Source organism: Artemia franciscana, chromosome 5 (genome assembly GCF_032884065.1).
Source record: "Artemia franciscana chromosome 5, ASM3288406v1, whole genome shotgun sequence".
NCBI classification, from domain to species: domain Eukaryota; kingdom Metazoa; phylum Arthropoda; class Branchiopoda; order Anostraca; family Artemiidae; genus Artemia; species Artemia franciscana.
The window spans coordinates 43,098,544-43,242,722 of NC_088867.1; the positions used below are offsets into that span (position 1 = coordinate 43,098,544).

The 144,179-nt window shown below is 35.5% G+C and overlaps 4 protein-coding genes across 6 annotated transcripts in view; all 4 read left to right on the top strand.

Moving 5' to 3' along the window:
- Positions 1 to 10,241: 10,241 nt before the first annotated feature.
- Positions 10,242 to 68,772, top strand: LOC136027455 (uncharacterized). Of its 3 annotated transcripts, XR_010617598.1 has the most exons (9): positions 10,242 to 11,990; positions 21,072 to 21,312; positions 28,594 to 28,759; positions 33,267 to 33,415; positions 39,308 to 39,593; positions 42,557 to 42,784; positions 50,790 to 51,092; positions 61,270 to 61,517; positions 68,464 to 68,772. XR_010617598.1 is itself a non-coding variant. In XM_065704737.1 (7 exons), the coding sequence occupies exons 5-7, from the start codon at positions 39,409 to 39,411 to the stop codon at positions 50,797 to 50,799; spliced, it is 423 nt and encodes a 140-aa protein (XP_065560809.1). In that variant the 5' UTR covers positions 10,242 to 11,990; positions 21,072 to 21,312; positions 28,594 to 28,759; positions 33,267 to 33,415; positions 39,308 to 39,408; the 3' UTR covers positions 50,800 to 54,446. The 3 variants fall into 3 exon arrangements, 1 of the variants encoding a protein (XP_065560809.1); XR_010617599.1 differs by lacking the exon at positions 28,594 to 28,759; XM_065704737.1 differs by lacking the exons at positions 61,270 to 61,517; positions 68,464 to 68,772 and having other exon boundaries at positions 50,790 to 54,446.
- A 15,530-nt stretch (positions 68,773 to 84,302) lies between these two features.
- The window catches only part of LOC136027456 (probable cytochrome P450 12a5, mitochondrial), a 171,729-nt gene continuing 111,852 nt past the window's right edge, over positions 84,303 to 144,179 (top strand). The window contains exon 1 of the mRNA XM_065704738.1: positions 84,303 to 84,307. The gene's annotated coding sequence lies outside the window, so the exon portion shown is untranslated. The remainder of the gene's footprint in view (positions 84,308 to 144,179) is intronic.
- LOC136027454 (cilia- and flagella- associated protein 210-like) lies at positions 86,368 to 124,408 on the top strand. Its single transcript, XM_065704736.1, has 5 exons — positions 86,368 to 86,409; positions 102,957 to 103,186; positions 112,297 to 112,461; positions 118,620 to 118,748; positions 123,828 to 124,408. Exons 2-5 carry the CDS (start codon positions 103,001 to 103,003, stop codon positions 123,831 to 123,833), a joined length of 486 nt encoding a protein of 161 aa, XP_065560808.1. The 5' UTR covers positions 86,368 to 86,409; positions 102,957 to 103,000; the 3' UTR covers positions 123,834 to 124,408.
- Positions 134,194 to 141,448, top strand: LOC136027453 (SEC23-interacting protein-like; the record flags this gene model as incomplete). Its single annotated transcript, XM_065704735.1, is given in 2 exon segments — positions 134,194 to 134,338; positions 141,254 to 141,448. Coding segments are annotated over 2 exon segments (198 nt in total), but the record flags the coding sequence as incomplete, so codon positions are not given.

The following is a 144,179-nucleotide window of genomic DNA, read 5'->3' on the forward strand; positions in this document are numbered from 1 at the left end:
AACATTTTTAGTATTTAATGTAAGTTTCTTTTTTATATTTTTGCTTGTGTTGTGGTGAGGATGGTTATTTGACATAGGGCCGAAATACTCATTCAAAGTTATAATTCCATAGTCTAGGGGGAAAAAAAAACAGAAAAAAAAATCCCCATTGTTTCTAAGTGTGGCTTGTTGTTTGTGTATTCTCCAAGCTCTTATTGGGAAAAAACTAATAGTTTCCTATGTTCCCCTAATGCGCTTAAACAGCAGATAAAGTCTAAAGTAATCTAATAATGGTAGATGGTAATAAGATTACCGAAGCTATGGATGTCAGGCCTTGAATTTCTTCAAACAATAATTTTGAGAATATATTGAAGTAAGTTTTAGAATATACCTATTCAATGCAGCTTTTTATTTTGTGAATAATGGGGAATGTGAATAATCTTAATTTAGAGAGGAGAGGGATGTTACAAAAAAACTTTAAGAATCGCAATAAAAAGAATTTTGTTACGTTTTACAAGTAGTACAGAAATTTCAAGTAGGGGAGGAAGGGCAAAATTGAAGGGTGTTTCTTTAATTTTTTCATATATGTATATATATATACCTCTCTTAGATAGGCTACTTTTATAGAAAAGTAGATTCTTAAAAACAAGTATTTTAGTTTATTTGGTAATATCTTCCAAAATGCCAATAACATTGTTATTTTATTACGCAATGAATATTTAGTTTAGTTTATGTCTAGTCTATAGGTTTAGTCTACTGCGGAATTTTTTATCTTTTTTTGGTCAGTAAAATATGCCAAATCCGTCTGGAAAATTTCTTTATAAAATCTGATCATGTGAATCATTTTTTTTGTATTTTGTATTTTTGTATGTATGCCTAAACTTTAGAGTATATTCTTATGGAAATAAAAGTTTCTAAGGCTATACTCATGTCATTGTCTTCAAATATATTAGGGCTGCCAATAGGTCCTTAAAACAGGAGAAGGTCCCTAAAAGCCCCTAAATAGCTCTCAATCCCTTTTTAAAAAATTAAGTCATGTCATTGCTTCAGCAAAGAATTCTTTTTAGTGTGTTGGTGACCATTAGTGTCCTGCAGACTGTAGAATAAAATCAAGGCTACAGTGCCTAAGTCCTCTTAATAATAATGGACAAAATGAAGTGACGCCCTTTACCTCTCAAGTCACTTAAGCCTCTGGGCTTTTTTGTTTATATTGTTTTAGATATGTATTACTGGACCTTTTTCTAAGCTTGCAAAATGGGCTAATAACTTCACCAAAGTAGCCTTTGATAACGAACCCTTACGCTCATAATCCATGTGTCACTGTTGCAGCAGTAAAGGCAACCTAATAAAGAACAATCTTTGGGCCATAGAAACCGAAAATTTTTAACAAAAATTTGCCCTTTAAAAATGCTCAACTAAAAGAAATCTAGGATTGGTAACTTTAATTCACTTTTAACTCGACTGTAATGTGCAGTTTCGAAATTTTGAAAAAGAAAAGAAAAAAACCCCGAAATCTCTGGAAAATGGCCTCAGATCTAGAAATTACCATTGGAATTGCCATGTTCAAAAACTTTCCATTGGATGTTTATAGCCTTTCTCCTCCAGATTCAGAAAATTGAACACACTATTGTGTATCATTTTTTTTTCTCCGTGTCCTTTGGGAATCGTAAGATTAGTTTCCAGAACGTGTAGAGTTATGAGGCTGGGTAAACTCTATTTACCAAGGTATTTGTAAGGGGATTCTATGGTATAAATATGAGTTCGAATAATTGATTAGAATGGTGCCAGATGCAGTGGATAGACCGCCTCATTTCCATCAAAATGTCTAATGTCCATCATGTTATAAATTTATTGCTATACTTACGCAATGCCTTATTTCACAATGGTATATTGCTCTGGACCTAGATTACGAAATGTGAGGTTTCGAGTTCAAGTCTTATGCTCTTGCTTTTTTCTGCGAATAGTGTCAAAGTAGGATTTATACTCTCCTCATCATCAATCAAGACCACGACTGTGAAACAAGAATATGGTTTCAAATTCATGCCAATCAGAAAACAAGTAGAAAGCAATTTTACTGACGATGTGTTTTAAAACAACCTAGGGTAAATTAAAGCCCTTCGTATTGTAATAGAAGCAGTGGAATAGTTGAAAAAAGAAGGAAAAAAATGCTTTGGTTTGTGTAGTTTATTACAATAGCACTATTTAATATTTATCGGACGGAAACTTATAAGTTCATAATTTAAGGATCTTGCAACAGCTTTATCATGAAGTAGGTTTTCCATTGATTTCTTGGTGCATCATCGCATATGGAGATAGGTCCTGAATTGTTCGCGAGAGGTCGTGGGTCCAACTTTAATATTCTAATGTTCTTATTTTGTGCATGGTGCCAAAGTAAGATGAAAATTGGTAGGAAATTCATTTTTTTATTTCTCCTTAGCCTGTAAATTACAAAAAAATTTATGATTTCTTTGAAGAAAACTGGGGCCAAAAACAAATTCTAATTACCTCGATTCAGAACTGGTAGCTGTTATTAAAGTAAACTTAAAAGTGATTCGTAATTATTATAATCTCGTATTCTCTGCTTTTGTTCTAACCTTCTCTCCGCACAAAAGAGGCTATTTGCTAACATGCACATTTAATCTGTTGGAAATTAAAACAGGCACATATTTAACAAGAAAAGAACTACGTTTTTGAGTGAAAGTTAAGAGCGAAGTTGAAAGTCGAAACGAACAAAAATGATCACGATTCAATTTCTGCGATATACTACTCTTTAGAATTAACTATACGCATTTTACTGAAACATGAAACAGAAAAGTGCAAAGATAAATCTCTTTATCAACTAAGGTTTCTGAATCACACTGTTATTCTTAGTTTTCTTTTTCAGTAAATGGCCAATAATTAATTTTGAATAGTAGCATGTCGCATGGGTTGAATGGAGATCATTTTTGTTCGTTTAAACTTCTACTTGTAACTTTTTGGCTTGTTACTTTTATTCAAAAAGGGCAGTTTTTCGTGGTAGTCAAACAGTTCGTGGTAAAGAACTGTAGTAAGAAGCGACCCAGCTCAATAGTAAACAAAACTAAAAAATGGAGTTTTGATACTAAAAGATACATCAAAAGAATCGGCTTTTTATCCTGATTTTAAATATACAAGTTTCATCAAATTTAGTCTTCGTCATCAAAAGTTAATAGCCTGAGAAAATTTGTCTTATTTTAGAAAATAGGGGGAAACACCCCCCCCCCTAAAACCTATTTTGGAGAATAGGGGGGAAAGTCATAGAATCTTAACGAAAATCACACCATCGCATTCAATGCATCAGAATGCATAATTCAACGCAACGCATTCACGCATAATTCTGACAAATTAAAAAAATGAGGTATTTTTATATTAAATCCCAACCGGACCTGGTGAAGGGGAAGTTGGGGGTGGGGCGGAACCTAAAATCTTGGAAAATGCTTAGAGTGGTGGGATCGGGATGAAACTTGGTGGGAAAAATAAGCAAGTCCTAGATAGGAGATCGACATAACTGGAACGGATCTGCTCTCTTTTTTGGGGGGGGGGGGGTTCTGTTTTCCCCCTCCAATTCCCCCCAATGTCAACAGATCTGGTAGGGATTTGAAACAAGAGCTCTGAGACCTGAGTTCCTTCTAAATATCAAATTTCATTAAGATCCCGTCACCCGTTCTTAAGTTACAAATGCCTCATTTTTCTAATTTTTCCGAATTGGTCCAAATATAAAATAGCCTAGGCTATTTTAACAATGGATTTTTAACCAAGAACTTTTATTGTGTGTTATTGTTTATTATTTTCTTTGCTGAAGACAGCCCTTAGTTATAGGGCCGAAACATTCAAATAGATTTTGTTCGTTCACTGTCTTGGGAAAAAGTCTTCATTATTCTCTCTTCTGTATTTATGGCACTTGGTATTAACCAAGTGACATATAGCAATCGCCAATTCTGTCTGTCTGTCTGTTTGTCTGTCTGTCGGTCCCGGTTTTGCTACTTTAGGCACTTCCAGGTAAGCTAGGACAATCAAATTTGGCAAGCGTATCAGGGACCGGACCAGATTAAATTAGAAATAGTCGTTTTCCCGATTTGACCATCTGGGGGGGGGGGGGGGCTCGGTTAATTCGCAAAAAATAGAAAAAATGAAGTATTTTTAACTTATGGATTGGGATGAAACTTGGTTGGAAAAATAAGCAGAAGTCTTGCATACGTGATTTACATAATTGGAACGGATCCGCTCAATTGCGGGGGGGGGGGGGGTAATTCTGAAAAATAAGAAAAAATGACGTATTTTTAACTTACGAAGGAGTGATCGGATCTTCATGAAACTTCATATTTAGAAGGATCTCGTAACTCAGATCTCTTATTTTAAATCTCAACCGGATCCAGCGTAATTGGAGGGGGGGCAGTTGAGGGGAACCAGAAATCTTAGAAAATACTTAAGAGGTGAGATCAGGATGAAACTGGATGGGAAGAATCGAAACCTGTCTAAGATATGTGACTGACATAACTGGACCGGATCTGCTCTCTTTGGTGGAGTTTGGGGGGGGGGGGTAATTTTGAAAATTGAGGCATTTGTAACTTACGAAAGGGTGACCAGATCTTAATCAAATTTGATATTTAGAAGGATCTTGCGCTTTAAAGCTCTAATTTTAAATTCCGACCAGATCCTGTGACATTCGGGGGAGTTGGAGGGGGAAACCGGAATTATTGGAAAACGTGAAAATTGGGGTATTTTTATTTTACGAACAGGTGATCGGATCGTAATGAAATTTGATATTTAGAAGGAATTCATGTCTCAGAGCTCTTATTTCAAATCCCGACCAGATCTTTTGACATTGGGGGGAGTTGGAGGGGGAAATCTTCGAGAAACACTTGGAGTGTAGGAATCGGGATGAAGCTTGGTGGATAGAATAAACAAATGTCCTTCATACGTGATTGACTGAACCATACTGGATTCGCTCTCTTTGGGGGAGTTGAGGGGAGGGGTTCAGTGATTTGGAGAGTTTGGTGCTTCTGGACGTGCTAAGACGATGAAAATTGGTAGGTGTGTCAGGGAGCTGCACAATTTGACTTGATAAAGTCGTTTTCCCAGATTCGACCATCGGGGGGGGGGCAAAAGGGAGAGGAAAAATTAGAAAAAAATTAGGTATTTATAACTTACGAGTGGGTGATCGGATCTTAATGAATTTCGATATTTAGAAGGACTTTGTGACTCAGAGCTCTTATTTTGAATCTTGACCGGCATTAAGCCTCTTATTTTCCTTTTTAAATCAATCTATTGATTCATAGAATTTTGCTAGAGCTCATACCATATGATCTCTTGGCTCTTAGCTCTTCTCGCCTCGTCACAAGTGCCATATGAGCTCTTAGCTCTTGTTGTATTATGGGAAGGCATTGTGGTCTTCGTCATTATTTCGTTACTGATAGCGAAAAAGAAGTGAATAGGATAATTTTGCTCTCAGAGAAAGTGCTGACTTATTGTTTTGCTAACCAAAGTAAACAAATTTTGTTTTGCTAACCAAGAGAGGTTCATGCATTCCCGACATGGGCCATCTGAAAAAGCAAAAAAAAAATATACTAAATGACCAAAGATATGAAAAATTTTGGTTTCTTATAGAATAAAGTATTGCGCTTTCAGGTTGCGATTTAGCTTATAATTTTGATGAAAAGAAATTAGGCTTAAGGCAATGAGTACCGATTTTTTTATTTTTGCACATTCTTTTAAAATTTTGTTTGTAAACACATTTTAGTGGACGTGTTTCCGCTTGCTAATTGTTGAAATCCCTGAAATGGAAACATCTCTAAAATCTCACAGAAACAACCGTAAAACTCCTTTCTATCCATTAGATGTCCGTTAAACTCTCCCATTTATACAAATCTATGTTCAGTTTTTTGTCAATATCTTAAAATTGCTTGTATTCTATAAACAAGTCGATAATCCTATAGTGTCTACAAATTTCAACCAATACCCACTGAATTTGAATACTTCGAAGAATGCATTGGTGCTCAAGGCGAACATTTAGGCCTCCTAAAAGACCTGATCGAGTGAATTTTAGCCATAACCACGAAAAGGTGTGGTCTCTCTGTGGGGGGGGGGGGGTCAGTGGAATTTTCCTAGGCAGGGGATCGAGGACTGCTATTTCTCATTTTTTCGGTATTGGAGGAGTTATCCTAAGGGCCTTGTGTAGATTTATGATAGTCTCAAAGCGTGTCGCATAACACGCCTTTAGAGCTTTCAGTAATCTTGGGAATTATGGAAATATCTTATTTTATTGACGTGCTTCTGGTAAATATATTATTCCTCATACAAATTGTAGAAAAATCAAGTACTACAGTATATCATATCATACTCTAAAACCTTCTCCATGTTCTTATCAAATTTCAGTAAGTCATAAATTATTCTTGGGTGTACTTTTTGTGCCCCACCAACACTTGAGGTGTCAGTGCCAGTTACTCGTTTCTAAGTAGTAAATCGCTTCATTGCACAAAGCTTATGAAGCTACCCTTAATACCCCCTGCCACAGGGTGTCAGGCACTTTTTGAAGGTATTGTGGGAGTAGTGAACGCTAAGTATTTATTTTCGAATTTGCAGCGTGAGATGCTTGTGTTATTCATCGTAGCGTAAAATTTCATCCGAGTAGTTTTCTGCTATGTAACGCGCATTTTATAATGCCTCTCTTCATATATATAAATATGGTATTTAACCATTAGATCATTGTATATATTACGGTTAAAAAAAGTGAATATGCAAGGTGCTTATTTTTAACTGCGTAAAACTTGCGGGTATATAACATTCTTCGCTGTCTCATTGTCTGTGCATATAAATAGATTGTCAGGTTTACCGAATCTTGAACATTTAACGTATAATTGTCCATGGGAAAAGCAATCCATATTCAGATCTAAACCGCATGTTTCTAATGATTGGCCTTGAGCTTTGTTGATGGTGATTGCAAATGCTAATCGAATTAGGAACTACAATCTTTTAAATTGAAAAGGCAGGTCCCTTGGAATCATGGGAATGCGAGGAATGAGAACAGCCTCGGCCTCGAAAGGCCCTGTCAAGATTGTTGCCTCGTTTTCCATTGCTTTTTTTACGTTTTCTATTGCTTTTTTTTTACAGAAAGTCGCGTGCCGTTGCAAAGCTTTGGTGGGTTAATATTTCGCAACAGGATTATTAGTACGCTTATTTTTAGTTGTAGTACGTTCGGTGGAATCCCTGGGAGATCCAGCGAATTAAAAGTTCTGTTGGATAGTTAACCGCGTCATTTGATTCCAGAACTGTGTCGACTGACTTGTAAATGACTGCCTGGTCTCGAATCGTGATCAGAATAGTATTGTTGATTTCTTGGACGTCTTTGTTCTTGGTTGCCAGAATCCCTCGTTCTGTTTTGAAAAACTGCCGGGGCTTGTTTAGGGGGCATCCTAGAAGCTGATCATAATTAATTATTTGTTGTCCCTTTCATCTAGAAATGACTGACAAACACAAATTCAGCCAATTGAAAGCTCGTAAAAAGCAAAAGATATTATTATTATTTACATTTTTTCAGCATATTAACTAAGAATTTGAAGTTTTTAACCTTAAATAATTTTAGAAAAGCCCATATTAATGCATAGCTTAGATTTTTGTCAGTGTTTGTCGCAACAATCGGGGAAGTTACACTTTCTAGAGCTTCATGATATCATCTATCCTGGGGAAGAACTAAGGTAGATACTCATGAAATAAGGGTAATTCAAGTTGTCTATGAATTTTCATGAGCCATTTGAAGGCAATTGGAGACGTTCAACCCAAAATCAATCCGATATTTCATCCCTTAGTTCTAAGACTATCTTAATTCTGTCCTAGGAATGATTTATGGACGACTGAATGATAAACTTATCTATCAACAAGTGAAATGACATCATTTTCATACATTCCTAAAAAGAGTTTATTCCAGATTTGCCTCTCACTCACATAGACTATCTGTCTTGGCTTTTTTTTTACTAATAGCAATGGTTTGATGGCCCCAACTACATGATTTTAATTCAAAATGTCTTAGTTTATGAATGGGTTCACTTGCCTAATACTTTATTTCCCAAAATATATTGAATTAAAAGAATTTAAGACAGTCATTTTTTCAAAATGTGTTTTTAACTGTCCCAGTCCCCCTACCCAATGGCCTTCTTAAAGGCCAACAAATCTATAAGGACTTTCTAGCCCAGAATCTCTGAGCCCTTTTCTTTATTGTACATTCAAAAAAAAAAAAAACAATACTTTGTTTCTTTTCGTCTGAAATCTAATATCTGAATAGAAATATGCAAAGAAATTACTATTCCTATTACTACTGCCCAAACCTGTTTGAATAAAGCAAGTAGAAACGGGGGAAAATGTGTTCCTACTCATACTGGACCTCTCAACTTTGGATTGAAGTATCGCATTAGTTATTCGAAGTTAAGAAACAAGTATGAAAAGCAGGCAAAATTTTACATAGTGAAAATAATCTACTTGTGAACTGACTGAGGCAATGATAAAATATGCAATAAAGCCCAAAATCATGAGTAACAACTATGAAAATAAGGCAGGCGATAGACTTTTATGTATAGAAGTCGAATATTGAAACTTGTATGGGAAAAGAAATCATACCGTATATGAGGTGTGATATCTTCTCCTCCATGCCTCGCTCTAAACGCTAAAATTTGATTTTGTCCCAATTGTTTAAGAATAACTCCTGAAACACAAGGGCTATTTAGTTCAGGTTCAGGTTCTTTTCAATATAAGAATAAGAAGCTTTTTAAAAGTGCTAAAAAAACATACATTAGGGGCACCCCCTCTCATTTTCGCAATAATTTATGTTTGTATTAATGCTGATGTTTACTTTTATTTAAAAAGACTTTTTTCTATTTGGTTACTGAAAGGTAGAAACAATTCTCAAAGGAAAATATTGACATATTGCTGATTTTGAATAGCCAAAGTATAGGATAGCCAAAAGTAGCCAGTAGGTGGTTATCTTTCTTTATCCTGAGCCCGACTAATTTCAAATCTGAATTTCCATGATATTTGTTAATGAAATTGAAGTTTGTTTTTATTGTTTGATTTTATATTATTCAAAGTATATTATTCGGTATATCATTTAATCTAATTAGCGCCAAACACTACAAAGATTCTTTTAAATTCTTCGGAAGGGTAGTTCAGATTCTGCTATGTTATTTTTATTAGTATTTTTCCTTCTCGAAAATTTGCTCGCGCCTTCCCATGAAAACATACCGGATTTTCAAGTTTTCTAGGCTCCTCTCCGTCATCCATATGATGACGATTAAAAAGATGACTGCTTTCAGCACAAAGAAGACGATATATTACAAATTACAACGAGTTAAAGTCAACTTAATCTTCATTTACAATCCCATCTAGTGTCACAATGGGTGGGACAATTGTAGCAAATTCGCTATATTTTCCTCTTATCTTTCCGTCTTTTTTAAGGTGGAAATTCAAATTATGCAAAACTGCTGCAAAGTCAGTGCATTTACTCCACATTTTTCGGGATGGCCGGCTTAGGATTCTTTCCGTTTATTGTTGTAAAAATACTGATGGGTCATGATGATTCTTTCTTGTTTCATGATTTGAAGGAACCCTATTATTTTGTCTGAAAATTCTTTTTAAGGTATTCGTTTAAAAAGTTGGCATCAAATTTAGCACTCTAAAAACGAGGCTCATTTACTTCCCACTTTATGGTAGGCCTGCTGAAGTATACTTAAGATTTAATACATTGGTAAAGTACTTACATAGGTAGTGGTGTACTCAGCTAATTATTTATGCTGCTTTTGATCAGGTAGAGAACGTTTAATTTGCAAGGTACAACTACGGGGTACAATTGAACCAATGGCAATGCGACCTTAAATAGTTCAACTCAAATTAATGCAGGTATATTTGAGGAAAATATTTACATTTTCACATAGTTTAGCTACTATGAAAGTAAATACGTCACTTGATGCCCTTTCCAACTTAAATTATTACTTTAGGGAAAATTATTTGAGCCAAATGAACTTGCAACCAATAACGGGGAGACTCATGTGTTCCATATTTGAAATTATCCTGAGACTAGTGGATCACATTTGGCACCCAGATGAAGTATCCTTCGAAACGCAAGCTAGAAGTTTTAGTGTCTGGTACACTTTTACGACTTTGTTTGGTACAAATGAAAATTTATCATCCAAATACTAATCCCACCTCTGAACGCCTTGATATTTATCTTTCTGGTTCTTAAACCTTTGTATAAAAAAAAAAAGTCTGTTCTGAATACAGATTTAGAGTATTCAAAGTCGGTTAAACATGAAAGATTTAATTGTTCAGTAAATGATGGATATGGAGTTTGCTAAAGTTGATGCTGCTAATTTGGCTGACAGCTGATCGTATTTTGACTGTTTTTCTAAAAAAAAACCTTTATCCTTACAGGTAAACCCTTTAATGCCTGTTTTATCTCCCCCTCGCACCCCTCTTTTTCCAAGTTCAAGAGCTAGGATGCCTACTATCTTCATGGGCCTTAATGCCTTATCACAGTTACCCCTGCTTGCACAGAGGATCCCAGCCTCCCTCTATCTTCGTCAAGAAGAGGCGTTCCCTCGCTCCGGAAATTTCCTTTCAGGCTGAGGACTGTACCACTTTTGTGTTGAGCTTCTGTTCTTAACCCCAGCAATCCAAAACCATCATTTGTCTACAACTGACAATTATTACAAATGTTTGTGGCTTAAACAAATTTAGAAAATAATCATTGAAATTGCCACCAGAAATTTTGTATCAATAAATAGAGCTAAAATTTTCATTTAGCAAGCGCTTCCTCTCTCGTACAATTCTCAATTAGTCCTCGATTTAGACTTCGGATACATTTCATTGCTGGCTTACAGCCAAGTTACCAATTCCGTTCATTCTCCCATAAATGATTTTTTATATCTTCCCTACTATTTACTTTGCTCCTTCGACTATGCTGTATTTCCTCACTTTCGTCTCTACTGTACTCTTGTATTTCGAGACTATTGCGCGTCTTCAAGTCAAAATTATTAAAAGAAGTTTATTATTAGAATTATGAGAAGCTTAAACAGTTAAAAAAGAAAAAATGAAAGAAAATAGAACCAGAAATTTTAGAGCCATAAATAGAGCTAAAATTTTCATTTCAATAATTATTTCCTCCCTCTTCGAATTCCTTGCTGGTCCAACATTTCAACTTCGAATGTATTTCATTGCTGGCTGATGGTTTACAACCGCGTAACCTATTTCGTTCATATTCCCATGACATTTCAAATCTTTGCTACTATTTCGCAAAGCTCATCATTGATGTTACACATGTTTGTTTGGTCATTAAATGGCCTTAGTTATTTGGTGTCAAAAAATAAACTTTCAGCAACACCCTGTTTAACTGTCGCTTTTTAGTAAAATACAAGAGTGATCGCGCAATTGAAGAAGATGTAATTAAGTATTTTAGAATAATATCAATTGATATAGACGGACCATAGTTAATGCAAAAAATATAACATTATTCAAATTATAAACAAATTCACACCCTTAAATCCAGATTAAATCACAAATAAATTACAGGAAATGATTCCTATGAATCATACCTGTTCCCATAAACTTCCCCAACTTCTTAATCTCCATAAAGCTTCACTTAATATTATGTCCACCCATTTCTCCCTTGTATTCCACCCTGGAAAATTTCTTCTCCCAGATCATTTAAATCCTTGACAAAACCCAAAAACTAAATTAGAGTCTTAAATGTTCTCAAGCATTATCCAGGATTCTATAGTGTTTCTTTATGGAGAGTGGAACCGCTAAATATTTGCCTTCGTTCGTTTCTAGCTTCAGCCAAGTCCAAGTTCAGGTTTTGCTGAACTCAGAGGATCTGACGATCCAGCCAATGTTAATATGCAAGTCGGGGCTCTAAACGAAGGCAGGAGGATAGATTATGTTCTTCAAAAGGGTCCATTAGCAAGTCTTAGTGAATATGCATCTGCAATGGCGTCTCATGTTGGATATTGGTAAGTTAGCTCTCTCACCGTTGTTCTTCCTCTCTATTCTTTCTCTTTGTTTTCCTTGAAATTTTTTTACTTGCTTAATCCAGTTTTGCAAAGACATCTTATGTTGGGCGTTTTCAGCTTCATCTTTGTTCCATTTCAATCTAGGTAGCTACTGATAACAAAATAATGCGAAAATTTTTTTTTTAACATTCTATCAACAACCCTGAAGCTTTATGTCGGTCTGTCTCGAGTTATTTCAGGCCTTTAAAAACAGTATGTCTTCTGTATTACTGAAAATTGATATTCATTCCACACAATTTTCGTTTAAATTTCATAGGTTGAATGCTTCTCTTATATCTAGGCCAAATTACACGCTCTAGTAACAGACGAATAATGTAATTTTCAGGTGTTTTCTGTGGGATTTAAAACTATTAGTATTTATATTAGTTTTTTTTTTTTTACAACACTTGAAATAAGTCATTTAGAAATAAATGACGAATTGCCTCCCAACTCAGGTCACCGTTACTCCCAGGGCCATATTCAGGAGGGTGGGGTGTTACTTGGTTTTTATAGAAAGATTGATCGTATAAACTTTGGGGGAGGCTCATTTGATCGGTAATTAGGATTTCTAGTGCCCTTTATAAGATTCAGAGTGATTAGAGGATGGATGCCCCCTCACCTCATATTTTTCCAAAATGCATCTCCTAGATATTTTGAGATGGTCATTTGTTGTAAAAACTTGGAAAAAGGCTCATTCGATTGGAAAATGAAGGGGCTAGTGCCTCTTTTAAGTGACTTGGAAGTAAATAACCCCCCTCCTACGCCCACCATTTCCCCAGACATCCAATCAAATGCTGACATAGCCATTTTGTTTAGCGTAGTAGTTGAAAGATCCAGAAATTACGTCTTTTAGTATGAAATCCCTCAGGAAAAGGGTTGTAAGTCATGCCCTGGGGGGTATATATAGAAAGGGTGACGGTATAAACTTTGAAGGAGGTTCATTAGATTGGTAATCAGAATTTCTAGAGCCCTTTGTTAGATTCAGAGTGATTGGACGATGGATATTCCCCCACCCCCCCACACACACACAAACACACTTTGTATTTTCTCGAAATGCATCTGATAAAAACTTTGAGATCACCAATAGTTGTAGGAACTTCGAAAAAGGCTCATTCGATTGGATATTGAAGGGGATAGTTCCCCTTTTAAGAGTCGAAAGGGATTGGACAGCAACTAACCCCCTCTGACGACCACCAATTTCCCCAAGGACATCCTATCAAAATTTTGAGATAGCTATTTTATTCAGCGTAGTTCAAAAGTCCGGAAATAAGTTTGTTGAATATGACACCACCCCACGCCCATCAGGGTATGGGTTGTAAGTTTCGACCAGGGGGGTATATTAGGTTCTTATAGAGGATGGTCGCATAAACTTCGGAGGGGCTCATTGGACTGGTAATCAGAAGTTCTAGTACCTTTTATAAGATTTAGAGTGATCAGAGGTTTGATACTCCAGCCTCCGATCACTCGGAGATAAGTAAAAGCCCCTTTTACTTGTCGAAAATGATTGGAGGGGAACTAACCCCCTCTAACGTCCACCATTTCCCCAAACACATCCAATCAAAATGTTTAGATAGCCATTTTGTTCAACTTGTTAATAGTTCTGGAAATTATGTCTGAGGATGACAACCCCCCCCCTAGCCCTTTTTAAGATTCAAAGTAATCGGAGGATGAATACCCTCTCCCCCCCACGCCTCATACTTTCCTAAAATGCATCTGGTAGCATTTCGTTTTTTTATTTAATGTTATTGTTGATTGTCGTTTGTGTTTACTCCACTATCTTTTGATGTAAGTGGGTTATAAAGAAATAATATATTATTATTATAGTTATTTTGAAATAGCCATTTGTTGTCGTAGAAACTACAAAAAAGGCTCATTCGATTAGAAATTGAAATTACATTTTTTAAATGTTACAATTCATTGGAGGGCAACATGAACTCTTCCGATGCCCTTCAATTCTCAAAATACATTTAATCAAAATTTTTCGGTAGCCATTTTGTTAAGCATAGTTGATAGGTCTGGAAATTAAGTTTTTGGGGTGGATAACCCTTACAGCCCTCAGCGAAAGGGTTGCATGCAATGCCCTGAGGGTATATAGTTTTTATGGAGAGGGTGGTCGTATAAACTCCAGAAGGAGCTCATTGGACTGAAAGCAGCCTCCCCCTCCCTACATCGTATTGTCCACAAATGTTTTCGATAAAAATTTTAGATACCCATTTGTTATAAAATAGTCCAAAAATCATATTATAAGACCTTTTGGATGGGAAGAATCTCCCATAATCTGGGGGTAAGGTATTTAAGTTATGACGAGGGGCATATAAAGTTTGTGTGGAAAGGGTGGTCGTATGAACTCTAGAAGAGGCTCATTGTATTTAAAATGTATAGTTCTAGTTTGCTGATAAGAGTCAAACATGGAGAGCAACTAGCCCCCTCCCTGAAACCCTTTTTTCCCATGAAAAATGCTATGTCAATAAAAAATGAAAAGAAATTAATTTGAAAAACTGCAAAACAAGTTTTTTAAAGAAAAGTAAAGAGCCCCGTTAAGCCAAGAATGAGCAGAAATAAAGCCAAATATTCCTCCAAGCGTAAAACTAACACAAATCACTATCAATATACAAATGAAACTCAAAGCGGTCAGAAATTACAATTAATTGCCGAGTTAAGCTCAAAACGAGCAAAAATTAACGTGAGTAAGGTTTATGACTCCATGCCTTCTCAATATCAGAACATAATTTCTGCTTTGCTGAAAAAAAAAATGATTTGATTGTCAGTTTAATTGACATTTAGTGATAATTATTGTTTAAAGTTTTGATAATATCTATTTATGAAACTAAGAAAAGAGGAAACATTTAAAATGTGTTTTGTTTTCAATAAAGTACAAATTATGTTCTGGTCTTGAGAAGGTCTGGGGGTTATCAGCACTACTCACGTTAATTTTTGCTCATTTTGAGTTTGACTCAGGAATTGAGTTTTTTAAGTTAATAAATAAAATAGACCGATACTTTAGATATAATTATAGAGCAATTAATTGGCAAAGCGATACTTTCAGTTTTTAGTTAACTTAGAGGAGTGGATTTACGCTACGGAGAAGAGCTCAAAGCCTGAAAACCCGGTTCGTTTTCACGTTTATCACTTCCGAAGAAAAATTGTCATTGCGGAACTTATATGTCGAGGAATACACATTTTAACGGAGAAATTGCATCGCAATATTATATTCAGTTCAGGAAATGACGTAAGGGTATGTGTACTGCGATTTAGTTCTTTCATCTTCAAATGGGTTGCAAATTGCTGAAAAAATATTATTGCGGAACATATATTTGGAGAAATATATTGTTTAATGCATTATCTTTAAGAAATAGATGGCGTCTCGAAGTGCAGCTCTAGGACTGAAAGTTGAGCTACCCAATTAGTAAACAAGCTACTTTATTGTCAAAGTAAACATCGAATTTTTCAATGTTTAAACTTTTGGTTTAAATTTTAAACCAAATGGTTCTTTTGCACTCAGTTCCAGTGAGTGCAAAAGAACCATTTTCTGTTTTACAATGCATGGTTTTACAATCTTCTTAAAAACGAATCAAGTTTGATATAATTCCCTTACTTTATGTAATTCCTCTATTTAGCGTAACGTAAGGTTTGAATATTAGTTGCTAATCGGCAGGAAAACTTGAAATTTTACTCTTATGCAGAAATTTATGATCAAATTTATTTGGCCAACTTTAAAGATAATACTCAGGATTCAATCCCCACACAAGGCGAATCAGATTCGCATTGTTAAAAGAGTATTTTTCTGAAAATTGACACAGTACTCTATTTTCCAGTGGGTAAAAATGATCCAGGTTAGAAACTTTTTTTTCTTTTAGGCTAAGAAATGCCCCTGTTTAAGAAGACAAATATAAATCATATTAAAATATTTTAAGAAAATTGTAAACGTTATTGCTAGGAGAAAAAAAAGGCTATAGACAGCTAAAATCATTTTTTAGATTTCTCCCCCTGTCTCCCGTGATGAGGTGTCATTGTCACTCCCTTTCGAATATTACTTATAGTGCTCGTTTGTTTCTGTTACGTTTTCAAATGGTAGCATTCCTTGGGCTTGTTTACGGGATTTATTTAGCGACTGGAGTCTGAAAACAAAAAAAAGTTGGTAGAAGGGAAAACTCCCATTTTTGTTATTGAAAAGATTTTTGTTTTAGATTTTTCTATAGGTTTTCAATTTAGGAAGGTTAATCTCACTAACCTGGGACGTTCACATGATTTTACTTCAAATAGGGATGCATTTCGAGATTTATTTAGTAATTTCAATCAGAAGTGCCTCCATTAAAAAAGTCCAGGATTTCTGGAGAATTAAGTTTCCCCTGCATATATTCCTGCCATTGAGCTTTCAAGTTGGCTGAATTATTAGAATAGTAAATAACCAGTAAGGGCAAGGTGGGAGGGTTTAAATGAATTTGAAGATAGAAGGGGAGAAAATAATGAAAATTTATTTCAATTAAGAAGGTTCCAGGAATTGGTTAGGATTCCAGAAGTACTAAATGAGGTGTATTTTATCGAAATCTTCCATTGCTAGCTAACTTGCCACTCATTTTGATTGCAAAACACAAGAGACATTTGTATCAAGGGAGTATGGCCAGAAATTATTCTGGAGGTTTAAAATATTTCCCAGAAATTTGTAATTTTTGTTTTGTTTTAGACAGTAATATAAATTCTTTAGAATGTAGGAGGATATGCAAAATGACCTTTCAAAGATCTTTCAGTGGGAAACTTTACTTTTTTTGCTAAATTGTTTTAAGAAAATATGTTTTTCAAAAAAAAAAATATTCTTCAGAATTTCGAGGAAGGCGGTGAAGAGGGAAATTCAGAGGTCAGCCATTCAAATATTTGTAAATATAGATATGTATTAGTTTTTATGGTACTTGGAATTTACCAAGTGACATATAGTGATCGCAATATCTGTCCGTCGATCTGTCTGTTGGTCCCAGTTTTGCTTGTTTAGGCCCTACCAGATAAGCTAGGACGATAAAAGTTGGCAGGTGTATCAGGGATCACACCAGATTAAATTAAAAATAATTCACTTCTCTGATTCCACCATCTGGAGGGGGGAGTGTAGGGACGGTTAATTGGGAAAAAAAATGGGGTATTTTCAACTTACAAATGGGTAATCAGATCTTAAAGAAAATTGAAAATTAGAAGGTTCTCGCGTCTTAGAGCTCTCATCTTCATTCCCAATCGGATCTGGTGACATTCGGGGTAGTTGGAGGGGAAAACCGGAAATCTTGGAAAACGCTTAGAGTGGAGAGATCAGGATGAAACTTAGTGGGAAGAATAAGCACAAGCTCTAGATACGTGATTAAAATAACCGGAACGGATCCACTCTCTTTGGGGGAGTTTGGGGGGTGTATTTTGATTAATTCGGAAAAATTTGAAAAATGAGGTATCTTTAACTTACGAATGGGTGACCGGATCTTAATGAAATTTAATATTTAAAAGGATTTTGTAACTTGGAGCTCTTATATTAAATCCCGACCGGATCCGGTGACATGCGGGGAGTTGGAGGGGGAAACCGAAAATCTTGGAAAACACTCAGAGTGGCGAGATCGGGATGAAACTGGTGGGAAGAATAAGCACAAGTCCTAGATATGTGATTGACATAACCAGTCTGTATCCGCTCTCTTTGGGGGTGTGGTTAGTTCGGAAAAATTGAGATATTTTTAACTCATGAAAGGGTGATCGGATCTTAATTAAATTTGATATTTAGAAGGACCTCATGCCTCAGAGTTTTTTTTTAAATCTCGACCGGATTCAATGACATTGGGGGGGTATGAGGGGGAAACTGGAAATCTTCGAAAAGGCCTAGAGTGGAGAGATCGGAATGAAAGTTTGTGAGAAGACCTAGATATGTGATTCTGATAACCAGACCGGATCTTCTCTCTTTGGGGGTGTGGTTAAGTCGGAAAATTAGAAAAATTTGGTATTTTAATTTACGAACAGGTTGGCATATTTTAATGAAATTTCATATTTACAAGGATCTCATGTCCTAGAGCTCGTATTTTAATTATCGACCAGATCTAGTGAAATTTGGAGGGGAAAACGGGAAATCTTGGACAACGCTTAGAGTGGAGAGATCGGGATGAAACTTGGTGGGAGGAATAAGCACTAGTCCTAGATACGTGATTGATATAACCGGACCAGATATGCTCTCTATTGGGGGAGTTCGGTAGGGGGGGGGGGGGTTAATTTGGAAAATTAGAAAAAATGAGGTATTTTTAACTCACGAACGGGCGATCGGATCTTAATGAAATTTGATATTTAGAAGAAACTCGAGCCTCAGATATCTCTTTGAAATTTTGAACGGATCCGGTGAGATTGGTGGGAGTCGGAGGGGGAAACCGAAAATTTTGGAAAACACTTAGAGTGTAGAGATCAGGATGAAACTTAGTGGGAAGAATAAACACTAGTCCTAGATGCGTGATTGACATAATCGGAATGGAACTGCTATGTTCGAGGGTTTTTTTTGGGGGGGGGGGGGTATAATTTAGTAATTTGGAAAAACTAGAAAAAAATTAGGTATTTTTAAGTTACAATCGGGTTATCGGATCTTAATGAAATTTGATATTTAGAAGGACTTCGTTTCTCAAATTTTTATTTCAAATCTCGACCGGATCGGTTGACATTGGGGGGAGTTGGAGGGGGAAACCGGAAAGTTTGGAAAACGCTTAGAGTGGAAAGATTAGGATGAAACTTGGTGAGAAGAATAAACCCAAGTCCTAGATACATTATTGAGATTATTGGATCCGATCTGCTCTCTTTGTGCTTCTGGACTTGCTAGGTCGATGAAATTGGTAGGCGAGGTAGGCGAAATTGGTAGCATCTTAGAGTGGAGAGATTGGGATGAAACTTGATGGGAAAAATAAGCACAAGATCTAGATAATTGATTGACATGAACGGACCATATCCACTCTCTTTGGGGGAGGGGGGATTTCCAGTACTTTGGCGAGTTCGGTGCTTCTGGACCTCCCAGGGCGATGCAAATTGGTAGGCTTGTCAGGGACCTGCAAAAATTGACTTGATAACTGTTGTTTCCCCGATTCGACCATGTTGGGGGCGGGTAGGAGAAAAATTGAAGTATGGTTATCTAACGAATGGGTGATCGGATCTTAATTAAACTTGATTTGTAGAAAGATCTCATGTCTCAGATGCTCCATTTCCAATTCGGATTGGATCTGAGGACAGAGGGAGGTGTACGGGAGGAAATGGAAATCTTGGAAAACGCTTAGAGTGGAAAGATCGGGATGAAACTTGATTGGAAAAATAATCATAACTTCTAGATATGGGATTGACATAACCGGACCAGATCTATACTCTTTGGGGGAGTTCGGGGAATTTCTAGTGCTTTGGTGAATCTGAGAATAAGCAAAAGTTATAGATATGTGATTGACATATTCGGACCGGATCCGATCTCTCTGGGAGAGTTGGAGGGATTTCTAGTGCTTTGGTGAGTTCAGTGTTTCATTACGTGCTAGGAGAATGAAATCGATAACTCTAGTACCGAGTCTAATGTTAGGTTCTGACTTTGTCACATGTGCCATCTGAGCTCTTGGCTCTTACTGTGTTTAGTTATTGAATAAGTTTTATATGAAAAGACTAGGTCAAGTTTGCTGGTTCTTATCACAGATAGCTTCATAAGGATCGCCTTGTAGCTTAAGGGTTAGCTAAAAAAAAAAAAAAAAAATGAGGATTCATTAAATTGGAAATTTGATGAAGTGGGAGTGATAACTTTTTATTAATGAAGTATTTTATTAACTATTAAATTTGAAAAACTTCTGATTTTTAGAGGAGGAAATCACTCAGAAGACCATAAGGGTAATCATAAAGAATTTAAATCCAGCAGATTTGATCTATTCTTATTGATAAATTTCTTCCTAATCCTTTATATGTCTTTCATTTTTTCGGTTGGAATATTTATCCCACAGCAACGAAAGTTTCAGTTCCTTTCTTTTTAATTTTTTAGGAGAGCAATTTGTAATATACCTCTATCCATAGTTCAAGAAGTCCAATATTGGATTTTTCCCCAAAATCCTAGAAAGAGTTTTTGTACTTTCATAAGTTAAAAAATTTTCATCTTATGGAAATTTAAACATTGAATTCCAGAACAAAACACTAATTTGCAGATTTAAAATGCTTGATTGAGTAATTGTTATGTACTTTAAAGCCCTTTCTGCCTTGCAGAATCGTTTAACAGTAGTTTATGCACTTCCAAAATATGATGAATTCAAGTTTTCCTTTTTGATTTCTGTATGATAATTAACAATTCCTATAGTAGGGGTACAATACCTATAGGGGTACAATAAAACAAAATATTGGAAATTTACCTGATCTAGGCCCATTACTGTATATGTTCAATATTGAAATTGGTCGAATAGCTTCAGTGGGGGAAAACATGAAATATAAGTCGTTTTTTTCCTATAAACTGTCGACAAAGTAATATTACTTAAAGAGACAAATTGCCTACTATCGTCAAACATGCTATCAAGGTAAACACATTTACCCTTTTTGTTCATTTTTTTTTTTATTGACAAGTTGACAGCTTAAATCCTGCTTACTATTGAAAAAAATAACAATAATATACTCTTTTATCCTCGAAGCTTTCGTACATTCACGTACTGTTAGCTGCAAAGTCGGTTATTTTAAAATTATCTCCAGTACAAATTTGTCACGACAAGATTTGCCTCTAACAGCCGTGATCCTCATACTTCGCTTACCTCATGAATTTCAAACCAGTGAAAAATGGAATTATGTTCAATTTAATGCTGAAAATTTACGGTAAGGGGAGGGGAGTGTCAGCACGGCATAAGTTGAACAGCTTAAGAATCTTAAATGTTGTTTCAAGACCTCTGGTAGGGTGTCCAAAGTACTTATTGACAGGTTCTCTTTTCTAACGCACGTAGTGAGAGTCAATTCAAGTTTTGTTGCACTTTCATTTTGATCTTTGACGTATAACTAGTGTTTTGCCTAAATTTTCTAATTCCTAACACAGCTCTATCTTGACAGGTCTTCAGAACTTTCTACATTAGCATGTTCTCATCATTCTCATCTTGGTTGGAAAGGGCTGGAATCATACCTCGTCATTTCTTAACAAAATGAGAAAAATTTTAAAGATAACAGGCGATTCGAGAACTTCTGTGGAATCATACCTTTGAAAAATAGGCCTTTAATCAAATAAACGGTATCTGGAGCAGATTTGGCAAAGTTGGTTTGTTCATAAAAGAGGCAGCTCCATATAGCTGGTCAGGTACATGTAATATATTTTTAAACCAGTCACTCTGTGTAGGATGTCTAATCAAAGAAACCGTGGAGGGATCATTAAGTTGGAAATAAGAAATTTAAAAATTTGGAAGTGATGGGAGGCCGAACACCCCTTTTTTTGCTACCTTACCCGTTTTTAACCCTTGAAGACATTTTTGAACCGTTTAATTTTATCTATGTTACTGAACAAAGTATTTACAGTATACATTACAAAATAATGCTCTTTTGGGCTTGTCAAGAGCATGACGGAAGGCTGTCCAAAGTCTAGTAAACGTGAAAAAAAAAATATACCCTCATTCAAATTTCATTATACTCTCATTCAAAACTTGATTCAATCTAAATATCAATATTCAACCCATCAACTAACAGTAGTCCCTCAATTACATAAAAAAATAAAAATAAACCACATAATACCAATCCATCATCATTCTCCATCTCCAAGAAAAATCTATATAGCTTAGTATGTGTTTATAATTTTTCCTTTTTTACATTTTAAACACTATAATTATCTAAAGGCTTTTCTTTTTAGCTGCCTCGAAAAATTAAAAAATGCCTCATAATTGGAAGAATATTTTTGTTGTAATTTTGTTGAAAAATATATTTTCTTTGAATAATTGAACAAAAAAGTAAAATTTCCCGCTGCAAGATTTTTAAAAGGTCATTCTGCATCTACCCCTAGACTCCCAAGAATTTATATTACTGTCTAAAACAAAACAAAAATGGCAAGTTTCTGGGAAATATTTTGAACCTCCAGAATAATCTCAGGCTAGACTCCCTTGATAGAAATGTTTCTTGTGTTTGAGTTTTACAATCAAAATGAGTAGGCAAGTTAGCTAGTAATGGAAGATTCCGATAAAATACACCTCATGTAGTACTTCTGGAATCCTAAGAAATTCCTCGAACCTCCTTAATTGAAATAAATTTTCATTATTTTCTCCCCTTCTATCTTCAAATTCATTTAAACCCTCCCGCCTTGTCCTTACTGGTTCATTACTATTCTAATAATTCAGCCAACTTAAAAGCTCAATGGCAGGAATATAAGCAGGGGAGACTTACCTCTCCATAAATCCTGGAATTGTTTAATGGAGGCACTTCTGATTGAAATTACTAAATAAATCTCGAAATGCATCCCTATTTGAAATAAAATCATGTGTACGTCCCAGGTTAGTGAGATTAACCTTCCTAAATTGAAAACCTATAGAAAAATCTAAAATAAAAATCTTTTAAATAACACAAACAGGAGTTTTCCCTTCTACCAATTTTTTTTTGTTTTCAGGCTCTCCAGTCGCTAAATAAATCCCTTAAGCAAGCCCAAGGAATACTATAATTTGAAAACGTAACACAAACAAATGAGCAGTATAAGTAATATTCTAAAGGGAGTGACAATGACACCTCATTACGGGAGGCAGGGGAAAGAATATAAAAAATCATTTTAGCTGACCTATCGTCTTTTTTTCCTAGATGTAACCTTTACATTTTTCTTAAAATATTGTAATATAATTTATATTTTTCTTCTTAAACAGGGGCATTTCTTAGGCTAAAAGAAAAAAAAGTTTCTAATCTGGATCATTTTTACCAACTGGAATAGAGTACTGTGTCAATTTTCAGAAAAATACTCTTTTAACAAGGCATTTATATATTGAATCCTGAATGTTATCTTTAAAATTGGCCAAATAAATTTGATCATAAATTTGTGCATTAGAGTAATATTTCAAGTTTTCCTGTCAAATAGCTACTAATATTCGAACCTTACTTTACGCTAAATAGAGGAATTATATACAGTAAGGGAATTATATCAAACTGGATTCTTTTTTAAGGGGATTGTAAAACCTTGCATCGTAAAACAGAAAATGCTTCTTTTGCACTCACTGGAACTGAGTGCAAAAGAACCATTTGGTTAAAAATTTAAACCAATAGTTTAAACATTGAAAAATTCGATGTTTACTTTGACAATAAAGTTTTTCTCTGCTGAAGACGGCCCTTAGATATAGGGCCGAAATATTCAAATAGGTTTTGTTGGTTCACTGTCTTGGGAAAAAAGTCCTCATTATTCTTTCTTTTTTTTTGTTGTAAAAAATGAGGTATTTTAACTCACGAACGGGTGATCGGATCTCAATGAAATTTGATATTTAGAAGGATATCGTGTCTCAAAGCTCTTATTTTAAATCCTGACCGGATCTGGTGACATTGGGGGAAGTTTGAGGTGGGGGAACTTAAAATCATGGAAAACGCTTAGATTGGAGGGATAGGGATGAAACTTGGTGGGAAAAATAAGCAGAAGCCTTACATACGTTATTTAAATAATTGGAACGGATCCGCTCTACTGGGGGGGGGGGTTAATCCTCAAAAATAGAAAAAATGACGTATTTTTAACTTACGAAGGAGTGATCGGATCTTCATGAAACTTCATATTTAGAAGGACCTCGTAACTCAGATCTCTTATTTTAAATCTCAACCGGATCAAGCGTAATTGGAGGGGGGCAGTTGGGGGGACTGGAAATCTTAGAAAATACTGAAAGCGGTGAGATCAGGATGAAACTGGATGGGAAGAATAGAAACCTGTCTAAGATACGTGACTGACATAACCGGACCGGATCCGCTCTCTTTGGTGGAATTGGGGGGGGGGTAATTTTGAAAATTGAGGTATTTGTAACTTACGAAAGGGTGACCAGATCTTAATGAAATTTGATATCTAGAAGGATCTTGTGCTTTAAAGTTCTAATTTTAAATTCCGACCAGATCCTGTCACATTGAGGGGAGTTGGAGGGGAAACCGGAATTCTTGGATAACGTGAAAATTGGGGTATTTTTATCTTTTTATCTCTTCTTGGTATAGCCTTGGAAGTGTTTGTTTGTACGGGTTGATTCTTACTAAATAACATGTGCGAATTGAAAAACAGGGGTTTGTATAGAAGGACAGGAGGATTTTGGAGAGAGTTAGTTGGTGTTGGTACTTTGGCGAGTGTGGGTAGCTTTGCTTAGATGTGAGTAGAATAATTTGTTCCTTCTCAATCTCACAATGTTAATTTACTACTTTCCACAGCATGACATGAGTCTCGCTGATATAATTTAAATACCTTGGAACATTTTGTTCGCTCACATATTAGTTAGTAGTTGGTTTATTTAAATATCTTAAACTTCTTATTTCAGTACGAAGACTAAGCAAGATTGTACTTATATTACAAGTTATAAAACTTTTTGATTCTCTTGATTATCTTTTTAAAACGAGACTATTAAAAACCAAAAACCAAACTTCTTTTAAAAATAAAACCTTTGCTCTTTTTTTTAACTCTTGTGTTGTGTTAACTTTATCTCACGTATTAGGTACGGGTTATTTGTATCATTTCTTATATATTTATTAACCGGCAGAGTTTGATACCTCTACGCTACTCGAACTATTGCTAATTCTCCAGACTCTGTTTAAACCGGTTACACAGGATGAAACTGGATGGGAAGAATAAAAACCTGTCTAAGATACGTGACTGACATAACCAGACCGGATCTGCTCTCTTTGGTGGAATTGGAGGGGGGGGGGTAATTTTGAAAATTGAGGTATTTGTAACTTACGAAAGGGTGACCAGATCTTAATGAAATTTGATATTTAGAAGGATCTTGTGCTTTAAAGCTCTTATTTTAAATTCCGACCAGATCCTGTGACGTTGGGGGGAGTTGGAGGGGAAAACCGGAATTCTTGGAAAACGTGAAAATTGGGGTATTTTTATCTTACGAATAGATGATCGGGTCTTAATGAAATTTGATTTTTAGAAAGAATTCATGTCTCAGAGCTCTTATTTCAAATCCCGACCAGATCGTTTGACATTGGGGAGAGTTGGAGGGGGAAATCATGGAAAAAAACTTGGAGTGTAGGAATTGGGATGAAGCTTGGTGGATAGAATAAACAAATGTCCGTGATACGTGATTGACAGAATTGTACTGGATTCGCTCTGTTTGGGGGAGTTGAGGGGAGGGGTTCAGTGATTTGGCGAGTTTGGTGCTTCTGGACGTGCTAGGACGATGAAAATTGATAGGTGTGTCAAAGAGCTGCACAATTTGACTTGATAAAGTCGTTTTCCCAGATTCGACCATTTGGGGGGCTAAAGGGAGAGGAAAAATTAGAAAAAAATTAGGTATTTATAACTTACGAGTGGGTGATCAGATCTTAATGAATTTTGATATTTAGAAGGATATCGTGACTCGGAGCTCTTTTTTTAAATCCTGACCGGCATTAAGCCTCTTATTTTCCTTTTTAAATCAATCTATTGATTCATAGAATTTTGTTAGAGCTCTTACCATATGATCTCTTGGCTCTTAGCTCTTCTCGCCTCGTCACAAGTGCCATATGAGCTCTTAGCTCTTGTTTCTTTTCTTTTTTCTTTATTTTTTTTCTTCTACTCCGTTTTGTTCCATGTGAAAAGTACGGTTACTAAATATTTTACTTACTTACTATTTATGATTCAGAGATAGAATTTAATTATTGCCATTAAATTTGTAGTTCCAAATTAGAAGTTTCTTAAGTCAGAAGTTTCATTAAGTCTGAGCACCCGGATTTGATCCCCGCTGCAGCAAGGTTGGGCGACAAGCTTGCTACTTGTCCATGTAGAAAACACTCAGCAACTGAAACTTCGACTCGACACCCTATGTGCCAGCAATGGCTCAGGAGGATCTTTATCCTCTAAGTCTTGCATAGGTTGGTAAGACATTAATGGAACTTGTATAATTAGTACTGCCAACCTTATTGATTATGCTGCTGTAAATCAACAACTGGCAAGATCAGTACATAAAACAGGGCATTTAGGATTGACTTTATTGATGTTAAAACTACACATCACTGTCTAGTAGAGTCTAGAGTTAAATTAAAGAGTGAGTTTAGGAAGGATAACTAACTTTTGGGAAGTTCTGACGTAGGTAGAATCCAGGATTACATTTGAGAGGAACTTTTATGTAACATTGGAATATGAAACTGGGGGATTGCAGTTTGACAATGTAGAAGGTGATAGAAAATTTTAGGATATTGGTTTGCAAAGTAGCAGAAGGTGTCTTAGAGAGGAAAGTTTGAAGCGTAGTTAGAAATATTAGCTTTAAGCTTAGTAGAAAAGAGGAGGGGTTTGTACAAGAAATGTTTGAGTGACTGACTATAGGAGAAAAAGAGCAAAGTGAGGAATATATCTGTATGAATATATCTTTATTTAATATCAACAAGAGTTGGAATCCTGCACAGACAATCCCAAGCTTATTACCTCCGACTCTTTATATATTCATTCCTACAAATATTATGCTACTACGGGGGGCAAGGTACCCCGAAAGGGTTGAGGTAGCCCTTTGCAGAGTCTGTTGTCCATAGATCTGGATCTTACGCCCTGCCGCAGTTGTCCTCCTATAGAGGATCCTCCCACGATGGTGTCTGCGTCACCATGCAATTTAACCCATTACTGGGGGAAGGTTTTTAACCCATGGGACTTGTGGATACGCCGGTGGGCCCTGTTGAGTGCACATTTGAGGGGCCTTCTTCCTCCTCCACCTGTATTTATTGCCTCGGGTGAGGATACCTTAGTTTCTGTTATGGACCCCCAGGGACAAGGTCCTCCCACTGGTCCGTGACTCCTATGGAGTTATGCTACATATCTGTATGGCGTTCCCCTATTGCCACCCGGGGACACGCTGAGTGGCCTGGGGGAGGCCCCTAAAGAGCAGTAGACTAATAAGGTTTTTTCCCCCGATTTTCGATAACTCACAGTTTTTTTAAAGATAAAACCTTTTTTATAAATTTTAGTAACAAAAAAAATATTACCTTTGCATAATGAACATTGTAAGCAGAAAACAAACTAAAAACATTTGTCATACTTTACTATAATGATAAAAATTATTATTATTTTTTTGTATCAATATTTATTGGTATTATTGATTATTGGTAACAATAATAATAATTTATTGGTATCCTCTGTACACAGCAAAAATGGACTAAAGAGAAGTGTAAGAAAATGACCGCTTTTTAGCCTTAAATAGTAGATAGCTTTTTAGCCTTAATTAATTCAAGTAGGAACTGGGTATGTTTGGAAAATTCAGAAGTACTTGGTCAACTTTGCCTAAAAGGCCATAATGACGTCACTGCCTAACAGGTCAGTCACCTGTACTTACTTTTCAAATGCTCTTTTCATGGGATTTTAAAATGTATGGGGTTTGAGGTTTTTTTTTTTTTTTTTTTTTTTTTTTTTTTTTTTTTTTTTTTTTTTTTTTTAGTTATCAAAAGAGGAAACACACTAATGGTCTGACGACCAATGCCAAGTTTAGGAAATACTAGGTTTGGAGCTATTGAACCATAACAATGAATCCATAATTGATGTAATTGCATTGTATTTAACTTTGAAATCATTCTAGTTTTAACGATAAACACGCCTTTCGACAATTTGAAAAAGTTTCAAGGATTCAAAGGCAAGCGCTGAGACTATCTGATCCTTGGTAATCACGGTGTAGGGTAAAGTATTTGAAGTGGACTATAGCTTCACCACGAGTAATTCGTGGTGTTGAACGAGTAACTCGTTCAACTAGACGTTGAACGTCTGAACATTCATTGATTAGAAAAAAAAAGACAAAAAAAAATCGAAGGGCTGACAGGTTAGACAAAAAAATATTAACCCTGATATCATTAATAACTAATAATGAAGGAAAAAAGCTTTTGAACTATTTTATACTCGCTAACCTAGATACGCCAAGGGGAGGATCTTACTCAGACGTGTCATCACAGGACTCCTAAGAGAAAATGTCGTGGAAGATAAGTTAAAAGGGCAGCAATGTGAACTATTCAGGCCCATTACTTTGGGACAGACAAATCTACCCCAATTAGAAATTTCCCTCCGTAGAAAATTCACTCGTACTTGCAACTCACCTGAAATTTTGACTATCTTTCCATATGGTATTTAAACTCATACTAAACTTTTACCACAGATTATTGATAATTCCACAGATTTCTCACTTCAATATTTTTGTGAACCTCAAAAATTATCTGATCAAATGATTTGACCTCCTTAAAGTTGACGATATATAATGAATTTTAACGTGAAAAGTGTTATCCAATCCGGTGAAAGCAGGGGGGAATATTATTTAATCCAATGACATTGCGCGGGCGACTTAGTTTTGTTAGATAGCCAATGTAATTGAGGAACATACCGGTCCATGTATGTTTCTAGGAGTAAAGTATTGGGTGAAACCTAATAGATAATTTGCGTCATTGTAATCTTGAACGACTTTTTAACTTCTGTTTTTTTTTTCAGATAGTGAAAATATGGCAAACAAAGTTTGGCATTATACTTAAAAGGCTGAAAGAAACCGGAGATGTTTTTAGTGATCAGCTTGAAAAACAACAACTTTCTAAGATTCCCCGATTCTACTCTCTGTTACACCCTCTCCATGAAATAACTCCGGTTATTTCTGATCAAAGTAATGTTATTCAGTGACATCTTTACCATAGAATATTTTAATCTCAGGTCTTGTTTAAGATAATTAATATTTTTCATGTTAGCTAAGTATATAGACACCAAATAACACTATATTAAGGGATCAGAATGCATCTTATGCCATCTATTAAAACTTTGGGGAAGATTCAAAAACGAAAAATATGAGTCTGAACTTCAAAATACCTGCTCACTCACGGCAACTAAGCTTGCGGAGTCGCACCATTGACACCATCCCATGCCAAGGGACTGACAACACTAGGATTCGAATCCCCAGTCCAAAGGACATATGATTGAAATATACAAAAACGTGTAGCTGTTGGATTACCTACATGAGGAGAAATCTCACACAAAGTACTTGAAGACCAACTTCGGAAGATCTTTCATCTCCGTGTGGAAGGTCTCCCGAGGGAGGTCATCCCTGAAGCCCGAGTATTTTTTTTTTTTTGAAGCATGCTCATCAGCTACAATTCTAGAAAGAAAAACTAGGCAAATGTTTAATTAGTGGCATACCAGGTATTGAGAATTACTTTGGCATATAATAAGTTTATTTAAATTTGAATCAATCGCCTCTTCTAGTTCTATGCTATCTTATAGATACATGTTTTTTACAAAGAGAAAAAGAGAGAGGTGGAACAAAATAAAACGAATGTTTTGCTACATATTGCAAAGTATCTCATTTAATATGTTGCTAGTCATCTGTGAAAGGAATAACATTTTCAGAATATACTAATTAAAAGAATATTAGAAATTGACTTGGAATTCAAAAAAATGCTTTTCAAATGAAAAGTTTTCACAATCATACATAAAGTAATAAAAATAATAAGATATCTTTCAACTTTTAACGAATTTTGGAACTTTATATATTCTTTTACCCTGGAATTGTTTGATTTTAGCTATGTTTAATCAGCACTTATTTTTCTAAAATTTCTGTCTAAAAAAAAAAAATACAAAAAAAACAATTAAAATTACGAGAAGAGTATGTAAAGTTACGATGCTTTTGCATAACTTCACCAATCCTTTCACATTACCGTAAACAGCCTTTTGCATTAAGAAAATACATTACATTACGGTGATTGGTAAATTTGTAGACGATTCATTTACTTACATAGGGATAAGGCAAAAATATTGTTCACTCTCTTTTTATTTGCCGCTCATATCGAAAAGGTGGTTAAAAGCGCAGACGCTAGTCTACAGACTTTAAACGGTATGTGTAGGTTCAGTGTGAATACTGAGAGTATTAAGTATGCATGCATAACGTACGTCCGCCCGCCCCACTCTGGAATATGCGTGCCCTGTTTGGGTGCCCTCAGCATTTAGAACAGTGTGTCTTTGTCAGGAGTTTGAATCGGTTCAGAAGCGAGCGGTATCGATCATCTTGGGCCGCCATGACATCCCCTACGAAAAGGCTCTGGAACTGCTAGGACTGCCGTCACTCCAAAGTCGGTACGAAACTCTGATAATGAGTTTTGGAAAGTTCTTCCTTTCTAAATCTCATCACCTTGACATTCTACCTGATCAACCTCTACCGTCAAGAACGAGAAAGCAAGATAAGTTAGTTCCCGTTAAAGCAAGAACAAACCGATATGGTAATTCTTTCGTCCCGGTTTTCGTTAAAATGTATAATAAGAGTTAATGTTTATAGTTTGATTTATATTTACAAGTGTAGTTTGATTTTGAATATATTGTAAAGAAACGCAATTCAGCGATAGCTGTCAAGTTTTTACTATTAAACCTGTCTACTACTACTACTTCCCTTTTATGTAATCCTTTCACTTGCAAATCCAATTTAAAGCAGTTAAACAGACCCTAAAGTAACACCTAATTTCTGTTGCTACTTAACGAGGGTAGTGACAATAACAGCAATACCGTACCATTCCTTATTTTATGCTTCTTTTCAATATGTTAGTCGCCCCCTTCCCTCTGGTGGTCCCATATATAGTCCTCATTAAAATATTTCTTGGTTGTTTGTCATCAAACAATCAACAGCATATGCTCAAAAGTTGGTATTCTGAGCGCGACAGTATTGCTAGGTACTCCCTCCAAATATTTAAAACATACAAAATTAAATTTAGATGTATGCTAAAATTACTATTTATTATCAAATATCAAAGCAACTTATTTAAACTTTTCTAAGGGAAAAGCAAAAGAGATCCTCCTCTGTTTTGTTTTTTGGCTCTCTGCCTGGAAGACGTTGGAACCAAACTATTAAGGTCGGAATTTTTGTGCCAATTCTTGTAATCTAGTGTCTTGTTTCTGAGAGTAATTAAATAAAAAAACGAGCTTTTTAACGGAAAGTAAGGAGCGGCATTAAAACTTAAAACGAACAGAAATTACTTCGTATATGAAAGGGGCTGCTTCCTCCTTAACGTCCCGCTCTTTACGCTAAAGTTGGACTCTTTCTCTTAACTCTACTTTTTAAAACAGTTAATAACTTTTTGCGTAAAGAGCGGGGCGTTGATGAGGAAGCAGCCCCTTTTATATACGAAGTATTTTCTGTTCGTTTTAAGTTTTAATGCCGCTCCTTACTTTTCGTTAAAAAAACTTGTTTTTTTATTTGATTTCGGAACGCTTTTGAATCAATGCATGTTTTGATTTTGGCTCCCCGCAGATTTTTTTTAAAACGAAATTTGTATATTTATTTTTTTTTGTCTAAATGACTTTCTCATAGTTGTAATCGATTGATTTTGAGAAAAAAAGGAGCGGGGGGGGGGAGGCCTAGTTGCCCTCCTATTTTTTGCTACTTAAAAAGGCAACTAGAACTTTTAATTTTTTACGAATGTTTTTATTTGTAAAAGAAATACGTAACTTACAAATTAGCTTACGTAACGGACTTCTGCATTCTTATGTTTTTATTACGAATATGAGGGAGCTCACCCCCTCTTCAGTACCTCGCTCTTTACACTAAAGCTTAAATTTTGTCCCAATTTCTTAAGAATGACCCCTGAATCACAAAAGCCGTAGAATAAATAGCTGAAATTATTAAAAGTACTTAAGCGTAAAGAGCGGGGTAATAGGAGGAGACGAGCCCATCATATGCGTAATAATTTCTGTTCGTTTGAAGTTTTAATGCTTCTCCTTACTTTCAGTTGAAAAGACTTGTTCATATTTTTTTTAATAATGCTAGAAAATCCTGCGCTCCCTTCATGAAAATCTCCTTCCCCCATGACAAATTCCTCCAAGGAAAGTTCCCCCAACATATTCCCCTCTTCTCACCCTCCCCCCCCTCAACCTAAAAATTCCCTGAAAGCGTCTCTACACTTCCAAATAACCATTACTTAATGTAAGCACTGGTAAAACTTTGTAACTTTTAGCCCCTCCCACGGGGACTGTGGGGAGTAAGTCGTCCCCAAAGACGTAGTTATAAGCTTTTTTTACTACGGTGAATAAAATGGCTATCCCAGAATTTTGATCCGGTGACTTGAGGAAAATAATTAGCGTGGGAGGGGGCCTATGTGCCCTCCAATTTCTTTGGTCGCTTAAAAAGGGCACTAGAACTTTTCATTTCCGTTAGAATGAGCCCTCTCGCAAGATTCTAGGACCACTGGGTCGATACGATCACCCCTGGGGAAAAAAAAAACAAAAAACAAACAGACAAATAAACACGCATCCGGGATCTGCCTTCTGGCAAAAAATACAAAATTCCACATTTTTGTAGATAGGAGCTTGAACTTTTACAACATGGTTCTCTGAGACGCTAAATCTGATGGTATGATTTTTGTTAAGATTCTAAGACTTATAGGGGTTGTTTTCCCCTATTTTCTAAAATAAGGCAAATTTTCTCAGGCTCGTAATTTTTGATGGGTAAGAATAAACTTGATGAAACTTATATATTCAAAATCAGCATTGAAATGCGATTCTTTTGATGTAGCTATCGGTATAAAAATTTTATTTTTTAAAGTTTTGGTTACTATTGAGCAGGGTCGCTCCTTACTACAGTTCGTTACCACGAACTGTTTGATATATATTGACGCCTCTTCGACAAGTCCCTCGTTGGTCATAAATGACCGGAGTAAGAAAACACCTACGTTTCTTATACCTATTGAATTGAATTTATTTGTCACCCATTGTGACCACAAATGACAAACGGAGCATAATATACAAAAAAGAAATATGGAAATTGACAAATAAACATAAAACGAAATTCATAGTTAGTCAGGCACAAGCACAATGCGGGAAAGGGTCAGTAAAATTGAATTCGTAACATAATATAGACACATAAAGTAGAACCAAATGTGGTTGCACTGATGTAAATACTTAACGAAGAGCTCTTTAAAAGCAACTAAGTTAATGAAATTGAAGAAACAAGAAGAAAAAGAAATTGTTTTTATTCAACAAAATGCAAAAGTAAAACGGATACGGAATTTAAGAAAAAAAAAATGGAGGGTAGAAGAAGTGGAGTGCCATCGCAAAATTAGGGGAAAGCAATGCCTAAATAATTATTGCTGAATGGTTAAGTGATATAAGAAATGTTAACGTTGGTTAAATTGTAGGTTATTTTGGCTCCATTAAGAAGATTAGATACTTGGCTAATGAAGAGAAGACTATTTTGTTTGCCAGTGAAGACCCTTCAATAATTGTCCTCTACGACAAGGACAAAGGAGTACATTCAATTTGGAAGCTAAGAAAGGCAACAGAAGAGGTAAGGACTCCTCCCCAGGGGTGTAATTTGCTATGGGGGGTAACTGGTCCCTCCAGATCCAAGTTGCCCCCCCCCAGACCTCGGTTATTCCTCCTTCATCTGAAATTTAGTTTCTGCCAAAAATCTTGTCAAAATTAAAATAAACTTGAGTGATTCAAGTATCCAGAGAAACAGGTCAGTTTTCTTTAGTTTATCTTTGCCTTTATATGACTTGTTTTTCAGCTTTCACTGTCATTTTCACTTGATTTGGGAAAATTAGGTCCAACCTTGCCCCTCTCCCCCTCCCAGGATTTTGATATTATATAGTAGATATTGATTATAGGCACTTTGCTGGGTAGTGTTTTATTTTTTATTAGAAAGTATTTAAATAAAAAATATAATAATGTATGTAAACATATCGAGAATGAAATGAAAACATGAAAGAACATAAAAAGAGCTGAATAATTATATTAGTTCATTCGATGCCTAATTTTTTTGTGTCACATTAAAATAAAATATTTAAATTGCATTTTTCTTCTGCAAGTATCCTGTTGAAGGTCATTTCTGTCGTCAAAATGATATAGGCTATCATAGGCAGCGCAATATCTCTACCTAAGTAAAGAACGATGTGCCACAATGTATTATTTATTTATTTATCTTTTTTTTTGTTTTTAGACCAGGTCACTTCGTATTGAAGGAGTTGTCCTATTAAACTTCAAAAATGACTCATTCAATTGGAAATTGGAGGGGTTAGTGCCTTTTTTAACAGTCAAAAGTGATTGGGGGGCAACTAACCCCCTCCCTCGCCCACTATATACCCAGACACATCCAATAGAAATTTTGAGGTGGCCATCTTGTTCAACGTAGTTGAAAAGTCCAAAAATTATGCGTTTGAGGATGACAACCCCCCTACAGCCCTCAGGCAAGGGTTTTAAGTTATGCCGTGGAGGCATATAAGGTTTATAGTAAGCATTGTCGTAGAAAATTTAAAAAAGGCTTATTAGATTGGAAATTGAGAGAACTAGTGCTCTTCTTGATAGTCCAAAGTTATTGGGGGGCAACTAAATCCTCTCCCAGGATCACCATTTCCCCAAAAACATCCAATCAAAATTTTGAGATAGCCATTTTGTTCAGCGTAGTTGAAAGGTCCGAAAATTTTGTATTTGAGAATGACAACCTTCCCCCCCCCCCAAGGTGGCAAAGTTTGTAAGCCATGCCCTGGGGGCATAAAAGGTTTTTTATAGAAAGTGTTGTCGTAGAAACTTCAAAAATGGCTCATTCCATTGGAAATTGAGAGGGCTAGCGCCCTTATTAATGGTCTAAAGTGATTGAAGGGTTAGTTCCCCCCCCCACGTCTTTCATTTTCCCAAACACTTACGATCAACGTTTTGATATAGCTATTTTGTTCAACGTAAGTGAAGGGTCAGGAAATTATGTCTTTGAGGATGACACACCCCAGAGCCCTGAGGGCTAAGTTTGTTAGTTATGCCCTGGGGGCATAAAAGGTTCTTATAGAAAATGTTTAAACTTCAGAAAGCGTAGAAACTTCAAAAGGGCTCATTCGATTGGAAATTGAGAGGTATAATGCCCTTTTTAATAATTGAAAGTAATCAATGAGAGAATCCCCTTCGCGCACATCATTTCTCCAAAGATTTTGCATCAACATTTTGTTCAACGAATTTGAAAGATCTGGAAATTACGTCTTCGGATTACAACCACCCCCCTCCACGGCTCTCAGGACAAGGGTTCGACCTTACGCCCTTGGGGCATATAAGGTTTTTTTTATAGAAAGCGTTGTCGTAGAAACTTCAGAAAGGACTCATTCGATTGATAATTGAGAGGACCAGTACGTATTTCATTTGTCGAAAGTGATCAGAGGGTAAATGCCCCCCCCCCCCACGTCTATCATTTCCCCAAACACTTCCAATCAAAATTTTCAGGTACCCATTTGGTTGAAAGATTCGGAAATTATGTCTTTGAGGATAACAAATCCCCCCAGCCCTCAGGACAAGGGTTGTAAGTTATGCCCTGTGGTGTACAAGGTTTTTGTTGAGAGTGTGGTCCTATAAATTTTTGAGGGGGTTTATTGGATTGGTAATCAGAAGCTCTACTGCTCTTTTTAAGAGTCAAAGTGATCGGAGGGAAGCTAATAGAAATTTTGAGGTAGCCATTCTATTTAAAATAGTCTAAATATCATATAACAAGGCTGTTGGGGTTGAAACAGACCCCAGAGCCTAGGAACAAGGGTTGTAAGTTATGCCCTGTGAGTATTTAAGGGTTTTGTGGAAGGGATGGTTGTATAACCTTAGAGGAAGCTCATTTGGTTAAAAATTGAAAGTTTTAGTTCCTTTTTAATTGTCAAAAGCTTTAGGGGGCAGCTAGCCCCTCCTCCCGAATACCCCTTTTCACTAAGCAATTTTGCTCAAAATAGTCCAAAGAACTAAAACAATGACTGTGTTGACACAACCCCCAGTACCCTAGAGATGGGGTTGTAAGTCATGGCCTGGGGTCATATAAGGTTTTAATGAAACTGGTGGTCGTATAAATTCAGATGGCGCTCATTTTATTCGAAATTGAAAATTATAGTACCCTTTTAAGAGTTAAAAGTGATTTGAGAACAACCAGCCCCCTCCCCCCACGCTCATCAATCCCCTGAAGACATCCAATCAAAATTTGGAGATGAACATGCATTGTCATTTTAAAATACATATGCTGATATTTATTCCTTAAAATCTCACATAATTTTTGATTTCTTAAAGTTATAAAAGTGAAAACATTAATTTTTTTCAGTAAATTGCAAATTTTGTTCTGGCTTATCGAAAGCATAGGGGTTTTGAACCCTACTCATATTAATCCTGCTCGTTTTGAGTTTGACTCGGTCATTTATTGTAATTTCTGTTCATTTTGGGTTTCATTTATTTATTGATGCTGACTTTCTTTACTTAAAAAAAAACTTATTTTATGGAAAAAGTTTTTTTTTTAATTAATCAAGAATATAACCTGTGGAGATTACAAAAAATTCTGCATATTGACGATCCATCTGGGGCTATAGGAACAACATGACTTCCCTGAATATGGTAAGAAGGGATCATAAGACTGAACACGCAGGAAATAAGAATTTTGTGGGAGAAAGTTAGGAATAATACCCTGGATAGGTTGGGGTGTGTGACTAGCGCGCATGGTAATGATGACCTAAGTCGGCTAGGTGCTGTGGTGAGATGATAGTAGTAGTAATAGTAAAAGTAATAGATGCAGCGTCTCAAAAATTATATCTGGCATGAGTTTTCGTGAAATTGCATCGCTGGCTCGTCGATGTTATTCTTAAGAAAAAAAAAATGAATCTTTCAGTAGTGTCTATTTGCCTCTTTTCTATCAGTCACTCTATATGCATTTGCAGATAAGAGGGTCGCGGACGGTTCTTTTTCAAGAAGTGCCTTAGAGCAGCACCCCTCCTCACTCTGGAAGAAAGGGGCCTATCAAAGAGCGCTCAAACACATTAAAAGTATTGGGGTATTTGAGATAAAAATGTGTTTTAAACATCAGACCCCGACTTTCAGAACAATATTTTTTCCTATCCCGAGTTTTTTCTGAGTAAATTTCTATGTTTCTAAAGTCGGAAAAACTCATATGACATACCATTCAGGACATGTTTATTGTGGCCCATATCACTCGAGGTTTTACTTGGTTTACCAGCAATTTTGAACAGTCAAGGTTAGCTTTAATTCTTGTTAAATATTTTTCACTTTGTGGCTTCTAAGATAAAATAACACTCATCGCTTTTTTGTTTCGATTACCTCTTTCATTCTATATTCTATAAATTGTTGCTTCCAAAAAACAATAAAATTTCCTCAAAAATTTGATTTAGATTTTCACTTTATGTCTTTTATTCTTAGATATTGAATAATCGTTCGATATCTCGAAAGGATAAAATTCGATAATTCTTGCTTGAGGAATTAAATATAAAAAACATATTATTGAACGAGTTATCAAAAACGAATATTTTCAACTTCGCAGGCATGCTGACTCCATTGATTTAACGGTTCAATACCGAATACAGTCATGAGTTTCATAGTCATTGATTCTGTTACTTGCGTGTGGAGAAAGACAAGGTTTTCCCATTTATTCCACATGCATTTTTGAAGTCATAATTATTTACCATTTTTAATTGTTGGATTGTTGCTTGGAATATTGTATGCAACATATTTAACATTTTGCAATCAATATTAAATTTTTATTCGTATTATTGTTTAGTTAAAAAAAACTTCCCATCCTGAAACCATAAAAGAAGAAACGAAGACCGTGACTTCGATGTTCTATGTATAGCTACTGACCCTAATCCTGTAAGATTTTGAAAAACATTTTTTTGGTATTCATTGAAAAATACCCTTTTTTTGCATTTTCATTGGAAAAACGAAATTATCCCCTAGAATTTTAAGGGTTTATTTTGCTGCCCCCACCCAAAATTTTCCTGAATTGGCCCCACTGCCTTTGTTCGTCTCTTGTTCTGTTACATACTTCAAAGTTTCAATTTTTATTTTACGCTTGTGCTTGATTTATTTTGTTACTTTGCCTGACTCCTTCTTTTCGCCTTAATTATTATTTTTTTTTATTCTCTTAAAATTGAAAAGTATATAAGATAAGTAAAACCATTACATACGTACTCCAACGAATTCAACCATATATTGGTGTACGAAAGAACTGAATAGAGTTTATCAAATAAAATGATGAAACTATGACGCAGCTTTGTTAGCTCGGTTGTATTTACTAATAAAAGTACACTGGTCTAATATAAATGTAAATTCTCAGAACTTTTTTTTACTCATATTTTCTATTTGTTTATTAAGCTTTTTTTTCGATTATATTTTGATAGTTTTTTATTTTGGAAAGTCAATAGCTGCCTAATAATTATGATTATTTTTTCCAAGAACATTGTTACTCTTGGCCATCCTCTTTCTCCCACTTTTTATCTTTTTTATATGTATTCATTTTGTCACTTGAGGAGCTTCTTGATAGCTACGATTTTTTTTCAAAGAGCAGCTTGGTGCTTGGCAGCCTCTTTCTGACACATTTGTATTTTCTTTCCACTCTTTCTACCACTGTACCAGCTTTTACCAGCTCTTTCTACCACTTTGTAAATAACATTTTTTCGATTAATAACTTACAGCTGGCCAGCTTCTTTCTGCCAATTATGATCTTCCTTCAATTTTTTCTGCCACTTGGGGAGCTTTTTAATATGTGTTTTTCTTTTTTCAAAAAATAACTTGCTGCTTGGCAACTTCTTTCTGGCGCTTTTTTGTTTTCTTTCCACTCTCTCTACTACTCTACCAGCTTTTGCCAGCTCTTTCTACCACTTCACAAATAAAATTTTTTTGAAGAACAACTTACAGCTGGCCAAATTTTTTTTCTACTTATTTTCTTCTTCTTGTTTTTTCTGCATCTTGGAGAGCTTATTAATATGTTTTTTTTCAAAGAGCAACTTGCTGCTTGGCAGCTTTTTTCTGGCACTTTTTATTTTCTTTCCACTCTTTCTACCACTTTACCAGCTTTTACCAGCTCTTTCTACCACTTTGGAAATAACAATTTTTTTTAAGAACAAGTTACAGCTGGTCAACTTCTTTCTGCCACTAATTATCTTCTTTCTATTTTTTCTGCCGCTTGGGGAGCTTTTTAATGTGTGTTTTTTTTTCCAAAAAGTAACTTGCTGCTGGGCAGCTTCTTTCTGGCACTTTTTATTTTCTTTTCACTCTTTCTGCCACTTTACCAGCTTTTGCTAGTTCTTTCTACCACTTTGCAAATCACAATTATTTTTTTTCAAAGAACAAGTTACAGCTGGCCAACTTCTTTCTGCCACCTATTATCCTCATCCTACTCTGCCGCTTGGCAAGCTTTTTGTTAATTACGATTTTTTTCAAGGAGCAAGTTACTGTTGGCCAACTTCTTTCTGCCACTGGGATCTCCTCAACTTTTCCTTTGATTCGAGGCTTCAAACTCCTTCAGAAAGACAGAAGTCAGCAATGAGGTCTTATCAAATATCACCAGCGTATGAGAATTTGCAACAACGATCAGTTCAACAGCATTTTCATCCGAATCATCCTGAGTCCCCGTCATTCAGTAGAACTCCATTAAGGATGCCTAGATTCAAGGATTCCCCTGTTGTTTCGCGTCTTGATAGTCCCAGCTCAGAATTATCATCTTTGAAGTGAGTTTTAATCGTATATTTATTTCTGTTAATTGCCGCATGCACGGGTACGTAAGCTGGATATTATGTCAGGCTTGGGTTAGAACAGGTTCGAATATTGGAGAGGGGTAAGGTATCCAAACTTGTAAAAAGGTAAAAAAGATGAAATTGTTTGCAGCTATATTGCTTCGAATGTCTTTGAAAGCCCAACGTTTGCTTGTTCTCAGTTCAGTTTCTCAAAAAAGAGATATGAACTTGTGTATATTTAATTTTAGGGAAATGGCAGTAATTAGAGTTAATTCACATGACTGTTTTGTTCATTAAGTCTATGAAATGATATTATCTTGAATGACGTTCATTCTTCTTGTTTATAGATACAACTGTGTTTTTTTCCGTTTATTTCTATTTCCAGTAAGTGCAAAAACATTAGTGCAAATTGTTGTTGAATAGTTTTATGATAAAAAATATTCACTTTAGGATAATTATTTTTATCAATCACCGAGCATTCTTTTGACATTGGGAAAGACGATAATTGTGCCCACATATCCTATAACGAAAAAAAAGAATATTGGTCAGCTAGGTCAATCTAACGAAATGGTCAGCTATGTCAGCTAGGTCAATTTAATGAATCTCGGCTAACCGTCTAGGGCCAAACGAAAAGTAGGTTTTTCCTGCAATGGGAACATGTTGGGACCGTGTAAAGAGGGAAGCTTTAAACAGATTGGGATAGAGGAGGAGCGTGCGTAGCTGTGTTGGCCTCAGAGGGCTTGGTGCTACAGTTAGTTAGTGCCAAGTAGTAGTAGTTGTAAGTCAGCTTAACATATCAAGGATGAGGTGCTATTGAACACCGAAGATATATTAACTGGAAATTATTTTAAATATTCCAATACTCCTTGCGTCGACCCCCTTGGGATCGATCCAAATCATTTTTAACCGGAAGATTTGTACAATACCCACTAGCAGCTACCCTAACCTCACGATTTCTCAAGAAGGTACAAAGCTAATTTACGTAATTGACAAGTATACCTATTTCCCTTGTTTTCTTTAAAAGTTTATCGATGTCAACTCGTTCAAATGCAGACTTCACGTCTAGGAAAACTGCAAATGTATCTTTCTTGCATCTGGAGCCCTGTTTTATTTGGTCCTCGAGTCTAACTAAGCAGTCAGTTGTGCTCCGAGGGAGGAAACCAAACTGTTCTTTCTGTGCAGCTTTTATTACAAGCCCAAAGATTTTATTTTTAATCATATGTTCCATTAGTTTACAGGGGCAAGATGTTATTGAAATGTGCCTATATGAATCTGGATTAGAGGGATCCTTTCCTGTTTTAGGTATTGGGATTATGGATGTCTTTCTCCATTCTTTGGGAGTCTATCTTTCTTTGATGGACTTATTAAATAGAATCAGAAGAATATTTTGGCTTCCTCTGGTAAATTTTTGGGCACATAGTTATGTATTTCATCAGGGTCAGGTGTTCCTGGCCCTGATTGAACAGCTACACTATTACTAGACTATTGAAGAACTAGAGAACTAGTTTCTAGGTCTTCAATAGTGAACGGCTCCATTCGGAGTTGGTTATTATTATCTTTAGTTATATTAGTTGGTGCTTGATACTGATGAACTTGGTAATTTTTATAAAATTATCTAGGAGGATTTTCATTTTATCTTCTGGAGATGTGAACTTCAGTCATCCTTTTTGAGGAGAATTGGAATTTTTGGGGGATTTATTTGGCCTGTATAAGTTTTGAAATTTCGCCACATATCTTTTATATTTATATTGTTTAAAAAATTTTCTTCAATTAATTTTTTCCATCCTTCTCTTGGTTCTTGGAGTAAATTTTTTCTTTTTAAATGCAGCGGTCCTATTCATTTCTATTTTGTTATTTATTGTAGGATTTCTTGCATATTGATTTCCATTTTTTTTTTCCAACCAAGGATTTTCACAGTTTGCATTCCAACCAGGAATGGAATTTTTTTTTCTTTCCTTGGGCTTAGAGAAACCAAAAATATCCTCACTAGTCTTCACTAGCAAATCTGTTACTTGTTTATTTAGTAAATCAATTGAGTTATCTATCAATATTTTTTGTAGTTTAGATGCTATTGTACTTTGCCAACTAGGTCATTTATTACTGCAGAAATTCCGCATTTTTGTTCTCTATAATTCAAGGTAAAAAAAAAAAAGGTAAAGGATACGGCATTAGACTTTACAGTCCGTATCGGCGGTGCTGATCTCCGTTTCTTGGCCCTTCAGCCAGGAAGTGCAATGGGGGGTTGGGGGCCAGCCATCCTGTGCCTTCGCACACCCTTCCTGTTTACCTTCCCCAGATTTCTCCAGGTACCCATTTAGAGCTGGGTCGACTCTGGCTAAGCTTACAGAGTCACGCCACTGACCCCCGTCCCAAACTGAAGAATTGGGTTCACTGGGACTCGAACACGCGTCCTCTCAGACAAGGGAAGATTCAAGGTAATCTATGGATTCCTTTAGTTGCACAATTAATGGAAGGTGGTCAGATTCCACAGCACCAGCTAGTTCAACATGTTTTCTTAGGGCTAATGAACAGGAAACAAGTGATAAATCTAAAGTAGAATACTTACCATTGGTTACATTTAGCCTAGTGCCCAGGTCACAAGGCTAAATATAACAATTCGGCTAAACACAATTCAGTGTTTTCACATTTTCCGTTTTTTTTTGCGAACGTAATTAATTTGTGTTTTGTTATATGAGGCTACTTAATTTACGTTGTTAGATGCCACTCCTAAAAACGCAACAAAAATTTGTCAAAGAAATCTGATCTACTCAGAAGCCAAATAGAATAAGTCTCTAAATTAAACGACAAGAAAACTGCATAAAGTAAGATGCATTGACATTGTGATAAACTATTCATCTACTCAAGGGTACCCTGAAAAGGAAGAGCAGAGGTGTTTTAGCTGCATATAGTTGTCCAGATTTTATTGTAAATTTATGACTGTGTTATGTTCTTTCTAGTCAGCGAACAAATTTTGGCTCAGGTTCAAGAGTACATTCCCTCCGAGAAGGTGCCAGCTATTTCTCACCTTCAAGGCAGACAAGTGGACTCTCACCTCAAGCCCAAATAGCTCGCAGTCCGATTGGGTCGTCATCAGAGCCGCCTTTGATGGCTGATGGAGCTACTGTGGAAGAACCTATTTTACCTGATTTGTGTCTCCAGTTCTTATGGGAGGAGCCTGAAAATCAGTGAGTGTTTCAGCTTGATTTAACTTCATCTTGTAATTAACTAATAGTTACAGCTGTTTCTTGAAAGTTTTGAACAATAATTAAATAAGGAACAAATTAAATTAGTAATAATTGAGTAGTTACCTAATAATTACAACTTAATCTTGTAGTTGCAACTGCTTTACTTTGATTCTACTGTAATTAAGATGAAAATACAGAAATGTGTAACAATGAGTAAAACCTTTAATCAAGACCAGAGCTGAATAAAATAATAATGTCCGATTATTTTGTTTTCACATTTGGAAATTTTTTATTTAGGTAAGATTTTATTCCAACAAAGCGGCTATCACAAGCCAAAAAAGGGCCGAATTCGCACTTTAGTGTCAGTAAAAAAAAAGCAAAAATTTAAGAAATAGTCAATCATAAAATCATAAAGATACAATCAATAAAAAAGGCAAACGATAAAAATTCGTAAAGATAAAAGAGGGAAAATAAATTTAAACAAGAGTTAAACAAGAATTATAAACTACGTAATTGCAAAATAAACACTAAAACTAAAAGATAAAAGTGGAATGAGAAGCGGGGACTATTGATTTAAAATTTCAAATATGTGAGGGATGAACATCCTTCTATATCTTTCAGTGGAAACTCTTATTGGGCCAAGGAGGAGATTTTTCTTGAAAAAGAACGTGGGGGGGGGGGGGGGGTTAAATGTTCACTAGGGAAAAGAGAAGTAGTACGAGGATTATGCACGGCATTGTGGGCAAAACGCAAGGAAATTTATGTTCCCCTTTCCTTAAGGGTGACTAGAATTGCTCTACGAAGAAGTGAAATGTAAGGCACTTTACCCTCATTAAAGATAGTTCTTAGGCACCTTTTTTGAACTGCCTCTATTCTGTCTGACAGTTCATTGGGGATGCATATTCGAAGGCAGGACGTGCCAAAGAGAGGAAAATGCTCAAACACTGTGATTTAGGACATCTAAATTTATTAGGGGGTTTGAGGAGGAAAATGCAGTACTTGTACGTTCTAAGAAATTACTAACGTGGCAATCCCATTTTAAGTCACTTGAGATGGGAACACCCAGTCACTTCACAGTATTAACGGACATTTCAGGGGGGATTAGACAGGAGAAAGAAGGGGGGATTTTTGGGAAACTAATTGTTAAAACTGATGACTTTATAGGGTTGTAGAAGGAATGAAAAAAAATCAGAGTGTTTAGCCAAAAGTGTTGAACGTTTCTCTTAGTGGTACAATACTGCATACAAATACAGCCCCAAATGATATGCTAATCAAGCTAGATCAGTGAAATTGTCTAGGTCCAAAACAAATTTGTACTTCGATATGACATTCTAACAATAGGAAATAATCTTTTAAACCTTTAAATACAATAGAAGTTGTGTCTGAGAAATTGTTTATTTTTACTATGGAAGTTTTAATTTTAAAGTTGTTCTAATTTTAACTTTAATTCTAAAATAATTTTAATTTTAAAGTTGTTTTGTTGTTGGCTGAAATTTCATTTCAAACAGAAGTGAATGCCTTGTGATGACTCTAATTAGTGGCGTAATAACTGGTATTACTGACTTATCAAGACCTGACAGAAGCTTATAGTAGCCTACGGATGTTCTATTTATATGTTTATTATTAGTGTGTTATTTTTGTACGTGAATAGTCAGGATTATTGTTTAGAAAAGGACTTCAGAACGGTCCAAGACTTCTTTATGTAGCCCTAAAGATAGATCCTTGTTAGTACCAAAGAATTGTACGCACTTTGGAATAAAAAATTAAACTTTTAAACCCTTTCCAACTTTACTGGCCTGCTTTGTTCTTTGTTTTGTTGTGCGTTAAATTTTTTGTATAATTGTAATTTATTTCATCCCCTTACTCAAGCATGAAATGCACTTAGAGGAGTACAAAGACACATGAAATTACAGAAGAATGAAAGTACTATCAAGAAAATACTCACGAGAAATATAACATTTCAGCTACTCAGACAACATAATTAAGCTATACAACTGAGTGATAAGTGGACAAAATTTTCTCTACGCTTACGGAATCTGTCCTCAAGCTGGTTCATTTTTGAAGAAATACCAAAAACGCCATATCTACTGAAAACAGAAATTGTAAGTCCAAAGCGGCAACCACAGAAGATATTTGCAAAAACGGAAGAATGTCTTTCTATCTAATGTAAAAGATTCTAACTTTTACAAGAATTGTTTTTTTTTTCAAAGCATGTTTTCAGTAATGAGATTTAGTAATTTCACGTTTAGTATTTATATAAAGCAATGACAATAAAGGAATTCTAACCAATCAGAATACAGGCGAAATTTAAAGCTAGACATTTGTTTTTATCTATCTTGGTATATATACCCATGCTGTATTTGGAAAACAAATCCTCCTTGTTTTGTAGCATCTGTTTATAGGAGTATGCTTATGAAAAGTAACACATAACTTCATAGTACCAACTTGTTTGGATCAGGCTATCTTATAAGTTTTGAAATAGTTTATAAGATATGAGTCTTTTAAAAGTTTCAAGGGGATAACAACTTCAGTTTTTATGTACTTGTTGAAAGAAAGAATTTGGATTAAAATTCTGAGGTGATTTGACTGGGTCATTTGTGTATTAGACTTTGACCATTATTGCCAATCAGAAAATTTTCCTTGTTGCTGTGCCTATTACTGGTTCTTGGTATTTATTTTAGGCTAAGACAAATAGTTTTATTGTATTTCTCTTATTCCAGTTTATTTCCAATTTAAGGGTAAGGAAATTTGTCTACAGTAGTTGTACAGCAGCTAAGAATAAAAATTTACTGTGATGACGTAGTTTTGAAATTATCAAATATTTTGTAGTAACAAACTGTAGGTAAGGAGCGACAGCTCAATAGTAACCAAAACTCTACAAGACGGAATTTTTATATCAATAGATGTATCAAAAGAATCGCCTTATTCCGTTTATTCTAAATATATAAGATTCATTAAGCTTAATATTACTCATAAAAGGCTACAAGCCTGCTAAAATTTGCCTGATTTTTGGAAAAGAGGGGAAACACCCCCTAAAAATTAATGGATCTTAATGAAAATCACATCATCAGATTAAGCGTATCCGAGAACCCTGTTGCAGAATTTTAAGCTCGCGTCAGCAAAAATTAGGAATTTGGTATTTTTGCCAGAAGAAAGGTCATGGACACATTTTTATTTATTATTTTTTTTTCATGGGTGATCACATGGAACCAATAGTCCTATATTATTGGAAAAGAGCTTACTCGAACGAAAATTAAAAGTTCTAGTGGCCTTTTAAAATTAGCAAGAAGACTGGAAGACTACTAGCCCACTCTCCCCCTCTCTCTTTTTCGTGAATGCTGTCTGATCAAAATTTTGAGGTCGGCATTTTGTTCAGCATAGTTGAAAGCCTCAATAATTCTGCCTATGGAGATAACATGATTCCCTACAGCCCCTGGGGAAAGGTCTAAGTTATAAAATTTGCTCATTGTTTACATATTGTGTTTGCTATTGGGAAGTATGCATATATTTTTTTTTTCTGCGGAGTGGGGGAATTTTCTGCAGGGGTATTTTGAATGGGGAGAATTTCTTATGGAGAGGAATGTTTCAAGGGGATGAGCCTTCCAGGAAAATTTTACACTGAAGGAATTTGCTAGAATTCCTATATAATTTTTTTCTTTTTTTATTTGTCTGTCTTTCTTTTTGCCAACTCAATTTTACATCTGGTGATGCGAAGGGGAATTGTCGGGGGGGGGGGGGGGGTTACCAGGTTGGAGCTGGCTCGAGTATATTTTCGTAGCGGGGGGATTTTTCACGGGAGAAATTCTCTGTGGGAGTTTTCCATGGAATAAATTCTTCTGATGGAATTTTCTTTGGGATCTACTTTCTACTAGGGGTGGGGTATTTGCAGAAAAGGACTTTTCCATGGATGGAGAGCCTGATTTCTCCGCACTATTTAAAAATGATCATAAATTAAATGAAAAAAAAATAGTTTTTTCAGCTGGAAGTTAAGGAGAAATATAAAAACACAAAACGTAGAGAAATTTTGTTAGGAGATTTTAATGCCTAGGCTAGAAGAAATAGGGATGGATGGTATCCTAGCATAGGTAAATTGGGTTTAGGAAAGGAAAACGTAACGGTTATAGATTGCTGCAGAAATTCTAGATATAACAATAAAGCTTTAACCAATACAGTATATGATTATAAAGTGGCCCAGAACATGGTGCCCACCTAGTGGTAAGATGGCCAACCTTATTGACTAACCTATCATAAGTTGAAGAGTGGCAGCATCAATAAAAGATTCTAGGGTACATGGTTGTGCTGTTATTGATATAAAGATCACCATCTCGTTGTGTGAAAGGCTAATGTAAAGCTAAAATTTAGAAAGGGAACACGCTACGACGTTTATAGACTCAGGTATGAAAAATTTGAGGAAAATGTTCCAGGAATATTTGAATATTAAACTGGAGATTCAGATTTGACATTGTAGAAGATGGATGCAGTAATTTTAAAGAAATAGTTTGTGAAGTAGCAGATGGTGTTCTAAGGAGGAAAGTCAAAAATGCAGCTAGGAATATTAGTGAAAACACTTGGAAGTTTAGCAGAAAAGAGGAGGAATTTGTATTAAAGAGATAGACCATATGAAAATTCAAAGGAACGTATGAAAGATAGAGATAAACCTAAAACATGAATTAAAGAGGTGTGAAGTGGAAGCCATGGATGAAATATCGAAGGATCTGGAAGATACAGTCAGACGGCATTATAGTTAAATATTGTTTTGGCATGTTAAACGATTAAGAAGGAATAGTCAATCTGGACTTGTCAGTGTTAAAGAAAGGAAGGGGCTTCAGTTATTGACAAGGAAAAGAGTTAAAGAGAGACGAGAAGGACATTTTAAAAATGTTCTAAATCGTGACTAAGTTCGATTTATAAATTATCGTGATAGAACTGGTGCGGTGTCTGTACGAGCTTGCTACGTGGGAAATTAGAACTGTATTTTCTGAAGAATTTACAATGTGATCTTGCATCGTAAAAACAGAAATTTTACGTAAGGGGAAGGCAGATTATTTTATTGCTGCTATAAGCTGGGCTATTGCACCCGCATGTAAAGTGACATCAGCACAGGTGGGTTAAAAACCAGACACTGGCGAGATCTTTTAGGAGCGAACATATCTTGTAGTAGTATACCTTTCTAATTGTTTTTTTTTTGTTTCGGATGGAAGTGCATCTTGTACTTGTGTTGACCTTAAGTGACTTCAGGTGTCTGGTAAGATACGATTTTTTCAAATGTTCTGCATTGTCTATGGTTAAAATATTCATGCTAATTGCATTTTCATTAAGATTATTTAGATTCAATTCTAAAACAATCTAATTTCTAGGTGGTATAATCGAGATTTTACAAGGATTTAACAGTTCAATCAGTGATTAGCTGTCCGACTACTGCGTATCTTGCTGTATACATTTTATTTATTTTCTGATTCAAGAGCTGATTCTGTCTTATATTCCCCCTTCTCCCCACCGTCACATTGCCGGAGAAAAATAAATCTATAGGCCATCTTTTAGTGGGGATTCTGACTCTTGTATCGTCTGTTCAATCTTAGTCACCCTAGTAGTTATTAAGTAAGTGAAACTAGTATTTATTAAGTAATAATAATAAACTAGTATTTATTAAGTAAGTAAAACTTGTTCAGAAAAGCATAATTAGATAGATTAACTTCCTCTGAAACAGGTGAATAATCAGTTTAAAATACTTTAAAATCAAGGTTGGTGAACAATATATTGGTTGCCATCCTCTGCTACAGTAGTTCCATGACAAAGAAATGGAGGAAAAACTAGAACTAGAATTTTAAAGTGGTGCTAGCACCTCCTCAAACCCCTAAAGGCTTAATTGTTACTTGGGCTTTACTGAAAATGACGTGTCTTGAAAATGAAGGTAGAATACTGGCGGAAATTAGGTAAACTATTTTCCTTAGTCCCCCAAAGTCAGCCAGACTCAACTTAGCTCTAAAGGACATCATGAGAAATCTGAGGAAGGCAAACAGGAAGGATTTGCGAAAGTACATGATGGCTGGTCTCCAGCCAAAACAAGGATGGCTGGCCCTTCACCTTTTCCCGGCTGAAGGGCCATGAAACGGAGATTATTACCGCCGATAAGGACTGTAAAGGCTAATATCTTAATGCCTTCCATCTCAACCGCTAAAGAATATATGCTATATTTTTTTCTGTGAATGCCGTTGAAGAAGCTATTAGGCTAGTTAGGGTCCCTTGGAATATATCAAGGTTGATATATCTATATAACTTTTTCTATAGAGGGAAGGGGTAGAAATTCAAGATAGCCAAATTTTATGAAAAAGAAATAGAGCATCCTGGAGTAAATGGGTTCAGGAGCTGCTGACAAGGAATGATTATAATCTAGTTGTCGCCTCCTTAAAGGTTTGGAAAAAGGAGTCTAGGGCTTCAGCAAGACAGTGCTAATTGCAAAAAATATTCGTCATTCGAGAGGTTCAAATGTATTCTTTATCAACGTCAAAGTACAGAGAAACAGAGAGCTTATTTGCAAAAGATGTCATGACTCAAAACTTCTTGTTCTTTTTACATCTTAATATTTTTCGCAAAAAGACCAATAAAGTTTAAAAAAGATACCCTAGAAATCGCGTTCTTTATCTGGTTAGATTTGTCGCTTAGCATTAGTTGGCCCAAAGCAACACTTGATCCACCTTTAAACAGACAGGCTATGTTTCTTTCCAGAAATAAGTAATAGTCTGAATAGCTTAAGAAAATGAATTAGTAGACCAATGGAAATACAGTATACTTTTTAAAACAGAAATGTAAAACTATGATTTCTCCTTTCCTTTTGACCGAAGCAGAAGACGTAACCTCTTTTTTTCTCTCATTTTCCACATATCTTTTTATTTTATATTTCTTCCTTTTCTTCTGGATATCAAAGTAAAAATTTATGATCTGAAATTTGTTAGCGACGCCAGATTTGTTTCTTGTTGTTGTTTTTTTTTTTTGTCATAAAAACATCAAAAACAAAAGATACCTTTTTTTTATAAATCCAGTATGTTCTTTCTATCTTATCTCCTCACAACTAAAAAATGTGTTTTTTGTTTTTACTTTGAATAACATTAATAATCCCTCTATTATACTGTAAACGTTCGCTATAGAATTGCACTTGACTTTATTGGCCAGAATCTGTTGGTCCCGACTGATCTACCATATTACAAAAACTTAAAAAGAACAAGAGAAATTAGCTGGATTGTTGAAATGGTTCCTTATGTAAGAAAACCACTTCCTAGTGACTCTAATTATCACCTCGCTCTGCTCAAGAATGATAAAACCCCTAAAAATGGACATTTTGTTCATATTTAATGGTTTAAAGAATATTACGGTAATGTGTGCCTAAAATATAACGTAACTTTACAATATTATTCACCCCAATTGGGACCACTTCAAACAGCGCCTAAAATTGATTTTGCGGAAGCTTTTATAAAGATTTTAACACAAGCTACCGATAAAGATACGATTTACGCTTCTTTGCTCCAAGCCGGGCGTTCAGTTATTTTACAGTTATAGTTAAATTACACAATGTATTAATGGTTTTAAAATGATAGAGGTAAAAATTGTACCGTTTTAGTAAACATTAAAGGGTATAGTAGCTTACGGGTGGTTTGTGAATCTCTCCCCCTTTCTTTTATTTGGCTTGCTTTGGTCGTTTTTATTAAAAAAAAATATATATATTATATTAAAAAAACTATATTAAAGTTAAATTATATATAATTATATTATAATATAAATTAAAATTATATTAAAAATCATATTAAAAAAAATGTCTCAGAGGTGATTATCTGCTATATCAAAAATTTATTCTCCCTTTTCTAGGGGACCTTCCACCGTTTGGGTTAATATTTTTTTTCATGTATTTCTTGGTATTGCTTTGCCATTTCTCATGCTCCTTAGTATTTTAATTGCGATACATTTTCGTTTTCCTCTAATTTCCTCTAATTTCGTTTTCCTAACTTTATAGAGTACTATAACCTTACCTCGCTGGAGAGATTCAGGAAAAATACCTTTCTCGAAAGACAGATTGACGAGCTTAGTCAGTGGAGACAGAATAGCAGGCAGAATTGCATGGATAACCCTTGTAGGAATTTTGTCTGGTCCTGAAGAGGATGATCCTTTAAGAGCATTCACGATACGAGCTACCTCAAAATCAGAAACAGAATTCAAGACCATCGACTTCAAACATGAGGTTCCAAGAAAGGCTCTGAAATCGCAACGAGAAGTTGCAGAGGAAGCAGTTACCTTTCCTGTATTAGCAAAATACGAGGTAAGCTCTAGCTGAACATCTACATATCCTTGGACGGTTTTACCATCGATTATCAGCATTGATGGGACTGAAGGCAGAGGGGGAGTATGTCTAAGAACTGAATTAATTAAATACTATTTCTTCTTAACATCCTTCCCACATTCAGAAAATTTCCTATGATAATACTGAGACTTTGCCTTCCGACACAGAGAATTGAATATACTCCTATAGGCGTTGAATTGTTTGTGATGAGCTAAAGATGGTGAAGCCTTGTAAAGCTTCCACAAATAATTTTTCTTTTTCCAGCTTTTATAGAGACCTGAAGTTATCCATGGATTCAGTGGTGCTATCATTTTGAAGTATGGGGCGCTGGACCCCGATTGCAAATTTCCACGATTCCTTCTTTAACTAAATCATAAAAGGAATCAAAAGAGTGGTTAAAATCTGAATCAGAAATCAAACTACCCCATGGTACATCAGCCAGACGAGAATTGAGTAGACTTAGCTCAGTATCACCATAACGGAAAAATGGGAGATTAGATGGTGATGCTATAAGCTGCGCTTGATCAGCACTCTTATATCGGGAAATAGCGGGAAAATGATCAGAAATATCACTAACCAGCACCAAATTATCTAAGACATCTAGTGACGAAAAAATATTATCGATAAGAGACGCTTGTGTTTCAGTAACTCGGGTTGGTATACAAACTGAAGGTAGAGTTCCCGAAGAGAGCATCATTGACAAAAAATCAATAGTTGAAGCAGAATTTTGATCTAGCAGGTTGAGGTTAAAATCACTCATAAGGATTAGTTCATAGGGATGTTTTTGGACTGAGTCCAAAACTTCTTCCAGAATTTTCAAAAACGAAGGAATAGATCCACTGGGGTACCTATAAACCAAACCCACAACTAAATACTTACACATTGATTCAATCTCAATAAATAGGGATTCAAAGATTCCTTCCTCATTTCTGCTCAAATCATTTCGGACATTATATGCAAGACGATCAGCAATATAAAGCATGAGGCCACCTCTCGCCATCTGTTTCCTATTAAGCCTCTTCATCCTATATCCTGGAATATCTAAAGGGATATCTTTTTTTGAATCCAGGAAAGTTTCACATAATCCTATAACATCAGGAGTTCCATCACTAACGATCCGTTTCTGCTCATCAAAAGACGAGCAGAGTCCCTGAATGTTAAGATGAGACACAGAGAAAATATCATCTCGTTTAGAGGAGGCAGAACCATTTAATTGCGAAACATACTTACTTTTAAAAGCCGAATTAGAATCATTACTCATCTGATTTCTACTTCCAATTGAATTATTAATAATATTTTCAATATCTAAAGGATTATTTTGTAAATCAAGTAAACGATCCCCCAAAGAGTTGATACCAGCCTGGCCACTACTCATGGTGGATGGCAGTTCCGCCCCACGACCAAGCCCACCAGACCACAGGTATAAGGAAATAATATAAGGAAAGAAGAGTAAAAAATAATATAATCAAGGTATGGATGAATAATGATAATAAAATCAAGGTACGAATAAATTAGAAAAAAACAGGGAAAGAGAAGAAAAAAGAAACAAGGAAAAACTAAGAAATAAACAAATAATCAGCACTGGTAATATAAACCATTCATTTATAATCATAATAATAATATCACCCAAATCATTATCATGCATAGACCTCACGCCAAGGAGTACTCCTCCCCCATGCCTCTCCCATTGAAAAGTAAAAACACTAAAACTCACAGTAAATGGATTTATTCTAATACTATACTGTTGGTTCCAAAAAAAAACAAATAGCAATACAATAAAAAAGACAATATTTTTTGTAGCAGAAGATACCATTACATAAGTCACTATTACTATTTTTATTGCATCGGACCATACTAACTCAACAAATATTTCAAGCAATACTTTTTTCTCATCAAGACACAAAAAGTGTCCGGGCTTCCACAAACTCACTAAAAAAAAGAAAAAAAATTATTCAGTCGTGTAATCAAGTCCATAGAATTGCCCCAGCCATTTCCTTGCCTTCGCTGTCGTTGCGTTTGAATCAGGCTACTAATATCCGGTGGGATTTCATCAAACAAAACATTTCCAGTGGCCCTTCCTTAAGGCGATGAATACATAGAGATGGTGGCATGGATCTCGCAATCCAAATTTCAAAACCTGTTTTTTCACGAATACTGGTTCGGATAGCTAAAAGTTCTGTCGATCTTTTCGAACAGACGGGGGAAAATCATTAGATAAAAAAACATTCTGATTGCCCATGATAATTTTTCCACGAAGATTTTGAGCCTGTTTTAGAACTGCCACTTTCAGCTCCCTGTTCTCCATGATAACCTTTATCAGCTTTTTTTCAGGCTTAACATCAGCTATCGTGTATTTGGGTACCTCATGGATTCCAAGGCATGACGAAATTATACTATCGAAAATCGCCTTAGCGTTTACAGTATCAATCGCTGTCACGTTCAATACTAGAATATTTTCATCAGTTTCTGTACTTTCCAGCTTCATCATTGTATGCTTTAGGCTAGATAACTGCGATTTCAGTAGAGAATTTTCATCAACCAGCACAGAAATGTGGCTCTTCAAGTTACTGGTTTCTACATCAAGGCTGATCACTTTAGGCTTAATACCTTCCACCTTCAATTTCGATTCCAATATAGATTCTTCGATCTTAGAAATCCTTTGATCTAATCCTTTAAAATTATCATTCAGCTCATTTGACGTAGTTGAATATTCTTTAACAGTCTGTAAAACTAGACTCAAACTATCAGCTATTGATTTCAATGAGATTCCTTCCATAGGACTGGATGTGAGAAAAAACTCGTCAAATTTTTCCTTCTTCCTCTTTCCTCCCATTATACAAAATAGTAATTGAACCCCAAGAAAAAAAATACTGTAGAAATATACTACCACATAAAACTCCTTTAATTACTCACTTTGCGTAATATTGGCATCTGAATCTATCAAAAAAAAATTCAACAGCAAATTAACCTTACTGAACACTAAATGAACGGTCCGACGCAAAGTAGGAGTATTTACCTTGAATGCATTCTTGTTTTGTCAAAACTTTATGAGAGTAAATCCGGTTTAAGATGTTCATTGAATGAATGCTATATGTGAACTGATATAGAGTGGAGAGATCGGGATGAAACTTGATGGGAAGAATAAGCACAAGTTCTAGATACGTAATTGACATGCTAGTCCGGATTCGCTCTCTTTGGGGGAGTTGGGGGGATTTCCAGTGCTTTGGTGAGTTCGGTGCTTACGGACGTGCTAGGACGATAAAAATTGATAGGGTCAGGGACCTTCACAAATTGATAACATATTGGAAGTACTTACCTATACCGCTAATTAGAGCTCGGAAGCTTAGTAATATATATATATATATATATATATATATATATATATATATATATATATATATATATATATATATATATATATATATATATATATATATATATATATATATATATTATATGTATATATATATATATATATATATATATATACATATAAATATATATATATATATATATATATATATATATATATATATATATATATATATATATATATATACTTGATCTACGTTGCATTGACAACGTGAGTTGTTGTGGCAACGTTTGTTTGGCTTCGCCAGGCGAAGTGTTGCCAGAGTAACACTTTTGTTTTGTTTCCTCACTTCGATTAAACGCTGAAGCTGTTAATCTGTAAGGACCTTACAATAAAGAAGTCCCCTACATGTCTTACCACTGGAACCAAAATGGTCTTACCATCAAATACACCAGAAACAGATGATTGGTTCACCAACTAGCAAAAGTTGCGAACCCCTAATTGCCGAAGATGATTATGAGCTAATAGCCGACGGTTGCCTAAAACTCCCCTATATGTCTTACAATTGGTATCGGCCTATTTTTGGTTTCAGTGTATACCTTATTACTGAAGTTGTCAATCCCTTTAAACTTTAAAACTGGTACATTTCATGAAGGAATTTTTCTATCAAAAAATGGATGACATATACTTTGATCAGCTCATCAAGAGCTGTCGACTGCCGTAGAAAAATAAAATCTATCTGTCTTAGTTCAAATCTCATAGGTCTATTTCTGACAGGTACTGTGTTGATATCTATTGTTTTTTTTTTCAATATTTCGTTAGGTTATTTTTAATTGAATTTTTGTAAAGTGGATTTAGTGAATATTCTCCTAATTCCCTATTTAAGGAAATATTATTATTCATCTTGAGTCTGATTTCAATTGAAGTCAGAGTTAATTAACCTATGAAATCATCCTAAGAGATCAGAAGCCAAAAAAGTAAGGCTGGCATTAAAAACTTGTTTTTAAATCATTCTCTTTCATTTCAATGAATTGCCTCGTTTGATCACAATTTATTTGTCAGTCCTGGTTGAACTTCGTTGAGGTAAGGATGCTAGGACTGTTTTGAATAAAAATTCATTTTAGTTGTATTGATTTTATCCTGTTGTAAGTTGTTTCTTATATATTTTTGGGTCAATGTTCCTATTACCTGAAAAATTGTTTAGGGTCGTGAAGCTATTAGTAATAGATGCATTTTGACTTTTGGAACATCTTTTCTCTCTTACAAAATTACCGCAAACTCACCGTTAAACAATTGTTCAGGTAATAGGAACATTGACCTATTTTTGTATTGCTGAAGACGGCCCTTGGACATAGGGCCGAAATATTCATTCTGATTTGTTCCCCACTGTCTTGGGGAATTCCCTATTGTTTTTCTTGTTTTTGGTGTTCGTAATGGAAAGTTAGTGTGGTCTCCGTCGCTATTTACGTCTCACTTATGGGAATCAAAAACTAACTAATGAACACACATTTGTAATCTTTCTTCTGAACAAAAAGTGCAAGACTAGGAGCGAGAAACCTGTACAGTTATGCGATGTCCTCAATCTAATTGTTATTTTAAAAAAAAATCCCTTTTTGGGGTGTCCCTCCTTTAGGTCTCCGTTAGGTCTACTCAGAGCAGTTTTTCGAATCTGCACCCCTAAAAGAAATTGTTCCCAGAGGAGGTACATTGTAGAAATTGAACGTTGTTTGATAATTTGGATGTGAAGCGTCCGGAAAGTCACGAAAACCGAAAGTTTCGGGAGGACAACCACCTCGTCCTTGTTCAGTGCAATGAAAAAAGGAAAATTATCGGAAAAAAAAACAATCAAAACAAACAATGTGGCGAACAAACAAAAAAAATTATACAGAGAAGAAAACATCCAACATGGAGAACCAACACAAATAAGAAACAAATAAAATCCAAAATTAGTAGAATCTAATCAATGTGTGTCTTTAACCACTGTGATGCGATATAGCAAACAAATATAGAATGTAAATGCAATATTTTGTCATTTATAGTAGCAGGAGCGTATCCAGGAATTTTGTAAAAAAAAAAAAATTAAAAACGTATCAATAGTTCGTTCATATGCATTTTGTAACGTTTTTACGAGCTGGGTAATTTTTTAGGGGGAGAGAGGGATCAAACCCGATAACCCTTCCCTTCTGATTACAGCCTTACACGATAATGTTCTATACGGATAACAGTGTTTTTTTTTTGTTTTTTTTTATAACTTATGATAATATGTTCTTTCAGAATGTTTCTTATGCCGATGATGAACCTAAGCAGAAAACTTTTCGTCCCTAGCCCCATCCGTTCTATTATTAGTTCTATTAGTTCTCTTCTATTATTAGTTCTACTCCCATCCGTTCTATTAGTTTCCATAACTATTTTGTTTTCCTTATTTTTATCCCCAGTTTCCCAGTTTATTTTCCCATTGTTCAATGAGTATTAATACTTGTCATTTCTGATAAAAGTGCAGTTAAAAGCTTTATATGTTTGTCAAAACAGTTTTTTTTATAAATGATTACATGAATAAAATTGTTCTTATGTTCAATTTGTGTTTTATATGTTATCAATGTAGCCTGTAGCTTAGATGAAGAAGGGAAACTGTTTTCATTGTATAGTAGTGCTGCCCACTACCCAGTGCTACGCGCAGATGAGAATATTTCTGAGTCTGAATTAATCTTGTTAAAACATACTTTTTCATAAACTAGCTCACCACGTATTCAAAGCCGTATCCAGGACTTTTTTTGGGGGGGAGGGGGTGTCATATGAATGAAGAAGAAGGGGTTTGCCTTCCGTGTCTGGCTGTCTCAAGAAAGGGTTTTCTTTGCTTGTATTCATAAGACAGATTTACAAGTCACAGCTTTTCAGTTTTTTAGGAGAAATAGATTTCACCTGCATTTTTCAGTCTAATTTTTGAGTCAGAGGCATATTTCTGGAACTGTTCAAGCCGAATGATACGGACCTTCATGCATTGAAATATTGCTGGGGTGCCACGTCTCATAAAAAGCTGATTCAAGAAATTAGGAGGTCTGGATGAAAGCTCTTATCTGGGGTTTTTTAGACGAAATTTCTCAGATATGCTATCATAGCACTTTTTTCGACAAAAGGTAGCTTCATGCTTCTGATCCTGAAACCCGCTTTATTATTAGTAGGTGTTTCATTTGTTTTTGGCCTCTCTAGCTTGAAATGGTTATCACCTCGTTTTGGTGACCAGCAACAGAGAAACGCTGCTGTTACGTTAGCAATCCTCACAATTATCTCCGTGTCATAATTGCAATCTTCCGTTAGAACACCGTCAAGATATCGAAATTCGTCAAATTCTTCAATTTTTAAATGCTAAACATGAAGACCAGCCACGAAGTTATAACTATTGAACATGACTTGTTTTGCTGGCATTGATCTTCAGGCCAGTGGGGATCGCCTTCTCTGCTATCTGATCTATATTTTTTCTGCATATCTTCTTGCAAAGGCGATAGAAGAACTACATCATCTTTAAAATCACTGTCGCAGAGCGACAGCTCATAATGCATTTCAATTCCTTTACGAGTGTTGTAAGCTCTTAAAACCATTTCAATGACTATAGCAAAAAGTGTCGTGGATAAGAACGTCCCTGCCAAACAAAATTTTGACAAAAATCCATTAGTGAAGCCTTTCTCAGTTTACACTGCGCACAGCTGTTCCTAGTAAATATTTAATCATAAGTACAATTTCAAAGGCAATTTTATAATTCAGTAACATTTCTATCATAGTTCCACGTGGAATGAGTCGAATTCTTTCAAAAAGTCAATAAAATCAAGCAATACCTACACTTATTATTCAGTTGCTTTTCAAACATTTGCTTCAAGTCGAAACAGTAGGTCAGAGCACGACCAAATAGGAAGGAAGCCATACTGCTGGTGTCTAAGCTATTCATTTACTAGCAACTGTATTCTATTCCAGATAATCTGGTAAAGTTTCTTGCTGCCGGCGGACTGAAAAGTAATTCCTGTCCAGTTATCACATACTGACCATTTCCTCCCTTTAAGCAGTTTAAAAATAACACTCTTTCCATTTACAGGATATTGTACCATCAATCCATACTCAGAATAATCCCTCAAAATATATTCATTTACACAATATATGACTAGAAGTTGGGTTGGATATCCATATAAGATTATTGGCTTTGAAATAGAATAAACTAGCCCAACATTTTCTTTGTTAATTGGGATAAAACCAAAAAAGCAAATTTACTTTTTGGAAATGAGTTTGACTTTTTTATTAGGTAGGATAAAATGTTCTGAAGGCAAAAATTTAGTTAAAGGCATTTTTAATATTGGTATGAATTTTGACATACGAAGAACAAATCAATTGAGAAAAAGACTATGCCAAACGAAGATTACTTCCAGCCAATGAATAAAGCGAAAAGACTGAGCAGATTTTTGGCAAAGACTTTAACTAAACCTAAAATAACAGACTTAAACAATAAACCTACCTTAAAATGTTAATTTTTTTTGCACTTAGGACAGCTTAGAGGAAAAAAACAGTGATAGTTACAGATTGCTGCTATTTATTAGGCATTGAAATCTAGTTAAAACTAATACAATATTTGGCCATAAAATAGCCCATAAGTTAACATAGTGTTCACATGATGGTAAGACAGCTAACCTTATTGATTATGTTACAGGATCAATACAAGATACTAGGGTATATAGGAGTTCTGTTATTGATTCTAAAAGTAAAGATCATCATCTAGTAGTGTCTAGGTCAATTTAAAACTGAAACTTAGGAATGGTAACTGCCTTCCGGGAAGTTTTGACGTTGGTAGACTCCAGAATGAGAATTTAAGAGAAACTTTCCAGGGAAAGTTGAATACTAAACTGGGGAGTTTAAAATTTGACAATGTAGAAGATGGAAGAAATAATTTAAGAAACTAATTTTTAAAGTCGTTGACTGTGTCTTAGGGAAAAAATTTAGAACTACTGCTTTTTTAAGATAAGATACATTTTATTTTAAAAATGTGTACAAAACACTACAGCACCTGCTAAGAAACCCCCAGAAAGTTTGTTGGCAGCAGGTCCTCTCTACTCTAGTCTCTAGATCTCTCCTCTAGTCTTCTCTACTCTATATAGCACTAAATAAACCTTTAACCTCGCTCTTTACGTTAAAGTATTTTTAGTAATTTCAACTATTTATTCTACGGCCTTTGTAATTCAGGGATCATTCTTAAGGAATTGGGACAAAATTTTAGCTTTAGTATAAAGAGCGAGATATTGACGAGGGGGTGAACCTTCTCATATACGTAATAAAAACAGGTGAATACAGAACTTTGTTACGTAAGCTAATTCGTAAGTTACGTATATCTTTTACTAATAAAAACGTTCGTTATAAACTAAAAGTTCTAGTTGACTTTTTAAGTAACCAAAAAATTGGAAAGCAACTAGGCCTCCTCTCCTGCTCCTCTTTTCCTCAAAATCCTTTGATCAAAACTATGAGAAAGCTGTTTAGCCAAAAAAAATATGCAAATTTTGTTTTAATTGTTCATCTGCGGAGAGCCAAAATCAAAACATACATTAATTCAAAATGTTAAGAAATTAAACAAAAAAACAAGTTTTTTAATTGAAAGTAAGGAGCGACACTAAAACTTAAAACGAACAGAAATTACTTCGTATATGAAAGTGGCTGCTCCCTCCTCAACACCCCGCTCTTTACGCTAAAGTTTTTTACTGTTTTCAAAAGTAGAGTTGAGAGAAAGAGTCAAACTTTAGCGTAAAGAGGTGGAACTTTAGACCGCAGCTCTATAGATTGTAAGCAATCGTTTGATTCAGCTGATAGAAGAGCTTTAGGTCCAATCCGTGTATGGTATACCAGATGCATACATAAAAGTGATCACTGCTATGTATGCGAATAACAATGCTGCGGCCAAGGTAGGAAGTAAGATTAGTAGCTGGTTTCGTATTAAATCAGGAATTAATTGGGTTTGTGTTCTTTTCCCATTTATATGGGTCATTTTGATTAACTTTATCCTAAAGAGCACAGCCAAGAAAATGGAAAACACGTAATATAAATGGGGAAGTAAAACTCTCCCAGACTTGTGTTATGCTGATGATTTAAGCATCCTACGTGAAAATGTTAGCGGAATGAGTTAATTTTTAGATTCTGTTGAGTTCAGGTTGCAAGAGTAGGATTAAAAATTAATGTCAAGAATACTAAGTCGCTAAAACTAGGAATAACAGAAGTTGAAGAGGTTTATTTGGTCAGCGAGAAGATCTATTAAGTGACCAGCTTCGCTTGCCTAGGTAGTATTCTTAGTAAAGACAGTGGATGCAGTAATGATATTAGAAGTAGAACAGCCCAAGGGGTTTTTCACAATTGAAAATAGGTGGGAAAATTCTAGAATAGAAAATTCCTAGAATAGAAGTTATTTATAGAAATTTATGTTGTTTGGGATACCCAACTGACCGGCAATATCTCAAATAGTAAGCTGTACGGAAAAACTAGTTCAGTCCCACTTTTTAGGGCTCTAATAAAATAAAGGATGAGATAGCTGCCGCACTTCCTGGGGATGAAGGATGACAAATTGTCAAAGATTGTCTGTGTCTGCCAACCGTCTAGGGCTAAACAATAAGAAGGTTTAGATGGAATAATTTCATAAAGATATTTGAAATTTTCATAAAGAAAGATTTAAGGGAAATGGGCACTTCTAGGGAGACTTTGAATTGATTTGTATGGAAAAGGTGCGTACAGAACTTTTTTAGCCTCATGTGGCCTGGTGCTGCAGGGAGTTAGTAGCTTAAGTACACCAAATACAGGGCAACTGATAATCACTAGTTTTTTTAGGTATAAATCAGGCTTTGAAAAGTATTAAGGATATTCGAAAAATCCATCCGGATCAAAAGAATGGATAGATATCTTCAACAGTTTAGCACTTCAAGCAAATATATCGTCATAGAAATTCGGCAATGCTCTATGGTTTAGAATGCAGGGAAACGAAAAGCAAGAAAAAGAGGAAACAAAAACACACTCCATCAATTAAGAATAAGCCAGAGAAATGTATTCCAGAAGTGAGTTCAAGCCAAGTTTGAATGGTAAGTTTGTAATATTTATTGCACAAGAACAACACAAACACATACTTCGAATTTGGCCCTGAGCCTTACACAGCACGGTAGGAATAGAAAAAAGTAATTCAGAAGTTTTTTTTTGCAATTTTCCTTAGGCAATCAGATGATTGGTGCTTTTCTGGCTGACTCAGGTGGTCTGACATTCTTGAAAAGAAAGTAGCATTATTTCATTTTTGTTCCCATCATCTCTATCATTTTAGTCACAAGATAAATTATCGCTGTCCTACAAGGGTGTTTTTCTGTATCAGTTCTGATTAATTCAAGCACTGGGGTTCCAATAAGTAACCTAAAAGGAGATTAGTGTGACCTCAGAAACAAGTGTCAAAATGGATCCTTTGCATTTCTGGCAGATGTGTCATCGAAGGAGCTTTTCCTGGAACTTCTTCCTCTGAGCCAAGCAAAACTAACGATACTGAAGCCCATCACATAACAGGAACTGTGGAGGGTGACTCTCTTTGCCCTGATGGTCAATTTTGGCTGAAAGTAGTTTATTTACAAGCTTCTAGTCAACAGAAAAGTTAAGTTTACGATGAATTGAACTCAAGAGAAACTTTTATTTCAACCAAAATTTCTTTGCATGAGCGAAGTAACATTAACGGTACTGAAGAGCAGAATTTTGGTGGTACGGAGGATCCTAGCTTTCTTTGCCTTCATGGTCAATTTCGGTCTGAAGAAATTTGTTCACCAGCTTCAAATTAACAGAGAAATGCTAATGTTGATGATGCATCCATCAGCATATAAACTATAAGTTTCTCAGCACAAGAGAAACTTATAGTTCAACCAGAAATTCATATTTTGAAGTTATACAGCTTCAAATAGTAAAAATAAAAATTCAATATTGGCATATGTAGAGTGCGGTTTTGGATATATAGAGGAAAAGATGTGCATTATACAATTGATAATTGCTAGGTCTCTTGGTCTGCTAAGCTGCCTAGCGTGGGTTTTTTTTATATCAGTGTTCTGACTTTATTTTAACTTTGCCCTTTGTTTGCTACAGATGTTTGAATTAACTACATATTAAATAATTTTTTTTTGTTCTTTGTGATTTTCAGTGAAATAGCCATTTATAATAGTTTTAATTCAGTAAAAAATAACTTTCTCTGTGTACTTCATACTTATTCTCAGAGATAAACAGAATTTTTCTGCTAATCATATAATTACTTAATCTTTGAATTATAAACCGAATAGTTGTGGGCAAGTCAAGTCATGACTAATTGCAGAAAAAGCCAAGACAGATAGTCCAATTGAGTGGGCATCCAGTCATGGCTAATTGTAGAAAAAGCCAAGAGAGATAGTACAATTAAGTGAGAAGAAAAGCATGGCATTAATTTGCCCCCCTTACTTGGCGTCGAAGTTGTAGCTAAATCGATTTTCAAACTATCCCAACTTTTATTGGGATATTTCAGGACTTTTCTGGAATATCCACATAGATTCGTATTCTGATTTTTTCTGCTTATGACATAATCAGCTAATCTCAATCTCTTGGCTAATCAGCTAATCACATTTCCTTGTAATTTTATCTCCATTTTGAAATTATTTTCTGTTATATTTTGCTAAATTGCATAGTCAATGTCTCACGGAAATAAATTATAGAATAAAAAGATAGTCAGTTTAATATAGGAACAAAGGGTATGCTTGCATTGATTAAACGACGAGATACTTATTTTAGGGTTATGTATGACAAAATCAGTTGGAAAAGGGCAATCAAGGTATTTTTTATTTAAGAGGACTCGATAAGAATTATTTTTATAAAATTTACCTATGTATCATTTTTCTTTTCTTACCCTTAATAGATGCATTCATTATGATATATTTGAAATTTGTGTATTATATTCGATGTTAAGCACATGTAAATTGAAATTGAAAATTTCCAACTAATATTTACTTATGATTTTGTAATTATTTTTTTGCCACAATAGACTACTAAATGTTTTGGCAGGTCTATTTAAAATATTGCGGGTGTAACCAATCCGATATGTCAAATTCTAGAAACAAAACTGAATGTTTCATAATAAATTCTGAACTATAAAATATAAGCATTGATATTATGCTTTTGCCGGCACTTATTTCATAGTTAATGCTAACTATGTTTCACATATATGTCGTTTTTTACAAACCATATAGATGGTAATAGCAAATTCTTATAAATGACTGATCTGTTGTATTTCCAATACCTGCGTGCCATCACAACTTATGTTGGTGTTGTTTGGATAAAATTAACGAGTGAGTATGATGTCTGAGCACACAATATCTATTATTTGTTCCTTCAACTCAAACATAACAATTAAAATCAGTTCTTGGCAGAACCGATATTATTTTATCAACATTTTTCTGTGATTTCATTTATATTATAAACATTTCAATAGCATTTACCCTTATTCATCCTTTCAAATAATTTGTTATCATTTCGCTTAAAAGGAAAGCGAAAATTTCACACCTACTTTTATTTATTTTTTTAACCCTTGATCACTCTTTAACTGAGTGTTATATGCTGCCAAAATTTCATTTATAATCTCAATATTTTGTTTCATATACTATTTTTTTCTTATTATGTTGGTTTTACCGTTTTCTTGAAGCAATTAATGTATTAATTTTTTTTACTGTTCACTTTTTGCTGTTCAACTTTTGATAAAAATTTTACAAATTTCAAATTTGGATGGTCTGTTGATACCACACTATAAATAAAGTCCATGCCTTATATAATATTGCCTCTGGGGTTAATAGAGCTCCCCAGAGCTTTGAAGAAAGGGGTGTAAGTTGTGTCTTAGGGTAGCTGGGTTGACCTCAGGCAGCTAGTTGCTGGGGTGTTCTGTTACGAATAGTATTATTTAGTAATGGAGAAGTGGATTTTCTTGACGAAAAAACATGCATTTAGGATTTTCACAGATGTGGGAACGCTTCTTTACCCTTTTTTACCATTGTAGAATATTCATTACTGTACAAATTGTAAAATTTGAGTCTTGTTTCAGAGTTCAATGCGTGAACAGCTAAAATTAGATATTTTATGAACATTACTAAATCAGTGAGTTTCTTCTCAAGTGAATTAATTTAATATTTCACAATACTTGGCTTGGGATCATAGAGTCTTTTAATCCTGACCTAAGCTTCATAATTAATGCAGTGACCTTGCTATTTCGCAACAATTGGCTTGGAATCATAGAGACTTTTAATCCTGACCTATGCTTCATAATTAATTCAGTAGCCTTGTTATTTCGCAACAATTGGCTTGAGATTGTGATGACATATAACAATGACCTATTTTTATAAATTGTACGGTTTAATTGTGTGGTGGTTAAAAACAGGTGCCTTGAAAAGATGCCAAGTATTAGCGAACAATCGGAGGATCTCAATGACTTTGAACTTATATATACACCTGTATTAAATTTTGTCCAAAGTAATTGGGTGAATTTGATTTCTGAGAAGGAAATTTTTGAATATGGAGTGGATTTTTTTGCTTCACCAAAAATAGTTAGAGCTAAGGCTGATTTATGGTCGAAACTTGCGCCTGATGAAATTCCCAATCGCCGCAGTGGTGCAAAGTCTGTAACCAATAATAATAAGGACATGTTCGATCCTTTGAAGGAGTGTGATGAAGCTAGCATTACTATGCCAACTTATGTTATTAAACTTCCAACTGAAGTTCCAGTGTTGCCGGCCGTGGCCTATTCACAATTAGCCTCTAAAGTTTCCAAAGTTCATCAGCTTGTTCAAATTGTGTCAGCAAAGTTGTACAATTATAGAATTAATTACCCTCAGTTACCAGAACCTGTAGGCTCTAATCGCCAGTCAACCACTATTGTCATCTCTCAAGTGCAGTCTCATTTATCGGATCCTATTAAAAGGAAAGACGCTATTGATAAAATCAGTTGCCATGAACTTGTTTCCAGTATTCGCCCTGTTCACGATAAGTGGTATGTAAATATTGACAAATCTGCTGCCGAAGACTTCCGTGCATCTGTTCCCGTCATTCTCGCCGGTAGGTCAACCAAAGAAATTTTTAAGAAATATTCGGCCATTATAAAAGGTGTTCCAGAGGATTATGGGGTTCTGTCCATCACAAACTGTAGCGGAATTGTTGCTGCCAAAAGACTGGGCTCTTTGAAGACAGTTAAGCTTGATTTTGTGGATTCTTTTGCTAAAGCTGCTTATTTCAAAGACGTTGTGCGAATCGGTTATGAATTCTTTAGACTGAGCGAGTTTAGGGAAATTCCAAAGTATTGTTTTAAGTGCCGATCGCCCAATCACTTCCTGTCTTCTTTTCCTAGTCCTGCGCTCAAATGTGCTCGTTGTGCCGGCCCTCATATTAGTACGAAAGAAAATCCATGCAATGCCACACCAAAATGTGCCAATTGCAATGGTGAACAAGTATCCTTTAGAATGTTATGCTCCGTTCTCCGTGGTCTTGCAAGTCAACAAACCTCTAAATGACTTTACAAATTTCAATCATATTGCACAATATCAATCGCACAAAAATAAAGATGTTTATATTGACGATCCGTGCGAGAACTTTGACGTTATCTGCCTGCAAGAAACCTTGTTAACTGCCTCTAGCATAAATTTCCTTCATCGAAGCTCTGTTCATTCGGTTTTTACTTCTGATGCAGTTACCATGCGTGGCCGCCCTTCTAGATGTCTAGCCTTTATTTTTTTTTTTTAAAGTATTAATCTTTCAAACCCATCCCTTTTTTATTCGGATAAGAACATTCTTGCTGTTAGAGTAAATAGTACTGTGTTTACTAATGTCTATCTTCCATATAAAAATAATACAGTGGAGTCAATGAATAGATTTTCTATTATATGTAAGTTTTTAAAGTCCGTGATGAATCGTATCAAGGAAAATAAACTTGATTTTATAGTTCTTGGTGACATTAATACGGATTTGGATGAGCACAGTTATTGATCCCGAGAAATATTGGAGTGCATGCCCCCTTACGTGATTCTAAAGAAAGATTTATCATACTGCTACATCCATCAATCTGGTAGTGTTCCTAATTTTGATCATATAATCAGTTCGACACAGCTAGAATGCTCGATTATTCATGTTGATATCGAGAGTGATGATATTGACCATCTATCGCTTTCATTTACTACTAAACTGAAACATAACCTTTGCAATGTTGCCCTTATTGCGAATTCTAAATGGCTTAAATGTAGTAATTGAAAAAGAGCCGATATTGCTTTATGCATATTGTCTTTATCTACATTGCTTAATTGTATATGTGTGCCTTATCATATACTCCAATTGCAAGTAAAGGGTAGTAAGCGTGATCTTGATAGATACTATGATGACATAATTAGATGTATGAAAGAAGCTGAAAAAATTGCGGTTCCCGAAGAGCGTATTCGTATAAAAACACAGAAATCTATATGGGCTGCCGATCCGTAATTAAAGAATTATAAAAATAAGGCAAAACTTTGGCTTCGAATTTGGGTTGATTCTGGTAGACCTACAACGGGGTCTGTTGCGGATATAAAGCAGAAAACAAAGAATGATTGTAAAAAGTACCTTAAATCCATTCGTTATAAGGGTATGAAATTTCCAGCCTCTAAAAAAGATTTGTCTAAATTGATCAATTCTGAGAAGCTGGATAAAAGTGATCTTTATAATAGTGATTCAATTTCTAGTTCAGCTTGTTTATTGTTACTATTCGGAATGTTTACTATTCGGGAATTTTTTGCAAAATTAATCTTTTCGTGCGGTCACATTATTCTCGGTTACTTTCTAAAATTCTTCCACCTTCGCTTCATCAAGGCTATATTATTCCAGTATCAATAACTGCTGTTGAAAATGCAATTAAGTAATTGAAACCTTCATCCATTGATATTGATGGTATTAGCGTAAATAATATAAATCCAAAGTGTGTTGTTCTTTTATTTCATTTGCAGTTGTTGTTCCAAATGTGTTTAACATCTTCTCTGGTTCCGGATAGCTTTCTTTGTGGAACGGTCACCTCAATTCTAAAGCGGGGAAAACTCCCTTCTCAATGTTCATCTTATCGCTCTATAACCACTACGTGTAACTTGAGTAAAATCCTTGAATATATTTTAATTCCTCATTTAAATGAAAATATAAATTTCGGATCGAATCAATTCGGGTGTCAATCTGGTATTGGTTGTCAACATACACACCGTGTTCTTTCTTCCGCCCTTAAGAATAGCATGGCTGAGGGGTCACAACTTTATATATGTACTTTGGATCTTTCTAAAGCTTTTGACAATGTAGTTTACAGTCAAGCTTTTTTTTCCCTTTTTAATAATGGTGTAAAACTTTCAGTTATTTTTCTTCTTCGTTTTTGGTATGAGAATTCTTTCCTCTGAATTAATAAATCTGGATCTCCGTTTGTCCGTTTATGTAGGGGTCTCAAACAGGGAGGGTTTTATCACCTAGTATATTCAAAATGTGCATTTCTGGTATTATAGATGAAATTAGATCAAATTATTTTATTGGACTCTCAGGTGTTTCTTATCTTGTATATGCGGATGATCTTTTACTTTTGTGTAAAAACAGGCAAGGTCTCTCGTTTATGGTCTCAAAAGTTTCACGTCTATTTTCAAAAATTGGTCTTTCTCTTAATGTTGAGAAATGTGAATTTCTAGTTTTAAATGGTCTGACTTCCTCTAATGCTCCCTTAGCTTGTTGCGGTTTTTCTATGCCCTTTGTTTCCGCCTTTTCGTGGTTGGGTATTACTGTTACGAATTCAATTTCTTGCCTACGGCAGTGCACTGTTCGTGATGTTCAAAAGAAAATTCAAATGGGCTATTCAAAGATAGTTGCTAATCGAGGGAAGTATAATAGACGTGAACTGGGTAGGCTATTTGCTACATTCTGTGATCTTTCTCTCCTTTATCTTTCTGGTATTTATCTCCTTCTAAAGAAAAAATATGTTAATCAGATTCGGACTTTTTATTTCAGATATTGTAAATTTTTACTTTATCTCCCCCCTTGGTATAACAATAGGAAGATAATTCGCAAGTTTGATGTCCCTGACAAGTGCAAAGTTGGCTCTCCTGCATGGAAGGTTGTCGGAATCAGCTTTTTATCGTTTATTACCTCATCATCCTTTGGTCCATCTGTACGGTTAATTTCATTGTAGCGTAGTGTTTCTCTATTTGTAGTGTATTTTATTTGCAGTGTATATCATTTTTTTTCTTTTTGTTACTCTACAAGTGCCATAACTTGTTATGATGAAGGTTATAAATAAATTATTATTGTAATAATACCCTAAATACATCCTAATATATAGCATCAATATTTTGTGTTTTAGAGTTTCGTTTACTATAGAGCCGGGTCGCTCACAGGGGTTCCGATGGTGAAGTTTGGGCTATATTATTTTACAGGATATCGGCGATAGCAAATCTTTCTTAGTGTCTCTTTTAAAATGCAGTTGAGTATAACCTTAACTCTATGAAATAGTTTTGACTGGAAAGTTTCTGCAAATTGAAATATTAGTTGAGAAAGGGAGTTCGCGAAATAACACGTGTGAAATTTGACGAGAGAATGTTTGCCTTTCTTGGGCTTCTCCTTGGTGGCTTTGTGTGTACACAAGCTAATACGCAAAAATTTATTGGAAGAGGAAACAACTTTGAAAAAGGAAAACTTATTGCACTTGCGAATTTAATGCAAAATCTCAGAAATAGTCGGAAAAAATGTTTCAAAGCATAGGACACAAAAGAACCACCGCCCTCCTTGCTTATTTGCCTATGTGTATATGACGTAAAATTGGAAGTATTAAAGTTTAATATAATGATATATGATTATTAGTGGAATTTTAAGAAAACGGGAAACATTTATTTGGACTTCACAATATATAGCAAGCATTCTGTTTTATTTAGACCTGTGTGATATTTGAATATTTTTAAAGGAAGAAAATTCCTGAAAGAAAATGTCACAGTAGATGTAAGAATGTCTGTATTTCTTAGCCTTTCTCCTCTGGGACTTTATCTGTAGCTGAGTTAAAATATAGGGATGAAAGTCTTATATCATGATTTCCTATGCTCAAATGTAGCTAAAGAAAACTAGAAGAATTGTATAAAACTTGACATTATTGTAATATGAATTTTCTTTCATTTCGAAATCTGTGATGTTTAAACATTTTCAAGAAAAAGGAATATGTTAAGTAATAGACGCAGCAGTGGATGAGAAACTGGGGAGTATCTCTCTCTTCTGGTTTTTCCCATTTGGGAATTTATGTGACAACGAGATTAAACACCAAGCAGCAAAATGTTATATCTTGACGAGTGATTCACAAATCCACTTAAATTATACCGGAGACTTGGCAAATTCATAAAAGAAATCAAGATGCCTTCGTTGATGGTTAGCCGTCACTTCTTATTGCGAGATGGAAACCAAATTAAAAAAATGGCCATTGAATACAAATTTGAAAAATTTATATATATATATATATATATATATATATATATATATATATATATATATATATATATATATATATATATATATATATATATATATATATATATATATATATATATATATATATATATAAATATATATATGTATATATATATGTATATATATATTTATATATATATATATATATATATATATATATATATATATATATATATATATATATATATATATATATATATATACATATATATGTATTTATATATATATATATATATTTATATATATATATATATATATATATATATATATATATATATATATATATATATATATATATATATATATATATATATATATATATATATATGTGTGTATATCTATATATATAAAAATAAGTTGTCTGTCTGTGTGTCTGTCTGTCTGTCAGGTGACGTCATGTTTCTGTGTCGACTGACGTCATGAAGTTAGTTGTCGTCATTTTTGCTATGACGGTGACGTCATTAAAGATATTTAGTCATGAAGTTAGTTGTCGTCATTTTTGCTTTGACGGTGACGTCATTAAAGATATATAAGACATATGTTCACGTAAAAATCTATTAATGTTTAAGTTTAAAATGACTGATGAACTTACAATGGCAAAAGCCGATGAAGATGCTCAAAGAGTGTATGCCAAAAAACTTGCTGCTGATAGAGAAAGTCAGAAAAGAAAGCGTGCCGAGGAATCAAAAGAACAGCAAGGAAACAGGCTTGAGGCTGATAGAGAAAGAAAGAACAGAAAGCGTGCCGAGGAATCAAAAGAACAGCAAGGAAACAGGCTTGAGGCTGATAGAGAAAGAAAGAACAGAAAGCGTGCCGAGGAATCAAAAGAACAGCAAGGAAACAGGCTTGAGGCTGATAGAGAAAGAAAGAACAGAAAGCGTGCCGAGGAACTAACAAAGCAACGCGAAAGCAGACTTGCTGCTAAAAGAGAAAGTGAAAAAATAAGGCGTGCCGAGGAATCACAAGAACAGCAAGAAATCAGGCTTGATGCTGATAGAGAAAGTAAGAAAAGAAAGCGTGCCGAGGAATCACAAGAACAGCAAGAAATCAGGCTTGCTGCTGATAGAGAAAGTAAGAAAAGAAAGCGTGCCGAGGAATCAGAGCAACCTGAAAGTTATCGCCTGGCTTTCAGGTACAGCCCAGTCGATGATTATAGCTTGAGTAGATGTGTTCAAATCGGGACAATGTCTAAAATTTGTCCCTATTGCAAGGCCTTGAAATTCAATCGTGAAACAATGGGAATGTGTTGCGCCTCAGGAAAAGTTAAACTTTCTCTATTGGCTGCACCACCAGAGCCATTGAAGACTTTCCTTACTGGAACTACGTCAGAATTTAAGCGTTTTTTGTCAAAAATCAGAAAATACAACTCATGTTTCCAAATGACGTCGTTTGGAGCCCAAATCGAAAATCCAGATCAATTTATGTCTACTTTCAAAGTAAAAGGGCAAATTTATCATAGAGCAGGGTCCCTTCTACCATTCTCAGGCGAGAATCATAAATTTTTACAATTGTACTTCATCAGTGATAGAAATTCTGAATTGAATGCACGTTGCGAAATTTCTCCCAACGTTGAAAGGACAATCGTTCCCAATTGCAACATCTTTTCCACGAAAATAATAATTTAGTGCGTCTGTTCAAAACAGCCATCGATTTGATGCCTACTGATACGCATAAAATTGTTATATCCGCTGACAAAACGCCTCCTGGCCAACATGTGCGTAGATACAATGCTCCAACTATCGACGAAGTGGCAATCGTTATGGTCGGTGATCAGTTTTTACCTCGAGATATTATTCTTCATATGCGAAACGCTCAGTTGTTAAGAATTGCTGAAACTCATCGATGCTACGATGCCCTACAATATCCTATCATTTTTTGGGATGGAGCCGACGGCTATCACTTTAATATTAAATTGATGAATCCAGCCACTAACAAAGAAATGAATAAGAAATGCAGTGCAATGCATTATTATTCCTATAGACTAATGATTCGGCAGGATGAAGAAAATTATATTTTAAAATGCCGTGAATTGTTTCACCAATTTGTCGTTGATATGTATGCTAAAATTGAATCAGAACGTTTGCTATATATCCGCCTGAATCAGACCAAGCTCCGCTCTGAACAATACATTCATTTGCGAGATGCAGTTATAAATGACGGTAATACCACAAACGTTGAAAGATTAACAATTTTACCTTCGTCATATGCTGGCAGTCCCCGTCATATGCATGAATATGCTCAAGATGCTATTGCGTATGTTCGTCTCTATGGTCGTCCAGATTTATTTATTACATTTACATGTAATCAATCTTGGGACGAGATACTGCAGCTTTTACTTCAAGGACAATCGGCGGTTCATAGGCATGACATTACGGCCCGTGTCTTCCGGCAAAAGTTGAAATCACTGATAAACTACATAGTAAAACTTGAAGTGTTTGGGTCAGTGCGGTGCTGGATGTACTCAGTGGAATGGCAAAAACGAGGTTTGTCTCACGCACATACTAATCTGGCTACATAAAAAAATTACTTCGAACGAAATTGATGATGTGATTTCCGCTGAAATACCTGATAAAAATGTCGATAAGGAGTTACATGATATTATTGTAAAAAATATGATACATGGACCTTGCGGTGCACTGAACGAAAATTCACCATGCATGGCCAAAGGAAGGTGCACAAAGCAATATCCTCGACTTTTAGTATCAAACACAATTACTGGCAATGATGGTTACCCACAATATAGAAGAAGATCTACTGAAGATGGCGGTAAAACAGCAATAATAAAGAAGCGTAACGGTACCACCATCGAAGTAGATAACCAGTGGGTTGTTCCATATTCCCCATTATTATCAAAAGCATTTAATGCACACATAAACGTTGAATACTGTAACTCCGTAAAGGCAATCAAATACATATGTAAATACGTCAACAAAGGCAGTGACATGGCAGTTTTTGGCTTGCAGCCCGAAATCAAAGATTTCGACGAAATCGTACAATATCAGGCTGGAAGATACATAAGCAGTAATGAAGCTGTTTGGCGAATTCTTTCATTTCCGATACATGAACGTAGTCCAGCTATTGTTCACTTAGCGGTACATTTACAGAATGGTCAACGTGTTTATTTCACGGAAGCCAACGTGCAACAAAGAGCCCTGAATCCACCGGATACAACATTAACAGCTTTTTTTTCGCTTTGCAAAAATGATTATTTTGCAAAAAAACTGCTGTATACTGAAGTGCCTTCGTATTACACGTGGAATACTAAAAATAAAGTATTTGAACGTCGAAAACAGGGTAAGTCAGTCGACGGCCAACCTACCATCTTCAAAGATACCACGATAGGAAGACTCTACACCGTTCACCCCAATCAACATGAATGCTTCTTTCTACGCCTGCTTTTGGTGAATGTACCCGGTCCGACATCCTTTGAGTATTTGAGAACTGTAAATGGTACTATACATGACACTTACCGTAGTGCATGCCAAGCTCTGAATTTATTAGAGAATGACCAACACTGGGATAACTGCATCAATGACGCGTGCGAAACGTCAACCCCAAGTCAAATTCGTGCATTGTTTGGCATCATTTTAACAACTTGCTCTCCATCAGCTCCTACAGAGTTATGGGAAAAATATAAGTCAAAAATGTCCGAAGATATACTCCATCGAAAACAGTTAGAGACGTCAGATATGAGTTTTGATTTTACATCAGAAATTTATAACTACACTTTAGTTATTATAGAAGATTTGTGCGTACGTATGGCAAACAAACCTCTTCAGGATTTGGGAATGCCTTCACCTAACCGTATCGCCGCTGTTTCGACATGTGTAGAATTGGATCGTGAACAAAGTTACAGTACGAGTGATCTATTGTCGTATGTACAAAATAACATTTCCAAGTTAACGTCGGAACAAAAAGACATTTATGATACGATAATGCATTGTGTCGATAACAACGTTGGAGAAATTTTCTTTTTGGATGCGCCAGGAGGTACTGGTAAAACGTTTGTGATAAAACTGATTCTGGCATCAATTCGATCAAAAAATGATATAGCGTTGGCAATTGCGTCGTTCGGAATAGCCGCAACATTGCTGCCTGGTGGAAGAACTGCTCATTCCGCTTTGAAATTGCCTCTGAATTTGCATTCTACAGAAACTCCCACGTGCAATATTTCCAAATCATCTGGGATGGGTAAAGTATTGCAGCAATGCAAACTTATTATTTGGGATGAGTGCACAATGGCACGCAAAAAATCGCTCGAGGCTCTGGATCAATGCTTGAAAGATTTGAGAGGGAAGTCGAAACCCTTTGGCAGCACATTAATATTGCTTGCGGGAGATTTCAGGCAAACATTACCTATAATACCTAGATCAACTCCTGCAGACGAAATGAATGCTTGCCTGAAAAATTCTAATTTATGGGCACACGTAAAAATATTAAAATTAACTACAAATATGCGTGTCCGATTGCAAAACAATGACTCTGGTCAAACATTTTCAGATCAATTGCTGGCAATTGGAAACGGAAAGCTCCCAGTAGACTCAATTTCAGGACGTATACAACTACCTGCTGATTTCTGTAATTTAGTGACGTCCAAAAATGAATTGATTGTAAAAGTATTTCCGAATATTCTAAAAAATTATAAAAATAATAAATGGCTAAGTGAAAGAGCGATTCTCGCACCCAAAAATATAGACGTCCACGAAATCAACAATATTGTTTTGACCAAGATTCGAGACCAGGCAGTCCTTTACAAGTCAGTCGACACAGTTTTGGAACCAAATGAAGCGGTTAATTATCCATCTGAATTTTTAAATTCCATAGATCTTTCAGGGTTTCCACCACACATGCTACAACTAAAAATAGGCGTACCAATAATACTTTTAAGAAATATTAACCCACCAAAGCTTTGCAATGGCACGCGACTTGCCGTAAAAAAAACAATGGAAAACCTAATAGAGGCCACAATCTTGACAGGGCCTTTTGAGGGTGAGGCTGTTCTTATTCCTCGCATTCCCATGATTCCAACGGATCTGCCTTTTCAATTTAAAAGATTGCAATTCCCAATTCGATTAGCATTTGCAATCACCATTAACAAAGCTCAAGGTCAATCATTAGAAAAATGTGGTATAGATCTTAATACTGATTGTTTTTCCCATGGACAATTGTACGTTGCATGTTCGAGGGTCGGTAAACCTGACAATCTATTTATATGCAGCGACAATTGGACAGCGAAGAATGTTGTATATTCGCAAATTTTACGCAGTTCATTTGTATTGTATCTATCTATCTATCTATCTATATAAAAACGAGTTGTGTGTATGCATGCTTGTTTGTCTGTAAAAAGAGCGTTTGTATATGCCGTCATTATTAGTACATACGGCTTTGTATATGCACAGACAATGGGAAAGCCAAGAATGTTGTATATTCGCAATTTTTACGCAGTTTGAAACACATATATAAATCTATCTATATTCACAGGTGGGACACAGGGACACAACTACAATGGCGCGTAACGACTTACGCGCGCGGTGGGGCTTGGGGGGCGCGAAACGCCTACGCAGCGTCACACACAAACACACAAAGAAAGACAAAGAGACAAGAAAACACCCACTCAGAGATAAGGGCACGGAGTGAGAGAAAGAAGCAAGAATCCACTTGAACATTCAGGCACAGAGAGAGAAATAAAAACTCATTAATCACAAAGATAAAGACGCAAAAATACACAAAGACAAACTCAGAGACAAACAAACACCTAGTCAGACACAAAGTCACGAAGAGAGAGAGAGAGAATCAAAGAGCCGATCAGACACATAGATACAGAGGGAGATAGAGACATAAACACACAGTCAGACACACAAAGACAGACACAAAGACAAGCAAAGACCCACTCAGACACACAGGTACACACACAGAGAGAGAGAGAGAGAGAGAGAGAGAGAGAGAGAGAGAGAGAGAGAGAGAGAGAGAGGTGGGAGAGAGAGAGAGAGAGAGAGAGAGAGGGGGGGGGGAGAGAGAGAGAAAAAAAATCAAAGAGCCGAATAGACACATATGCTCAGAGAGAGATAGAGACATAAACACACACTAACACACATTCAAACACACAAAACAGCCACAGAGACAAGCAAACACCCGTTCAGACACACTGGCACAGAGAGAGAGAGACAGCCAAACAGCCACTCAGACACACAAACAGAGAGAGAGGGAGAGAGAGAGAAAGAAAATCACATATTAACACACAGAATCTGATAAAAACACACACACAAAGTCCAAAAAAAATTACGAGTCCCAATATAATTCCATGCCACAAATATTCAAAGACGAAAAATTTAAAGTTTAAAAAAATTGGGGAGGGGGACATTGGGGCCCGATGAGGGGGAGGAAATGGGGTCCAGTATGGGAACTTGGGGGACCCAAATTTATGTGGAAACCCTGGTAATGGAAAATTGGTATTCTCATGACCATTACATTGTAATAAGGATATCTTGACCGTTATTGGAAATACAATTTTTTTAGATCAAAACAAAGCTCATTGATAATAAAAATAATTTGTCAGTCTGGCAATTATCTTGAATCACAGTGGTATGCATGCTCATGAAATAATGCCAAAATCAGTGCATGAAAACAGATCAATGATAGCATTTACCGAAAGTCAGACTCTCATTGACAAATTCATTGTACAGTTAACTTGTTACGACATAGTGACGCTTGATACAGCGGGCTAGCGTCCCGGATAGAATACATTGATTGCCTAGAATCAAACAGTTCGTGGTACCGAACTGTGATAAGGAGCGACCCGGCTCAATAGTAAACGAACCTCTAAAAAACCAAATTTTGATAATAAAAGATACATCAATAGAATTGGATTTTCATGCTGATTATAAATATATAAGTTTCATCAAATTTAGTCTTTGTCATCAAAAGTTACGAGCCTGAGAAAATTTGCGTCATTTTGGAAAATAGGGCGGAACAACCCCTAAAAATATTAGAATCTTAACGAAAATCACACCATCACATTCATCGTATCAGAGAACCCTGTAGTATAAATTTCAAGGTCCTATCTAGAAAAATGTGGAATATCGCATTTTTTTTGCCAGAAGACAGATCACGGGTGCGTTTTTTTTTTTTATTATTATTATTATTATTATTATTATTTCAGGGGTCATCGTATCGACCAGGTGGTCCTAGAATTTCACAAGAGGGCTCATTCTAACGGAAATGAAAAGTTCTAGTGCCCTTTTTAAGTGACCAAAAAAATTGGAGGGAACTTAGGCCCCCTCCCACGCTCATTTTTTCTCAAAGTCAACGGCTCAAAATTTTGAGATAGCCGTTTTGTTCCGCATAGTCGAAAACCATAATAACTATGTCTTTGGGGATGACTTACTCCCCCACAGTACCTGGGGGAGGGGTTGTAAGTAACAAACTTTGACCAATGTTTACATACAGTAATGGTTATTGGGAAGCGCACAGACGTTTTCAGTGGGATTTTTTGGTTTGGGGTAGATTTGAAGGGAGGGAGCTATGTGGGAGGATCTTTCTTTGGAGGAATATGTTATGGGGGAAGAGAAATTCAATGAAAAGGGCGCGGGATTTTCTAAAATTACTACAAAAAAAAAACAATGAAAAAATAAAACATGAAAAGGTTTTTTCAATTGAAAGTAAGGAGTAGCATCAAAACTTAAAACGAACAGAGATTATTACGCATATGAGGGGCTCTAAAAATTTAGAGCCCCTGATATGCGAAGATAAAAGAAGACAAATACCTCGCTCTTTATGCTAAAGTATTTTTAGTAATCTAAACTATTTATTCTACGGCCTTTCTGATTCAGGGGTTATTCTTAAAGAATTGGGACAAAACTTAAGATTTAGTGTAAAGAGCGAGGTATTAACGAGGGAACAAACCCCCTCATATACATAATAAAAAAAATTAAATTTTTTCACTAATAAAAACATTCGTTAAAAATTAAAAGTTCTAGTTGCCTTTTAAAATAACCAAAAAATTGGAGGGCAACAGTACTCCTTCCCCACCCCTTATTTCTCAAAATCGTCTGATCAAAACTAAGAGAAAGCCATTTAGCCAAAAAAAGAATTAATATGCAAATTTCATTTAGTAATTTATGTACAGAGAGCCAAAATCAAACATGCATTAAATCAAAAACGTTCAGAAACTAAATTAAAAAAAACTAGTTTGTTTAACTGAAAGTAAGGAGCGACATTAAAACTTAAAACGAACAGAAATTACTCCGAATATGAAATGGGTTGTCCCCTCCGCAATCTCCCGCTCTTTACGCTAAAGGTTGACTGTTTGCCACAGTTAAAACAATTAAAAACTTTAGCGTAAAGAGCGAGGGATTGCGGAGGGGACAACTCATTTCATATACGGAGTAATTTCTGTTCGTTTTAAGTTTTAATGTCGCTCCTTACTTTCAGTTAAAAAAACTAGTTTTTTAAATAAATTACTAAGACCATAATATCATCAATGACTTGTTGAATCACTGGAGTAACGTGTTGTTCTTTTACCATAGAAAATCAGGGGTCTCACGTTTGATTCATACATTTGATATAAATTTCATAAAATTAAGGAAAAACAGCCTTTACGCTAAACAATGTGTCGTCGAATAGTAAATTAGAATATGGGCCTACTTGTATCTGTGTAGAGGATACGATGGATTGGTAATTCCAATAGTACATCAGGGTAGGGCTGTCATTAAACCCAATGAGGGGATACGGAGGCTTAGAAACCCCGAAACCACACCAGAATAGAGTTGCCATCAATTCCATTGAGGGGATACGAAGGGTTATTATCTTCTTAGAATAAATTACTAAGAACATAATATCATCAATAACCTATTTACTCAGATGAGTAATGTGTTGTTCTTTTACCATAGAAGATCAGGGGTCTCACGTTTGATTCATACATTAGACATAAATTTCATAAAATTATTGAAAAACAGCCTTGAAGCTAAGAAAAGTGTCGTCAAATAGTAAATTAGGATATGGAACCACTTGTATCTGTGTAGAGGATACGAAAAATTAGTAACTCCAATATCATATCGGGATAGGGCTGCCATTAAACCCAATGAGGGGATACGGGGGCTTAGAAACCCGAATAGTACATCGGAACAGGGTTGTTATCAAATCCATTGTGGGTAAGCAAGGAGAGTAACTCCAATATTAAACCAGCATAGGGCTGTTTTAATAGCCACTGAAGTAAAACAAGGGGTTGGCAGCTCCAGTAGTACAAAATAAACATGTGTTTTTTCAATTGAAAGTAAGGAGTAGCATTAAAACATAAAACGAACAGAGATTTTTACGCATATGAGGTGTTTTTTTCCTCCTAAATACCTTGCTCTTTATGCTAAAGTATTTTTATTAATTTCAACTATTCATTCTACGGCCTTTCTGATTGAAGGGTAATTCTTAAAGAATTGGGACAAAAGTTAAGATTTAGTTTAAAGAGCGAGGTATTAACGAGAGGACAAACCCCCTCATATAAATAATAAAAATATAATAATATAGAAGTTTCTTACGTAAGTTAATTCGTAAGTTACGTATATTTTTTACTAATAAAAACGTTTGTTAACAATTAAAGTTCTACTTGCTTTTTTAAGTAGCTGAAAGATTCGAGGGCAGCACGCCTCCTTCCCCATCCATTTTTTCTCAAAATCGTCTGATCAAAACTAACAGAAAGCTATTTAGCCAGAAAAAGAATTAATATGCAAATTTCATTTTAATAATTTATGTGCGGAGAGCCAAAATCAAACATGCATTAATTCAAAAACGTTCAGAAATTAAATAAAAAAAAACTAGTTTTTTAACTGAAAGTAAGGAGCGACATTACAAGTTAAAACGAACAGAAATTACTCCGTGTATGAAAGGAGCTGTTCCCTTCTCAACGCCCCGCTCTTTATGCTAAAGTTTTTTACTGTTTAACAAAGTAGAGTCAAACAGTTCGTGGTAACGAACTGTAGTAAGGAGCGACCCGATTCAATAGCAACCAAAACTCTACAGCCAACCAAAACTAGCTACATCAAAAGAATTGCGTTTTAATGCTGATTTTAAATATATAAGTTTAATCAAGTTTAGTCTTACCCATAAAAAGTTACGAGCCTGAGAAAATTTGCCTTATTTTAAAATATAGGAGAAAACAACCCCTAAAAGTCATAAAATCTTAACGACAATAACACAATAAGATTCAGCGTATCAGAGAACCCTACTGTAGAAGTTTCAAGCTCCTATCTGCAAAAATGTGGAATTTCGTATTTTTTGCCAGAAGAAAAATCACGGGTGCGTGTTTATTTGTTTTTTTGTTTTGTTGTTTTTTTTTCCCAGGGGTCATCGTATCGACCAAGTGGTCCTAGAATGTCGCAAGAGGGCTCATTCTAACGAAAATGAGAAGCTCTAGTGCCCTTTTTAAGTGACCAAAAAAATTGGAGGGCACCTAGGCCCCCTCCCACGCTCATTTTCTCCAAAGTCAACGGATCAAAATTTTGAGATAGCCATTTTGTTCCGCATAGTCAAAAACCATAAGAACTATGTCCTTAGGAATGACTTACTCCCCAACAGCCCCTGGAAGAGGGGCTGCAAGTTACATACTTCGGCCAGTGTTTACATATAATAATGGTTATTGGGAAGTGTACAGCGTTTTAATGGGATTTTTTTTTGGTTTTGGGGGTGGGGTTGAGGGAGGGAGCTATGTGGTAGGATCTTTCCTTGGAGAAATATGTCATGGGGGAAAAGAAATTCAATGAAAAGGGTGCAGGGTTTTCTAAAATTACTATAAAAAAACAATGAAAAAATAAACATGGAAAAGTTTTTTCAATTGAAAGTAAGGAGTAGCATTGAAACTTAAAACGAACAGAGATTATTCCGCATATGAGGTGTTCTAAAAGTACTTTAGCATAAAGAGCGAGGTATTTAGGAGGAGGTAAATACCTCGCTCTTTATGCTTTAGTATTTTTAGTAATTTCAACTATTTATTCTACGGCCTCTCGGATTCAGGGGTCATTCTTAAAGAATTGGGACAAAACTTACGATTTAGTGTAAAGAGCGAGGTATTAACAAGGGTAAAAACCCCCTCGTATACATAACAAAAATTTAAGAATATAAAAGTTTGTTAAATAAGCTAAATCTTAAGTTACGTATATTTTTTACTAATAAAAACATTCGTTAAAAATTAAAATTTATAGTTAGCCTTTTTATGTAACCGAAAAATTGCAGGGCAACTAGGCTTTCTCCACCCCTTATTTCTACAAATCGTCTGATCAAAGCTAAGAGAAAGCCCTTTAGCCAAAAAAGGAATTAATATGCAAATATCATTTTAATAATTTATGTGTGGAGGGCCAAAATCAAACATGCATTAATTCAAAAACGTTCAGAAATTACATAAAAAAACTAGTTTTTTTAACTGAAAGTAAGGAGCGACATTAAAACTTAAAACGAACAGAAATTACTCCGTATATGAAATGGGTTGTCCCCTCCGCAATCCCTCGCTCTTTACGCTAGACTTTGACTCTTTGTCACAATTCTGATTTTAAAACCATTAAAAACTTTAGCGTAAAGAGCGAGGGATTGCAGAGGGGACAACCCATTTCATATACGGAGTAATTTATGTTCGTTTTAAGTTTTAATGTCGCTCCTTACTTTCAGTTTAAAAAAACTAGTTTTTGTATGTAATCTTAGAAAAGCAGCAATAGCACTTTTACTAGATGTCAGATCAGAATCGTTTCCTTGGAGCTGTTTATTAAGTGTATTAAGTTTTTCAAATATATCTGATAAGTAAAACACATCATTTTTATTTGCAAGCAGTTTTGCTCCAAGTTGTGTGTCAGCAAGAAAGGAAACAATAGAATCCCAAAGTGCAATGAAATGCTTAAGACAATTCCCCTTTGATAGCCATCTCACCTCTGCATGTAATACAAGCCACTCAAACTCTTCTCCATTTTGCTTACAGAATTCACGAAAAAGACAGTCTTGGAGTGTTTGATTTAATATGGTTTACTACTTTTATTTTAACAGAAAGGGCATCATGCAGACGTGCACTCATTTTCTTTGTAACTAAGTGTTGACGGTGTATCACACAGTGAATATAATATACTTCTAGGACTGTTTTTTTCAATGTGCAATAAAACCTTTGTATCTGCCTGTCATAGATGGTGCATCATCAGTAGCATAAGCAATTATATTTTTAAGTGGGATATTGTTTTCCTTGAAATAAGTAGCATCTTCATTAAAAATTGTTTCACCTTTTGTGTCTGTCGTAAGACTTCTAGCAAAAAGCATTTCCTCTTTGGGTCCCTCATTGTTAAATCTAACATATGTTAATAAAAGGGCCTCATTATTTCTTAAAGTTGATTAATCAAGTTGAAGGGCAAACTGTTTCACTCGCAAATGAGCTATCCATTGTTTTTCTACGTCCTCTACCATTTCATCAATGCGTCGTGACACAGAAGAGTTGCTTAAAGGGATGTAATTAGTAATTTCAATTGTATTTTGTTTCATAACTGACGAAATTATAGCAGAAATTGTGGGTAGAATTACTGTTTCGCCAATATTATGGGGTTTTCCGGCCTTTACAATTATTTTGCTTATTTCATATGATGCCAGGAAACCATTATTTCCTAATATATGTTGAAAGATTATGATCTTTGCTCTTGCCACTGACCAACGGGTAATAGATAAGTCGTTGAAGATCTATGGTTAGGTACCGGGCATCGGGAAGGAAATATCTGCTTAAAAATAAAGATCAAAGCTCACCGCCTACTTCATGAGAGAAGTCAAAAGATTTTCATCTTCACTTGTTCTTGCCACTGACTGATGGGGGAATATTTAAGTCAAAAGAAGGAACAAAAAAAAAATAATGAAAGAATTATTAATCTATATTTTTCAAAATAATGTAAAGTACTGTAGAAATTGAATTTTTCTAAATAAAGAGCGTTCTGAGTTGGTTTTCTTCATAGACCCCCAAAATATCATTGTGGACCCCCAATTTGTTGTGTTTTGCCTGTGGACCCCCAGGAATATTAAATGGACCCCTAGGGGTCCATCTGGACCCCGGTTTAGAGCCACTGATCTAGTGTCTTCCCATGAAAAGTATGCTTTGTAGAATGAATTATTATCCATTATTCGCTTGTGTCTTGAAATGAAAAAAAAAATCCTTCTTCTATAAGAATCATTTTTATTTAGAGCTGTTCTTTTACTTGTCATTCTGTGAACAAAAAGAAAAGAAAGTAAGAGAATCATAATAATAACCAATTTTTTTTCATGACCTTGTTCCTTATTTTTAATTGTATTCATTTCCCTTTGACCGCTTAATTTTTCATAGAAACAGGATAAATTTCTTGGAGGGGATTAAGTCATCCCAGTGGTGCTAATCCCAACGCCTTACCCTTGTTGTGGTTTATTTTCGATCCAAAAGGACTAATTGTGTCACCGATTATATTTGTACTGAGTAGGAGCACCTCTTTTTGCTCATATATACAACTAATGTGAGCATGTGCAAGCATGTCGAAGAGATTAGTTCACCACAACACAGAAAAAGCCGATTTCTATAGAATACAAAAACTATGGAAATAACTTTGAATTCTAATATCAATATACTAGCCCAAGGAGAATCATTTAGATTATATATACAGTCTAACATTGCGTTAATGATTAATGATAAATTTACATGTATGCCTGATGTTTTTTTGGCCAGAGTGAACTGTACATTTTATTTTGTTGCAAATTAGTATTTAAAGGATGGGACATAACCTGCATGATGTCTTGTGGTGGCGCAGTGGATTTGACCTTAGCTTGGTAATACGGGACCCAGAGATCGAATCATGCTGCAGGAATGCACTGCAGGGCCAACGCAGGGACCTTAGTAGTCTAGAAGCGTCGTTAATTCTTAAATAAATAACCTGCATGATCACTAGAATCCCTTTGATTTCGCTATTCTTATAGCAGTGTAAGTGCGATGCTGATTTAAGTGCTTTTGGGGGGGGGGTAACAAACATTTTATGCTACCTCAAGGAAAGCAGTCTTGTTAGAATATATCAACAAATATTGACGTAAAAATGCTCATTTCAGTTACTATTCAGCAACTGGCCGTCCTACCTACTGTCTGCCCATGAGGAAGTATATTTTGCAAAATTAGTTAATATCCATCGCCAAACAGAATGCATTGAAATGAAAAAGTCCGACATCTATCATAAATATTGTCGTTGACGTTTCAATTTTCGTTTTCATCAAATTATTCCATAACAAATGTTTAAAATTTTGGTAAGTAAATTTAGTTTTTTTAGTAAGCTTTTACAAGAAAGAGAGTTGTTTCTGCAGTCTTCTTTGATATTAAGAAAGCTTATGATACATTGGACCCCTTTGCAATTCTTAGACAGGCTCATAAATTTAATGTTGGAAATAATTTCTGGAAGTGGTGCAGGGCAGTGCTTTTTAATAGGACTATTAAACCAGAGTTGGATCCATATGCTCCTCTGCTAGTACAGTCTCATTAGGTGCTCTTCAAGGAGGAGTTTTGAGTCCTCTTCTTTTTAACATACTGATTAATGATATTATTTTGGCTGATATGCCCTCAATAAAGTTTGCCTTATATGCAGATGACTTAGCCCTTTGGACTGAAGGCTCCTCTCCTGAAGCTTGTCAACCCAAGCTCCAGGGAGCAATTGATAAACTATCAATATGGCTTAATACAAAAAATCTGGTTTTTTCTATCCCAAAGACCACTGGTATGGTTTTTTCTAGGAAAATTGACCTTAGGCAAGATTGTCTCTCAATTAATCTGACTCTATATAAACAACAAATTCATTTTGCCAGGAATGTGAAATTTCTTGGTATGTGGCTGGATAGTAAGTTAAATTGGAATGATCATATCTCTTATCTTAGTGATGCACTTGAAAAACGACTGAATTTTATGCGTGCTGTTGCTGGGCAAAAGTGGGGAGCTAGCCAAGATGGTCTTCAAAAACTATTCATATGTATAATATATGGAAAGATTGAATATTGTCTCCCTGTCTATTACTCAGCTTCAAAAAAGTTAATTTCTAAAATGGAATCAATAGTTCACCATGGCCTGATATTAATCACAGGTGCACTAAAAAGTACTCCTATTGCAGCTTTGCTCAATGAGGTTAATATAGCCTACCTTCTTTAGAAGAAAGATTCTTGAAACTTTCTTCTAATTACTTTATGAAAGTAAATACTAACCAAAACCTCCATATTCTCAAGGAGTGTCTCATAAATCATACATTTTTCTATGAAAATTGGAAGACATATAGTAGTCCAGCCATTATCAAGTTGGTCTCCTTGCTGAATGGTATAGGTGTTCCTGAAAACCTAATCTTTTCTTGTCAGACCCAAATATCTCCCAACCCTCCTAATAGCATTGATAATGTTATAGATACAAAAATCCCTGGCATGGATTGTCCTAAGAATAAAATGAATAGTTTAATCCTTCACCAACTTACACTAGCTAAAATGGTTGAATTTTATAATTAGAAACAGATATTTATTGACGGATCTGTCTCAAATGATGGGAAGGCATCCATAGACATTTTTTCTGAGTGGAATGGCTCATCAGTTAGGATTAGAGTTTCAGATGGAATCTCCATTTTCCATGCAGAATGTCTTGCTCTCCAAAAAGCTTTGGATACAGTGCTGGAAGTAGGATCAGGTGCATTTGTTATCTTTTCTGACTCTAAAAGTGTTCTTTCTGATCTAAAAAAGAGGCAAGGAAAAGTTATTCCAATTATTGTTCATCTACAGGGAAAGATTCAGAAAGTAATGTCTTCTGATGGTCTTCAACTGAAAATGGTCTGGGTTCCTTCTCACATAAGGATTAAGGGAAATGAAATTGCTGACAGTATTGCAAAACAGGCTATCCACCACCCTATTGCTTGGAAGGTTGCTCTCACTGTAAATGAAACTTAAAAGTTAATAACCTCTGCTGCAAGTTCTCTTAGAATTAATAATACTTGTATTGCAACAACTAATATTTATGTTTTGTCTTTTGAGGGGCATTATATCCCACATCATCTTATCCACCCAAATAGGAAAATTGCAAACTCTATTTTCCATCTGAGAACTGGTCATGCAATGACCAGATCTTGTCAAGCACTATATCATCTTTCAGATAGCAAGTCATGCCCTTTTTATAGGTGTGTAAATATTGATGAAACAATAGATCACATTCTCTCAGAATGCCCTTGTTTCACAACTGAGAGAAATATTCTGATCAGAAAAATTGAATCATTGGGCCTGAAGATGTCCACTCTTCTTGTTTTAGGTTTCACTCGTGTTAGTAAAGATAAGGATTTAAAAATATTGGAGGCATTGAGAGTTTTTGTGTCTTCAACAATGATTTTCAACTGGTTGTAATTTCCTTTTTTTTTTTTTTTTTCAGTCACAAGAGTGTGGTGAGAAGAGAAGATGATTTGATTTATTTGATTTGTATGTTCTTTTCATTTCTATGATTTTAGTTTAATTATTGTTTGGTGATGCAGAGGGCAAAAGCCAAGCATATTTTCTCTACAACAAGTAAATTTAGTAGTTATCAATATTTTTTTGAGAGTGAGGACTGGTGGGGTGTTAGTAGGGAATTTTGTGATATATTAGAATTGTATTACATTATACAAATCAATCTCTATTTAAAAATAATGTCCTAGCTGCTAGGCCACCTTCCTAGATTTGAAGGGATAGGCCTATATGACAATGTAAACAACAAGATACTTTTTATCCAACTTGCAAGTCTTGTATTACCCCCAGACCTATTATCTTTCACAAAATACTCCATTGAAAATAGATGTTTCATTGTTCACATAGGCTAGGTCTACTCTCCTCAGCCAAAACTAGGCTATGATAACCAAGGCCTTCCACAGGCTGCGGCATTTGAAAAACTTACTCAATAATTAGATTTACTTATTACACCTACCAAGCCCAAAATCATGCAATTCAACCTGAGGATAACCACATAAACTACCTAGCCTATGTCCTATGCTTGACCAAAAATTCAATTTCCATCTTCTAATCACAAAAAAGTACACAATAAAAAAATGCCATAGGTAAATTGAAAGTTAAGGTTTCTCAAATCCTGGGAAATATTTAATTTTCAAGTATAGTCAAAAATTTTCAAGTATAGTCTAATGTCAACCAGCATGTGTTCCCTGGGGAGACCCTCCAACACAGGTTGACTCTAGTTTGGCATTGTGGAGTGACAGGAATGAGAGGTGTACTCTAAGTAGGAGATGGTAATAATGGCAATAAAGGGGGGAAAATTAGCCATGACTTGATGACCACTCTTTTAGACTATCTGTCTTGGCTTTTTCTACAATTAGCCATGACTTGACAACTATTCTATTTTTAAGTTAGGTTAGGAATATGAAACTTTCAGAGATTGGTCTAGGCTATGAGCTAAATTTGAACCTAGAATATCTGCAAAAATTTGACTTTTTAAACCCTGGCTTTATTCAGCTCCAAGAACAAACTGTTGGTGATATATCAGCAAAAGTAAATATTAGAAAACTCACAAAATTAGGTAACTTAAATTAATGCCTAAGGACAAAAAGGAATAAGAAATTTAAGTAAATCATCTCAGATATAAACTTCTCACACTTTCTGTGGTCTATATACACCTAGATCAATCACTTTATTTTGAAATATTAAGCAAAAAACTTCCTAAAGGTGGTCAGCTACACTGTAAATTTGTTTAGAGGGCTACTGATTTCCATAATAAGTAGTTTTGAAGTCATTTACAACTAGTCAATTATCCCTTGCCCATTCCCAGCTGAGAACTGACACCAAAAGTGACATTTTTACCCAGGTCAGTGCTATTACAAGTAGAGTATCACACATAAAAATTTGGTTCAATCTGTAGGCTCTGTGTCAACTGTCCATGACTTGTGGCTTCCACAGTGACTACAAAACTGTCTAAAATTACTGTAGTCCCCTTGACCAAGAATTATGTTTGTCAGATTGTTCATTCTGAGTATCAGTTTTTACAACATGCTTGAATATTATTGCATATGAAATCTCCCCCCCCCTTAGATTGATGATGCTGCTTTTCTATATAATTGTCTGCCCTCTATAGAGTTGATATTGGTGCCCACCCAGTAAATGTTGAAAGACTTACAAGTATCTGCCCTCCTTCTCTTCTTTTCTCTGTGCCATTGACTGAATTAAAAAAAAAACAAATCATACATATATACATATTTGCAACAAGCTTGAAAGCTTACCATATTTGGTATTAATAAATAAATAAATAAATCTTTTGAAACAAAAGGCACAATCTGTTTCTATGATGCTAGTTCAAAAAAAGATCAAACAAAGCTTTAGTCAAGGAATTGAAATGCCAAAAAGGTAATAGAGAGGTGAACTTGATAATTTATAAAGGTGCAATTTTACGAAAAAACTTATAGGTTATAACAATTCTCATGAGTTTTCCAATGTTTCACTGATGACTTTACCATCTCCTACATACCCTTGTAAATTGTTTGAGTAATCATAGTCTTTTCACTGCCTAATCTTGTCTCTCAACTGTATAGTAGTGTTCATAATAATGTTTCTTTGTCTGATTCTGACCTAGTTTTTTGTATGCCTAGTTTTTTAGTTATGTTATGCCTAGTTGTTATGCCTAGTTATATATATTTTAGTTAGTTATGCCTAGTTTTTTGGCTCCTGCTTGTGCTAGTCCTACATCCTCTTGGATTCCTACCTCTCAAAGAATATATATATATATATATATATATATATATATATATATATATATATATATATATATATATATATATATATATATATATATATATATATATATATATATATATATATATATATATATATATATATATCACTGGAGATTATCAGACCTTACCTTAGACCTTAGTTCCTCGAGAGCCATTGGTGGCACATAGGGCGTCGACAAAGCCTCTCCATTCGTCTCGCATTGGTGCTGCAGCGATGACGTCTTCCCATTTGGGTATTAGTGAGGTGCCGGCCGTCCTCAGATCTTGGTCATGTGTTTGTCTCAATGTATTTTTGGGGTGGCCTCTCTTTCTTCTACTGTCTGGCTTCCATTCATAGGTTGTTCAAGGAAGGCGGCTCTCTTCCATACAAAGAACGTGTCCCAGGTATATCCACTGCCTTCTTTTCAGCAACTCAATGACTGGAGGTTGACCTGTCTTTCTGCGTATTTCTGCATTTGTAATTTTTTGTTGCCAACTCGTATTCAACATTCTTCTGAGGCTCATATTTTCAAATGCAAGGATCCTTTTTTCAAGCTGGGTTTTTATTTTCCAACATTCACTTGCGTAAAGGAGAATTGAGAGTACATTGCTGTTGAAGAGTTGAAGCTTCAGTCGCATTGAATATTTATTACTTCTCCAAATAGGCTTCAATCTATTGAAGGCCCCTGTAGCTTGTCCAATTCTACGTTTAATCTCGGTCGAGATCTCTCCATCACAATCAATCCAGCTACCCAGGTACTTGAACTCCTGGACTTGTTCTAGATCTTTGTTTTTGCAATGGAGAACAAGTGGCGAGGTTGTGATGGCCATGCTCTTCGATTTGTCAATGTTTATCTTTAGACCGACATACTCTGCATTCTTGGTAATAGTGTCAAGCAGCTGCTGCAACCGTTCTTTAGACTCTTCGAGAAGGACAACGTTGTCTGCAAAGTCCAGATCAAACAGTTGCTTGTTGCTTACTTTTACCCTGTAGCCCGATGTAAATCTCAGGGCATAATCCATTATAATTATAAAGAGCATGGGGGAAAGTACACATCCTTGACGAACACCAGACATGATCTTGAAAAATCTGGTTGTACCGTTTTCGGTCTTTATGCAACCTTCCAATTCTTCATAAAGCGCTATAATCATATCTACTATTTTCTCGGTAATTCTGTAGTATTTCAAAACTCCACAAGCAATCTCTGTCAACTGAGTCAAATGCCTTTTCAAAGTCAATGAATAGGAGGTAGAGCTTCTTGTTCCATTCTTTTGATTCTTTGACAAGCATTCTCAGTACAAATAGATCAGAGCAGGATCTCCCAGTTCTGAAACCATGCTGCTCTTCTCGTAGAGTTGCGTCTAGTGCTTTCCGCAGACGCTGCAAAATGACGGAGGCTAATAGTTTGGATGAGACAGGGAGAAGATTGATGCCTCTCCAGTTATGGCAGTTCATCTAGTCTCCCTTTTGAAGAGTTTGACTATAATGCCTCTGCTCCAATCTCTTGGGACCTTCACTAAGGTCCATATTTAGGTGAAAAGAGAAAGCCAAATGGATATGCAGGTACTAATTGAGTACTTCAGCATTTCTGCTGAAATGCCATCAATACCTGGGGCTGGTCCATTTTTCAGCTTCTTTGCTGCATGCATGATCTCCTCAGCACTCGGAGGATCTGTATTGATGTCTAGATACATAAAAGGGATATCAGGTACGTTAGCTTGGTCGCAATTTCTTGGTCTGTTCAGAAGTTTTTCGAAATGGGAAGCCCATCTCTCGTCATTTTTTTCTGGATCAGATATAATTGATCCATTTTCGTGCTTGACAAGGGTGATTTGGCTGCTTTGTTTTCCTACCATCTCATTTGTCATTCGGTAGACAGTCTTGGAGTCACCCTTCCTAGCAGCTTCTTCAGCTAAAGCTGCTTTCTTTTCAAGGAACTGTCTCTTGTCCTTTCTTGCACTCTTTTTTACCTCTTTATCTTTTTCTTTGTATAATTGTTTTGTTGCCAGTTCTGAAAATCTTGTAGTATATATGAGCATGGCCTGCTTAAGTGCCTTTTGTGCGTCAATCAGTTTCCTTGTTATATCAGAGATCCACCTTTCCTTTGGTTTCTTTCGGAAAACTAGCTTTTCTTCGGCAATCATCGTGTATGCACTTTTTATTTTCTCCCATTTCTCTTCGACACTTTCTGAGTCATTTGCCTCAACAGCCAAGGCATCAAATTTGTTCCATACAGAGATACAGAAATCTCTGCGAATTTTTTGATCCTGTAGCTTGTCCGTGTCATACAGTTTCTTCAGATCTTGCTGTGTCTTTTTTTTGGGCATGTAGTTTGATCTTTAAGTGGGCGATCATGAGCATGTGATCCGACTGGGCGTCTGCTCCTCTATACCCACGCACGTCTAACAGGCTTGTACGCTACCTTCTGGCGATCAGGAAATGGTCAATCTGGTTTTGCGCTGAGCCCTTTGGAGATGTCCATGTGTACTTATGCACATTTTTATGCTCAAAGAGTGTCCCACCAAGGACAAGGTCATTACTTAGCGTGAAGTCTACTAGTAATGCACCATTTTCGTTAATCTGGCCAAGTCCATGCAGTCCTAGGACTTCCGGACAGTACTTGCAATCGGCTCCTACTTTGGCATTCAGATCACCAACAGACATAGAACATCATGTTTTGGGGATGGGGAATTATCTCCCTTCCCCAATAAGCAGCATTCTAAAATATTTCACAGATTTGCTCAGGCTCAAATGTGCCAAATTTTCAGCTATTCTCATACTGGCTTTCAAATTCTTTCAGTTGAATTCCCTCTTCCCTCTTTCCAAACATTACAAAATAAATAATGAAACATTCTCACCATCAGCAAGGAATTTAGCTGAATATACCTGCACACAGAGTACTGAACCCAAGATATATCTCCTGATGGTTCAGATATTAGACTCAAAAGAGCTTCTGCAAGACATCTGATCAGAAGCAATGGAACACAAGACAAGTAAGCAGAACTTACATGCAGTAATCCAAATCATCTCACATAGTGAGCCAATAAGAAAAAGGCTGGATAGTCTTGACTGAAAAGCCCACCATTATTGTAACAGAAGAAGCATTATTTGTTATGTATGGACTAAAACTGGAGAAGACTAAGATTTTTTCTAAAACATTACTTATAAAAAATAGAAGCTAAAAGCTGATATACCCTGCATAACTGGTTAAGAGTTCCATCCATATAGAGGCATTGTAAACAAGTTTGCCAGTACCCAAAAGAAATTTCTAGTGCCAGCAAGGTTTATTCCACCCAATTTCCTCCAAATCCCTGTAAGGAGAAGGCTGATCCCCATAATGAACACTAATTTCTCAAAGTGGACTAAAGAACGTACCCGGTGGACCTACATTTAGTACTGGATCCCAGTAAATATAATTGCAATGGACTGAGAAGAAAACATTGTGTCAATTCTCATAGAATGAGAAGTCCACTATTTATGATCTATTTTTGCATAAGACAAGTTTGTTGTCAAATTTTATCTTCTAAGCCTGTTAACCTGACCTTAAAATTGATTTGTTCATTAGTGCACATTTTTTGGTTATGAGTTTGCTAGACAGGTAAAGTTTGTCAAAAATAATCATGTATGTTTTTTCCATTATTCGTTTTTTTAATCATGACTTAGCAAAACCGAACAGAACCACTAGTTAAAAACAAATGAGCGCAACTGCAATAAATCAAATTAACAGAATAGAGTAGATAGAGCTGCAGAAATTACAAAAGTACCTTGTAGAATCTAGGAACCAAATCTGGCAGCAAGACAAGGATAGCCCAGACTAGAAGTAGAATAACTATACAAAGAAGAAAAGTAATTTGATAAATTATGACCTTTGAAATAAATCAAAATTAAATTCTTAGAATAGGAATAAAATAACACATTTGGCATAGCGCAGCCCCAGCTTAATAAAAACATCCAAAAAACGCCCCCCCCCCCCCGCCTCTTAAAAACAGTTGCTGAGCCTATTAAACATTACAGTTAACCTCCTTATTTTTGCCCAAGCCAAAGCAAAATTAAAAACTACTTTCAAATAGAAATTTTAAAAACTTTCTTGGTTATGACATTTCTGGAAGGCACAAGGCTATTTTTTTAATAGCTAGTTTACCGTGAAAGTTTCTTGGGTCTTCTGCTCTAAGTTTATTCATGAGGAATGAATTGCAAATTCATTCCTCTGGTAATTGGGAATTTAATCCTTCAGGTAACACAAATTTGCCTACTTTTCTAAAATGGAATTTTTCTTAGGTCACTCAAAAATGAATAAAATATGTTTAGAAAATAACAGGAGAAGAGCAGGGAAGGGATAAAAATGAGCTTTCATAGGTTCAAAAGTTGGTTTGAAAGTTAGATCAGTATTTCGAAAGTTAGATCAGTATCCCAACCCCTCAATCAAAGCAAGTTGTATTGACTCATTCAGTCCTTTTTATGGCAGTTGGTATTAAGGTATTTAATTCCTCTTGCACAACACTAATAAATTCCGCTAGGAAGTACTGATCAAACTTTTTAAAATTTCACCCCATTTTCCTTATTGGTCAAAATTAAGATGTAAGGCGGGTTTAAATCAACCAATGAAATTCATTCTTAGCCAAAGCTTAGCTTAAGGCCGTGATTAAGTGAACTGATGGAATTCGAAAATCCCATGTTAAATTGAAAATTTATATTTAAAAGTACTCAAGTATTCATTGGTGGAAGATGCCGCTTTTAATATCAGGCCATAGCTTCTTGAAGATGCTACAAAATGTTTGAAAGGATTTTGCTCTATTTTCTCTAATTGCTTAGAAATCTTAGAAAATGTCTAGGTCTTTTTCACAAGTGTACTCGATAAAGGATATTGCTTTTAGAACAAAATCCGTACTATCATGAGCAGGAGACAATAACCTGTAAGATGATTGGAACCATTTTTCGATTTATTTTCCTGTTTTCTAACAGTCCCCTAGAATATTTTCAACTACCTGAAATTTTTACAAGTCGGTTGCCAGAAAGAATCTTTTCAGATCGCCGATAATACCCCTCAGAGACCAAAATGACAAGCTGGTATAATCAGCTGCTTGTTAATAGAGTGTGAAATTTTCATAAATTATTTCAATGCAATGAAGAAACCTAGAAATGAGAAATAGTCAGGAACCTTCAGTAAAGTTGTGCACACAAAGCCGAAATCATGGGGAAAATTAAATCAAAGCGAGGTATACATCTTAAAAAGTGTTACCACACATAGACAGCGCCTTTGTAAAAAGTATTTGGAGCTTGGTAGATGTAAATATCCAAAATACCTAATAATGCGGTACGGTGAAGAACTAGACAAGTCAAGAGATTTAGGTCAAGCGATAAACCTTGGGGCGGAGCAGAACCCCGTAGCTTCCTCCCCATTGCCCTACCGGGTCGTGACTAGGTGGTAGAAACTTGGATTGCGACGAATTGAAGGATTGCCGGCTAGAGACTTAAGTTTGGAAGCACAGGTGAGGAGGAAACAACCCGTAAAAATCATAGAACCTTAACGAAATTTACACCACCAGATTCAGCGTATCAGGGAATCCTACTGTAGTTTCAAGCTCCTATCTACAATTAAACAAAAAAAAGTTTTTTAAAGTGAAAGTAAGGAGCGACATTAAAACTTAAAACGATCAGAAATTACTCCGTGTATGAAGGGGGCTTTTTCTCCTCAACGCCCCGCTCTTTACGCTAAGGTTTTTTACTGTTTTAAAATGTAGAGTTAAGAGAAAGAGTCAAACTTTAGAGTAAAGAGCGGGGCGTTGAGGAGGAAAAGCCCCTTTCATATACGGAGTAATTTCTGTTCGTTTTAAGTTTAAATGTCGCTCCTTACTTTCATTTAAAAAAACTCGTTTTTTTGTTTAATTTCTGGACGTCTTTGAATTAATGCATGGTTTGATCTTGGCTCTCCACACATAAATAATTAAAACGAAATTTGCATATTAATTTTTTGGGGCTAAATGTCTTTTTCACAGTTTTAATCGGAAGATTTTGAGAAAAAAGGAGCGAGGGAGGAGACCTAGTTGCCCTCCTATTTTTTGATTACTTAAAAAGGCAACTATAACTTTTAACTTTTTACGAACGTTTTCATAAGTAAAAAATATACGTAACTTACGAATTAAATTACGTAGCGAACTTCAATATTCGTATGTTTTTATTGCGTATATGAGGGGGCTCACCCATCGTCGATACCTCGCTCTTGATATTAAAGCTTAAATTTTGTCCCAATTCCTTAAGAATGACCCCTGAATCACAAAGGCCGTAGAATAAATAGTTGAAATTACTAAAAATGCTTTAGCGTAAAGAGCGAGGTATTACGAGAAGGTAGACCCCTCAGATGCGTAATAATTTCTGTTCGTTTTAAGTTTTAATGCTGCTTCTTACTTTCAGTAGAAAAAAAACTTTTCATGTTTATTTTTTCATTGTTTTTTTTAAACAATGCTAGAAAATCCTGAGCCCCCTCCATTGAAAGTCTCTTCCCCCATGAGAAGTTCGTCCATGGAAAAATCCTCCCCGGTAACCCTCCCCCTCAAATGTCCCCCCACCCCCAAACCAAAAAAATCCCCCTGAAAACGTCTGTACACTTCTTAGTAACCATTACTATATGTACACACAGGTCAAAGATTGTAACTTGCAGCCCCTCCCACGGGGACTGCGGGGGAATAAGTCATCCCCAAAGACATAGTTATTGGGTTTTTCGACTGTGGTGAATAAAATGGCTATCTCAGAATTTTGATCCGGTGAATTTGGGGGAAAATGACCGTGGGAGGTGGCCTAGGTGCCCTGCAATTTTTTGGTCACTTAAACAGGGTATTAGAAATTATCATTTCCGTTAGAATGAGCCCTTTCGCGGCATTATGGGACCACTGAGTCGATACGATCACCCCTGGGAAAAAAAAACAACAAATAAACACGCATCCGTGATTTGTCTTCTGGAAAAAATGCGAAATTCCACGTTTTTATAGATTGGGGCTTGAAACTTCCACAACAAGGTTCTCTGATACGCTGAATCTGATGTGTGATTTTTTTAAGATCGTATGACTTTTAGGGGGTGTTTCCCCCTATTTTCTAAAATAAGGCAAATTTTTTCAGGCTCGTAACTTTTGATGGGTAAGACTAATCTTGATGAAACTTATATATTTAAAATCAGCATTAAAATTCCATTCTTTTGATATAACTATTGGTATCAAAATTTCTTTTTTTTTTAGAGTTTTGGTTACTATTGAGCCTGGTTGCTCCTTACTACAGCTCGTTACCACGAACTGTTCAAAAATGTAGAATTTTGTGTTTTTTGTCAGAAGGCAGATCACGGATGCGTTTTTATTTGTTTGTTTGTTTTTTTGTTGTTTTTTTTTCAGGAGTGATCGTATCGACCCAGTGGTCCTAGAATATTGCGAGAGGGTTCATTCTAACGGAAATGAAAAGTTCTAGTGCCTTTTTTAATTGACCAAAAAATCGGAGGGCACCTATGCCCCCGTCGCACGCTAATTATCTTCCCAAAGTCACCGGATCAAAATTCTGAGATAGCCATTTTATTCAGCGTAGTTGAAAATCCTTACAGCTCTGCCTTTTGGGATGACCTACTCCCCCACAGTCCCCGTGGGAGGGGCTACAAGTTACTAACACTGACCAGTGCTTACATATAGTAATGGTTATTGGGAAGTGTACAGACGTTTTCTGGGGCGTTTTCATTTGGTTGGGGGCAAGGGTTGAGAAGAGGGGGATATGTCGGGGGAACTTTTCATGGATAAATTTGTCATGGGGGAAGAAAATTTCCATGAAGGGAGCGCAGGATTTTCTAGCATTATTTAAAAAAACAATGAAAAAATAAAAATGACAAAGTTTTTCAACTGAAAGGAACAGAATATTCCTGTTATTATTTTCCTGTAAATATTAATTCCTGTAAATATTCCAGGATAATTTTTGTTAAAAGGAACAGAAATTATTACGCATATGAGGGGCTCTCTTCCTCCTAATACCTCGCTCTTTACGCTAAAGTATTTTTAGAAATTTCAACTATTTATTCTACGGCTTTTGTTATTCAGGGATCATTCTTAAGAAACTGGGACAAAATTTAAGCTTTAGCGTGAAGAGTGAGGTACTGACGAAGGGGTGAACCCCCTCATGTATATAATAAAAATATGAGAATACCAAAGTTTCTTTACGTAAGCTAATTTTTAAGGTGCGTATATCTTTAACTAATAAAATTTTTTTACTAATAATTTTACTAATAAAAACATTCATAAAAAAATAAAAGTTCTAGTTGCCTTTTTAAGTAGCCAAAAAATCGGAGTGCAACTAGACCTCCATCCGCGCTTCTTCTTTTTCCTCAAGGTCATTCGATCAAAACTATGAGAAAACCATTTAGCAAAAAAAAAATAAATACGCAAATTTCGTTTTAATTATTCATCTGCGGAGAGCATAAATCAAAACATGCATTGATTCGAAAACGTTCATTAAATTAAATTAAATAAAAACAATTGTTTTTTAACTTAAAGTAAGGAGTGACATTAAAACATAAAACGAACAGAAATTACTTCAAAATGAAAGGGGCTGCTTCCTCATCAGCGCCCCGCTCTTCACGCTAAAGTACGACTCTTTCTCTTAACTCTATATTTAAAACAGTGAAAAACTTTAGAGTGAAGAGCGGGGCGTTCACGAGGAAGCAGTCCCTTTCATATACGAAGTAATTTCTGTTCGTTTTAAGTCTTAATGTCACTCCTTACTTTCAGTTATTTTTTTTCAATTCAATTCGTAAGAAAACCTTGGTTTTCTGAGAATCCTCGAAGAAAGCTTTCAACTAAATTTGGTGTTTATTTTCGAATTAATCAACTGAGTTATTTTAATTAGCCTATTCCTAGGAAAAACAATAAATTTTTAAATGCACTCTGTGCATGCCGTCCCAGTTTTATATACATGGGCATTTTGTATTTGAGAATGATAGTGCTCTTTTGCTCATTTCCTCTTCTCCCTTGGTCGGTAACCAAGCTTTGCAAGACCCAGCCAAATATATTACTATTCCTCGGCTGAAGCATCTCACCAAAGGAAGCTGTCTATCAAAACCTTTCACAAGACTTGATAATTGGTGCTATTTGAAGTTTTGACAACCAACGGTCTCTAGAGAATTAAAAGACAGAAGGCTATCCTAACTTCAATTTTGAAGCTCGATGTTTTCAAGTTCACTTAATCACAGCCTTAAGACATAACAAGAGCATTTTATATTTTTACCGACGGGAAAACAACCCGACGGGTTAATCGTATCAGAATTTATGATAAAAAGAATCTGTACAAAAAACTTAAGTTACTTTTTTTCATTGTTGTCAGTGGTCCTTAGATAGATAACGACAAAAGAATTTTTTTCCCTTAAACTTACAATTTCCTCTCGGAAATTTACATATGTTCAAAAACTCCCCCTCCCCTTCCAGTACTCATAGGCAGATTTTTCTTGCCTACTAAATGGCCAATGGAAAGTAACAAAAACAGATTCTACTTCTGTTTCTCAAATTTTAGAATAATATTAAATATATTTTCAAGTAAAAAACTACAAATATCATCCACACAACACAATTCACTAATCCATAAAGGCTTTACGTCCTGAAAAGGGGGAAGAATAAAAATACTCGTAAAACACTAATACAAATTAAGTAAAAAATTATAATAATTCAATAAGAGAAAGAGAGGGAAGGATAAGTATTGTTGAAAATGTTCGTTTCCCGACGGCTTTTGATAAGACAAACATCAAAAGGCTGTTAGAATTGGAACCGATGACTATTGGGAGACAAGTTAAAAAGATACAAATTTTCTTCTGAAGTTTATGTATATTGTATAATATTTATGCTCCCTCTCATGGAATATTTTTCATGTCTATTAAATACCAATGGGAGCAGTGAAAATGTTAAAAGTAGAATAACTAAGGCTCAGGGTGTTTTTTCACAGTTAAAAAAAAGTTTGGAAGAATAGAAAGATAAGTCTACAAACCAAGATCAGAATATTGGAAGCTACAGTGATGACAGTGGTCAAATGTGGCTCTGAAGCATGGGCTCTCTGAAAAGCAGATGAAAATTTACTAGATGTTTCCCAGAGAAATCGCCCACGGATTGTTCTGGGTACCCGGCTGACTGACCGTATTTCAAACAGTGAGTTGTACGAAAAATGTGGTTCAATCCCGCTTTCTAGGGCTATAATGAAAGAAAGGTTGAGATGGGTAGACCACGCTCTACGGATGAAGGATGACAGATTACCGAAGATTGTCCTTATTGGCCAACCTTCTGGGGCAACACGGGAAGCAGGTCGTCCTTTTCTGGGTTGGGAGGATGTCATAAATAAAGATTTAAAGGAAATGGGAACTTCCGGGGAGGATGTAAAGACGGAGGCTTTAAATAGATTAGGTTGACGGAGGAGTGTGCGTAGCTGTGTTGGCCGCAGGCGGCTTGGTGCTGCAGTGAGTTATTATTATTATTAGTAGTATTAAATAGCAAATTGGAAGTAAAAAGTGTATATTGTACTTCCTGTGTCGATTCATAGACAAGTGACATATAACAATTGCAAATTCTGTCGGTCTGTCTGTTGGTCTGTTGGTCTCGATTTTGCTACTTTAGGCACTTCCAGGTAAGCTAGGACGATGAAACTTGGCAGGCGTATCAGGGACCGGACCAGATAAAATTAAAAATAGTCCTTTTTCCGATTTGACTATCTGGGGGGGGGGTGTTGAGGCCGGTCAATTCAGAAAAAATGAAGTATTTTTAACTTACAAATGATTGATTAGATCTTAATGAAATTTGATGTTTATAATATTGATGGATATTGGAATATTGGAAGGATATTGTGTCTCAGAGCTGTTATTTTAAATCCCGACCGGATTTGGTGACATTGGGAGGGGGAAACCTAAATCTTGGAAAACACTTAGAGTGGAGGGATTGGGATGAAACTTGGTGGGAAAAATAAGCACAAGTCCTAGATACATGATTGACATAACCGGAATGGATCCGCTCTCTTTGGGATAGTGGGGGGAGGTTAATTCTGAAAAATTAAAAAGATGAGGTATTTTTAACTTACAAACGGGTGATCGGATCTCAATGAAATTTGATATTTAGAAGGATATCATGTCTTAGAGCTCTTATTTTAAATCCCGACCGGATCCGGTGACATTGGGGGGAGTTTAGGGGATTTGCGTAGGGAATTTTAACTAATTAAAAATAACTAGCTTGGGGGGCACCTAGGCCCTCTCCCACGCTAATTATTTTCCCAAAGTCACCAGATCAAAATTTTGAGATAGCCATTTTATTCAGCGTAGTCAAAAAACCTTATAACTATGTCTTTGGGGACGACTTACTCCCCCACAGTCCCCGTGGGAGGGGCCACAAGTTACAAACTTTGATCAGTGCTTGCATATAGTAATGGTTATTTGGAAGTGTATAAACGTTTTCAGGGGGATTTTTAGGTTGGGGGGGGAGTTGAGAAGAGGGGGATATGTTGGAGGAACTTTCCCTGGAGGAATTTGTCATGGGGGAAGAAAATTTTCAAGAAGGAAGCGCAGGATTATCAATCATTATTTGAAAAAATACAATGAAGAAAGAAATATGGAAAAGTTATACCTCGCTCTTTTTAAAGCTAAAGTATTTTTAGTAATTTCAAGTATTTATTCTACGTCTATTGTGATTCAGGGGTCACTCTTAAAAAATTGGAGCAACATTTAAGCTTTAGTGTAAAGAGCGAGGTTCTGACGAGGGGGTGAACCCCTTCGTATATGTAATAAAAACATGAAAATACAGAAGTTCGCTACGTAAGCCAATTTGTAAGTTACGTATATCTTTTACTAAAAAAAAATTCATAAAAAAATTAATAGTTCTAGTTGCCTTTTTAAGTAACCAAAAATTGGAGGGGAACTAGGCCTCCACCCCCGCTCCTTTTTTCCTCAAAATCAAAACTATGAGAAAGCCATTTAGCAAAAAAAAAATGCAATTTTCATTTTAATTATTCATCTGCGGAGAGAATAATTAAAGTTTTTTACTGTTTTAAAAAGTAGAGTTAGGAGAAAGAGTCAAACTTTAGCGTAAAGAGCGGGGGGTTGATGAGGAAGCATCTCCTTTCATATACGAAGTAATTTCTGTTCGTTTTAAGTTTTAATGTCGCTCCTTACTTTCCGTTAAAAAAGCTTATTTTTTTTTTTTATTTCGATACTGACTGCCTTTATTGGCATTGATCTTGTCTTTTCAACCCCAAAAACATTTGGGCGATAGACAATGATCGAGTTTATAGGACTTGATTTTGTCTGTTCAGACCCTAAGTATTATAATGGAAGAACCCAGCGTGATGAACTCGTTACAACCTCAACAGCTTGTCTTTAGTACTTTAGGCTAGGGGGGGAAATGTAAGAGAGATACTGATCGCTGGTTTTTTTCTGTCCCGAACCTCCAAAAATTTTGAATGTTGATACTCATATGGATCTGGAGGGATTAACGAACAAATTGGAAACTAATTCAACCAATGAAATGACAAGGCAGCTGAGTTTTAAACTGGATGACTCATTTTTTTCTTTTTTTTTGAAAAATATATGCTGTAATAGATTGCCTTTACTGGACTTGATTTTGTCTTTTACGACCCTAAAATAATTTGGCAATCTACACTGATTGCCTTTATGGGACATGATTTTGTCTTTGTAGAACCCGAAATATATCGGTACTGATCGCCTTTATTGGAATTGGTTTTGTCTTTCGATACTCTAAAACATTTTGGGGATCGATACTGGCACTTGATTTTGCACTTTCAAGTTCCTGGTATTTCCCAACTCAAGTTTTGTTTTCCCAACTCAATCACTTTTCAAGATAGCAAAGAGCCGATCTCTAGAATATTGACCAACTCCATTTTAACTTGGTTCAAAAGTACTTTCTTTTAATCAATATTTTCAATTCAGCTTTTCTTTAAGATGAAGGCATCAAATTGTTTTAATATAGTTGTTGGGCCTCTTTTTCTCTGACGAGAATAGAAAACCGGGAACAACAGGATATTTCAGGGAAGTTTTTACCTCATATTTTGCAGTGAATTCGAATTGCCCAAAAAGGGTAATTAAATGCAAACTCATACCTTTACATTTTCCCCCCTAGCCTAAAGTACTAAAGACAAGCTGTTGAGGTTGTAACGAGTTCATCACGCTGGGTTCTTCCATTATAATGCAAAATTCAAAATTATAATGGAAAATTGTTCTATGTTCATTACGCTGGGTTAAGCTCATTGCCGTCGTTACCATCTCCCACCTATGCTACACTTCTCACGCGTGTCACTCCACAATGCCGAACTAGAGTCAAGCTGTTAAGGTTCTTTCTGAGGATTCGCTGTTCATCACGCTGGGTTGAGCAATTATATTTGGAAATAAGCAAATTTATTTGGTCTTAGGATGGTTGGACAGAGAATTTAGAATTGAAACATGAGACCAATAGTTTCGCCGAGAATCCAGCAAAGAGTTCATATATTATCCAAGTAGCAAGTTGATAGCTTGAACCTTGGCCAGGTCAATTTATCCAAAACAAAACTTTACGAAATAACATTCCTGAATTATAAAGCACTGAATTAATGAATGAAGTTCAAAGCACTGAATTAATGAATGTAATGTTCAAAACAGGTGCAATAATTCAGGATGAACGCAAGCTTCACAGTTCAAATAATTCAAAATAGATGTTATTACTTTGGAGACTGAAGTGTGACTATGAGATTAAGCATTATCATTATCTTTATATATCTTTGGAATTAAGCAAAAATTTAGCGCCTTGATATATATATATATATAGATATATATGTATATATATATATGTATATATATATATATATATATATATATATATATATATATATATATATATATATATATATATATATACGATATGTATATATATATATGTATATATACATATATATGTATATATATATATATCCTGGTATTTTATGAGATTTTAGGTGAAGCTATTTATTGCACACTCCAAATAACCTATTTAATATCATTAGTATTTTATTATTTTTGTTTTTAATCTTAAATTATTTCTAAGGTTACGAATGAGGGCTATTAACTTATTTTAAGTCTAAATTCATAACAGTATGTTTGTAGTTTTTGGCACGGAAGGGTATATAAGCCCTCAAAAGCAGGTAAAACGAATATAGAAAGAGAAATAGTAAAAAATAAAACAACAAAAATATAAATTTAAAAATTAATGCGAAGAAAAAACAGCAATAGTATTGTTTATTTTTATCAATAAATTTTTCAGTTGAAGGAGGTCAAGATACAGAAAAACTGAAGAAATTTGAGAAAATGGAGATTCAGTCAGATGAGGAGCTTGAGCACAATAGAGCAGTGCTTGATTCACCGTCGCAGTTTCGCAAGGAACTACAACGCTGGGAGCAAGAAAAAAGGGAGGCAGTGGAAGTGAAAGAGCGGCACGAAGAAGAAAGTACAGAAATTGTTAAAAATTTTGACCTTTCAAAGTTGGAAAAAGAGGTTCATTCATTTTATTGTTTTTTCTGTCAGAAACAAATGACAAGATGAAGGTCCAATAGAAATATTTAACCATAGGGATCAGACGTGCATGCTTCTGGGGATTAGGTACAGGCTTCTGAAGTTCCCCTTGCCTCTTCTAGGGGATGGGCGCTATAACAGTATCCTAGTTTCTAAAGGAAACTTTTATGTATACTGTTTTTAGTTTTCTATTAAGCTTAATTGAAGAAATCAAAGAAGTCAGCCTATATGAGGTTTATATAAAGGTTCCGATAGAAAATAAAATAATGTAAAGGGGGAGATTATCAAAATGTAAATACATCTAAGTATTTACAATTCATGAAAATATTGGGAGGGGCAAAGATTCTATAATCTAGGAAATGGGTGATATTTCTTTTTTCTTCTTCTTACCATTGAAAGCTCTCCAAAATTGGTATTTTTAAAACATACGGGCGCAAAAAACCCTACCCACGCCCTGCTTGGCACCCCTGTTCCTCACAGAATTGATAGTAACCAAAGATAATAGTTTTCTAAAGCATTGAAATGTTGTAGTTATAAGAGCACAACTTAGAAATTTGACCTTTTATATTTTTGCTAGTGTCATGCTGTTCCTACATGCAATTTTCTAAGGCTATACTCACGTCATTGTCTTCAAATATATTAGGGCTGCCAATAGGTCCTTAAAACAGGAGAAGGCCCCTAAATAGCTCTCACTCCCTTTTTTGAAGATTAAGCCATGTCATTGCTTCAGCGAAGAAGTCTTTTAGTGAGTTGGTGACCATTAGTGTCCTCCAGACTGTAGAATAAAATAAAGGCTACAGTGCCCAAGTCCTCTTGATAATGATGGACGATATGAATTGACGCCCTTTACCTCTCAAGTCACTTCAGCCTCTGGGCTTTTTTGTTTATGCTGTTTTAGATATGTATTACTGGAGCTTTTTCTAAGCTTGCAAAATGGGCTAATAATTTCACCAAAGTAGCCTTTGATAACGAACCCTTGCGTTCACAATCCGTATGTCACTGTTGCAGCAGTAAAAACAACTTAATAAAGAACAATCTTTGAGCCATAGAAACCGAAAATTTAAGAATTTTTAACAAAAATTAGTTCTTCAAAAATGCTCAACTAAGAGAAATCCAGTATGGGTAACTGTAATTCACTTTTAACTCGACAGTAATGTGTAGTTTCGAAACTTCGAAAAAAAACAACAACAAAAAAAAAAAACTGAAATCTCTGGAAAATGGCCTCAGATCTAGAAATTACCTTTGGAATTGCCATGTTCAAAAACCTTCCATTGGATTTTTATAGCCTTTCTCCTCTAAATTCGGAAAATTGACAGTACTATTGTTTATAAAAAAGAAAAAATTCTCTTTGTCCTTAGGGGATCATAGGATTAATTTCCAGAGCGTGTAGAGCTATGAGGCTGGGTAAACTCTATTTACTAAGGTAATCGTAAGGGGATTCTATGGTATGAATTTGAGTTGGATTAATTGGTTAGAATGGTGCCAGATGCAGTGGATAGACCGCCTCATTTCCATCAAATTGCCTAATGTCCGTCATTTTATAAATTTATTGCTATACTTGCACAATCACTTATTTCACAATGGTATATTGCTCTGGACCTAGATTACGAAATGTGAGGTTTAGAGTTCAAGTCTCACGCTCTTACTTTTTTTCTGTGAATAGAGTCAAAGTAGGACTTAGTACTCTCCTCATCATCAATCAAGACCACGACTGTGAAACAAGAATATGTTTTCAAATTCAAACCAATCAGAAAACAATTAGAAAGCAATTTTACTGACGATATGTTTTAAAACAACCTAGGTAATTAAAGTCCAACACCAAGGTAAATGACAAGAGCTGCTGATGATTAAAGCCCTTAGTATTGTAATAAAAGCAGTGGAATAGTTGAAAAAAGAAGGAAAGAAATTTTTGAGTTGGTTTGGTTTATTACAATAGCCCTATTTAATATTTATGAGACGGAAACTTATAAGTATATAATTTAACGATCTTACAACAGCTTTATCATGCAACAGGTTTCCCATTGAATTTATAAAGCAAATTTATAAAGCATAAAGAATTTATATAATTTATATTATATTATTTATTGTTTATATTATATTATTATTATTTATTTTTATTATTATTTATTTTATTATATTTTATTAATATTTGTTTATTATTATATATTTTATTATATTATATTATTATTTTTTATATTATATTTTTATATTATATTATTTATAAAGAATTTATAAAGCAAGAAAACATAAATAAAGCAAACGACTAAACTGACAAAACAATGCCAAAAGCCACAACATCAGAATGGCAAAACCATTCATTAGTCAAAAATATCAAGATTTATAATTTCAGAAAGCTAAAAGGATAGAAACTAAAAAGGAGTGAAATAAGATGTAGGCTACATTAAAAAGGTTTAAATGAGAACATGTAAAATGGGTGGGGGACAAAAGAATCAAACGAACATAAAAATTGGGTATCATCAGTACCCAAAAAAAAAGAAAGAAGAAAACTAGCAGTTAATTATATCAAACAGTTCGTGGTAACGAACTGTAGTAAGGAGTGACCCGGCTCAATAGCAACCAAAACTCTAAAAAATAGGGTTTTGATATCAACAGCTACATCAAAAGAATCGCATTTTAATGCTAATTTTAAATATATAAGTTTAATCAAGTTTAGTCTTACGCATCAAAAGTTACGAGCCTGAGAAAATTTGCCTTATTTTAAAAAATAGGGGAAAACAACCCCTAAAAGTCATAGAATCTTAACGAAAATCACACCATCAGATTCAGAGTACCAGAGAACGCTATTGTAGAAGTTTCAAGCTCCTATCTAAAAAAATGCGGAATTTGGTATTTTTTGCCAGAAGACAAATCACGGGTGCGTGTTTTTTTTTTTTTTTTTTTTTTTTTTTTTTTTTTTTTTTTTTTTTTTTTTTTTTTTTTTTTCAGGGGTTGTCGTATCGACCAAGTGGTCCTAGAATGTTGCAAGAGGGCTAATCTAACGGAAATGAAAATTTCTATTGCCCTTTTTAAGTGACCAAAAAAATTGGATGGCACCTAGGCCCCCTCCCACGCTCATTTTTTCTCCAAAGTCAACGGATCAAAATTTTGAGATAGCCATTTTGTTCCGCATAGTCAAAAACCATAATAACTATGTCTTTGGGAATGACTTACTCCCCCACAGTCCTTGGGGGAGGGGCTGTAAGTTACAAACTTCGGCCAGTGTTTACATATAATAATGATTATTGGGAAATGTACAGCGTTTTCAGGGATTTTTTTTTGGTTTTTGGGGTGGGGTTGAGGGGAGGGAGCTATGTGGGAGGATCTTTCCTTGGAGAAATATGTCATGGGGGAACAGAAATTCAATGAAAAGGGCGTAGGATTGTCTAAAATTACTATAAAAAAAAAAACAATGAAAAAATAAACATGGAAAAGTTTTTTCAATTGCAATTAAGGAGTAGCATTGAAACTTGAAACGAACAGAGATTATTACGCATATGAGGGGTTCTAAAAATACTGCAGCATAAAGAGTGAGGTATTTAGGAGGAGATAAATACCTCGCTCTTTATGCTATAGTATTTTTAGTAATTTCAACTATTTATTCTACGGCCATTCGGATTCAGTGGTCATTCTTAAAGAATTGGGATAAAAGTTAAGATTTAGTGTAAAGAGCGAGGTATTAACGAGGGGATAAACTCTCTCATATACATAATAAAAATTTAAGTATTTAAAAGTTTGTTACGTAAGCTAATTCTTAAGTTACGTATATTTTTTACTAATAAAAACATTCGTTAAAAATTAAAATTTATAGTTGCCTTTTTATGTAACCGAAAAATTGCAGGGCAACTAGGCTTTCCCCACCCCTTATTTCTCAAAATCGTTTGATCAAAACTAAGAGAAAGCCATTTAGCCAAAAAAGGAATTAATATGCATGTTTCATTTCAATAATTTATTTTTGAAGAGCCAAAATCAAACATGTATTAATTCAAAAACGTTCAGAAATTACATAAAAAACTAGTTTTTTTAACTGAAAGTAAGGAGCGACATTAAAACTTAAAACGAACAGAAATTACTCCGTATATGAAATGGGTTGTCCCCTCCGCAATCTCTCGCTCTTTACGCTAAAGTTTGACTCTGCCACAATTATGCTTTTATAAAACAATTAAAAGCTTTAGCGTAAAGAGCGAGGGATTGCAGAGGGGACAATCCATTTCATATACGGAGTAATTTCTGTTCGTTTTAAGTTTTAATGTCGCTCCTTACTTTCAGTTAAAAATTCTAGTTTTTTTATGTAATCAGTAATGAAAGGAAACAAAAGTTTTTCATTCCTGGAGGTAAAGGAACGGATGGAAGACAAGATAGGAACGGGTTAAAAACAGTACGTGTCAGCTGGTGTCTGGTTAGAGTGTTTTTTTCGGGGAAAATGTTTTCCGTGCGAAGGTTTATTATTGCATCATTTTTTTAAACGGAGGCACAACATTCCTCTCCTCAAGAGTTTTCCAGCTTGGCCTTTTTTTAGAAGCACCGAGTACTGCACCTTAGCTTCTTAAGAAATTATTTTCTAGGCTCTTTTTCGAATAGATTTGATTTTTTATGATTCGTCACGGGAGATACCAGGATGCCAAGCGGGATAGGCATATTCAAGATGTGGGCGGACAAAGGAAGTATAGATCCTCAAAGAATTGGATGGGGGGACGTTAAATTTTATTCAAGAGCTTAAGGAGAGACATGGACACATTGGCTTTATGGACAATATATTTGATGTGGGTATCCCACTTTAAATTAGAGGAAATTGTAACCCCAAGTAATTTAAAGGAAGATGCAGAAATATCGGGGGGAATATGGCTGGGGAAAAGGGGTGAGGTTTTTGGAATTGTCATAGATTTAGATGGATTTACTCTCATGCCTTGATTCGAAGCATCATCTGTAATATTATAGAGGATACTCATGGGGTTGCTTACTAAGTTTTGGTAGCAGATTTCAACAAACCGTTAGGTCATTCACAAATTTCCATATGTCGGGAAATTCTTTAGCGAGGTGATTTATAATTGCAGAAAAAAGGAGGCGACCTTGGTGAGTACCTTGGGGTACTCCATTGTGGACAGGGAGGGGACTGGAAAAATAATTTTGATATTTGACTACAAAAAGGTGGCAACTAATTTAACCAAGAAAAAAAAAATCAATATTGAAATCAGTGCCAAGTTTTTCAACTAGAATATTAGGGTCAACAAGGTAAAATGCTTTTTGAAGGTCAGTGGAAAATAAACTTAGTCAGTAATCCGGTTTTTTGAGAATTTTCCGAATTGAGTCGATAAGAAAAACAAAGTAATGGGAAGTGGATTTGAGGTTCCCGAATTGCCTCAGTTCAGTAAGAGGTAGGATTTTTTCTTTTAGCCAACCTGCAAGAAATCATTCTTATAGTTTAGAGAACATGGGAGTGAGTGACAAAATCAGGTTTCCGTCTTTCTCTTTCACGGGGGCTATAAGATCCTGTTTCCAAATTTTGCGGATATTGGCTAGACTCCGTAATCTCATTGAAAAGAACCGACAAGGCCTTTGAAAGGAAGTCACTGAAAGCACTAATAAGAAGAAGCGGGATATCTAAAGGGCAAACGCTTGTTTTTCGTAGTTTCCCATTTCTTCTTTTGATCTCAGACGGAGATATGGAGGAGGATGCAGATGAAAGATCATCAAAAAGGTAATTGATAAGACAATGCCGGAAGGCTCTGGACGATGGAAGCAAGGAACTTGTTAAGGTTATCTGTAGCAACTTCTGGGGATTCAGGTAGGTTGAAATCAAGCTGGTCTAGACTCCTGCCGCATAACTTTTTTATCTTGGAGTATCAATTTTTGGGTTTGTTGGTAAGCAAATCTCCGATCTTATTCTTCTAGTAGAATAGGGCAGATTTACGTATTTCCTTTATAAGAGCTTTTCTTAATTTATTTGCTGCATCCAGTTTACCGTTTCTGAAAAGATTCATTTTTTTCTAATTAGTGCTTTTATGGGTTGATTAATGAATGGTTTGTCACTGGAGCACTTCAAATTATAAATATCAGACCAATCCTCAGCACTCAGCCACGTTCCAAAACAAAGAACGCCAGTATTTGAAGGGGGCGGTAAGAGCCACAACTACAGTTACTGGGAATGAATGCTTATAACCAAACAAGAGGACAGGAAGAGGGAAAGATGATAACTCCCACCCAATGGGAGCAAAGCTGAAGGAGGACTATAAAAATTATTCAGATTAGTCAGATTGACATCTAGAGATGTTTTCCCTAGTTTTTGGTATTTTAACTATTTGCTTAACTTTTAGAGAGGAGCAAGTTGAATTCATTTGAAGTTCATTGGCGCCCCCAACCAAAAAAAGAACGGCATTAGGGTACTTAGAAATAAGAATATCAGCTCTGGTCCGCAATTGCTGGAGAAATTGCGCTTTACGTCAATGTATTGGTTTGGTGATCAATAGAAGACAGCTATTGCAATAATATTATAGGGACGGGGGAGTACCTTAGGTCTAATACTTAACCAATGGTTTTCGTTATACTCAGACAAATTAGGAACAGGAATAATTTTAGGAAAAAGGTTGCATTTGGCAAGAAACATGATGCCACCTCCTTTTTTATGGCACTTCGTATTAACCAAGTGACATATAGCAATCGCCAATTCTGTCGGTCCCGGTTTTGCTACTTTAGGCACTTCCAGGTAAGCTAGGACGATGAACTCTGGCAGGCGTATCAGGGATGGGACCAGCTTAAATTAGATATAGTCTTTTTCCCAATTTGACCATCTGAGGGGGAGTGGAGGGTTGGTTAATTCGGAAAAAATAGAAAAATTGAAGTATTTTTAACTTACGAACTGTTGATCAGATCTTAATGAAATTTGATGTTTGGAAGGATATCGCGTCTCAGAGCTGTTATTTTAAATCCCGACCGGATCTGGTAACATTGGAGGGGGATATGGGAGGGGGAAACCTAAAATCTTGGAAAACACTTAGAGTGGAGGAACCGGGATGAAACTTGGTGGAAAAATAAGCACAAGTCCTACATACATGATTGACACAATCGGAACGGATCCGCTCTCTTTGGGGTGGTTGGGGGGGGGGGGGGGTAATTCTGAAAAATTAAAACAGTGAGGTATTTTTCACTTACGAATGGGTGATCGGATCGTAATGAAATTTGATATTTAGAAGGATATGGTGTCTTAGAGGTCTTATTTTAAATCCCGACTGGATGTGTTGACATTGGGGGGGGGGGGGATTTGGGAGGGGAAAACCTAAAACTTGGAAAACACTTAGAGTGGAGGGATCGGGATGAAACGTGGTGGGAAAAATAAATACAAGTCCTAGATACATGATTGATATAACCGGAACGGATCCGCTCTCTTTGGGGTAGTTGGGGGAGGGGTTAATTCTGAAAATTTGAAAAAATGAGGCATTTTTAACTTACGAACGGGTGATCGGATCTCAATGAAATTTGATGTTTAGAAGGATATCGTGTCTCAAAGCTCTTATTTTAAATCCTGACCGGATCTGGTGACATTGGGGGAAGTTTGGGGTGGGGGAACCTAAAATCATGGAAAACGCTTAGATTTGAGGGATCAGGATGAAATTTGGTCGAAAAATAAGCAGAAGTCTTACATACGTGGTTTACATAATTGGAACGGATCCGCTCTATTGGGGGGGGGGGGAATAATTCTGAAAAATAAGAAAAAATTACATATTTTTAACTTATGAAGGAGTGATCGGATCTTCATGAAACTTCATATTTAGAAGGACCTCGTAACTCAGATCTCTTATTATATATCTCAACCGGATCAAGCATAATTGGGGGGGGGGGCAGTTAGGGGGACCGGAAATCTTAGAAAATACTTAAAGCGTTGAGATCTGGATGAAACTGGATGGGAAGAATAGAAAACTGTAAAAGATACGTGACTGACATAACCGGACCGGATCTGCTCTCTTTGGTGGAATTGGGGGGGGGGGGGGGTAATTTTTAAATTTGAGATATTTGTAACTTACAAAAAGGTGATCAGATCTTAATGAAATTTGATATTTAGAAGGATCTTGTGCTTTAAAGTTCTAATTTTAAATTCCGACCAGATCCTGTGACATCGGGGGGAGTTGGAGGGGGAAACCGGAATTCTTGGAAAATGTGAAAATTGGGGTATTTTTATCTTACGAATAGATGATCGGATCTTAATGAAATTTGATTTTTAGAAGGAATTCATGTCTAAGAGCTCTTATTTCAAATCCCGGCCAGATCGTTTGACATTGGGTTGGAGGGGGAAATCTTGGAAAATCACTTGGGGTGTAGGAATCGGGATGAAGCTTGGTGGATAGAATAAACAAATGTCCTTGATACGTGATTGACAGAATCATACTGGATTTGCTCTCTTTGGGGGAGTTGGGGGGAGGGGTTTAGTGATTTGGCGAGTTTGATGCTTGCTACTTGATTGAAATAACTGGAACGGATCTGCTCTCTTTGGGGGAGTTGGGTGAAGGGAGGGTTAATAATGAGAAATCAGACAAATGAGGTATTTTTAACTTAGAAAGGAGGGATCGGATCTTAATAAAATTCGATGTTTAAAAGGATATCAATCTTACCTTAAAAAATAGGAAGGCACACCTATCAATTAGCATTGCCATGTTATCCTAAAACCACCTCTAGAGACTTTGGCATTGGGAACACGGAAAATCGATGTTTTCTTTTTTTAAATAATTTTTTAATTAATTTATTTACTATAATAACAAATTTATTTAAGAACTTGATAAAAAGTACTTGGAAATTTTAAAAAGCTCAGGATGCGGAGATGGGGAGAATGGGTCTCAAGAGGCCTCCCCTCGACCCGGCATTGAGAACACAGTGTGTAAAGCTACAAATTTGGCAAAAGATGTCCCATCATTGTAAAATAATTTGTTTGAACACTCATATTAATTTGATTTAATTTTGTCATTTCATAGGGGAAAATATTACAAAATGAATTAGATGATGCTAAGCAGCGTGTTCAGGGAAAACAATAGGAATTAGATCATACTAAGCAGCTTGTTCAGGAAAAACAATTGAAGTTGAATAATGTCAGTGGCTTCATTTTCCAGACTGAGCAGTTTGAACAAGAAACTCATAAATTGAAGAAATATTTGGCGAAATTAAACAATGATAAAATCTCAGAAAAGCAGAAGCTTTTGCGAGCTCAGAGGGAATTGAAGCTTTTGCGAGCTCAGAGGGAATTGAAGCAGAAGCAAAATGAAGCTAATAAAAAGGTATAAACTTTTTTTTTATTATTTCAATCTTTTCTATCACTTGGAAAAATAAAAAAGGTGTATGTGCCCTTGAACTCTAACAATAACCCCGGTCTTTGAAGACAGAATTTGGTTTCAGAACATGCAGTTTGTATTCGGAAAAAATTCGGAAAAATTCGTTTTTAATTTGGAAAAAATAGAAAAAATGAGGTATTTTCAACTTACGAAGGAGAGATCGGATCTTATTGAAATTTAATTTTTGGAACGATATCGTGTCTCAGAGCTCTTATTTTAAATCCCGACCGGATCCAGTGTCATTAGAGGGGGGGGACAGACATCTTCGAAAACGCTTAAAGAAGAGAGATCAGGATGAAACTTGGTGGAAAGAATAAGCACAAGTCCAAGATAGGTGACTGACATAACCGGATAAGATCCACTCTCTTTGGTGGGGTTGGGAGGTGGAAGCAATTCGGAAAAAATAGAAATAATGAGGTATCTGTAACTTACGAACGTGTGATCAGATCTTAATGAAATTTAATATTTAGAAGGATCTTGTGCTTTAAAACTCTCATTTTAAATCTTGAACTCCTATTTTCAATTCGAAGTGGATCCGAGGACATAGAGGGTTGGAGGGGGGAAACAGAAATCTTGGAAACCGGAAATCTAGGAAAACGGTTAGAGCGGAGGGATCGGGATGAAACTTGATGGGAAAAATAAGCACAAGTTATGGATACGAGATTGACATAATTGGTACGGATTCGTACTCTTTGGGGGAGCTGGGGATTGTTAATTTGGAAACATTAGGAAAACTGAAGTATTTTTATCTTAAGAACGGGTGACCGGATCTTAGTGAAATTTGATATTTAGAAGGAACTCATGTCTCACAGCTCTTATTTCAAATCCCGACCAGATCTATTGATATTGGGGGGAGTTGGAGGGGGAAACTGGAAATCTTGGGAAACGCTTATAAATTGTCGTAGATATGCGATTGACGCAACCGGAATGGATCCACTCTCTTCGGGGGAGTTAGATGGTAAGGTTCAGTGCTTTGGCGAGTTGGTGCTACTGGACGTGCTGGGACGATGAAAATTGGTAGGCGTGTAAGGGAGTCGCACAAATTGACTTGATAGTCGTTTTCCCCGATTCGACCATCTGGGGGGCTGAAGGGACAGGAAAAATTAGAAAAATTGAGGTGTTTTTGAACTTACGAGTGGGTGATCGGATCTTAATGAATTTTGATATTTAGAAGGACCTCGTGACTCAGAGCACTTATTTTAAATCCTGAGAGAGAGAGAGGCTCCTGGACAATATAGAGAAAAATTATAACGGAATATTTTTTTTTATTTTCCCCATGGGGGGATCTTATGGAGCCAATGGTTCTAGATACTCGGGAGAGGGCTCATTCAAATGAAAACCAAAACTATTAGAAACCTTTTTAAGGGACCAAAAAGATTGGAGGGTAACTAGCCCTCTTTTTCCCCAGGGATATTCTTTCAAAATTTGACACGACCATTTGATTCACCATAATGAAAAGGTCTTCCCATAGAAAATTATGACCATGGAATATCTGCACCCCCACCCCCCACCCCCAGAAAATTTCTCCCAAAACATTCTATATGTTTCCTAAAAACAAACACTATATGTGAAAAATGGTTGAACTGCGTAGCTTATAGCCCTTTTCCAGCGACAATGGGGGCTAATATCATTCCCAAGAGCATAGTTATTAGACCTGTCCAAACACAAAAAAAAACACAAAATTCCACGTTTTCGTAGTTAAGAGCCCAAAACCTTTATAATAGGTTCTCTGATATGGTGAATCTGATGATTCGATCTTCTTGAAAATCTTTTAAATTTTTGGGGATGCTACCTTCGTTTTTCAAAAATCAAGCAGATTTTTCTCAGGTTTGCAGCATTTTGTAGGTAATATTTAACTTAATAAATTGTATTTATTTGGAATCAGCATAACAGCCAAATCTTTTGATGTACCTATCGCTCCTTACTTACAGTTGATTACCCTGAACTGTTTGATATATATCTACGGTTTAATGCCCATTTTATAGATACAAAATATTCATTGGAGTAAAAAGAAAAAGTGGAGTAATCGAGGAAAAAAGTGGAGTACAAATCAAGCAGAGCAATAACAAGGAAGAACAACACTAATCAAACAGTAATAATAACACACAAAAATCCAATTATTGATAAAAAAAAATAACAGAAAACAAACAAGAGCTAAGAGCTCATATGGCACTTGTGACAAAGTAGGAAGAGCTAAGACCCAAGACCTAATATGGTATGAGGTCTAGCAAAATTCTAAGAATCAATAGTTTGCTTTAAAAGGAAAATCAGAGGCTTAATGCCTTCATGGAAATTCTCTTCCCTCATGATAAATTACTCCATGGAAAGATCCTACCCCGTAACACCCTCCCCCAGCCCCCCTTCAACGCGAAAAAGTCCCCTATAAACGTCTGTACACTTTCCAATAACCATTACTATATGTAAACAATGGTCAAAGTTTGTAACTTATAGCCTCTCCCCTGGGGACTGTGTGGGATTACGTCGACCCGAAAAGACATAACAGTTCGGTTTTTAGACTATGCTGAACAAAATGGCTATCTTAAAATTTTGATCCGTTCACTTTGGGAAAAATTGAGCGTAGGAGGGGGCCTAAGTTCTCTCCATTTTTGGTAACTTAAAAAGGGCACTAAAACATATAATTTTGGTTAGAATGATCCCTCTTGCAGTATTCTAGGACCACTGGGTCGATACGATCACCCCTGGGAAAAAAAAACAAAAACAAAACAAAAAAACAAATAAACACGCATCCGTGTTTTTTCTTCTGGGCAAATATACAAAATTTTACATTTTTTTTAGATAGGCACTTCGACAGTAGGATTTTCTGATACGCTGAATCTGATGGTGGGATTTCCGTTAAGATTTTATGACTTTTAAGGGGTGTTATCCCCTATTTTCTAAACTAAAGGAAATTTTCTCAGGCTCGTAACTTTTGATGGGTAAGTCTAAGCTCGAAGAAACTTTTACTTTTAAAATCAGCATGAAAATATCATCCTTTTGATACAACTGTTGGTATTAAAATTTTATTTTTTAGAGTTTAGGTTACTATTTAGCTGGATCGCTCCTTATTATAGTCCGTTACCACGAACTGTTTGATAGCTGTTGTACTTGAATAAGCTACCTTAACAAGTGTTGCTGCATCTTAGACACGTATTTAATTTGTGATCTCTGGAAACGTTTGATTTTTGATCTCTGGAGGGCTTAAATTTAGTAAATTTTAGTTGTAGAGCTTTTTTTGCGTGTTATTTTTTAAAAATATTTTTTTCGTTCTTTTCGCTGAAAAAGGCTCGCGGACGTGGGACGGAAATATTCGGAATATTTTTTAATTGAAGCGTTGTTTTGTTTTTATTTTTTGTTCACTGCCTTGTTGAAATTAAAGCCCCCATTACAATTAGGGGGCTGGTGGAATTGCTCGATAGGGTTCTGGCATCTTGAAGGTCCCCAACTAGCGGGTCCTGAAGGGTTTTTAAGAAAAACACTTTCTATTATGTAACAACACAACCCTATTACATAGCACCCAAAGAAAATCCTGAAGTGAAAAGATCCTGACCTCCATAGATGTTTTAAGTAATTAATAACTGCATCTCTTAGAAAACAGTCCCTGTTAGTATGCACCTGTATCATTTCTTAGAAAACATTCCATAAGACGTAACATGCACCTGCACCTTGAAAAAGTTTTTTAAAAATGTCGGGATAGAAATTCGAAGAGGGTACTGTCATGGAATCCAAAGGGCCGTAACTACTACTTAAATGTTTCGTTATTTTTTTTAGCTGTACACTAAGATTAGTGAAAACAGAGCCACCCCAGGAACAGCCAGCCCCGTAAACCCCTTAGCATTAAATCCCCCTCTTCCTTCATGTTTTTCCCCAAATGCATCTTTTGAAAATTTTAAATAGCCATTCTGTCCAAAATATCAAAAATTCAAATTGCTATAACTCAGGGGTTGATAAATCCTCCATAGCCCCCAGGACAAGGATTGTAACTTACTTAAGTTGCCTATTAACAAAATATTAGGGTTTTTTTTGAAGGGGTGGTCGTATTAACTTTGGAGGTGGGGGTCGTTTGATCGGAAATTGAAACTTCTGGTTTTATTTAAGAGTCACAAGTGATCAATGGGGAACTAGCTCACGGCTTGCTCTTTCAAAGGGCACCCGGTCAAAATTTGAGATTCCCACTTCGTTCCAAAAAGTTCCAGGGCTAAATAACTATGCGTCCAGGGTTGAAAGAAAAGTAAAGACCACTTTAAACTTGAGATTAGCAGATACAAACACCTATTAAAATTCAAACTCAAAACGACGCGAAATTACTATTAAAGAATAAATGAAATCCAAAACAAACAAAAATTAAAAAAAAAACAATCATAGCAAAAAACATACAACAAGTAACACGATAAATGAATTTTAAAGCAGGTAATGCTGAAATTGAATATGCATATCAATATTAAAAGAAAATAAATATTTTGCTATTGAAGTATTAATGAAACCCAAAACGAACAGAAATTAAATAAACAATCAATTCAATCAAACAAACAATAGATAATAATTTAAATGAATATTTAAATCTTAAAACGAGTGAAACGTAAATTGAATATGCAAATCATGCTTAAAACGAACAAAAAACGCTGGAAACAATAGTTTGGGTATCGCCTCCTTCTCTCACTGTAAAAGTCTAAAACCTTCTGTGTCATTGGCGCTTTACAGAAAACGAATTGTATTACAAATATTTTCTTTTGTATTTAATAATGAAAATAAGCATTAAATTACAGCAAAATTTCGAACTAAAGAGTTTTCAGCAATTTATATCATTAAGCGTCAAATCTTCAGTTTGATTTATTAGTTCTTTTTAAGATTGTTCAAGAAGAGTATAGTTTCAATACAAACAAGAGTTTGGATACTGCCCCCTTCCTGAATTGTAAAAACCTAAGGCCTACTGCGTCATTGGTGCTTCGCTAAAAACAAACTATATTGCAAATATTTTCTTTCCGGTTCTTACAGTATTGAAAATGAAAATAAAATTACAACGGAATAAAATCTTGAACTGATGGATCTTTCAACAATTAATATCATTATATATCAAATATTCAGTTCGATTTTTTTTATACTTTCCAAGACACATATTTAATTTTCAGTAAAGTGCCAATGAAGCAGTGGATTTTAGGTTTTTACAATGAGAGAAAGAGGCAAAACCCAAACTGTTGTTTGTAGAGAGTTTTTTTTTCAAACAGTTCGTGGTAACGAACTGTAGTAAGGAGCGACCCGGCTCAATAGTAACCAAAACTCTAAAAAATGGAATTTTGATACCAATACCTACATCAAAAGAATCGCATTTTAATGCTGATTTTAAATATAGTTACGAGCCTGAGAAAATTTGCGTTATTTTAGAAAATAGGGGAAAACACCCCCTAGAAGTCATAGGATCTTAACGAAAATCACATCATCAGATTCAGCGTATCAGAGAACCCTACTGTAGAAGTTTCAAGCTCCTATCTACAAAAATGTGGAATTTTGTATTTTTTGCCAGAAGGCAGATCACGGATGCGTGTTTTTTTTTTTTTTTTTTTTTTTTTTTTTTTTTTTTTTTTTTTTTTTTTTTTTTTTTTTTTTTTTTTTTTTTTTTTTCAGGGGTGATCGTATCGACCCAGTTGTCCTAGAATGTTGCAAGAGGGCTCATTCTAACGGAAATGAAAAGTTCTAGTGCCCTTTTTAAGTGATCAAAAAAATTGGAGGGCACCTAGGCCCCCTCCCACGCTAATTATTTTACCAAAGTCAACGGATCAAAATTCTGAGATAGCCATTTTATTCAGCGTAGTCGAAAAACCTTATAACTATGTCTTCAGGGACGACTTACTCCCCCACAGTCCCCATGGGAGGGGCAACAAGTTACAAACTTTGACCAATGCTTACATATAGTAATGGTTATTGGGAAGTGTACAGGCGTTTTCAGGAGTATTTTTTTGGTTGGGGGAGGGGTTGAGAAGAGGGGGATATGCTGGGGGATTTATTCTGCACACCAAGAAAAGACGCATGTAGATCGCCTAAAATAGTGTTAGTTAAAAAATGTAGTATCCTTAGATGACTGATTTCAATATATGTAATTAATTTTAAAGATCCGCAGTTTACTTGATGACAGAGCTGAGTTACAAGCGCAAATTCAGGACCAGTCCCGTGTTATTACCGCATTGAAGAAGCAGTTGACCTTAGCAGCTAAAGAGGTTGAGGATATGCAGCAACCACAGGTAAGCCACAACAATTTGTTCTGGGATATTTTTACTGAAGTACCTACTTCATAGTGATTTAGTTGTAATGGAATAAGCTTAGATTATTCCATCTATCCTATTGCAGTTTTTATTTTTATTTTTGATAATACATTTCAATGGTTCAGTTCACAAAAGATGCTGTTGTTCTAGCAAAATTCAAAAACTATTCACCATGGCCATGTCGAGTGTTGGATATAATTCAGGCCAAGAACAAAAAAATATCCTATGTTGTATTTTGTTATGGAAGCCATGAAATCGTGACAACAACAGCCTCACAGCTTTCGGCCTTTGTTAACATTCCAAAGGAGGCCAAGAAGAAAAATGAATTAGGCGTTGCAAACGCTTTTGCCGAATTAGCTGATTTTCCTGATAAGCATCTCGAGATTAGTGGTTCTAGTTTACCAGATACATCGGCGCAGGATTTACTAGCATTATTTAAAAACACAATGAAAAAATAAATATGAAAAAGTACTTTCAGCTGGAAGTAAGGAACAGCATTAAAACTTAAAACAAACAGAAACTATTACCCATTTGAGGGGCTCACCTCCTCCTAATACCTCGCTCTACGTTAAAGTATTTTTAGTAGTTTCAACTATTTATTCTACGGCTTTTGTGATTCTGGGGTCATTCTTAATGAATTGGGACAAAATTTAAGCTTTAGTGTAAAGAGCGAGGATCTGACAAGGGGGCGAACCCCCTCATATATGTAATAAAAATATGAGAATACAAAAGTTCTTTACGTAAGCTAATTTATAAGTTACGTAAATCTCTTACTAATAAAAATATTCGTAAAAAATTAAAAGTTCTAGTTGCCTTTTTAATTAACCAAAAAATCGGAGGGCAACTAGGCTTCCTCCCCCGCTCTTTTTTTCTCAAAATCATTCGATCAAAATTATGAGAAAGCCATTTAGCCAAAAAAAAAAAAAATGCAAATTTCGTTTTAATTATTCCTCTGCGGAGAGCCAAAAACGTTCAGAAATTAAATTAAAAAAAACAAGTTTTTTTAACTGAAAGTAAGGAGCGACATTAAAACTTAAAACGAACAGAAATTACTTCGTATATGAAAGAGGCTGCTTCCTCATCAACGCCCCGCTCTTTACGCTAAAGTTTTTTACTGTTTTAAAAAGAAGAATTGATAGACAGAGTCAAACTTTAGCGTAAAGAGCGGGGCGTTGATGAGGAAGCAGCCTCTTTCATATACGAAGCAATTTCTGTTCGTTTTAAGTTTTAATGTCGCTCCTTACTTTCAGTTAAAAAAACTTGTTTTTTTTTATTTAATCGTTTCAAGCTTGATTTGCGCATTCAATTCAAGCATTACTCGCTTTAAGATTTTTTTGTTCACTTATGCTGTTACTTGTTGTATGTTTTTTTGCTATGATAGTTTATTTAATTTCTGTTCGTTTCAGGTTTTATTTATGTTTTAATAGTAATTTCTGGCCCTTTCGAGTTTTAGTTTTAACATGTATTTGCATCTGCTGATCTTAAGTTTGATCTGCTGATCTGAAGTTGATCTAAAATTAAAGTTCTTTTTCGAGAAATTTATTTTTAATTAATAATACTAAAATAGTAAGCCAACATCAACTAAACTTACAATCAAACAGTTCGTGGTAACGAACTGTAGTAAGGAGTGACCTTACTACAATATAACCGATATATTGTATATATGCTCAATAGTAACCGAAACTCTAAAACACGGAATTTTGATACCAATAGTTACATCAAAAGAATTGTATTTTTATGATGAATTTAAATATTTAAGTTTTATCAAGTTTAGTTATACACATCAAAAGTTACGAACCTGAGACAATTTGCTTTATTTTAAAAAATAGGGCAAAACACTCCCTAAAAGTCAGTGAATCTTAGCGAAAATCATATCATCAGATTCAACGCATCAGAGAACTTTACTGTAGAAATTTCAAGCTCCTATCCACAAAAAACTGGAATTTTTGTTATTTTTTTTGTAAGAAGATACATCACGGATGTATGTTTATTCATTTATTCATTTTTTTCAGGAATGATCGTATCAACCCAGTGGTCCTAGAATGTCGCAAGAGGGCTCATTATAACGGAAATTAAAAGTTCTAGTGCCGTTTTTAATTTACCAAAAAATCGGAGGGCATCTAGGCCCCCTCCCACGCTAATATTTTCCCAATGTTACAGGGAAAAATTTGAGATAGCCATTTTGTTCAGCATAGTAAATAAACCTAATAACTAAGTCTTTGGGGACGACTTAATCCCCCACAGTTCAAAGGGGAGGGGCTTCAAGTTACAAACTTCGACCATTATGTACGTATAACAATGGTTATTGGGAAGTGTACAGACGATTTCAAGGAACTTTTTCGCGTTGGGGGATGAGGGGGTGGGTTCGGTGGAGGGGGTTACATGGGAGGATCTTTCAATGGAGGAATTTACTATGAGGGAAGGGAATTTCCATGAAGGGGGCGCAGGATTTTCTAGTATTATTTAAAAAAAAATGAGAAAAGAAGTTTTTCAACTGGAAGTAAGGAGGAGCATTAAAACTTAAAACGAACAAAAATAATTGTGTATATGAAGGGGTTTCCCCCTCCTAAACACCTGGCTCTTCACGGTAAAGTTTTTAGCACTTTTTAAAAGCTTTCCATTCTAATTAAAAGACCCTTATGTTTTGGGAGTTGTTCTAACAAAATCGGGACAAGAAATCAAATATTTTCCACAAGGAAAATCATCCCCGTGGAATCCCACCTCAAGCCGAAAATCCCCTTTGCGATAACTACCTGATGCTTCCCAATAACAAACTCTATACGCAAACAATAAGCAAATTTCATAGCTTGAAAATGTATTTCCGCGAGCTGGGGGGGGGGGATTCGTTTTATCTCAAAATTTTGATCGTACGATTTTAATGGAAAATGGGCGGGGTAGGGGGGCTAGTTGCCCTCTAATCTCTGTTTTTACTTTAAAGGGGCACTAGAAATTTTAATTTTCTTTCAAACGAGTCCTCTTCAAATTTTCTAGGATCATTTATTTGATACGATCACCCCCGGAAAAAAAAATAAACATGCATCTGTGATCTTTCATCTGACAAGAAATACAAAATTCCACATTTTTAAAGATAAGAGCTTGAAACTAGTACATTAGCAATCTCTGATACACTGAATCTGGTGGTTTGATTTTCATTAAGATTTTATGGCTCTTAGAGGATGTTTCCCCTTTTTCAAAATAAGGCAAATACTCTCAGGCTCCTAACTTTTGATGGATAAGACTAAACTTGATAAAATGTATATATTTGAAAGTGGCATAAAAATCTAATTCTTTCGATATATCTATTGGCAAAAAATTTTGTTTTTTAAGGTTTTGGTTATTATTGAGCCTTGTCGCTCCTTAGCTATGGCTTGTTACCGCGAACTATTTGATAAATCCAGAAATGTCGAAGCGGCCACAGTAGGGAAGAGGTACACCTTGCCCAAACTCTTTTGATCTGAAAAAAACTCCTTTTGTTAGTTTTGTGACTTTAAGATGAAACAGAAAAAAAAATACACGAAACCCTTGTGGTGTATCACAGGATTTGAATAGAAGCAAAAGGTCACAGCTTTAAATAAGAAGGTTGAGAGCTGGTTTAATTTATAACTCATCTACCCATGGCTTTCTTCTATATTTATACGAATACTCACAGAAAATTAGAAATATTTGATATGAGAAGCACAGTTTGAGGGAATTAGAATCCATTCCTACCAAGTCAATGGCCCGCCAGCCCTCCTCATGAATACAAATTGCTGATACAAAAGTATCATGCTGAAAACTACATGGACAATGAAAACTTCAAAACTTCCCTTTTGAGTCGGAAGCTAACTCAGATATATTCTCATTTATTATGACAATCAATGAAAAGTCAGTCCTAAAATAGGTTTTAACCATAATTTTTTAATTCAATGTTCTGAATTAATTTTCGGTTCTTAATCTCTTTTTCATTGGCCTAGTATTTAGAAGTTTAGTCGCTAGTTTTCTCCAAAATTTGATATCTAAATTTCAAAATATTCAAAGCCTTTTTAATCCAGATTGAGCAAACGTATGAGGACTGAATAACTTTCTTGTCCCTTATTTGAGCAGAATATCAACTAACTTATCAACTAACTTATCAACTTCTCATCAACTAACTTAACTTTTTTCTAAGATCGGAAAAAGTTTTTGTCTAGAATTTTATTGATTTCTCTTTTTTTTAAGCATAAACAACACCTTCACGAAAAAAGTCTTTTAATATTTCAAATAAAGCATACCAGCAGCTGAATTAAACTAAGTTTTGACAAATAAAATCTCAGCGAAATACACCTTACTCAGTAAATTGTATGCTTGCTATTTGTATGACTGAGAAACTTTTTCAACAATTTTTAACAACATACACCATTTGGGAAAAAATACAAAATTCCACATTTTATAGATATGATTTTGAAACTTCTACAGTAGGGTTTTCTGATACGCTGAATCAGATGGTTTGATTTTCGTTAAGATACTTTGACTTTTAGGGAGTGTTTACCCCTATTTTCTAAAATAAGGCAAATTTTCTCAGGCTCATAACTTTTGATGGGTAGAACTAAACTTGATGAAACTTGTATATTTAGAATCAGCGTAAAAATGTAATTCTTTTGAAGTAACCATTGGTATCAAAATTCCGTTTTTTAGAGTTTCGGTTAATACTGAGTCGGGTCGATTACTGTAGTTCGTTACCACGAATTGTTCGATTCGGGTGAGTTCTGCCTACATAGTATTTGCCACAGTTGCATGGTATTTGATAGATAACTCATTAGCGATTGTGAAATCATCATCCCTGAAATCATTGATTGACGCCTTGCCATAATTATAAGTTAAATGTCCCTTTGTGTCGCTACAACTTTGTTCGTTTTTATTCGCAATAATCTTTCATGTTTAAGGGAGAAAGTCGTCCATTCGGGTATTTTAACGCCTAAACTTACATAGAGGACCAAATATTAATTTTGTCCTCTATATTTTGGGTCGGTTTAAAGTTTTAGTTCTTTTTTTTTTATTTCTTTTATCTCAAATCGATTGACGTCCTTTTTTCTTTTCTAGGTTTAAAATTAAAAGGCTGAGCAGTAAATTTCGAAAACTTCTGTGTAAGTTTATGCTGCTGCCGTCTTTTTGTGTAATAGCGTTCATTTTTACATAGAAAGTCGTTGCAAGAGATCAGCCTTCTTGTAATTGGTAAGTTTACATAAAAATCAAGGATTTTCAACCTTAAGTTCATTTAATTCTCAGTAAAATTTTTATTTGTGCTTTTTTCTCTCCCTTTTTCATATTTTTAAATAAATTGAACCCTTTACATTTTAACTCTTGTTATTATTTATTTTATGTTTTTGCTCATCCCTCGCTAAACGAATTTACTGCTCATCCAAGCTCTTCTGCTTCTTCCATGGCCTCTGCTTCTCAGCTGAGGAACCGCTTCATGAGTCAACAAGTGAACAAAAAAAAATCCGACATTTTATTTTCCCTCTTTCTTAATAAAAGTAAATCTTGCTCAAAATCATGTCCTGGAATTATTTTTTTATGGTAGAAAAAGAAGTACCGCATCTTTGTGCTTATTTATCTATACTGCTATATTAACTGTATAATAATTATAAAATAAATAAAATAGACCAATGCTTCAGACATCACTTTCAGTTCAAGTTAGATAACTTAGAGGAGTGGATTTATGCTAAGGAAAAGAGTTCAAAACTGAAAAATCCGGTAAGTTTTCATGATCCCACATGGCTCTCAAAGAAAAACTATTATTGCGGAACATATATTTTGAGAAATATATTGTTCAACGAAGAAATTACATCCATCACTATCACATCCAGTTCAAGAACTTGCAGAAGTGTATATATGCTACCATTTAGTCTTTTCATCTCTTAGACTTCAAAATAGTATCTTCAAATGATCAGAAATAAAGGAAAAATTCTTGTGTGGGTGGGACTTACTTTATGATATGAAACATTCCGGAAATTTTAACTAGATTTGATAGCACAGAGGGGCTCCCACATTTCCCTCCTAAAAAACATTACATTATCAATGTCTTGAAGAATTTTCAAGTCAAAAATAGCAACTAAGTCCTCCAACGATTTTTCCGAAGTTCTCAAGATTTTTTTTCGAAATCCTATGCGTTTGAACTTTGCATTTAGGTAGAATTTATGTTTCCACATTGAAAGCTCAGAAGGCTCGTCTGACATCTTTTTTTTTATATATAAATGTGAGTATTCGAGCACTGAAGAAGAAAACTTATTAGATAACTATAGTCAGCACAGTTAGATAAGAGTAAGAAGTAGCTTGTCATTCTAGCTAAATGATTAGTGCGCCTGCGAATACTCTTTGAGGGACTTGGCCGCTTAGAAAATTTATCTTGCAAAATACTCTCCACAGAAAAGCTGTAATGTCACTTCATGGGGGCAACTATTTCAAATTTCTGGAACATAGCCAATCAAATGAAACATTGTTAGCGTTACCTCTACAATTGCGAATGGTTGAGTTCCTCCATTTTACCTAAATGTGCAAAACGGTCACTTCAAGTTCACCCACAAGAAAAGAAATTTTCAGCCCTCCTTAGAAAATGCTATTCTGAAAAAATATGGCACTTTGGCTGCGTAGAAAATTTTTTCAGGCCTCCCCCACCCTCTTCCCCTAAAAAATATGGTCAAACTGAAAAATGATTTCTTTCCACTATAAAAGTCCTATGAGTAACAGTGATTCACTCTATTCTAAATATTTTCTATCTTTCACAGAAAGCAATTAATCTAGAGTAAGTTACACTTACTCTATTTAGGTAATATTACCTAAATTACTTATATTACTTAATTTTAATAAATACCAAATACTTAATATTTAAATATTTTAAATATTTCATACAGGTTAAATCTTTGAATTTAACCTGATGATGACAGGCACAGGTCCTGTCAAAATTATCGTTAGAAAAAGCAATCACCTGACATCCATAGCTTAGGTAAGCTTATTACCATCTATCATTATCAAACAGTTCGTGGTAACGAACTGTAGTAAGGAGCGATCCGGCTCAATAGTAAACGAAACTCTAAAAAACGCTAAAAGATATATCAGAAGAATCGGATTTTTATGCTGATTTTAAATATATAAGTTTCATCAAATTTAGTCTTTGTCATCAAAAGTTACGAGCCTGAGATAATTTGCCTTATTTTGGAAAATAGGGGGTAACACCCCCTAGGATCTTAACGAAAATCGCACCATCGCATTCAGTGTATCAGAGAACCCTATAGAAAAAAATTTCAAGGTCCAATCTACAAAAATGTGGAATTTCGTATTTTTTGCCAGAAGACAAATCACGGGTGCGTGTTTATTTGTTTTTTTGTTGTTTTTTTTCCGGGGGTCATCGTATCGACCAAGTGGCCCTAGAGTTTTGCAAGAGGGCTCATTCTGACGAAAATAAAAAGTTCTAGTGCCCTTTTTAAGTGACCAAAAAAATTGGAGGGCACTTAGGCCCCCTCCCACGCTCATTTTTTTCCCAAAGTCAACGGATCAAAATTTTGAGATAGCCATTTTGTTCCGCATAGTAGAAAACCATAATAACTATGTCTTTGGGGATGACTTACCCCCACAGTCCCTGGAGGAGGGGCTGCAAGGTACAAACTTTGACCAATGTTTACATACAGTAATAGTTAATGGGAAGTGTACCGACGTTATCAGGGGGATTTTTTTGGTTTGGGTGTGGGGTTTAGTGGAGGGGGCTATATGGGAGGATCTTTCCTTGGAGAAATATTTCATGGGGGAAGAGAAATTCAATGAAAAGGGCGCAGGACTTTCTAGCATTATTATAAAAAAAACAATGAAAATATAAACATGAAAAAGCTTTTTCAATTGAAAGTAAGGAGAAGCATTAAAACTTAAAACGAACAGAGATTATTACGCATATGAGGGGTTCTAAAAATACTTTAGCATAAAGAGCGAGGTATTTAGGAAGAGATAAATACTTCGCTCTTTATGCTAAAAAATTTTTAAGTAATTTCAACTATTTATTCTACGGCCTTTCTGATTCAGGGGTCATTCTTAAAGAATTGGGACAAAACAAGATTTAGTGTTAAGAGCAAGGTATTAACGAGGGGACCAACCCTCTCATACATATAATCAAAAATATAAGAATATAAAAGTTTGTTACGTAAGTTAATTCTTAAGTTATGTATTTTTTTTTACTAATAAAAACGTTCGTTAAAAATTAAAAGATCTAGTTGCCTTTTTAAGTAACCGAAAAATTGGAGGCCAACTAGGCCTCCTTCCCCACCCCTTATTTCTCAAAATCGTCTGATCAAAACTAAGAGAAAGCCATTTAGCCAAAAAAAAGAATTAATGTGAAATTTTATTTTAATAGTTTATGTACGGAGAGCCAAAATCAGACATGCATTAATTCAAAAACTTTCAGAAATTAAATAAAAAAAACAAGTTTTTTGAAATGAAAGTAAGGAGCAACATTAAAACTTAAAACGAACAGAAATTACTCCGTATATGAAAGGGGCTTTTCCTCCTCGACACCCAGCTCCTTGCGCTAAAGTTTGATTCTTTTCGCAACTCTACTTTTTAAAACAATAAAAAACTTTAGCGTAAGGAGCGGGGTGTCGAGGAGGAAAAGCCCCTTTCATATACGGAGTAATTTCTGTTCGTTTTAAGTTTTAACGTCGCTCCTTACTTTCATTTCAAAAAACTTGTTTTTTTTATTTAATTATGTATAAAAGTCAGGCTGGCCTCAGAGAATATATTAGAAAATACTTAAAGCGGAGAGATCAGGATGAAATTGGATGGGAATAATAAACACCTGTCTAAGATACGTGCCTGTCATAACCGGAATGGATCTGCTCTCTTTGGTGGAGTTGGGGGGGAGTAATTCGGACAAATGAGGTATTTGTAACTTTCAAGCGGGTGACTAGATCTTAATGAAATTTAATATTTAGAAGGATCTTGTGCTTTAAAGCTCTAATTTTAAATTGCGACCAGATCCTGTGACATTGGGGGGAGTTGGAGGGGGAAATCAGAATTCTTGGAAAATGTGAAAATGGGGGTATTTTTATCTTACGAATAGGTGATCGCATCTTAATGAAACTTGATATATATAAAAGAATCTTATGGCTCAGATGCTCCATTTTTGACTCGAGTTGGATCCGGGGACATAGGGGATTGGAGGAGGGGAACGGAAATCTTGGAAAACGCTTAGAGTGGAGAGATCGGGATGAAATTTGATGGGAATAATAAGCACAAGTTTTAGATACGTGGTTGACATAATTGGAACGGATCCGTTCTCTTTGGAGGAGCTGGGGGGTGTTAATTTGGAAAAATTAGAAAAATTAAGGTATTTTTAACTTAAGAACGGGGGACCGGATCTTAATGAAATTCGATATTTAGAAGGAATTCATGGCTCAGAGCTCTTATTTTAAATCCCAACTAGATCTGTTGACATTGGGGGAGCTGGAGGGGGAAATCAGAAATCTTAGAAGACGCTTAGAGTGGAGGAATCGGGATGAAGCTTGGTGGGTAGAATAAGTAAATGTCCTTGATACGTGATTGACGTAACCGTACTGGATTCGCTCTCTTTCGAGGAGTTGGGAGGAGGGGTTCAGTGATTTGGCGAGTTTGGTGCTTCTGGACGTGCTAGGACGATGAAAATTGGTAGGTGTGTCAAGGAGCTGCACAAATGGACTTGATAAAGTCGTTTTCCCAGATTCGACCATCTGGGGGGCAAAAGGGAGAGGAAAAATTAGAAAAAATTAAGTATTTATAACTTGCGAGTAGGTGATCGGATCTTAATGAATTTAGATATTTAGAAGGACATCGTACCTCAGAGCTCTTATTTTAATTCCTGGCCGGTATTAAGCCTCTGATTTTCCTTTTAAATCAATCTAACAGCCTAACATCTCTAACAGCCGAGATTTTCATGCTTCGTATACCTCATAAATTTCAAACCAATGAAAAATTGAATCATGTTAAACTTTATGCTGAAAATCTGCGATGAGGGTCAGAGAAGAGAGAGAAGTCAGAAAAGAAGGTGTCAGCACGCCATAAGTTGAACAGCTTATGAATCTTATACGTTGTTTCAAGACCTCTGGCAGGGTGTCCATGCTGCTGATCGGCAGGTTCTCTTTTATAGCGCACGAAGTGGAGGCCAATTCAAGTTTTGCTGCGCTCTCTTTTTGAAGCTCTTTAATATGAACAATGCTTGATGTAGTAGAAGGATCCTATTGTGATAACTAGTGCTTTGCCTAAATTTTCAGAGGCCTAACAACACTTTATCTTGACAGGTTCACATATCTTAATACGGTAGCAATTTCTTATAAACCAGGGCTCTAATCAAATAAATGTTATCAAATAAATAAATAATCAAATAAATAAATGGTATGTTGAGTGGTTTTTAACCCTTGAAGACATCTGATCGGAATTTTAAGGTAGCTGTTTAATTTAAAAATTGTACAAAAAACAAATTAATTTGCTTCCTAGGATGGCATTAATCCCAAAGCTCTTGAGAAACGGGTCGCAAATAAAATAACTTTTTAACCATGGTCAAAGTATATATAATATATTTTGACCATGGTCAAAGTATATATATATATATATATATATATATATATATATATATATATATATATATATATATATATATATATATATCCCTCCAAAAAAAACAACAAAATTCAATCGTTTTTATGGCACTTGGTATTAACCAAGTGACATATAGCAATCGCCAATTCTGTCGACCTGTCTGTCGGTCCTGGTTTTGCTACTTTAGGCACTTCCAGGTAAGCTAGGACAATGAAATTTGGCAACCGTATCAAAGACCGGGCCAGATTAACTTAGAAATAGTCGTTTTCCCGATTTGATCATCTGGGGGGGGGGGGGGGGGTGGCGGGCCGGTTAATTCGCAAAAAATAGAAAAAATGAAGTATTTTTAACTTATGAGCGGGTGATTGGATCTTAGTGAAATTTGATGTTTGGAATGATATTTTGTCTCAGAGCTCTTATTTTAAATCCCGACCGGATCTGATGACATTGGAGGGGGAAAACCTAAAGTCCCGGTTTTGCTACTTTAGGCACTTCTAGGTAAGCTAGGACAATGACATTTGGCAAGCGTATCAGGGACCGGACCAGATTAAATGAGAAATAGTCGTTTTCCCGATTTGACCATCTTGGGGGGGGGGCTGGTTAATTCGGAAAAAATAGAAAAAATGAAGTATTTTTAACTTATGAGCGGGTGATTGGATCTTAATGAAATTTGATGTTTGGAATGATATTGTGTCTTAGAGCTCTTATTTTAAATCCCGACCGGATCTGATGACATTGGGGGGAGTTGGAGGGGGGGAACCTAAAATCTTGGAAAACACTTAAAGTAGAGGGATCGGGATGAAACTTGATGGGAAAAATAAGCGCAAGTCCCAGATACATGATTGACATAATTGGAACTGATTTGCTCTCTTTGGGGTAGTTGGGGGGGGGGGGTAATTCTTAAAAATTAGAAAAAATGAGGTATTTTCAACTTACGAACCGGTGATCGGATCTCAATGAAATTTGATGTTTAGAAGGATATCGTGTTTTAGAGCTCGTATTTTAAATCCCAACCGGATCTGGTGACGGGGGCGGGGAGTTGGGAGGGGGAACCTTAAAACTTGGAAAACACTTAGAGTGGAGGGATTGGGATGAACATGGTGGGAAAAATAAACACAAGTCCTAGATAGATGATTGACATAAACGGAACGGATCCGCTCACTTGGGGGGGGGGGCATTTCTGAAAAATTAAAAAAATGAGGTATTTTTAACTTACGAACGGGTGATCGGATCTCAATGAAATTTGATATTTAGAAGGATATCGTGGCTCAGAGCTCTTATTTCAAACCCGACCGGATCTGGTGACGGGGGCGGGGAGTTGGGAGGGGGAACCCTAAAACTTGGAAACCACTTAGAGTGGAGGAATTGGGATGAACATAGTGGGAAAAATAAACACAAGTCCTAGATAGATGATTGACATAAACGGAACGGATCCGCTCTCTTGGGGGGGGGGGGGTATTTCTGAAAAATTAAAAAAATGAGGTATTTTTAACTTACGAACGGGTGATCGGATCTCAATGAAATTTGATATTTAGAAGGATATCATGGCTCAGAGCTCTTATTTCAAACCCGACAGGATCTGGTGACATTGGGGGGAGTTGGGAGGGGGAAACCTAAAACTTGGAAAACACTTAGAGTGGAGGGATCGGGATGAAACTTGGTGGGAACAAAAAACACGAGTCCTAGATACATGATTGACATAACCAGAACCGATCCGCTCTCTTTGGGGTAGTTGGGGGGGGGGAGTAATTCTTAAAAATTAGAAAAAATGAGGTATTTTCAACTTACGAACCGGTGATCGGATCTCAATGAAATTTGATGTTTAGAAGGATATCGTGTTTTAGAGCTCGTATTTTAAATCCCGACCGGATCTGGTGACGGGGGCGGGGAGTTGGGAGGGGGAACCCTAAAACTTGGAAAACACTTAGAGTGGAGGGATTGGGATGAACATGGTGGGAAAAATAAACACAAGTCCTAGATAGATGATTGACATAAACGGAACGGATCCGCTCTCTTAGGGGGGGGGGGTATTTCTGAAAAATTAAAAAAATGAGGTATTTTTAACTTACGAACGGGAGATCGGATCTCAATGAAATTTGATATTTAGAAGGATATCGTGGCTCAGAGTTCTTATTTCAAACCTGACCGGATCTGGTGACATTGGGGGGGGGAGTTGGGAGGGGGAAACCTAAAACTTGGAAAACACTTAGAGTGGAGGATCGGGATGAAACTTGGTGGGAACAAAAAACACGAGTCCTAGATACATGATTGACATAACCAGAACGGATCCGCTCTCTTTGGGGTAGTTGGGGGGGGGGGGGTTAATTCTGAAAAATTAGAAAAAATGAGGTATTTTTAACTTACGAACGGGTGATTGGATCTCCATGAAATTTGATATTTAGAAGGATATCGTTTCTGAAAGCTCTTATTTTAAATCCTAACCGGATCTGGTGACATTGGGGGAAGTTTGGGGTGGGGAAACCTAAAATGAGGGAAAACGCTTAGATTGGAGGGATTGGGATGAAACTTGGTTGGAAAAATAAGCAGAAGTCTTGCATACCTGATTTACATAATTGGAACGGATCCACTCAATTGCGGGGGGGGGGAGGGGTAATTCTGAAAAATAAGAAAAAATGACGTATTTTTAACTTACGAAGGAGTGATCGGATCTTCATGAAACTTCATACTTAGAAGGACCTCGTAACTCAGATATCTCATTTTAAATCTCAACCGGATCAAGCGTAATTGGGGGGGGGGGTAGTTGGGGGAACTGGAAATCTTAGAAAATACTTAAAGCGGTGAGATCAGGATGAAACTGGATTGGAAGAATAGGTACCTGTCTAAGATACGTGACTGACATAACTGGACCGGATCTGCTCTCTTTGGTGGAATTGGAGGGGGGGGGGTAATTTTGAAAATTGAGGTATTTGTAACTTTCGAAAGGGTGACCAGATCTTAATGAAATTTGATATTTAGAAGGATCTTGTGCTTTACATAATTATATTATGTGGAGTGGTTTTTAACCCTTGAAGACATCTGATCGGAATTTTAAGGTAGCTGTTTAATTTAAAAATTGTACAAAAATCAAATTAATTTGCTTCCTAGGATGGCATTAATCCCAAAGCTCTTGAGAAACGGGTCGCAAATAAAATAACTTTTTAACCATGGTCATTTTGTGTTTTGTTAAGAGAAAAGGTTTGGACTTGACTGCTCTCGTTTAAATTTGTGATGTTTACCATATTGAACCGTTTATTTTCATCCATTTTACTGAACAAAGTATTTTCAGCATACATACAACAGAACACCCTTATGGGCTTGTCAAGAGCCAGACAGAAGGCTGTCCAAAGGGCAGTCAATCTCTTTTTGTGAAAAAATAAATTTACCCTCATTTGAAACTTGATTCAATTAAAATTTCATTATTTAACCCTTCAACTATCAGTAGTTCCCCAATTACTATAAAATAAAAATAAACTACATAATACCAATCCATCATCAATCTCCAAATCCAAGAAAAATATTTATAGCTTAATATGTGTTTATAATTTTTCTTTTTTTACATTTTAAACAGTATAATCAATTAAGTCCTTTTCTTTGTAGCTGCCCCCCCCCAACAAAAATAAAATAAAAAGATCATCATCTTTTCCTGAAAAAACATTTTTGAGCGGTTTCAGTAATGTGGCTTATGTGAAAAATTGCTTTTGTTTTTGAAATTTTAGGGTTTTTTTTCATCTGACTGTAAACTGCCTCATTTTCTTCTTGCTCTACGTTTTGTCATATTGTCAATGTAGAAGTTTCTTAAATTGAAATTGTTGGAACACTAATAAGGTAAAATACTATGCAAAATATTGTACAGAAATGTAGGTTTCTGAATCTTTATTTGAAGAAAAAATTGTATTGGAAATCTAATAGCCCCATCCCCCTTTTCCCCCTGATAATTGATCGGGGGATGTACTTTTTAAGATATTACAATCATTCTCAAAGGGTTAATAGGTAATACGGAAAAGAGGATAGTGACAGATATCCGAAGCACTTTTAATACTTCTTTTCCTTAATAGCAGACTCACTTTTAAGATTAATAATGTTTTTAGTAATGTAGTAATACTTCAGTTTCTTTGCATATTACCTTGACATTTCTGTTCGGATAGAGTCTTTTTTGGTTAACCAACCTTTTATTGTTTGAATTACTTAGTTCAGGAATACCAAGTGATATTAGATATTCTGTAGCCATCCAAATGTCTGTCAACGACAAGAAATAAAAAGAACGAAAATGAAAATGATAAGAAAAGATAAAAAGAACTATAAAAAAATAATGGACATGGCGTTTATAGTGTTTTTTCAGGGTTTGGTAAATGGAAAAAATATTTTTTAAATCCTTGCAAATAATCCACTCCCTCGTTCCCAAGATAATTTCTGCCAAAATTCAAAAAGAGATGTCAATTTGTGACGTAAGCGCGATACCCACTCTTGAATTTGTCAATTTTAGCGAAAACCACTTTTGCGTCCTATAAGTTGTTTATTTATTAAAATAATTTGATACATATTACGTGATCAAATTTATATTAACAAATAATAAAAATGGCCACCGGGCCTGACAAAGAACATTTATAAAAATTATCAAAGCCTTTTTATGAAGTTACGAGAAATGGTGTTTTTATTGATATTTTTATATCCCTTAGCATACGGATGCAAGCATCAGGTTCTTTCTTCCAATTTTTAGGACAGCAATTTGTATTCTGTCTTCAGCCTGTTTCTATTGCATTCGGCTAAATTTTCAGCTACTTATTTTACAAAAAGATGCAATCACTTCTTCATTTTCATCATAAAGCCAAATTACTCGGAGCAGCAATGGCCATGGATTACTTTCATAAGTATCCTCTTTAATCATTTTTTTTTTTTTGTAAGTGTATCATTCATAATTGAGTGTTTTGAAGGATTTTGAATAGTTGAAGTTTCATAATTATGGTTTTCCAGACGATGGCAGTTGAAGTTTTATAATGGTAATGTATCTGCACTAGCATGTATCCCTGTGGAAGTAGGGTAAACCCACCGGTTGTCGGTCACAGACTAAATCCCGGGCAGAATCTTTGATTGGATTGCAACATGCCCAATACTCGGTCTCTCGAGCACCCGATCTCAGTCAGAGACTTGTCTTTTTCTGAGTCACTCCCGAAAAACCTGTTTAGATATTCTTTGCTGAGATCTATGACTCAGGCTCTTTGTCTGGTTATTAGACATTTTAATGTCTTGAAATTTGTTATTTTAAATTCAATTTTCAGAGAGAAAATAGTGGATCCAGGATTTTCTTTGGGGGAGGGCATAATAGGTTGCTTAGATAAACTTGCAAACAAAAAAATGCCTGCAAAATAAAGGGAACCTCAACAATTATGCGTTGTAGGGTAGAGGAAATAGTCTAAAGTATTAAAGAGTTTGGCCTTTATTTTAATGTTTTAGATGAACAGAGGAGTTGATATGTTGTGTAATGCGGAGCTTTGATTAGATGAAAATAGGCAGTAAAGTGGCCATCATTTCTCACAAAAACTTAAATTAATAAATTCTGCGCTTCTCATGCATTTATTTTCTATTATACAAGTTCGCTAAAAAACTACTAGGCTGTGTTTAAACCTTCGTGCGTTGTTGCACTGTTTTTTTTCTTACTTTTTCGTTGATCAGATCAAAATGCTGAACATGTAAAACATGCTCAGAACAAAACACCACGAATAAAATAATATAGCCTACCTAGATTAAAATAAGGACTAAAGCAAATTATAGCTGAAACTTCAGTTTTTAATTTCCTGTTCTCTGCTTTTAGTTTGATAATGTAATTCCTTTTTTTGGAGCAAAATGGTAAAATCCTATTGAAGCTACTGTTGCTATCTTGGAAAGGGGCTATTTTAGGAAAATGAAACTTTCAGTAGTGAATTCAAGGTGAATGAAATAGGTAAAATTCTAGTTAATTGACTTCTTGCTATCTCAGAAAGGGTTTAGGTTAGGAAAATGAAACTTTCAGGGATGGGTCTACAGGCTAAAGTATGTCCTATGAAGGTATTTTAAAGTACCCACCTCCACTGCTGCTCCCTCTAGAGGGCCCTGAAATTTGCCTATATGACAGGTCTATATTGAATTTTTGAAATTTTGACAATTTGAAATTGACCTATTGAAATTTTGACAAAACAACATTTTACCTTAATTTTCAGTTACTAATTGCTTTTTCTCTGTCTTTAGTTCTGAAAATGCAATTCCTTTTATTCAAGTAGAATTTTGAGCCATATCTATGTTTTTTTTTTCAAAATTTAGGAAATGTGTTTGCATATCTTTAAAACCTTATAAAATGGAATTGAGCAAAGTTATGAAGCTGAAAACAATTTTGTTGTACTTCAAATAAGCAGAAGATTTATTTTCAGAGGTCTCACTTTTATAGCACACATATTTTAAAAGGTCATCTAGAGGGAGAAGGAGTGGAGGTAGTTGCTTTAAAATACCTTCCTGGAATACACTTTAGCCTGTAGATTCATCCCTGAAAGTTTCATTTTCCTAACCTAAATCCTTTCTGAGATAGCAGAAAGTCAATTAACTAGAATTTTACCAATACTACTCTGAAAAGGTATTGCCAAGCTTCCATGTTCACCCTCATCTGATTTCTAAGCTTTTAAAATTTGCCTACTTGACAGGTAGGCAACATGGAACTTGCAATGGTAGACATTTTGAAACTTTAAAAAAATAACATTTTGCCTTAATCAATTTCTTTTTCTCTGATTGTTGTTCTGTAAATGCAATTCCTGTTGTTAGAGTAGAATTTTAAGCCATATCAGCAGGTTACTTCTAAATTTAGGAAATGTATTTGTGGTTCTTTAAAACCTCTTAAATTGGGATTGAGTAAAGTTGTGAAGCTGAATACAGTTTTGTTGTATTTCATTTAAGCTGAAGATTTATTTTGCCAGGGTTTACTTTTATATAACAAAATTTTAAAGGTCAGGGCCCTCTAGAGAGAGAAGGAGAAGTGGTGGGTACATCAAAACACCTTCCCTGGAATTTACTTTAGTCTGTAGACTGATCCCTGAAAGTTGCATTTTCATACACTAACCGCTTTCCAAGATAGAAAAAAGCTAAACTAGAATTTTAGTGAGTAAAATTTTAAGCCACATCAATGGTTCTTTTTTCTAACTTTAGAAAATGTCTTAATCTTTGAAACTTCATATATTTCAATTGAATAAAGTTGTGAATCGGGAAAACAGGGTATAAGATCCAGACCTATAGACAATAACCTCTGGAAAGGGACCTTGACCCTGTTGGGGACCTACAAGAGTAGGGACTTGGTGGTAAACTCTGTCCCCACTTTATGAGTGGCACCCCTCAACAAAATTGTAGCATAGTAAACAACAAAGTATTTGCACATGATTAAAGTCTGATTGATGGATAACTCTTCTGCTTTTTTGGGTACTTTTAGGCTGAAAACCTCTTTTCTATTGGCTTAACTTTTGGCTGCTTGTTTGATAAGCTAAGTAGCCTATGTTATTGATTCCTTATGTTAACTAGGAAAATGTTGATATAATCTGATTACTAATAGAACAGGTAATGGACTGCAAAAACAATGGTTTCAGTTAAGTTTGGAGACCAAACTGCATGTCACTCCAATTTCCCTTCTTTATCTCATTAGTATTAGAATACACTAATTTTGGAATAGCTTGCACTAATTAATACACTAATCTATGTATAATAATAATCTGCCCTAATTCTCTGCTTTCAGACTGCAGTTTTATATTCACCTTAATAAACCTTTCCAGTATGGTGCCCTCCAATCTTTTTTGTTACTTAAAAATGTCACTAGAATGTTTGCTTTTCGTTTGAAAGAGCTCATTTTTGATCTTATAGGACCATTGTGTCCATATGATCAACCTTGCAAAATATATATATATATATATATATATATATATATATATATATATATATATATATATATATTTATATATATACATATATATATATATATATATATATATATATAAACATATAAATATATATATAAACATATAAACTTATATCCAGGGTCTACTTTTCTGCCCATCCCCCCAAAAAAAAACAAAAAATTCAATCGTTTTTATGGCACTTCGTATTAACCAAGTGACATATAGCAATCGCCAATTCTGTCGGTCTGTCTGTCGGTCCTGGTTTTGCTACTTTAGGCACTTACAGGTAAGCTAGGACAATGAAATTTGGCAAGCGTATCAGGGACCGGACCAGATTAAATTAGAATAGTCGTTTTCCCGATTTGACCATCTGGGGGGGGGAGGGAGTGGGGGGCCGGTTAATTTGCAAAAAATAGAAAAAAATGAAGTATTTTTAACTTATGAGCAGGTGATTTGATCTTAATGAAATTTGATGTTTAGAATGATATTTTGTCTCGGAGCTCATATTTTAAATCCCGACCGGATCTGATGACATTGGGGGGAGTTGGAGAGGGAAAACCTAAAGTCCCGGTTTTGCTACTTTAGGCACTTCCAGGTAAGCTAGGTAAATGAAATTTGGCAAGCATATCAGGGACCCGACCAGATTAAATTAGAAATAGTCGTTTTCCCGATTTGACCATTTGGGGGGGGGGGGCTGGTTAATTTGGAAAAAATAGAAAAAATGAAGTATTTTTAACTTATAAGTGGGTTATTGGATCTTAATAAAATTTGATGTTTGGAATGATATTGTGTCTCAGAGCTCTTATTTTAAATCCCGACTGGATCTGATGACATTGGGGGGAGTTGGAGGGGGGGAAACCTAAAATCTTGGAAAACACTTAGAGCAGAGGGATTGGGATGAAACTTGATGGGAAAAATAAGCGCAAGTCCCAGATACATGATTGACATAATCGGAACTGATTCGCTCTCTTTCGGGGTAGTTGGGGGGGGGGGAGTAATTCTTAAAAATTAGAAAAAATGAGGTATTTTCAACTTACGAATGGGTGATTGGATCTCAATGAAATATGATGTTTAGAAGGATATCGTGTCTTAGAGCTCGTATTTTAAATCCCGACCGGATCTGGTGATGGGGTGGGGAGTTGGGAGGGTGAAACCTAAAACTTGGAAAACACTTAGAGCGGAGGGATTGGGATGAACATGGTGGGAAAAATAAACACAAGTCCTAGATATATGATTGACATAAACGGAACGGATCTGCTCTCTTGGGGGGGGGGGTATTTCCGAAAAATTAAAAAAATGAGGTATTTTTAACTTAAGAATGGGTGATTGGATCTCAATGAAATTTGATATTTAGAAGGATATCGTGGCTCAGAGCTCTCATTTTTAACCCGACCGGATCTGGTGACATTGGGGAGAGTTGGGATGGGGAAACCTAAAACTTGGAAAACACAGAGTGGAGGGATCGGGATGAAACTTGGTGGGAACAAAAAACACAAGTCCTAGATACATGATTGACATAACCAGAACGGATCCGCTCTCTTTGGGGTAGTTGGGGGGGGGGTTAATTCTGAAAAATTAGAAAAAATGAGGCATTTTTAACTTACGAATGGGTGATTGGATCTCCATGAAATTTGATATTTAGAAGGATATCGTGTCTGAAAGCTCTTATTTTAAATCCTAACCAGATCTGGTGACATTGGGGGAAGTTTGCGGTGGGGAAACCTAAAATGATGGGAAACACTTAGATTGGAGGGATTGGGATGAAACTTGGTTGGAAAAATAAGTTGAAGTCTTGCATACGTGATTTACATAATTGGAACGGGTCCGCTCAATTGTGGGGGGGGGGGGGGTAATTCTGAAAAATAAGAAAAAATGACGTATTTTTAACTTACGAAGGAGTGATCGGATCTTCATGAAACTTCATATTTAGAATGACCTCGTAACTCAGATATCTTATTTTAAATCTCAACCGGATCAAGCGTAGTTGGGGGGACCGGAAATCTTAGAAAATACTTAAAGTGGTGAGATCAGGATGAAACTGGATGGGAAGAATAGAAACCTGTTTAAGATACGTGACTGACATAACTGGACCGGATCTGCTCTCTTTGGTGGAATTGGGGGGGGGGGGGTAATTTCGAAAATTGAGGTATTTGTAACTTACCAAAGGGTGACCAGATCTTTATGAAATTTGATATTTAGAAGGATCTTGTGCTTTAAAGTTCTAATTTCAAATTCCGACCAGATCCTGTGACATTCGGGGGAGTTGGAGGGGGAAACCGGAGTTCTTGGAAAACATGAAAATTGGGGTATTTTTATCTTACAAATAGATGATCAGATTGTAATGAAATTTGATTTTTAGAAGGAATTCATGTCTCAGAGCTCTTATTTCAAATCCCGACCAGATCTTTTGACATTGGGGGGAGTTGGAGGGGGAAATCTTGGAGAAACACTTGGAGTGGAGGAATCGGGATGAAGCTTTGTAGATAGAATAAACAAATGTTTGATATGATATGTGATATGTGGTTGACAGAATCATACTGGATTCGCTCTCTTTGGGGGAGGGGTTCAGTGATTTGGTGAGTTCGGTGCTTCTGGACGTGCTAGGGCGATGAAAATTGGTAGGCGTGTCAGGGAGCTGCACAATTTGACTTGATAAAGTCGTTTTCCCAGATTCGACCATCTGGGGGGCAAAAGGGAGAGGAAAAAATTAGAAAAAAAATAGGTATTTATAACTTACGAGTGGGTGATTGGATCTTAATGAATTTTGATATTTAGAAGGACTTTGTGACTCAGAGCTCTTATTTTAAATCTTGACCGACATTGAGCCTCTTATTTTCCTTTTTAAATCAATCTATTGATTCATAGAATTTTGTTAGAGCTCATACCATATGATCTCTTGGCCTTAGCTCTTCTCGCCTCGTCACAAGTGCCATATGAGCTCTTAGCTCTTGTTATATCTTAGGCGATTCCGCAGACCGTTTTATACTTCTGTGAGTTTTGCTAACTTCGGATTTCATGGCCTATTATTGAACGAGTCATAAAATTTAATCTATATATGCCTTAATTACAATTAATCATATAATAAAATGATATATTGTTAATAATATACAATAATTATATAATGATGATTTATATGTCGATTGCTGCTGAAGTCTGACGGCCTTGTTGACGTTTTTGTGTCTGATTGTGGAATTCAGCAATACTAAATTTTCAGCTAGTAACTAGTATTTATTACTTAAATAATTGAGTATTACTTAATGAATACTTTCTCACTTAATCAATTGGAGATTGTGGCAACTTGGTTCTAACCAGATAATAAATTCTATTCATAAACTGATACAATTAACAGAGGGCTGTACTCTGGAAAAGTATACCGTCAAATTTGAGAACCTCCCCCCCCCTCCTATGCATTTTTTTCAAGGTTTATCTTCTACCCTCTTAAACTCAGCAAACCCAATCTATTGATTCAACTCATTTTCCATATTTTATTTTATTTAGTGTTAAGTATGCATATTGGTCACTCCAGCCTTGAAATTGAAACACCTAATAAATTATTCAAGATTCTTTGAAGAGAAGAAGATTGATAGTTTGTTTTAGTGTGTGCAATGATTTACATAGCGATACTATTACTGTTGTTTTGTTCCTTCTCTCTCTCTCTCTCTCTTCTCTTTCTCTTTCTCTTTCCTCTCTCTCTCTCTCTGTCTGTCTCTCTCTCTCTCTCTCTCTCTCTCTCTCTCTCTCTCTCTCTCTCTCTCTCTCTCTCTCTCTCTCTCTCTCTCTCTCTCTCATCTCTCTCCTCTCTCTCTCTCTCTCTCTCTCTCTCTCTCTCTCTCTCTCTCTCTCTCTTTTTTTTTTTTTATTACCAAGATTGATGCTCAGGCTTTAATCTTTGAAACTTTATTTGCATACTTTGTATTTTAGAAATATCGTGAGGTCCAAGTCTATTTTCGAATCACCAAAGTTCCTTTTGTGACAAGGTTCTCAAAGATAATTTCTCTTTCCTTCTAGAGTGAAGAAGCAATGACAAAAGCCAGAAGTATATTAGAGCTTGATTCGGTTAGAAATTTCACTGGGAAGGCTGAATGCAATTATCAAGAAATCAACGACAAAGGTGGAGTGGTCAGTAGGGCAGGAAGAGTAAGTGAAGTCATGAAGAGGCCGGCAGAGGGGAATAGTGAACAAGTAGTGAAAAAATCGAGAGTGGTAAGTGAGGCATAATTTCAATAATCAGAACAGGAAAGTCTTTAAAAATCAAATGGCTAGACAGCACTAGTTAAGGGTGTATCTAGGACTAACTGTTAGTCAAGTATTTGCACAAAACTCAAAAAAAAAGTTTAGAACTAGTAATAATATAGAAGAGAAGCACGCGTAAGTGATTCCTATGTGCAACCTCCAACCTCTTATGTTCATCCAGGATTTTGTTGGGGGAGAGGTTTTTTTGAGTGGATGTTATACGCAAAAAAACTTCAAAAATGGTTTATATTCATTTTTGCAACGATTTTACGAGTCGGACAACAATTTCGAGGGGCTTCGAACTCAGTATCCCCCCTGGATACGGTCTTGGCATTAGTGATCTGTTTTAAGAATTTTTTAGGTGTGCAAACGATGCTCTTTGTTTTGTTTGAAGAGATAAATCTTTTGCGCTTTCGTGGCGAATATTTCAAATTTAAAAGTAAGGATATTAGACATCAAATTTCATAGATAAACCCACTGTTGAATATTTGAGTTTTATTAGACCTTGCATCTGCAGCAAGTATTGACTAAAGATTAGTCATTCATCATTATACTTTTTGGTGGTAAATTTTTAAATTTTCATGCAAGTAAACCCTTGTTTAACTCAGCCCTCAAACCTCGTTCAACTCAACACCTATTCAAATCATTCCCATTCAGCTAGTATAGCTTAAGTATGGTTAGGTTACATTTAAATTTATTCATGGCCAATTTGAAAGAGCATTGTATCAAAATTGGAGAGAAATTAGACCCAGTTAATTTGAGTTGCATTGGGGTTGAGAAACCGCTACCACTACTATTAACAATTCACTGCAGCGCCAAGCCGCCTGAGGCTAACACAACTACGCACGCATCTCTTCTCTCAGATCTATTTAAAGCCTCCCTCTTCACACCCTCTCAGGAACTACCAATTGCCCTTAAATCTTTCCTTCTGACAACCTAATATCCCATTTAGGGACGACCTGCTTTTCGTTTGGCTCTAGACTGTTTGCTGACAAGGAAAATTTTTGGCAATCTGCCATCCTTCATCTGCAGAACGTGCCTTAGCCATCTTAACCTTTCTTTCATTATAGCACACAAGTTTTTGGTGGTGAAGCAATGGTTATGGTGAAGTATTCGAGTACCCCTGGCTCTCTTCTGGAATAAAGGAGAATTGAGAATTTATTCCTTTGTTTGTCCAATTTGCATTTATGCAGATAAAGTCGTTATTGCACTATTTGACAGGTGCAGATAGATAAATAATTCGACTGGAGAAGGGGATAGTGTTCCTCTGAGACTATAAAACTGAAAATTTCTGTTTGGGGGGTGGGGGTACAAGAAAACTAAAAAACGCATAAAAATTATTTTGATGTATTTTTGTTACGTTTTTTTTTATTCAGACAAACATTTTAGGGGGGACGGGGGTTCAACCCCTCCCCCTACTATATACGGCCTTGAAACCCTACCTTATTTTGTCTAAAGGCAGAGGAATCGAGCTGAGTTGTTTTTTTAAAGAGGAGTTTTTTTTGGGGTGGGGCGAGATGACTTCGAAATTTTTGTTGGGAGGAGGGAAAAACCAGTCGTCATGAAGAATGTGGGGTTCATTTTTTTATTTATGTTTCTTTTTTGCCCGTCTTCTAACTGGCTTCGTTGCTAGTTTAATGTAAGTGCAGTATAAAGTACTTTGGTTTATTCTGTAATTCTAAATTTTCCTTTGTTTAAGTTTAATTATTTTGTCTACTATTTTATGTATCAATTAATTATTTTGAATTATTATTTTTTAATTATTTTTTCTTACTTTATATATAAATTTTCTAAACCATACATATAAATGGAGGAAATTAGAAGCTCAAGTTGAAATATGGCGTTGTTTTGAATAGATTGCGATTTTTAAAAGGATGGGGAATAATTGAACTTTGACAAGCGTACAAGAAAGATACCTTCCTACGAGGACGTAATAAAAACGTCTATAATCGTTTTTATTGCAGTTCTTTAATTCAAAATCCTTCTAAGGATCGAAATCTGTTCAATAAGACATATGCTTGACCTTTTGCAAAAAGTTCCTTACCCAGATAGATAACTGCTTGATTGACTTTGCATCCTTGCATTTTGTGCACCGAACATATCCAACAGAAGATTAATGGAGGTTGTCTTCTCTAAACGGTTCCATAGTTAAATTAAGTCGTTAGCGAGCTTTATATTTTTTTCTTTTTTCAATGAAATTTTTTGTTTTTTATTTTTTTTAATAAGATTTTTATTTATGGCACTTGGTATTAACCAAGTGACATATAGCAATTGCAAATTCTGTTGGTCTGTTGGTCCCGGTTTTGCTACTTTAGGCACTTCCAGGTAAGCTAGGACGACGAAATTTGGCAGGCGTATAAGGGACCGAACCAGATTAAATTAGAAACAGTCTTTTGAAGTATTTTAAACTTACGAACGGTAGATCAGATCTTAATGAAATTTGATGTTTGGAAGAATATCGTGTCTCAGAGCTGTCATTTTAAATCCCTACTGGATCTGGTGACATTCAGGGGGGGATTGGGAGGGGTAAACCTAAAATCTTGGAAAACACGTAGAGTGGAGGGATCGGGATGAAACTTAGTAGGGAAAATAAGCACAAGTCCTAGATACATGATTGACATAATCGGAACGGGTCTACTCTCTTTGGGGTAGTTAAGGGGGGGGGGGGGGTAATTTTGAAAAATTAGAATTAATGCGGTAT

Bases quoted from the DNA above. Each gene is read 5' to 3' on its own strand.
- LOC136027455 (XM_065704737.1), top strand. From the start codon at position 39,409: ATGAGGTCTTATCAAATATCACCAGCGTATGAGAATTTGCAACAACGA. The intron at 39,594-42,556 runs GTGAGTTTTAAT...TGTTCTTTCTAG, and splicing joins TCAGAATTATCATCTTTGAA to TCAGCGAACAAATTTTGGCT.
- LOC136027454 (XM_065704736.1), top strand. From the start codon at position 103,001: ATGGAGATTCAGTCAGATGAGGAGCTTGAGCACAATAGAGCAGTGCTT. The intron at 103,187-112,296 runs GTTCATTCATTT...TTCATTTTCCAG, and splicing joins TTTCAAAGTTGGAAAAAGAG to ACTGAGCAGTTTGAACAAGA. The intron at 112,462-118,619 runs GTATAAACTTTT...TTAATTTTAAAG, and splicing joins AAAATGAAGCTAATAAAAAG to ATCCGCAGTTTACTTGATGA.